This window comes from Gymnogyps californianus, chromosome Z (assembly GCF_018139145.2).
Source record: "Gymnogyps californianus isolate 813 chromosome Z, ASM1813914v2, whole genome shotgun sequence".
Lineage (NCBI taxonomy): Eukaryota > Metazoa > Chordata > Aves > Accipitriformes > Cathartidae > Gymnogyps > Gymnogyps californianus.
This window is the reverse complement of record NC_059500.1, coordinates 55,923,705-56,067,883: the sequence shown is the minus strand read 5'-3', so window position 1 is coordinate 56,067,883 and position 144,179 is coordinate 55,923,705. Positions and strand designations below refer to the sequence as shown.

At 41.3% G+C, this 144,179-nt stretch overlaps 2 protein-coding genes across 2 annotated transcripts; one reads left to right on the top strand and one right to left on the bottom strand.

Annotated features, from left to right (window-relative positions):
• Positions 1 to 43,528: 43,528 nt before the first annotated feature.
• On the top strand, positions 43,529 to 45,325 carry TMEM252 (transmembrane protein 252). Its single transcript, XM_050913741.1, is given in 3 exon segments — positions 43,529 to 43,576; positions 43,579 to 43,880; positions 44,968 to 45,325. Coding segments are annotated over 3 exon segments (708 nt in total).
• A 6,951-nt stretch (positions 45,326 to 52,276) lies between these two features.
• Positions 52,277 to 130,958, bottom strand: PGM5 (phosphoglucomutase 5). Its single transcript, XM_050913337.1, has 11 exons — positions 130,670 to 130,958; positions 122,259 to 122,421; positions 119,587 to 119,733; positions 116,933 to 117,058; positions 114,206 to 114,396; positions 113,142 to 113,296; positions 83,203 to 83,318; positions 73,379 to 73,514; positions 72,221 to 72,404; positions 65,650 to 65,784; positions 52,277 to 53,857 (listed from the first exon to the last, which is right to left on the bottom strand). The coding sequence occupies exons 1-11, from the start codon at positions 130,928 to 130,930 to the stop codon at positions 53,768 to 53,770; spliced, it is 1,704 nt and encodes a 567-aa protein (XP_050769294.1). The 5' UTR covers positions 130,931 to 130,958; the 3' UTR covers positions 52,277 to 53,767.
• Between the last annotated feature and the right edge of the window lie 13,221 nt (positions 130,959 to 144,179).

Sequence of the window (144,179 nt, the reverse complement as noted above, 5' to 3'; positions counted from 1 at the left end):
GGTCGGTCGGCACCTCAATCTTTCTCCCAGCTGGGAGAATCAGTAAGATTTTACCCTCTGAAACATTACTTCTTGAGTGTTTCCACGAATTTTGCTTTAATTGTTGTCTTTCCGAATGCAAAACTGTGCACTCATGGTCAAAATCAGGCAGAAGCTTGTGAGAAGAGAACACTGCACTCCTCATCTGCTGTGCAGGACACAAAGCACTCTGCTCTTTCTGATACAACACTGCTTGTTGCCAGTAGACACAGTTCATTCATTTATGAATTTTATAGACATAGGGACATTTTCCTATGCAAACCTTACTATGACAGGCTTTTTTCCCCCACCCTCCATGAGATTGCTTCCAGTGGGCCAGCAGTGATGCTCACTGCCACAGCAATCACAGCCACAGTCACTCATCTTTTTCCCAGACTGAATTTTCAAAATATGTCCCTGAAGGGGATGTCTTCGAATAGCTTAGTCAGAATTGAATTTAGCAACTCACTTTTGACCCTGGAACATGGAGGACTTGAGTCAGCAAGTCTGCAATGACCATGTTCCTACAGACTTCTTCACTTAAAGAAAAGTCATGGACAGTATGATGTTTGAGGGAGTTACTTAATCATGACATTAGAACATTTCCCCTCATTTATCAGCAAACAGCTTGGCAAAGACCACAGCTGAGGCAGCAATTGCCTTATTTGCTTTCTCTAAAGTTAAAGCAGAAATTTAGGCCTTCCTTTCCTGCTTTAGATATAATGGTATTTTAGAAAAGATGTTCCTTCCCTGGCAGAAGCACTATCAATAGATCATTTTTTTTTCCTCAGAGGTTTCTGTTACATCTAATTGAAAACTGAATTTTTACAGATAAAATAACTTTCTGGAGCAAGAGGAGGAGGGCCTTTGATGTTGCGGGCTATTCTCCTCTGTTGTTATTCCCTACAACCCAATAAGAAGAAGCTCACCATAGCCAAATCCAAACACTACAGCCAAGCACAAGCTGTTCTTTTGTTGCTGCTGTGCCCCTTGTATTTTGAGCTACACTACTGCCCGGCACTGCAGTGCATGTGCCCACACAACTGCTGCCAGCTCCTTACTCACTGGGAAATTAAAAACAAAGCTGTGACTCAGCAAAATGCCAATCAAACCAGAAAAGAATGTAATATGCAACACAAAGAGTAAACCTCAAGTAACTCAAAGCCCAAAGGACAATAAACATCGAGAAAGAAACCACCACTTTACTACAGAAGGATATTCTTCATTAAAATGGCATTATCCATCACCAGCTGTTACAGCAGTTAAAATAAAAACAGCTACAAACACATCAATATCTCAGATGCTACTGTTTCTTTCTTTCTTCCTACATGCACAATAAGCTTAAAATAGATAACTGTATTAGTGCTTGATTTTTACAATGTATTGTTCCTGCCAGCCCAAGATTTCTCTCTCTAAAAGCTTCTTAATGTGCAGGCTTCTGTTGAGCCTGGCTTTGGTCAGCCTGTCAGCTACCCTGTGAAATTCCCACCTTGGAGACTTCGGCTCTTTCCTGATTTCAGATGGCTTCCAGGCAGTGAGAGAGTTTTAAGCTTCCCCTTCTCTGGCCACCTTAGCAAAGCAGGAGAGACCAAGGAGAGAGGGGACTTGCAGAGAGCCTGTGGCTTATCCTACCTCTCACAGGTTGGTTAAGAAACCTCTGAGCCCATAGCAAGCCTTGGAGGAAGCAAAGTGGAAACACTCATGATTGCATTACTTAGGGAACTTTGTTTCTGGGGTCCCTGGAGAAGCCAAAAGAGTTTCCACGCACACTGGGAGGGTGTCTGGCCAGACCACCCTGGTGTTCCCAGCCATCCGCTTCTTCCCCAGCTTCCTGTTACTGAAAGCAGCACAAACCTCACCCCATGCAGCAAAACATGCAAACTTACTCCCATGCACTATCTAATTAGTCTCAGTGGAGAGCAAATCTCAAAATGTCAACTCCTGCAAACCACGCTGACCTATACCAACTGAGAATCTGCCTTCTAAAGGCTCTCAAGGGGACATTAATTGGATTGAGTGTGACATTCTCCGTCACAGCTGCCTGTTCAAGGAGAGCTGTAGTGTAAGGGGTGAATGGGGAAGTTAGTGCAAGGCTGAAAACACTAAGTGCTTCAATGTCTAAACATTACGTTTTAGGATATTTCTATTTCAGCAGCACGCAAGTCAGGAACTGGGAGCCCACTGTGAGACACAGTTGTTTGCCACCCAGGTACAGAGCAGTCTGTAACACTGGGCACACAACTCTTGCTTTTGCTCACTGTCTTTTGAGCTATTTTTTTTCCTTAGAGTTTTGAGCAATGAACTCTAAGATGAGAGAAACCCCTTACTCTACCCAGAAAGAGCAAAAGAAAGCAAAAGCATGAGGAAAGCATTTACAGGATTGTTCCCTTCTTTTTTGACATACATTTTCAGACTGAGTCTCATCTCAGACCTCCTCCATGCCACATCTTGGTGACACATAGCTTCCACCAGCCTCCATTTCACATTACCAGTGGCCATAGCCAGATGCCCAAAGCAACAGCAATCGTTGAAAGCCACGGCTGGGCTCCAGTCCCTACTACCCAGCTGAGTCTCTTTGGATAACAGCTCTTCAGAGTTTGCCAGTCTGTCGCGCTTTGCCACTGCCCATATGCAGAACCACCGTGTCCTTTTGGATTGTGCTCAGAAGCATTAAAAAAGGACTCTGCTGCTGTGGTCCTCTTATAAAGCATACTATTTGCCAAGAGCTGGTGCAGGCAATGATACATTTACTGTAACGTCTCGCACATTTCCAGCTGCCAACCAGTGCCAAGAGTTTCTCTATAGCTTCTCCAAAACACAGGCAGCAAGGCTGAGCTGTTCCTGCATCTCTCTCTGTTCATCATCCACCCTGAGCAATAGGATGGGGAGAGGGAAAAGAAATCTGTCCCTTCCCCCACCTCTGCACTAGGTCCTCGCCCGCCTCAAGCTCAGTAACAGCCAGGTGGCACTCAGCTGCTTCTTGGTGCGCCCACAGCACAACTGTTGTTTTACAATGGGAGATGGACCTAAATCAAAGAGCCCAAACCTAGAGCTGAATCCCCCAGAGACCATGCAGCACACTGGTCTGGAGGCTTTCTCCCATGGCACCAGCAAGGCTGAAGGTGCTCTGCTGCAAGTTGAAGCTACAAAGGTTGGCAAGGCCCATCCTGCTTCTGAAATCAGCTAGCTTCTCCTCCTTGACTGGAGAAATGAAGGAGACAATGCAATTTTTAAAGAGAGACAGAGAGACAAGGAACTTCAGTGCCCCAGGGAGCAGAGCTAAAGCAGATGGTGAGATGGGCTCGGGGGGAGATAACCACAAGGATTATAACAGCAAACCATGAGCCCTGACTACTATCAAATAACTACTGAAGCAGAAGGATCAGTCTTAAATCAGGCGACATACTGACTAAGGCTGAAGTTTATAAAAGCAACGCTTTGTCGATACTTCCATAAGGAACACAGGCACGGCAACCATCAGGAAAGAAAAGAGGTGGCTAGGTAGCTTTGACGGGCTACATTTAAAAGCATTTTTAGTGTCAGCTTCCAACAACCAGTTTAAAAAACCTCACCAGCTTGTGGGAAATTAGCCTGGATAATGGCCATTTATGCTAACACGTGCAAAAATCCCCTTGCAAAATACAGAATGCCTGCCCAAAACTGCCTGGACACCCGGGTAAGGGAGCAGCAGCAGCAGATGCTTTTCTCTTTAAGACCTGACGGCTCAGAGCATTAGCAGCTAAGATTTCCCCGGGCCCCATTTAAATAAGGAGTCAGGGTGATTTTTATGGGAATCGTGCCCTCTGTTGATGCAGGTGAAACACTTCACCGAGATGGTGTTGCTAGCTGAAGCGTGGCTGCTTTAGTAAGACATGTTCTTATTTAGGAAAGGGTTGGGTTTGTTTGGTTGGTTTGGTTTTTAATGATACTTTTCAAGTAAGCCCATAACAGATGTCTCCTGACATGGACTGCACAGGAATCCACTAACCTGAAAAAAGTTTTCCTGGTCACTACTTATGAATTTCCCCCTGGGATGAGCGTGAGAAGAGCAGGACCACGTGTCCACCTCCCTCTGGTGTCCATGCCACCTGAGATGAGACAAGCGGTGGCTCGAGCAAGCAGGAGTGGACAAGGCCATGCACTGCTGTGTGTGCGAGTTGCTCCATTTGCAGAGTTTCAGTGTCTAAATCGAAAAACAGAGCAGGAATGAAAAGAATAACAACAAATTAAATTAAATTTATACAATAAATTAAAACTTCACAAAGCATCTGGATTTCCTCATTGTTCCTTCAGACATTTATCTTTTTCAAATCACGCTTCTAACAAATATTTTCTCCTAAAAGAAATCAGAGGAGGCAACGAAACCGTACTTGCCTTACCAAATGAAATATGCCGTATTTGGCATACAGAATACGCCAATATGGCAATACAGAATACCTGTGACTTTTCCCTTAAGTTCTTTAAGCAAGTATCTCTAAGCAAGCATGTTATCTCCCTGGTGTTTTTCACTCCTCTAACCAGGAGTGCAAGACTCTGGCTTGCCTGATGTCAGATGTACCATTAAACCACTGGGGCAGCCCCTCCAAGTACTCTTTTTGGCTTTCTGCCCCATAGCCTTTTCTATTCAGACCCGGGTGTTGTGTTCATTAGGGAGATTTCTAGTGGCATTCACCCCAAGCCTTTCTAAAGTCTCACTGCTTAGTGCCAACCTCCTCTTTACTGATTTTTTTTTTTATCCCTTTATTCTACTTACCTTCACACCATTTTCTTTTTCCCATTTGTCACCCTTGCTATAGCTGTAAGCCACCCTTCCCAGCAATCAGCCATAGATGTGTTATTTAATATCCTCTCATAAGGATATTTTTTATTTTTATTTAAAAAAAAAATTATTACAAGTGCTGATTTCAAATCTTGCTGCAATTCTTGGATTTGAGTTTCAAGCAGATTGGCTGCAGGGTATGTGCACAGACATACACTTGCATGGATAAAATCTGGGGAGTTCTGTAAAGACTTGCTGTTTCCATCTCAGTAGTAAATAGGGTATTTGTTATCAGAGATCGAGACATAGAACTTGGGAAAAAGCTAATGTGGTTCAGACTTACAAACTTTAAAGCCAAGGGCTCTGGCATCTGCCCAATAACAATACTGGCTGATGCTCAACGGAAAGGGAAAAGTCTCATAAGGATCCAAGAAACTTTGGAAATGTTAATTAAATGTTGAAGTTAAGATTTTAAGTCAATGCACTGAGCCTGACCCCTTGTTTGCATTGCTGCCTGTGCCTAGGAAGTGACACAGCCATCTGTCACACAGCAACACTGGCTTTCCCAAGCCTCACCAGTTCTCCATAGGGAGATAATATTCATCACCTAATGCCCACATGAGGTGTCCCTGGAAGGAGTGTGAGGGACTGAAAGAGTTAACGTCTGTCAATGTCTCAAACATTGTAGCAACCAAGGTACAGTCTGCATAACAAAGAGGGACATGAGCAAGAACTTGGCTGGCATGGACACAGGGGGCGTGCGGGAGGGCGTGCAGTCCTGTGGTCTGGCAGAACCAGCCTGGTAACCCACCGCATATGGCCAGAGGTCACACAAAGCTTATTTGAGGAGGGGGCTTGTAGCTCCTTGGGAAGTCCCTAAGACCACCACCCCAATAAGCCGCACATGCTCAGTAGATAAAGAACCCTCTGGAACACTACTATATATGTTGAGAACTGTCTAGACTGAACCCATATAAGTCTTCAAGAGGCGTGACTGTGGACGGAGATTTAGACTATAAAAGACACAATTGCAAAGAGCCACCTTGCGCGCGCCCATCGCCAGAGGGTTGCCGTGCTTGTCGCCGATGCCACAGGATCCAAGGGTGGTGACTCTCTCTTTTCTTTCCCCCCTCTTTCTTTTTTTTCCCTCTCTTTTCTCTTCTTCTTGTGAACGTTTTGCTACAACCCACACTGCCCACCTTTACGCCTTCCACAGTTTGGCTTGTTCAAATAAAACATTCAAAGTGATCGTTTGGTGTCGTTTCACCTTAATTTAGCCCGGGGGGATCCCAGAACCTCTACGACCCTCTGGTCTGTCTGGTCTGGGTCGTAACAAGGAGACTAGCAGGGGAGGCTAACACCTTCACTTCTTACCCACCTTGTCCTGGGGTGGCTGGGGCTGCTGCTACATAGCCTGGGGACAAGTCCTGCTCAGACAAGAAACACCAGGCATGACTAACCTGCAGGGAGTTGCTAGGCTCAGATCATATTCCTGCAGATTTACCGTAGCCCAAAGGGAAAATGAAAACTGATTCCCAACCCTTAGAGACCACAATACATACATAGTTCTGCTAGATCACTGCGTTACAGGCAGAAGTGTACATTGTGATGACAGCTTCATTTGGCACATACAACGAAGTCCAAATGAAAAAAGGATCCTAACAGGTCACTGTTGCAACGAGACGCTGCAGTGCTGCTGAGAGTCCCATTGGGAAGGGACTCTTCTCTTTCAAACTACCTCCGATATCACAGGTGCTTTCAGAAGAGGCACAGGAGCACGGTAGCAAGGGGTTTGCTTATAGGGGACAATATTAGATGCACAATTTCTTGGTTTCTTGCTCAGCTTATGAATGATTTGTATTCTTGTATAAAAATGGATATAATAATACATTTACTGTCAATTGTTATTGCAGAACTCGCTTGTATTTGTTTAGGGTAGATAATTAAAATATGCTACATTGTGCACCATTAAACCTGTCAACGGTCATTGTAGTCACCTCACAAATACATATACTGCTTTATTTACAAGAGTTTGACATGAGAAGAATATTTACGGAGAGGGTGTGCTAAAGATAAAACAGGCTTCCCTTAAGGCTTTGCCTGAGAGGAGTTTGATCAAACATGCTTTCCCATATTCTGTAATACTTGGCTGATTTCTTTTTACCTCTGAAAAGTAAGATCATCTCTGGGAGTGTAAAGATCTCATAATTTATCGTAACTTATCTACTTACCTCATAGATTTATTAGTCTCATAGATTGGAAGTCTCTAATCCAACCCCCTGCTCAAAATAGAGTTGATATCAAAATTAGATGAGATCGTTCATGGCCTCACCCAGTTAGGTTTTGTATATCTCCAAGGACAGAGACCCCACGGCATCCCTCAACAGCCTGTTTCAATGTAATGACTTGTCATGATGAGGAACTCGTTCCTAGTATCTCCTCAGAATTTCCCTTGGTGCAAATTGTGTGCTTTTATCCTTATATCTTGGAAAAGACTCTGGTTCCACCTCCTCTGTAACACACACACATGCATGCACGCACGTGCATGCACGCACGCGCACGCACCCCCACCCACACCCACACCCCACCCCCCTCCCCCTCATGTACCTGGAAACAGCAACTAGATCCCCTTTTAGGCTTTTTACCTCCCAGGTGAACTTGGTTCTCTCAGTCTCACCACCCAGGAGAGGCAAATTAGGATGTGTTATCCCAACCCTGGCCACTTGCAGAGGGCTCACTCAGGTGAAGTGCTCGCTGAGGTGAGAGGAAACATGTTTTCATTCACCTAAAGTTGCATTTGCAACCCTGACTTCTTATTACTGCTGACTTTCAGGAAGTTTCATTTTAAACACCAACTATTTTTCTCTATAGCCACAATTCCTATTCTGGTCCCACATCAGGTGCAGCAGAACAGGCAGAACACAAAACACCGTGATTTGTGCTGCTTCCAGCTCAGCCAAACCCAGGCAACAGTGAGTTTCTCTGGGGATGGGGCCACCCCGTGAGGCTGCCAGGCCAAGGACATGTGGTTGCAGATGGAAAAACAGGACTCTTCCATGCTCTGGCGTTTTTCAGCACAGCTTGTGCTTTTTCTACACCAGTACTGACCTAGTCCTGCTTTTGCATGCCCCAGTGGGAAAACACACCAAGAAAAAAACCCAGGCACTTAATTTATAAGCCTTTTGGAGAAAATATTACCTTTCTTGTACTTTCCATGTAGCACCAAGCAAACTGTCAGATCTTAAACAGGAGATTCATAAAGGGGTAGTTGTATTACTAGACACATATGAAAAAACCACATATAAAAAAAACCTCATCTTGCACTCAGAGCCATCAATGGCTCAGCACCCCCCTCAAAAGAAATCCCTCTATTTTTTAACATTGGGTTATGAACATGGGCCTCTTCCCATGTTAAACTTAGAACAGATGAGGCTTCTTTGCATCAGCTGTGCACACTGCTGCCTGTGTTGTAAATGCTGCAGGGATCAGATTCCTCCTGCTTTTTCAGATGTCTCCACTGTGATTCCTTAAAAGAAGAAAAAGTAAAAAAAATACCTAGCAGTATTACTAGTGGTCATCATTTTCAAGAGGAGATAAAAAAGGTGACTAAACCACTTTTGGGACAGCTCTGGTCCAAAGTCTTTCTGTTTGCATTCTCTGTACCCTTCGCTGATCACACAAGTGGGCGAGCGCATTGAAAATCACCGGGTGCAGGGAGCCCTCGCCTCCTGCCCCCCTTTTGCATGGGCCCAGGCTGGCTTCGTGGGCCAATACACTCCTGGGAGGCATGAGGAACAGCCACATTCCTCTGTTGCAACTACATCGGGGGCTTCCCACCCTCACACCCCTGAATAATTAGTTATATTTTTCTTTGTGAAGGAAATAGTCTCTTGGAATGACGGTAATACACACCCATGCCCTCTTTGGCACATGAGAGGAAAAATTAAGTACCAGCAGTCTTCTCAAAACAGGCATTATTTCACCCTCGTCTACTTGTAGCTCTTTCTTTTACTTAAGCTTCATTAAAAGCACAGGTGAGTATCAATCATGCCTACTACACAACAGGGCAACACAGACAATATGGTAGGTAACCTTTCAAAAACGTTTGCTTTCCAATGTCACCATCTACTCATGTTTTGCGGTGCAAATGCCCAGTTAAGTAACACACAGACATGCCAGTGGGTCAGTATTTTTTCTTAAGGCATGCAGAGATCTTGAGAAAGATCAAAACAAGAACTAGGCCAAATTCAAAATGCTGGTCTCAGAAAACCACAGAGTTAGGTCACTTTGAGATTTGGCCTCAGTTTGCACTTGAGATTGGTCTCTAACCTAAGCTCTGCAGCAGCTGAAATTTCTGCTTCTCTTCTGGCTGGCCCTTATTACAGCAATTTGGTCAAACACCAGGACAAGTTGCCTGAAGAGGCTGGGAAATGTTCATCTGTGGAGAGGTCTGGAGCAACCCATGGAGGTGCCATGAGCAGGGATTTGATCACAGACCCTTGATGTTCTCCAGCCTGAAGTCTGCTGCGGCTCCAACACCTCCTTCTGGTTCCCCATATTGCCCCAGGGCATTTTTCTGACTTGATTCCCAAGCCATCTTCTGTAGTCTCCCCTGACATGCACTGAAATGAGCGTCGCTTGTGCTTTGGTGCAATGTCCCATCAGCACGTGCTCAGCCTCTTCGTGGCAAAGGCATGTCAGCAGCATTTGGAGGTGGCTGGGCTCAGTCTCTCTGTTGTCAGCTCTTCAGTCAACAGCTGCAAGACAAACTGCAGGGCTGGTGAGCAGGGATAAGACAACATGTAGATTTTTTTTTTTTTAAGTTTGGGAGGGGTTTTGGTTTTTTTAAGAAAAAATGCTGTCTTGCTGACTGGATTTGGCAGCTGCTGGATTCCAAGGAAGAAAAATACCATCTTCAAGCTGTAACAACCCAGGAGCTAAACTTGCTTCTTGCTCTCATCATGGTCAGAGCTCAGTCTGGGACTGAGGGCCGGGAGCTCCCCCATCTCCACGGCTCTCTGGCTGTGCTCCTCCTTCTTTCTCCTTTGTTCAGCCTCAGGCACTCTTGCATACACATTGCTGAAACCGTTAAAGTTGCCAAAACACCCCCTTCCTGCGCACCACCTCCACCTTTTCCTCTTTCAAGCCCTCCTTTAATAACCACCTCCTCCATGACCCTGCTGCAGTCCCCATCACCTGAGATACTGCTACACACTGTGTTTTACTCTGCAGAGCTCAAAGAGCTTTTCTTTTTAGCCTCACATGCCAGTAACTTCGGTTATTCCTATTGGTCTTCATTTCCACAGCCTCCACTCCCTTTACAAAGTCGCCATGACAAGAAGCTCAGATAGTGCTTGACCTGAAGTTGTGCCACCCAATCCTCTTACAGAACTAATGTCTTCTCAACAGTGATCTTCAGGGGAAAAAATATCACCTTACCATCTCCTACACCCTTGGGACAACTAAAACTCGTAGACCAGATGTTTCAGTGAGCTACCCACAATGATGCTGTGGTCAGAAAACAGTAATTATATTCCAGCTGTACGAAACATGGATGGTAATTAACTATGACAGCTCTTTGTGGATTAAAGTAATTGGGGCTTATTATGATGTTTGCTTGGTTTTCCTAACCATCAGTCAAGTCCTGGATAAGAGGAAAAATCAGCTTTCTTTAGAATATCCAGTTCCTTTTCTGTGCAGGCTTTATTGAGCAATCAGCATTAAAATGGCATTCCTTAACTCTGCTGAGATGTAAAAGCGCAAAAGAAGAATGGATACCCAAAAGATCAGATTTTGCAAAGGAGCTTTAGTAGCTCCAGAAACATGTGTCGTTACTTAATTTAGTGGCAGCAGAAATACCTGCAACTTCATTTTGTCCTAATGTGTATCAACTGCATATCAGTGATGCTTCTATGTATTGTGTGCTTCTGGCATTTATTCAGTTTGCAATTACTATTTGAGGAAACATATTTAGGTAGTCATAATATCAAGGAAGCATTTTAAAGTGACTTAAAAGGGCCAATTATTAAGATATATTTTAAAATTGAGTGTTAGATTCAATAGGCCTGTGTGCTGCTGGTAGCAGTCACTTCAGCAACAACCACCGCTAACATGCAAGCTCGCTACTTATAAAATGGCAGCACTGCTTATTTGGGGATCTTCCAGCAACAATGAGCTGCAGTTTCAGTGTGATTCCACACAAACTAGACTTATGGTTCCCTTTGACTTCTTGGGTTGTCTAACTTCAGAGCCAAAATTTGTCAGACACAGAATTAATTCCAGATTGTTTTATTATGTCAAATCAGTAATGGAGTACAAATTAGGCTCTTGTGCTGAATGTGGCAGCTCTGTTACATAACGGGCATGAAAGTGTATCTTAATACCGCAATCTGAGCAGAGGTATGTCAGTGAAGAGCTACCCCACCTCACAATATTATTCAAGCTAAATAAGAAATTCGTACGGTATCGGAGGGCACCCGTGATATCAGGGGGTGCTACTCAAAAATTCTTTGGCATAACCAGGGTGGTAAACTCTGGCCCTTGATTTCCGTGGGCCAATTCTCATAGGTAAGGGTCACAAAGACAGAGGCATTTTTCCATATTTCCACAAGAGCACAAAATGTTAAATTTTGGTTCCATCAACTCTGTGTGCGTACAGGTCACACGAAAGACTGAGGAATGCCTTCTTTTTAAGTTATAAACCATAGACCCATATGTCTATTGACATTCTTTTGAAACCTTAATAAAGGAGTATTACCACTGCATTTGCTGCCCCTCTGATTACAAATTACTCTTCTCACTCCGGAAGAGAACTCTCTGGCAAGAACTGTATGAAATGTGTACTAGGACTACACCACCCATGTACAAAGATGTTATACATAAACCACAGCTACTGGAGAAGATTAATTCTCGTCTCCACAGCACAGGCTTGTAAACCCACAAGTAAGAGCCCTTATTTAAGGAGAAAGATGTCACTTTTTGCTCTAACTGTGCCTTCTATTGTTTCTAACATATTCAGTAGTCAGGGTGATTACTGTCATTATGATAATAGGTTACTTCAAGGTAACCACAAAAGTGTAAATACAGCATATACTTATAAAGTACTGGGGAGGTATCCAAATTAGCTCAGAGCAGTGCAACATTTGAATGGTTTTATTTAGAACACTTAATTTAATGCCTGGCATTTTAAGTAGTCACGGCAGAATTATATGAGCAGGCTACTGCTGCCCTTCAGTGGGAGTTAATGATACAACACTGGAACAGTGTGCAGAAAAGGGTGCCAACACTGCGAAATAGGAAGAGTTCCTGAGAGAGATGTCTGTATCTATTTTAGGGTCTTGAAGAAGGTTTTTAAAAAAAAAAAAAATTAACAAAGTGTGTGATTAGGGTCTATCATGACAATTGCAAGCAAAGACAGTCCTGCCACCAAGAGGTTTTCCCTCTCCCAAGCTTTCCCTGCCAAAGGGCTGCTCACAGACCCTCATCTATCGAAAGCCATGAGCGTGCATGACTCTCTGTTGGTAAGGTAGCAAGGCCCAACCATTAAGCAAACCTGCTTGTTTAATCTTTAGTGGTCCCAAGAACATCCCTCAGCAATGCAAAAGAACTGTGGCTTTCTTTTCCTCTTATCCCCCGTAGTGCTGTAGATCAGGCACTACTTATTTCCAAAAGACCATGAAGGTCACTCCAACACTTAGAAACTGGTTTAGAAAAGTTAGTTTGTCCCGCTGTGTAGCAGAAGCCCCACAACATGGCATAGGGATAGTAACCAGCTCATTCAAAACCCATTGCACTACAACACTTTGCAATAAAGAGTTTACAAATCAAACCTTCAACAAAGCACACAAATCACTATGCAAGAAGGACAGGGAGAGGGTACTCCTGAGACAGGGAAAGACACTCCTGCAGTTAATCAATCTGACCCCAAATGATTGTTAAATGACTGCCACCCTCTTTCTAGGTTCAGCTTCAGCTGGAGCTAATCTTAGTGCAGAGCTTTGCGTCAGGGGCAAAACCGATTTTACAAGAGCTGTTGTTTTATCAAGACAATCAAGATGACTGCAGAGGTCAGGGGCAAGGAAATGAGAAATGTTTCCTAATGAGCATATGCTATATACAAGTATAGCAAAACACAGTAAACCGTAAGTGATTATACCTCACATTAGTAATTACTGCACCTGCTCGCTTATTCACTTGACTCCAGCAAGTCCATGGCCGGGGGTGGCCCTCATTGGTGGGAGAGACAGGATGGTGACAGCTGGTTTTCTTTGAACTCTTTTATAATGATCCTGTTATGCTACCCATACATTAATTCCTATTAGCTTCTCCAGGCACATGGCAGTGCATGATAGGCCTTATCAAATATGTATATTTGGCACTGAAACCATCCTAGTTTGAGGTCAATTTATCCTAGTTCCATATCAAAGTTTTCATACAAACAGTAGCTTCCCTTCAACAAGCCAGTAACATTCTTAGAAATCCTGTATGTCAGCAAAAGGCTTTCCACACCTATAAGTACCAGCAAAACAAACATTCAAATATTTATGCTGCACACAGACGCACGCGATGAAGTCTGTGTCTCAGCCTGTGCTAAAGTGTGAGCTTGTGTTAGCCTAAGGAGGTCTAGGGCAGGGAGTTAGCAGTGTTACATCTATTTTGGCAGCGCTTGTAACTGGAGTATCAATGCAGAGTGGGAACCAGCTGCTGTCCCCTCTTCCCATGCCTCTGTCCTGCTCAGCAGGCAAAGCCATAGGTAGGCCAAAGACAGCTTGTTTATGGGCAGCGATGCTTTGTGCCTTTCTGCTCCAACTAAAGGCACACTGCTTTGCCCTGCTTTTGCTCTTATAAAACAATGGCTATGTGTGCACCTGGAAAAAGCAAAAACCCTAAATCACTTTGCGCAGAGAATTCTCCCCCGGGAAAGAGTGGAAGACTGACAAATGTTAATCTTGCAGGTTAACATGTGCCACTTTGCCTTCATCACTGCAGTATCATGAACCTTGCATAGAACTGAGTCCTCCCCAGGCGAAAGTCTTTGAGAGGCAGGATACTCTCACCCAGCAAGTTTGGGAGCTGAAATTCCTGACTTCCAGAGTATGAGAGCATGTGTGCAATTCTGCTTTATATCCACAGGTGTCAGTGAAAGACTGGCACTTCTGAGTTTTCTGGAGCAAAAAATCACGGAGTTAGATTGAGCCACAGAAGCTTAACATAGCTAAACTCCAGTGCTGTAGGCCCATCACCTGGAAAGCATGCAATTGAAAAAAGGCTTCAAGAGACACCATTTCCTGGCAAGCTCAGAAAAGACCATTCCTGAAATGAGGAGGGCTGAACAAATCAGCAGAGCAGTTCCCTTCCACACCAATCTAAGCCTTTACTTTGTGCCATGAAACCCTGTCTAATTTCTCTTTATTCCTCAGGCCAGACACCTCAGTTTCCCCATCCCGTGGCTCCTTTCATGCATCAAATGCCCAGTGTGTTTTCCGTTCCCTCCACTGGACCCCGCAGGTCCAAGCTCACCTTCTCCATCAGCGCTGATAACTTCTGCCTCATTTGTGCTTTTCCACACCAACCCCATCAAGCTTCTAGTTAAGGAAAAAGATACAGAGTGCCTTCTGCAGCCCTTCTAATTAAAGCTTCCCAAACTGTTATCACTACTCTGAGAGCTACTGAAAGAGTGAGGGAGAGGAGAGTTCATGTATGAGATGAGAAGCACCTTAGATGTGGGTGTTCCGCACTCTCCACTCCCAGCCCCAGCTTGCAGCATACATTTGGCCCTTGGGAGCACCAAGACAAGACAGATCTTAAGGAGGACTCTTTGTGGCAAAAAGAGGGGGTGGATGCTTGCAGCTGTTCTCAGGGACATGCAGTCAGCTAAACTGCTGCACCCTCCATGGGGTCTGCCTGTGCGTGATGCTGTGGTATTTGCCTTTTTGTGATCTCCATCCAGGCAGGGCGCTCCTTTGGAAGCAGACACAGGATAAGGCATCCCTGCGCAGGAACCACCTGGGACCATTCGGGGATACAGCTGTATCCTGATATACGCCTCCTACGCAGGAGCTACAGATGTAAAGCAACTCCTCACTGCAAGGGAGAAAAAGGAAAATAGTCTTTCCCAAGTAGATCACTGCTCTGTATCGGCCTAGCTGTATGAGCAAATGTCTACTGATTTTGCTTTGTGCAAAAAAGAGCCTGTTTCATGCACCCCTTCCCAGGGCGCTGTGCACGCCCTCCTCATCACAGCTTCCCTGCAGAAAATCCTCTCTGACAGGGAACACATTGTGGTGCTAAATCACCCTCCCTTGTCAAAATGGCCACTGATCAAGCTGGGAGGCAGCTACACGGCTGCTCTGGCCATTTCATGCCACAGCTGCCAGTGTCCTTGGCTTCAGCTGAGAGCAGCGCTGAGCACCACTGCCAGCAGCCACAAAGGCTGGCACAATCCTAGCCAAGCCAGGGCACCAGAGACCTCCTTCCCCTGCTGCTGCTCCTTGGACAGGCGCTCCCGGCTGCAGGATGAGTCTGGGGCAGGGTTGCTTTGCCTGGGGACCCTCTGGCTGACACACCTGGAAGGTATGACCGGGTGCAGCTCTTTCAGATAGCCAGGAGCTGGGCTTGCTGTGCCTGCAGGTCTGTGGCTCTTCAGAGGCTTCATCATTGCAATTCTGGAAACAGTAAATAAAAGGCATGTGAGCTTCCCCACCCATCCTACAGAGGCTCTCACTTCCGTGAGATTTTATTTTCCTTGATTTAACTTTTATTAGTCAAGATTTTAAAAGAATGTCATTCATTAAAATTTGACAATTAAGATGGAACTGAGATGGAGGCTACTACTGAAACTCATGAAATAATGATTGTTGCAGTTGTTTTGCTGCTGGCACCTTAATGAGGAAAAAAATTACGCGCATGATCGTTTCTGAGGTGTGACATTTCTTGCTTACGGGAGAAGGGGATAAGGTGCAACGCTTCAACCGTGCAGGTTGCTTAGAGAAATGGGAAGAAGATGATCCTATGGAAGAACATGGGAAATGGTTCCCTGAGTGAAGGACATAGCGTATTAAGAAATATCCTGCTGTGCAATGAAAGTTAACATAAACTCTTGCTTTTGTTTTTTAAATACCGCTATAATATATGAATATATGAAAATAATTATATATGAATATATATAAATATTGTGCCCCTGTGAAAACACTTTTTTTCATGAAAAATTAATGTTTAAATGCTGGAGTATGGTAAAAGTTCCCAAACAAAAATGAGTGTTCATTAAATACTTTCATTTTATGTCAAGTGTAACCAGATGTAGAACATTATGCTAACTGCTGTATCTTTTGAAAACATCACTTTACTTCCAACTGCTCAAAAATTCTTTGGATGTCACTGGAAGAGCAACCGAACCAACATTACAGTCTGCACAGGTTTACACTAGTCTGCATTATTTGTTATCAGTGAAGCAGTTTCATGCTTTGCAATTTACAAATGATAGTTCTGATTACAGCAAATCTCTCCAATTGCCATTCTCCATCATAATCTGTAGAGCATCTACACAGTATTCTGATACCATAACTAAACTCTATTTAGTAATTAAGTGTTGTCTGCCAAATACTAGGCTACCAAATAAGACATGCATTGTCCTGTTCAGTAGATAAGAGGAAGGATGTCCTTGTACTTAGAAACTATGTAGGCTTCAGCAAGTAACAATATGTGATAAAATGGCAAGATGTTCCTCAATATCGGTATTGTACCCCCGGCTCTGCTGACTAAATTACAATATGAGCCAAAACCCGGAGAAGTCCTTCGTAACTAGGGGAAAGGTAAAAGCGAGAGGGGGAAACACAACCACCGACTCAATTCAAGACCGAAGAAACTCACCCGCCCGCCCCCCTGCAAGGAGCATGCGTGCTAATCTACATTGCAAACGGAGTTAATTTAAATATGACTGACCAGTAATGAGTGAAATGTTTATCACTAGCCAATAAGTATAAACTTAGGCGTGTTTTTACTAATTGTTGCTAATTAGATAACTGGATATAAACTCTGTAATTTTTGTATGCAGCATGCACGTTAGGTGGAGTGATCCCCCGTGCATTAGTGCTGTAATAAAGAATGCCTGCCTTCTAAAACTTCAAACTGAATCTTAGAGGGTTATTCTTTTGCAACTGAATTTACGGTAACAATTCAAGGCAAAAGTGTCTTTGGTTTTTGAAGCAATAATTATTCTATTGTGTTGTCTCACTGAGCTAATTTGGGGTTTGGTGATTATTTTTTTTTTAATTTGGAGGAAAAAATTGTCATTAAAACTAACTCCACTCCTGTTAGTCTTACAGACTACCCCTATCATGTGAAAAGGGGTATTTGATGCTCAGATTTGCATTAAGACAATGAAACAAGATCCCTGTAATGTCATATGCAGTGGAAGGGGGAAGAATCAGCAGCAAAGCCATTTTACTTCAATTCTATGTCCAGGACAAACTTTCCAAATCTGCGCTCCGCTTCAGAGGTCCATGAACAGGTATGTAGTGTGTGACCTAAATCAGCATGGTGTAGGCAGTGGCAGCTCCCGTCTGTCTCTCTGAAGTTGTTTCTGAGCCCTGCAGCTCTGCACCTTCACACAGTGCCCACCTGTGTGCAGGCATTGAGCTGAGCCGTGGAGCAAGTGTCTCTTCAGGGCAGCTACAGGGCAGTTGGTTTTTCAGTAATTAACAGCCATCAGCTGTTGCTGGCAAATTGTTACATGCACGGCAGCTCCTGGTCCCCCAGGCAGCTCTGTTCTAGCTCAGTAGCCCAGCCTGGGACGCAGGGACAGGCTGTAGGAATAGTAGGGTTGCTACAGTGCCATAGCAGGGAGGCTGGCGAAAGGGGTCGAGCCGAGTCCCAATCTGTGGGACTGCAGGAAGCTAGTGGCAAGGTTTTATGTTGGAGGTGTTATTACAGGAGATGTTACAGCTCCTCTTTTGATTTGGTTTGTTCAGGCATCATTAGTCAGGTAGGAGGAGACTCCGCAAGCAACTACACACGATGTAGCAGCACAAGGCAATCGTTTTATTGGCTAACACCTGTGAAAAGCAAGTAGGCTGTAATGAGCTATTAAGCTGAGCACTAGAGTGCTCACCACCCTGGTCAGGCACGATGGGCAGGCAGGTACCTGAATCCCTGAGCAATTAACAGTCCTGTCTCACCACCTGGCTGTCTGAGCCAAGGTTATGCAGCTGTGTCGTGCCAGAACTGGGACTCGCATCCTTTGGCAGACGGGCAGCAAAACCCTGGGGTGGGAGAAGCTTATACGAGAGAGACAGTGAGACACTATTGCTGAGCTTCTACTTCTGGGAGAAGTGAAAAAAATTACTAGTGTTTGTGTGGGGCAGGGATGTTGGAAAGTACAGTCCGTACTGCCTCTGCTGCAGATTGCCCTTGTAGCTGCTGGTGCTTGCTGATATCTGAGCAATTTGGACTGAACTAACTAATAAGTATTTAAGGACTTATAACTAGGAATTTTTTTTGTTCTAGCAAGCTTCCTGTACAGCAAGTCTTGAAGAGAAAGCAACCCTAAGTTCTGCAGGAGCTGGTAAATACTGTGCAGCCTCACTTGTTGAAAGGATGACAGTGTTGAATTTTTATGTTTTGCTTCAGGAGGTTTACTGAAGGACTTCTGGACTCTACACTTAATCAGACAAGGTTTCTTTTGAAGTAAGGACTGAGTTAGGATTTATGAACTGTGTGTACATAAGGGAAACAAATAGTAGAGAATCTGTCAGCTACTGCTTTCTTTCAAAACCCATGAGTATAAGCCAATCCCACAGCAGGCGAATGTCACCTCTGTGTAGACAGGAGACATGTAAGCAATATAAATTATTTTATGACAATATGGTGTGATTTATTTTGCATTCATGTTTTGGAAAATTGTGAATCCATGTATATCACTTGTATTCTACGTATTATAAGTATATGGGTTTGGATACAAAAGAAACTAAGTTCATGTAACTTTGTGCTGTGCTTTCTTCTGGTGCTTCTTTTTTCCAAATATTATGGTTATTTGAAGGCAATGGTTTTATTGATGTACATCTGTGGATGTCTGCTGGAAGAAATCGTACCTAATGAGTTTGCACTGAGTTGCTGCACACCAGTAATGATATGTATGCTCAGAGATGATAACACAGAGGTAAATTTGCTACAGTAGTACTGCCCAGAGGCTTTCTTTAGCAGCCTTCTGGAAATGCAATAATGATTATTACTGTGTCCTAGAAATACCCAAATTATCTGGCATATATGTATCAGATGGAGGCTTTTTGTTATTTTTGAAAGCGATGGAAGTACATTTCAGAGCTCTGAAAGCATAATACCTCATGGTACCAAAATAGCAAAGGGAACAATAAAAATTACTGTTGCCAGCTTTTTAATGGAGATGTTTGTTCACACTAGGAATTCACCAACATGCACATCTCTCATTTGCTGAAAGTGTCCTGTGGCTATTCCTGGTGAGAAGGCCTCGTCCCTCACACTATGCCATAAGTAAACCCAATCTTGCCTGAAATTCTTCAGAAAAACAAATTCTTCAGAAAAGGAGCTCTCTAGTGTCATCTCTTGGTGAAGTGTGGGAAGAGCCACTAAGCACTTCCAGGGTTCATTGCACTTTTGTTGAATATACAAGTAATAAAATGGTACATTTTCATCTGAGGTCACATGTTACCATGGGGTTATGTGGCAATTCGTATGCTGCATACCTCTATAGCAATACAGGTATAACAGTATGTTTCCCTTATTTCAACCAGAAATATCAAAATACAGCCCACACACCATAACTTGGGCTGGATTTCCCAGTTTGACAGCCAGCTGTGCCACGCGCACAGACGATGCAGCTGGCCCTGCCCAGGAGTGATGCTGTGCACCAGGATGGAGGTGCGCAGCACAGCCACTGCTCAGGACAGGACAGTGCAGCCCCTGGGACTCCATCCACCCCAGGAGGCTGTTTGGGCAGGGAGCCCCCTCCCACTAACTACACCAGGTCCACTGCACTGCTTCAGCCACTGTTTCATGGTGGGTGACCACTTTTTTCGGCCATGTTGTGCCCCCAGTGATTTCATGCTGCCTTGTGACTGTCTGCAGGACCAGCCACCCCACCAGTGTACCCCGAAGCAAGTTCGGTAGGGAAGCCCCCACGCTGCTCCAGGCAGCATCATACCCCATGCACTTTTCTAGCGCACCATCCTCCTACCAGAGGGGAAGAAAGGTTGGGGGACTTTTAGGCCAAACAACAGTGTCAGATATCCCAAGACCTGTTTCCTCCTTTTGCACGATAAACATAATTATGGTGTTAAGGATGCCAGGAAGGTTTTTGGGGTGAGAAACATCTGTGAGCTTTGTCATACATTGTATAACCACAGCCAGGGCTGTAAATACTATTGCTGGCTCTGCTTGCCTCATAACCATGCAGGTGACAAGAGTAAGGTGTGCCAGCTGCAGGCTCCTGTGCAGGTCTGGGGAACGCTTACAGATTTTGCAGAATGCTTATGGTTTTCTGTGAAAAGTGCAAGGCCTGTGTAGGAAAACATCACAAACATAAAGTCTGGAAGTGCAGGCTGCACCGTGAACAGATCTGTAACGTAAACCAGCACAAGTGTTTCGTGCCCATGATCAGAACTCCAGAGGCAGGACAGGGGTGTACTATCAATGACCTGGAACGTATGCAGGAAAGCAGGACACATACCCCAAACTACGTTTTTGCCATGGAGTTAGGACCGGGTGCCCGTTGGGATGCAGAAGAAGGGGCAAAGAGGGAAAGATCTGAACAGGAACGGGAGTTTAAAGAGGAAACACGTCTCGCAGACTTAATTCAGCTGTTTATGGACACAAAGTTTCAGAGCTACACTTTCGTAGCAGGTAATGCGAAAGGCTGTGGTGGCTACTTCATTGGTAGTCAGATTTTGAAGGAAAAAATGGATGTGCAATTTATCCCCCAAGGTGGTGAACTCATGTGCATAAAAGTCACCAGCCTAATTATACATTTCACTGAATCTTTAAATTTTTTACCCCAGCATTCCCCAAGCTTTAGGTATCAGGTTCTGACCATTTTTTCAACACTGCTCAAGATCAAAGTTATGTGGGGCCTCTTCAACCACCAGAACATTATGGGGTGGATGGCATGATGCTTGAAGAGAAAAAGCTGTTCTCAGCATGGCACACAGCTAGTCAGGAGATTTCTGTTTTGCAAAAAGAACTGAGTTACTACTGCTAGCACAATGTAAAAATTTTGAGGGAGGCCTGCAGATTGTACAGGAATGAGATTATGGTGATGAGCCATCGCACACTCTGAGAAAGAGGGCAATGAAAAGGTGGATGTTTATCACCGTAGAGATCCCTTTCCATATACCACGCTGCCCTCTGCTTGCACATCCACGTACCAGTTTATGTGCCTCAAACCTAACACTGCAGCATTCCTCCCTCCAGGTGGCATTTTGTCTGCATTACAAAGCAGCCCCCAATGACAAGATAAATTGCTATGATTTTACTAGCGTCTATCCCTTCATCAACAAAACAAAACCATACCCTCTTGTACACCCCAAAGCTGTTTTTGAGAATTTTGACACCTCAATGGCCTGTTTTGGACTGGTCAAAGCAAAGATCTACCCACCTCATTGGCTCTTTTTCCCCTGAGAGTCAATGGCAAGCAATCTTTTCCCTTATGCTACTCTTGTGCTGAAATCTGCCAGGCCCCCTGCACCCAGTAATGAAGAAAGAGCCCATGTAGGCACCTGGTGTTCCAGGGAACCGAACAAGGCTCTGCAGGAAGGCTACAAGCAAGTTTTTGCAAGGTTTTGCATGGAGGGGTAGCAGCCTCTTCTCAAATTGCATAAAACTGCACCTCCACCAGAAGCAGGAAGCATCAGGCTATCCAGCCTGGTGCACAGATGATAACAAAAAAGCTAAATATGTTGAAGATTACAGGCAGAAAAAAGATGTCCTTTCGTGGGCTGAACATATTAAAAAAAACCCTGCCAAATGCCAAATTGCAAAACTGTTTTTAAATTCTCTGTGGGGGAAATTTGGACAGAGATCCAACCTCCCCAACACAACCATCGTAAGAGAACCAGATGAGTTGCATGTTTACCTCTTTTATCTGGCTTATGATGTGTGCTCCTGTCATTTTTTTGATGAGGGATTGATCCTTTACATGGCTGCTGATCATATGAATGAGCTGCATGTACTCTTTCACACAGCATCCATTCTCAAAATCGGGCTGCAGCTGTTTCGCTGGTGTTTGCTCATCACCATGTGGCCCACAGACAGGGCCACAAAATTTGTATCATGAAGTTGAAAGGGTTCTTAGCATAACTGCAGCTAAAAGTGTCATTATATACACACCTAATAACAACAAAGTCCAGCAGCTGTCCCAGAAACAAATTTTCCTGGCTGCTGACACGACTGCTGGATGGTGTGGTCAGCACTTCCGTGCCCACAGTCCCTACACTGCAGTCAATGGGCAAAGGGAGCTCCTCCACCAACATCTGGCCTCTCCATCTGACACTTATCTTGAGCTATAGTTTGTGATTCATGAGCTCATTGGCTAGTTCTTCTGGTTCATGTGGTCCTTTTCAGGAATACCTTAGGGTTTTCCTCTTATTTGAAAGAAATAGTTCACTATTGGGTCCACATCCAACCAGTAGGTTTAAGTCACAAAACCCAACTCACAGCTTTCTCCAAAATCCCATTTTGGATTCAGTCTATAAGAAGTGGGTGGGATACAAGCTGATGAGATTCAGCTGCAGCATTGGTTAGCTTCAGTCCCAAGGCTCTGCGGGCACACAAGGCCACGAAATTAAATTTTCATCATTTCTGTTACAAGGATGTAAGTGGAGACTAGATCCTGTGTGGACATTGAGGTTGTAATATAGGGAAATTTTCAAGAGGGCTATTATAAAGGGCCTGAGCCAAAGCCTGCTTAGTTAACAAGAGTCTTTCCTTGCATTTCAGAGATTTAAAAACCAGCATCCTCATGCACATCCTAAGCAACCCTGATACTATGAATCATACACTTTTAATGTATCGCTAACATCTGTCTCATGTCATACTAAGGAACTTGGCCAACAGAGCACAAACAGGTTCTTTACTAGCTAAAATATGTAGGAAGTCCTCCACGGGGGAAAAAATTGAAAAAATATCTACCATGTAGCCCAAAATCTTGGACACAGACACGTTTTGTAGTAGTCATGTACTAAAATTTCTCAAACAACTACGTACAACTTAATGTATCCCAAACATCACCTGCCTAATTACTGTGAACTAAAGGGAGACCAAAATTCAGACCTTTTGTATCCTAGCTTTGTTCTTTTCGATTTTATTTAAATAGCACATGGAATTTCTCTCTTTGTCCTGTTTTCTAGGCTTCTTTATTTCTTGCTTTATAAATCATTCTTAAGGCCAACCTCCACCTGGTTTCACCTTCCTTCCTACCTACCTGCTTGCTCTGTGTGACTCAAGTATGCATTCTCCTTTGCAGCTAATGAACATGGATATATTTTTGGTGCAAAGTCTGCATTGTATTGCTACCAATAATCCAGTATCATGGATTCAATCTCAGGTAAAAAAACTCCTCTTGAGCAGTAGAATGTAACAGTGTCAGCTTTGCTTTTTGTGCATGGCATGTGCTTTTCTGCAATCCCGAACAGTAAGAGGGTGGAAGAGAACTCCAACTTAGATAACCTGTATTTTAGGACTATTGGTTATAAATACAGCTCTTTGACTGTGATGGTGTTACTCTCAGTTATGTACTACATGCAGCTAAGGTCTTTTATCCTGTATTTAGTCAGCTGTCTCTTCTGCTCAAGCGTATTTTTTTCACCTTATGTTTGTGCAGTGCCTCACACTATTCACAAGAGGCTGGGGTTATCAGGTGGGAAACTGCACCGGGTGAAAAGGTGCCAGCACTGTATGGAAATATGGGTTGAGAATGGAAGATTTCAGGTTAGTGGGGAAGATAAAGAGACTGAAAAGTTACTAGTAATTTTTATTTTTGTTAAGAATATTATCATCTTTTCAGGTTGCTATTTAAGAGGTGACAACTAGGAAAGTGAGCTGAAACCCTTAAAATGGACATACACTTCCAGAAACATTATGAAACAATTGAATTCTCAATTTATTTCACTCACTGCAGAAGATAAAACACTCCCATGATCACGTTTTTCCAAAGCCATGGCTCAAGGCACACTAAAACAGTCTCCTTTTTTTGCCTTGACTTGGAGCATTTAGTTTAATTTCCATCTCTTTAAGAACAAAATCTTAATCAACCAGAAATCTGTTGGGGGCGGTTGGTTCACAAGGCTATATCCTGCATACAGATGAGTAATTAGACTGCACTAGATATGGTGGTTTGCCTTTACCACTGCAAGATGACTTACTTTCATCAGACAAATATGCAAACAGAGCACAACAGAGTCTTAACATTAAAGTTGTCGCTAGCAGTTCAAGATGTTTTGAGTTACATCAAAGGAAATATCTCCCACAGTGAGATCACAAGTTGCACAGTCCAAAGCCTGGCTTTGTTATTGCACATTTTGGGGGGGGGTAGGAATCATTAAAGTTGCATTACAAGAAAGTAACACACAAAATTTCATTATTTCTCTTCTAGTCTGACCCTTCCGCAGGAAAAAGAGCTGAACAATAAAAAATGTTCTTTGAAAAGAGTATGTTTCATTCAGCGATAATGTGTGAAGGACAGGATATAGTAGAATTAAAATTGAGGTGTGAAAATGAAGACTCATTGGATAGGGGGACCCATGCTGAGTGTGTCTGTACTGGAACGGCCCCGTCCCTACCACTTGTGGTACATAACCAGCTTGGAGGAGTATGGAAATACAACCTCCCTCCTTTTGTCACTGCAGAGTTGAGACACAGGGAAGTAATAGGCTTGTCAGAGTCGCAAAAAGCTGGACAGTCCCCAGTTCTGGTCTGTGCTCAGAAACACAACTTTTGAGTGCATTTGGGCAGTTTTATCATGAGAATCAGGCAGGTCTGGTATGGCAACTGCCCCCAAGCCCTTTGAACCAGTGGAAACAAGGAGGTAGAAACACAGCTGTCTCCATAAGGGGTCATTGCTGTGTGAAGAGAGCAGATGAAACTCACGGAAAAGTGAGGGGAAAGAGACAAAGGAAGAAATATGTGAGCAGGAAGGAAAGGGGGGAGGTAAGAGACAAAATGCAGCGATAAGAGACCTGAATCAGCAAAGCAGGTAAGGAGAAAGGCACCTCCTTCTAAAGGTAGTAACCCTTGCACCTGTATCTCACAAAATAGGTAGTAAACAATCCCAACACACAGCAAGGAATACTTTTTTACAGAAGACGTTCACAGCCTTCAATAAAGCACACACCGGCTGGCTTGTGATCTACAGCCTCCTCCTTTCAGTAGGAGTTGGGGTATCCGGCCTGCCTGCAGAGCAGTTTGAACTGGAGGCGTAAGGGAGCATCTGGATGCACGTTGGTGTGGACTGCAGCTGTGAATTCCCACAGGTTAGTTCAGGACACCTGGTGCATTTATCTTGCCAGCTCTGCACTGTTATTACTCACTAGAAATACTGCCAAACCCGAGGCAACATGCTGATAGCACAGTCTGTCTTACTCATAGTTAATAATGGACTTATAGAAAAGAGTTATTAAGATAATCATAAAAATTTAAAAAAGAGGGTGCTCTTGGCAGCATGTGATACTGTATTCACGGTGAAATGACAGTCCTCTGAATTCCTTTCTCTTCCTTTCCCATTGATTTAGCCCACCTGCTCACTTCTGTGGCTTCTGGGATTTGCAGTCACACCTGGTTTTTTAATACTTTGATTCAAGGAGTTGCCTTACAAAGAGAAGCAACTAGAGAGACTCATCTTAGTGCAAACTTGTACAGAACTTCGAATCACGCTAAGTTCAAGGCTGCTTTTTAACAAAAGATAAGTAACATTCATGGACATCTCTACAACCACCAGAGGTTAGTCTGTTTTCCTTTTTGGTAAAAAACTAATGAGCAAGTAACCTTTGTGAGATGACTTTGAGGATCCAAATCCAGTCCCCATTAGGCAGATATTGAAAAGTTCCTCACTCACTGGTAATCGTCCCATATTCGTAGCACAACCCTGTCTGTAATTCTGCAAAGTGTAACAGAAACCAATGCACTTTCTCTGTGTTTGAAAAAATGATTCAAAGCTCGGCTTTTTCAGCGCATGGACTGTGATGATTTTGGAAGGACTATCTCTTAAACTAGCATTTCACAGGGACTAGACAATCATTTTGAGAGACATACTGTAACTTCATCTTTTTCCATTAGGCTACATAAGTGCAAAATAGTATCTCCTTCCCTCTAAGAATTACTAGGTCAGGTTCTCCCATTTTTTGGAGGCTGGACTTAACAATCATACCTGTGGGACTTAAGAACCATGCCACAGACTTCGAGAATAACTCAAGCTGGATGGGCCTCCTCAGATATCTTGTCCAATCCCCCTGCTCAGAGCAGCATCAGCTAGAGGACTGTGTCCAGCTGGGTTTCAAATATCTCCACAATAGAGGCTCCACAATATCTCTGGGCAGCTTGTGGCAGTGTTTGGTCACCCTCATGGTATTACAGTGTTTTCCTGTGTTCAGACGGAATTTCATGTTTCAGTCTGTGCCCATTGCCTCTTGTCCTGTCACTGGGCACCACTGAGAAGAGCTGGGCTCCGTCCTCTTCTTTCTCTCCCATCAGGTATTTATATATATTGATAAGATCCCCCTGGCCCCTCTCTTCTCCACGATGAACACTCCCAGCTCTCTCAGCCTCTTCTCAGAAGACAGATGCTAAGGTTCTTCATGGCCCTTTGCTGGATGCACTCCAGGCATCTCAGAGGCTGCTTGTGCTCTGCTCTGTTGCACCTTCAGCAGATATCGGGGTGGCTCAAGCCCCCCTAAGAGGACCAGGGCCTGCAAATGGGAGGCTTCTTGCGTCTGTCTGAAGAAGAATTCATCCACTTGTTCTTCTTGATCCAAAGGTCTATAGCAGACACCCACTACAACATCACCCAGGCTGGTCTGCCTGCTTGACCCATAAGCTCTTCATTGGCTACTGACCCACCCCAAGGCAGAGCTCCATGCATCCCTGCTCCTCATTCACACAAAAGGCAGCTCCCCCTCCTTGCCTTCCCAGCCTCTCTTTCCTCAAGAGCATCTATCCATCCGCAGCAGTCCTTTTTGTTCCCTACACTGCATGCATTAGTGTAGAGGCATTTCAGAGCCATCCAAGTGTGCTGATTCCCCAGAAAGGGCATGAGAGTGCTCCCTGTATGGCTGTTCCTGAAGCACTTCTTTCTTTACATGCCTGTGCTTGAGGTGATTCCAGTGTCCATTCTGTTTAAAGTCTACAACTTTGTACATTAAGATAGTGGATGTAGAATAAGTTAGATTTAGCAGATGTGTTCTGGTTTGTTTGGACTACTTCCAGCTTGTATTCTTACTGTCTGAATATGTATTTCTGTGGCGCTCATGATGATGTTTTCCACAGCCATCTATTCCTACTATATTTTACAAAAAGGCTTGAGCATGAAGTAAACAGCAGACTCATACACGCTACATCTTCTCTGGGTTCAATTAATTTCTCTGAAGAGATGCCTCAAAACCTACAAACCACTCAGAATGTGCCCCAGCATTAGGTTTGAGCAAGGACTGACTGTCCTCCCTGTGCTCCAGCCCCTCATTTCCACCTGCTCCATCAGTGTCAGCATGAGCTAGAGCTGGGAACTCATTCAGCTGAAAAATTACTCAAGGAAAAAGGTTATTCTGAGTGGGATCCATTCCCCAGCTTGCCCTGGGGAGGAGCTGCATGAGTGCTGGTGCTGGCACCAATGTGGGCAGCACAGATCAGTGGTGGTGGCAACTTATGCCCACATTGCCACTGGAAAGCTGTTTGTGAAACCAGACCATCACACTTGGCAGCAGAGCTGCTTCACTGGTTATTTTTCAGCTGGCTCAGCTCACTAATTAGTTGCTTTTTTGCATGAATATGTGTGCTGGCATGCTGGAGAGGGTGATGGGGGGCGGAAGCAGTAACGGGCAGCCAGAGACATGGGAAGCAGCAACTCCTCAAGATGCTTCTGCAACCACAGACATACATTGCCAGAAAAATCTTCCCAAATCTTGGCTGAAGTGCAGATTTTTTTCATAGCTTGCAATTCAATTCCCAAATGCCTAAGCGTTATCAACCCCCAAATAAGTATCCATATTTATCTCATACATTATAGAGATCTCTGTGTTAAAATATTGTTTTGCATCTTGTATTCCTCATGGGAGGGAATTTTTCCTCTACTTGGAATGCAAATGCTATCTGTTTCTTGTTCAAAGTTGAACAGTGTTTTATTGCTTTTGCTCAGAAGTCTTAAATAACTCAGAATAGAAAGCTTTCATTTTTTGGCAATTTTTTACAAGACCTAGTGCATTTGTACTCTGCCTAGTGTGCCAAAATTTGATTAGCATGTAATTCTCTAATTTCTTCACATCCTTCATGATTCCAGCAACAGGAGAAATAGAAAAATAATTTTTAAAAACTCCCAAATGTGCCACTTGGTTGAGACTTAAAAATCTAGAGTATTAGGTGGAGCTTTAGTGCAGAGACTGTACTGAGGGCTTTACCTCTTCACTCTGATTTTGTAATTCACACAATAAATTGAACAGTTTTATGTAATTGGCTGTGATGATGGCAAGCTTCTCTGGTGGGATTAGCTATTTAAAAAATGCTAAATAACTTACTTATGTTAATGCATTTTGTGTTTGAGTAAGTTTGATGTGTATTTCTGTATTTAAGTGTTATGGTTTGATCTCCTTCCACTGTGGATGGAGGGCTTGCAAACATGTGTCCATATCCTTGCTCTCAAATTTGGCCTTACATCAAAACAGGATTTTAGAGAACACTGGCTCACAGAACCTAAGCAATTACTGGATAACAGCAATCTTCTGCAGATATGCTTTAGATAGTTGTCCTGGTTTCGGCTGCGATAGAGTTAATTTTCTTCCTAGTAGCTGGTATAGTGCAGTGTTTTGGATTTAGTAGGAAACTAATGTTGATAACACACTGATGTTTTTAGTTGTTGCTAAGTAGTGTTTATACTAAGTCAAGGATTTTTCAGCTTCTCATGCCCAGCCAGCAGGAAGGCTGGAGGGGCACAAGAAGTTGGGAGGGGACACAGCCAGGACAGCTGACCCAAACTGGCCAAAGGGATATTCCATACCATATGACATCATGCCCAGTATATAAACTGGTGGGAGATGGCCGGGAGGGGCAGATTGCTGCTCAGGAACTAACTGGGCATCAGTTGGCATGTGGTGAGCAAAATTGCATTGTGCATCACTTGTTTTGTATATTCTAATTCTTTTAGTATTATTATTGTCATATTATTATCATTATTAGTATTATTATCATTATTATTTTTCCTTCCTTTCTGTCCTATTAAACTGTCTTTATCTCAACCCACGAGGTGGTTTTGGGTTTTTTTTCGATTCTGTCCCCCATCCCACTGAGTGGGGGGAGTGAGCGAGCAGCTGCGTGGTGCTTAGTAGCCGGCTGGGATTAAACCACGACATCACCTAATCTGGGCTTCTGCTCCAGGCAGGGTTAACTGCAAAGCTCAGCCAAGTTGCCAAATTTTGAAAATCTGAAAGGGTGGAGATTGCACAGTCTCTGTCCCAGAGCTGCACCAGTCCCATGCTTCCTTATTGCAACTTCTACGTATTTACTTTTTTTCCTTCTACTGTTTCACTTCCGAGAAAAGTTTGACTCTCTCTTCTCAGTAAGCTCCCTCCAGGTGGTGGAAGGCTGCTTTTGTTTTCCCACCTCATCCTGCCCTCACTGGGCTGAACAAGCACGCCTCCCCTAGCTTTTTCTCATACATCACGTGCTCCAGCTACAGCCATTTGAGTCACCCTTACCTAGACTCATTCAACTTTATTGATATCTCTTTTATAATGGGGACCTAAAATTGGACACTATTGCTGTTAAACTTGAAACTTTGCTGGTTTCAAATAACAATGCAGCACCAATAAAGAAAGAAGCTGCCTTTGCAAAAAGGATTGGGTAAGACGCATGAAAAGCTGGGAGAAGATGGTGACAAAGAACAGGGGGAAAAAAGAAAGTGAGTGAGAATGAGAGGCAGAGAGCAGCACTTCTCTCTGAGAAATAAAAGACCCTACCCAGAATGGAGGTATGAACTGTTTCTCCTGTGGGTGTATAATCAACAAGTACACAGACACCAAAAGGTGAAATTCTGCCCTTTTTCCTGCCACAGCTGCCCATTTCTAGCTGCTCCTTCACTTGGGTCCAGGAGCTGAGCAGCTGCAAGGTGAACCAGATCAGTGGAAAAAAGGAGAAAAAAAATAGTTCCCTTCTCTAATTCACCCTGTGGCCATTTGAACAAGAGTGCTGGATCAAATGGGAAGAGAGGGAAAAAGGGGCTGGGAAGGGCACAGGGCAGTGACTGTGAGCTGGGAGGCAGGCACATCATAATCTCTTGGGTAGTGGTTTATGCTGACTGAAGAGCTATAGCATTATTCCAGAGGCTAAATTACTTCTGCACAATGTTTAACAGGAGCTGAGGACTAAATACACGGACTTCAATTCTGCTTCTCCTTCAAGGTCAGATTATTGAAGGCTTTGAAAGATACACATCCCTGAAAAATCCAGGGACTGAGTCTGGACAGAAGAACAAGTTCTGGCTACATGCAGTAAGGAACATATAAAAACAGTGCTCAACAGCTGCATTTTTAGAGGAGAAACCTCTGAAGTTGTACTTTTGATAGCTTTTGGTGTGCTTCAGACAAATGAACAGATTCAATGATTGGGATGTGATAGTAAAGGCAACAGATATCAGGAGCGTGGGACATCCTACTTAAGAGACCTAGCATGGATCAGGTGGATAGAAACAGTGATCAGTGATGGACATGGGTGCTAGCTGAGATTGTCACCTGGGAAGAGGGAGCTGGAGAGGCAGCTCCTAAAGAGTTAGCTGGGAAAATGAAGCATTAACCGTCAAGCTAGCGCGAGGTGTCTTGCAGGTCTATGGCTACAGGCTCACATTTTTTCTTTCTCCGGAGAACAAAAGATCAACAACAGCAGTGAATTAAATTGCTGACACAGTGAATTGGAGACCAGGTTCACCTTAAACTTTGCAGGTAAAATACCTCTGAAAAGCCTTTTATGCCTTCCTGTTTTGGAGGCAACGTGCTGGGAAGAAAAGAGGAGGACAGACATTATTTCTCTCAAAGACAACACTGTTGTTTTAGTTAGGGTACATTACATGAGTTCACAAGACAGTAAACTGTGGTTCAGGTTCATCTGTTACTATCAATCAGTGAACTTCATAATCCTTACAGTGTTTATATCCTCCTCTTATGGAAGCCTGTTTATGCAAAATATCTTGGGAATACAGGACAGGGAAACTCGTTACTGCGGATGTGCATTCACTAGCATCTAGTCCCTTTGTATTAAACTATTTTAATAGCTGTTACATTTTTTCTCTCCTGATGGTGAAGTGAATCAAGAATTTCCCTCTTCTAAGCCTACTCATTTCCAGGCTAAGTTTCTTCCTGCCTATTTTGAATACTTTTTTAATTGTGCTTCCATCACTAATAATTTTAATAGTTTTTTCCCCCACTTGGTGTTCACTTGTTGATGTGTTTGTAGACAATAACCATATTGCCTCTCAGCTTTAATTTTGCCAAGTACAACATGTCCAGCACTTTCAGTTGCTTCCTGTACAATGGGCTGTTGATTCACCTGTTTACTGAAGAGCATTTCTGTGCATCTGCTACAGGCTCAAAGCATCATCAGTCAGGATAATGTAAGTTGTGCATGGCATCATTGCCTTTGAGTATGGATATTAACGCTTCTCCATCCCTGCAGAAGAGATCTTTCCTGATGCCTCCTGTAGTCATATCTGTCTGTATTTTGGTTGCGTCACCGAGTCATGATTTTCATCAGCAGTGCTGCAGATTTATTCCCTCCCCTCTTGTGAAGCCATATATGTTCTCTGTGGAGTGTTTCTCTTTCTCTGTGTAGTCCTGTTGGTTCCTAGGAACTTGAGTCAGTTCAGTACAACATACATTCCCTGCCTCTTCTGCTCCTTACTAAGAATATATTTGATATTGTTTGCATTCACTCTTCAGTTCCTCTTCAGTCATAAGTTCAAGGTGGAGTTGCTGTTTCACTCATCCAGACTGTGCTTTTGGTTGAACTGTTTTCCAAAGAAAAAATTCCTTTTCTTTCATTCCCCCTTTTTTTTCGATTTTCTGTTAACTTGCGACTTTTTTCCTGTGCCTTCCCTTCCTTGTGTTTGCAATCAAAAGCAGTGGCTTTCTTAGATTCTTTTTGAGTGTCATTGTATCATCCACCATCTTAATGATCTGTCCAAATCAAAAATCTATGTTACACCCTATGGTCTCACTAGCCCTGACTCTGCCTCCAGCATCACCACCAGCTCTGATTCTACTCAGGGTTTCTAGTACCAGCCCCATCAGCTGTATTGTTTAAAATCTCCCTAAACTTTGTACCCTGTCGCGGTCCAGCACCCCAGCCACCCCAGCAACTAAGCACCATGCAGCCGCTTCCCCCTCCCCCTCCCAGTGGGGTGGGGAGGAGGAAAAAAAAAAGTAAAACTCTGTCCCAGCTGAAACCAGGACATACCCCAAAGAATACAGGTGGCCTTTGCTACCTTTTTCCACTGTGGCTATAGATCCCAACACAGGGTAAGCAGTGGGGTGCTGGACCACAAGCACAGTTTCTGCCTCTTCTATGAAGCCATCAAGGCCAAACTGCAGCAACTGGAGTTGTTGATGCATTTGGACCTCCATGCTGTTGCAGACCAGATTGTATCTTAGGTATGTATAGATCAGTCTGTATCATCAACTTGACTAGATACAGTATTCACTCTGCTTCTCCGCACCTGATGGAAGGACTCAGCCAATGAGTTCAAAAGAGGCCCACTCCTTTCCTGCAGACCATTGGTGACCATCCTAACAGATACCTCTGCTGAGGTGGGAAGTGCCCGTTAGTATTCTCTTAGTGTAAGGCTGGTGATCTGCAAAGGAGGCAGAGTTTGCACGTGCACTCTGTGGAGCTGGAGGTGTTCCTGTATCATATATGGGAGGGGATCGTCAAATCATGACAAGCAATGCCAGTACCGTATTCTGTATCAGCCTACAAGGAGAATGGAGACCCTTCCCGGAGGCGTGAAGTTAGTCAGCTTTTGCAATTGGACTATCAACCTCTGCATGCACCTGCTGGTGATGCATTTCAGATCCTGCAGTCCTACCAGACATTTCTCCTTGAATCATCAGGGAGACAGCAGTCTCCTGCACTCCATTTTCCCATACGGCAGCCATCTAGATGTAGGCCTCCTTGCTTCATGCATTAATGAGCAGTGTTGTGTAGGTACTGCCGGCCAGTATCAGCAGTTCTGGTTTCTGAACTGAAAATTTAAGAGCACTAGGGCTCTGCTGATGCTCTGCTGATGTTCCTAGGTCCACTCACTAAAATGCAGACCTTCATCTCTAACCTCCGCCTGGTGGGACTCTCCATGTTACTTTGGCCTCTCTTTTTTTTTTGCTGAGTATGGCTGACAAATTCTCCCTCAGGCATGCCTGTTCATTTGCACAGAAGTGTGAAAACTTTACACAGTGCAAGCTTTATACATGCTACAGGCTGTAGCTTTTTTCCATGTGTTTCCCCAGCCACTGCATAATTGTGCTAACTGCTGCTTAGGCCACTGTACTTATCTCTTTTTTTTTTTTTTATTTTGTATTTTCTTGTGATTTTCACCTCCCTCATTTGCTTTGGCGAATCAGGTATGCTGTAAGTGCTGAAAACCTGCTTCTTTATAAACCTGACTGCATGAATAACGAACTGTTCTGAATAACTCATTTGGTTCAAATCAGAGATGGGTAAACCACTGCAAACAAAAGCACATACCAAAGCATGCGCTGCAGTTACAGAAACAAATACAGATATTTGTCATTTCTGACACCACATTCACTCTTGAAAATAATTGCTAAAAATTATTTGAAGGCTTTGCTACCTGGGACCATTTGTTGGTTTAGTGTAAAACTCAGTCACAGGATATTTCCTCTAAACTATAGCAGGGCTTTTGCATCTTTCCCACTTAAAATGCTGAAAAGTTACACCTATAACAATTAAACTCTACCTACCTGTTAGTATCCGATATTTGATTGCAGAGCTTAGCCAGCCTACTGGAATGACGTCAAATAAGAAGAGTTTCAGGAGGTTCAATCTAATTACATTATAATATTTAACCGTATTTGAAAGCAAATAGGAACTCTTGTTTTAATATTAAACCTTCCAGCACAGCCAAACAGCTAGCTGTAAGCTTTTTGTGCTTTGTTAGAACAAGAGCTGTCAGCAGTTCCTTTAAAGTTGACTTTTAATCTGTTTTTAACAAAACTGACGAAGTCTTACAGCCAAGCCTGAAGACCTGACTTTGCTCGTGCTGCCAATGGCAAATAGGCGTCAGTGCCAACAAGAATGTGCTTCAGTGCCTTCCTCACCGTAAAACTAAAGATAGATTAAACAAGTGCCCAGGGTAGTCCTCACCTTTCCTAGAGGAGGGCAGCACGGTTCATATGGGCAAAGTCATAAGTCATATGTTTGCATGCTTATCTGAGCCCTGTTTGGAAGTATCTGTAGAAGGTATACATCTTGCTTTGATTCCTTGCACAAAAAAATATTTTACCCTTAAATCTCAACTAAAAAAGAAAAGAAGCTTAATCTTAGGACAACTGTCTTCTGTATTGAATGAAGCATGCAGGGGGACTGAAAGGAAAAAAAGAAAAGATTTTTGAAAAACTGACATTAACTTTGAATGAAAAATATTGCTTTTACACTTTCTCCCTAAGTAAATTTTTTCCCAAGGTGTTTTACACTGTCATTAAACAATATAGTCAGCTAATTACATATGATAGCACTGCTTTCTAACTAACTGGTGATTGGATACTAATTTATGATTAGATGTCTACCAAAATCCTTATGTGTGTAATGGTGGATTACAAAACTTTCTGTAAGATGAACACTTCAGTTGGCACACCATCTACGCTTTCAATGAACAAAAGGGAACTTCTCTGCCGTACAGGGGATCCTTATTCAGCAGGGTCAAAGTTATCCATGTTTGCTAAGCAGTGCTGTAAAGTTGTTTCCTACTCAGAAGATATGCAGATACAACTGTCCTTGAGGCACCACTGCGTAGCAAACTCTTGGTAAAGAGCAAAATGGAAATGACGGCCCTACGTACGCTGTAATTCACACTGCACAGTCGGACAGTCTGAGACAAAAACAGCATGCTTGTATTTTCACTGGTAGAGCCTTCCTTTATAACTTCTTGCAGACAGAAGAAGAACAATGTCTACAGATATCTTTTTTGACACAGGGAGCTAGCATTCTGTTTTTGACAGAAAGAAATTAAAACGGAAGCCATCGCATCTGCTGAGAATCCCTCACGTTCATTTCAATTTTTAAAAAAAGATATACAAGTTCTGATAGATTTATTAACAGCCTGATAGGCCAAAGGTAATTCCACATTCATTAGGGAACTGTCCCATTTTGTGTGCGATTTTTTCTGAGTAGATAGTTCACAACATCACTCCAAACTACTGTATTGTTATCATGATTACTGTATTTCATGCTTTTAGGAAATAAACAAAACAATAAAATTTGGAAAGAATACCTGGAAAACATGAATGTATTAGTTACCAAAAAGCAAATTTAAAGATTTGTTAAAATATTATTTGTTAAAACTCAAAATTTTCTCAGTGATTTTAAAACTTAGAATCTAACTTCTCCTTATTTTAAGTATTAGTATTTATTGCCTGTTTGTTCTACCCACTTCTGGGGCAGACTATTCTAAACCATTTGGGGAAATTTCTCAACAAAAATCCTGTAGCTTACTATTTTCAATCAAATTATTTCATCCCTGCTCCTTTCAAGTATTTGTAGAATAAATTGAACTCACTTTCCTTTATGCAGTTCAGTCATTCATTCACAAATAGCAGCTAGATCTCATAACACCACAATGTCTTCAAAGACAAAGAGTAGCCCTGGCTGTGTTCACACATCTAGGTTTGCATAGGCATCATCAAATTCACAGGCTGGGAACCGGTCTGTGAAGTACGATTTTGCTGTTCATATTGCTTCTACTCTCATTAACTCTTAAACTTTCCTACGCTCTCAAAACCATTGTAATTAATTCGGGTATGATATGGAGAAGACACTACATCTGCAGAGCTTAAAATCATTTCCCATGCCCTCAAGTGCAAAATTTTAATGAATACTAGAATTGCTACAGAGAGGCCCATTGGTAAAACTACACTGAATTATTGACAACAATGTACAATACCCTTTGAGTCGTATATTACCAATAAATCATGTCAGCTAAAGGTGCTAGAAGGTGAGAGAAGAGAAAAACAAAACTGGTTTAAATTCTGAGTTTTCATTTCATTAAAAATAAAATATTTCAGACTAGAACAAAACAGATAATCTTGAAATTTCTGCTAAAATATCACTTTTTCGTAGCAGCAGCTACATAATATGTAGCTGTAATATGATATTATCTTGTGTCATGTACTATCATATGATATGCAGCTGGTACTGCTACATCCTACATATTTCTATTAAAATGTCTGGGGTTTTTTATTTCCTGATTTTAAAGTTTTCCATTTTATTAGTATTTTAAAAAATAAGTTTGTGTTTCACAACTTTCATAAAAATGTGTATGACATCACAAATTTCTTTTTGAGTAGCATAATTCTAGCAACTGGTTTGTGAGAAAACTGCCTTACAGGTTTCAACAGGATACAGGATAAGCAATGACCTTTTCAAGTGAAATGCAAATTGCAAAACAATCAGAGTCATCAAATCGTCCAGTGGAACATCCATTGAGTTCATCTTCAGTCAGACTTCCTAAGAAGTGCTTTTTGTGCGTCTGGACTGCTACCTTTTGACCTTGGTCTGCAGCCAGTTCTACTCGGCAACCTTTACACCATGTTAGCTATTCCCTTTTCCCACCTGATCCTCATTAGAAGCAACTTTCTTCCTGTTTTGTAAGAGAAATAGGAAATCTGCTCACCCAGTCTGATGCAGTCCAAGAAACTCACTGCCAATAAAGTCTAGCTGCAAAGTGTTAGGGAAATTGAAAAAGGCCAAGAACAACATTACAGAAAACCTTAAGTGACAGAAAATAAGAAAAATAATGGAACCCTGAAAATTAAATAGCATTATTTGGCTATTTCAGCTTCTCATCTTCTCTTCCTTTTTCTTTATATACCTACTATAGGTGAGATGCAGTAATTGGAAATCGAGTGCTATTTTCAGAGATAAGATACCCATAGCCTATTGTCATAGACTTAACCGACCTCTTGCAGAAAGCACCAAACTTCTGCAGTCTGCAAAAATGGGAAGATCTGCAAATGTGAAACAACTGGCAGATATATAGCTTCCCCATAAAAAGAGCTCCTTTATTTCTTCTTTTCCCACAGCACCACAAGGGACTAACCCCTCATTCCCCGGTCACCCCTCCATCCACAGCTTTCATGCAATGTTGAGCAGTCCTCTGTTCACTGCACCTTGCAGTCGCACTGCAAGCCTGCTGTCTCCTGGGGGTGAGGGTTCTGCCTTCACCATGCTGTGGAGCCAGTGGCTGCTGCTGACAGGTCTCACTTGCTTCTCTTGAATTTTTTAGAGTTGCTAGGGAACTGGCTGTGATGATTGACAGAAAATTAATTTTTTTTTCGAAGGCTGAAGTCTATCATGCAAACCAGTTCTTCCCCCCATGTGAGGTGTAGCCTAGTCACTGGCTTTTGATTCTTCTGACAGTTATAAAGATTATTTAATCTTTGTAACTTCTTCGTTAGAGGTTTTTCAGAATATCTCTTTTTATATCTTTTCCTCGTATAGAAAGGGAATGTATCTGAATTCTTAAATTTTTTCACATAGCCAGAATACAATTTCCTGTCCAGCTTTTCCTGTAGCAATTAACTTAGCCTGTGTCACCACAGATATGACGCTGTCATGTTCCAGCTATAAAATTAAAACACGCAGATCAATGACTACAGATCAATAAATAGAAAACAGGAAGTAAAAGCTGTTTTCATCAACATAATTATTTCAGTAAATATTGTGTGGTAGCAGAAGGACAAGTACTACAGAAGATATGAATTACAGTAATTACCTGAACTTTAGATAGGAGTCATGAATAACTCAGTATTTCTATTTATGTGTGTGGGTAGTCTGAAAGATCTGAAACATCAAAAAAACAGAAGAAAAATTATTTTGTAAAGTATGTTTAACAAATAGGGAGAAAGTGTAAATTATACAGGAAAAAAGTTACTATAAATTCATCTGGATCTGTTAGCCTATGGGGAAAACAAATTGCAGGAAGAGCATTCATGAATATTTGAAACAACAGGGCATGAAGCAAAGGTGCTCTGGGAGACAGTCCTGCACTATCAGGGAGATGAACTGGTGGAGTTCATACTAGACAAGACAGATGTAAACTACATGCCTATTTAAACAGTTTATTTTAATGTGTTTCTGTCACGTGCTTACACTTTTGTAGTTACTTTGCTGGAAGAGCAGCTGTTGCTGGTGAGTGGGCACCCAGCAGCACTGACTCTGCCACGGCTCTGAGGGGTCCCGCTGTGCCCCACCTGCCTCTTGTGCCCCCCGCCTCCACTCTCATCTTCCCTGCACAAACTCCCAGCCCCAACACATGGCTTTACCCCTCCTGGTCACTGCTTTCCACTGTCACAACTCTGCCACCTCCTTTAAAGACCTGAATTTTGTGAAACCAGCGGCTGAACTAACAGGTTTCTGTGATCCCCTGGTCCTTGACCACCCTGCACCTGCACACATGCTAAGTGGCAGCTCATGAGAGTGGGAATTTGCTGCACTTCATGCCTTTGCCAGTGGAGCAGCTCTCTTAAGGGAAGGGATCTGTTTGTTGTGCCAGATAGCTGCTTTTGCAGCTGAATTTTTGCTGTATTTTGCAGCTTGAACCTTACTAAGCAGTATAGGGAGGTGTGAGCTGCATGTTGTAATACCCATCAGCCCCAGGTTAAGCAGCTGGGGAGCAACCTGTGAGTGGTATTCAGAGCCCAGCATAGCTTTGGGGTAACCACATCTAGGAAACCTGCTCGCTAAGAGATGTATGGCCTCCTGCTGCCTCTTCTGGGAGCTCCCAGATGCCCCTCAGGGCTGCCCTGGGTCCCAGTCCGAGGTGCTCGACTCCTTTATGGACTGCACAGGGCACACAGGTGCTTAAGGTCAGTTTCCTAGGCTCACAGCCACAGGGTTATGGATGGAAATACCTAGTGCTTAGACGTGTAAATCCTTTATTGTATCTAGCCTGATACCTGTCAGACACTCATATTCTTCAGTGCTGCCTTATCTTGACAAGACAGATGGAAAAAGTGAGAGGATATCCCCTCTCAGAGAGCAGCAGTTATTATCTATGTATACCCATTTCCCTCCTGCGTCAATGTCTGTATGTATGCATATGTATAGATATGGATCTAGCATATATACCTCTGTATGTCCATCCTGGCTCATCCTCAAGGGCTGCAGGAACACATCTTCCAGAAAATGTGCAAGCTCACACCATGGAGGGTTGATGACTGGTAGGCATCCCTGTGAAAGCAGCCCGCAGCCTGCCTGCAGTGCAGGCACGTGAACTGAAAGCACATGGAAAATAAACTTGTCACATTTACAGCCAGTTTCAGAGCTGTATAGGCATCACATGAAGTCGTACCTTTACTGTGGGATGACAAGAGCAGAATTCATCTTCTCTATAGGGAGCCCCCATTATAAAAGGACTAAAACCCATTAAAAGTACCAATGCACAACGTTCACTCCCATTTGTCTAAGAAAGAAACACAGTACAGGAGAGCTCACTGTGAACAAGATCGACTGTAAACTTCCGCGCCACAAAGATAAAAATTTTATAGCTCATCACAAATTATGCACATGCAAGATTTAGAGGAACATACAGAGGAGTTTCTTCTTATCATAAGGATCAGAAAATTAACTTGGCATTCAGTTAAGGTGCATTCCTAGTTCAAACTTCAAGGTAATCTTTTTTTATTATTATTCCGTAAGAAATAGCACAGAGCACACTAGCACACAGTGCTGAACTCCTTAGACAAATAAACAAGTTCAGCTCCTCTGTGTATTTGCACTCTGCTAAAATGCTGAACAATGCAGTGGTCTTACCTGCAGCATTAACTCAACGCGATGTTTCACTGTGTTGTCCCCCCTCTAACCTCCTCTGTGAAGGGTGCAGTAAAAGCAGTCACACTGAGAAATAATTCCCCACTGCCTGCGCCCACACCGGACTCGTGCAGCAGTTCGGCTGCTGGGGAAGCACGCCATGCTGCCAGCGCTGCAGTGGTCTGAGCCTCTCTGCGAACTATTTCACAGTGAGGTGGAGGACAATCAGTTTGCCCTTTCCCAGGCAAAAATGGTGGTAGCCCAGGAACGTGTTAAACTTACCTGACTCCAGCCTGGGGAGAGTGCTGCAGCCTTTCTTCCATGTGGTGACAGAGGCCAGATCCAGCCTGGAAGTGTGTATTCAGTGTAAGCATCAAACTGTTATTTCAGCAACAGGAGAAGATGCAGGGCTCAAGACCCAGCGACAGGTTTTTTAGCTGTAGCTCTGCGTGATGGTAAGTTAGCACAGTGCTTTGCATAGCTGATGCAGATTTTTAAGAGCAGATGAAACCCCTGTCGAGTAGGCCAGCAGTTTTGAAGCAGGAGCAGAGGTCCTGACCAGCACGGTTACACAGTCCTGGATCTGCAACAACTGGATGAGAAAAACCACATTCCTGGAGAGGCAATAGGAGCTTGTTTTGACCTTTCAGGGACATGCAGGTGAGGGGCATGCGTCACTGAGAATCAGGTTGCTACTGCTATCCAAAATTTGCTAGCCACCTCCCCAGCTGAACTGCACGACTGGAGACCTGTAGCAGTGATACTGAACAAGCCACGAGCTCCTAAGGGGAAGCTTTGCTGAGCAATTTTCATTTCTATTCATTCATGAGCAGTAAAGACAATGTATTTCCCAAAACTATTAGCAGGTTTTCTGTGCGGAGGTAGCCAAAACCATAGAGATATGCACATAATTATTACTTGCTTCCCCAGCTACTTCATATGAAAATATGAGGAGAGATTTGCCATTGTACAGGTTGTGGTCAAGGGTTAAAGATATCTAAAAGTGGAAGGTGTACGACTGGTTTGTGCATCCAAGGCATCTGGAGATTTGGTGTATTTAAATGCCTGTGAATTGCGATTGTGTATAATGATCCTGAGATATCAGCCTGTGACGTCCTCATGCCAGAGAGCCACAAGAATATTGACAGCCTAATAAGTTACTGGTAAGATGATTTCCTTCTTGTCATAATTGAACAGGGTAAATACAGTACAGGAAACTACGTGTGAATGTGAATTTCAGATACCCAAATCAGAATAAACAAATAGGTGACTTTTGATAAAGGAAAAGGTGCCTTACAGGAAATATGACCTGAAGAAATTGTGAGAAGGCATTGCAGAGTGGGAAGCGCTCGACTTACATCATCTGGTTTATCATATCAGCCACAGATTAGCTTGCACTCACTCGTGCTCTCACCTGCACATGAAGTGGTGCCACGCTTCTTCGGTGCTGTGTAGGTGGCTGTAGCCAACGGCTGAGAGAACAGGACTATTCCAACTTTGGCAGGGTTTTGCTCTGAAATGGACTATTCCAAATCACTCCTTACCTGAATGCCTTCCTTAGGAAGGGTAGCAGCTGGTCTTGCTGTGTTTTCACTTTTGCTATGACATGAGTGACCCACCTTAGAAAAATTCTGCCCAACGATTATATTGTTTTACAAGATTTGTTCTTGATGTTGACGTTGTGATAGATCCTGAAAATAAAAGTCAGAATGGCTTCACAGATCCTTTGAGAACTAATGAAGCAGTAATGGTGGCGGGAGCTTGAAATAATTGTACTTCATCAGAACGTGCGGCAGATTTGTACCAGCTGCTGTTTCCTTATAAATACTCTGATTTGTTGTAAATGAACATCCGCCACATTTGGATATATATGGAACGGAAAAATTCAGTGCTGGTTGAGCAGACATGAAACGTCACATGAGACACCGTAAAGCTTCTGTGAGATACAACGTGAAACTGTGTGTTGTGGTGCAGCTCACACAGGTACAGCCCAGGACAAGATGAGACAGGAGACCCAGTACTTTCAGGACTCCTGGCCAGTCAGAAATCAAAACTCTCTCCTCTAAGTGGAAGATACAAGGCTCAAGCACCCTATTGAAAGTGCCTGTGAAGAGCTTTCCCCTCCAGAGCTGCAGGGAGCATCTAGAGTAGGAAGAGCTGGAGCCTTCCTCATCCCATCAAATGTGACTCCCTCTTTCAGGATTTGCATAAATGACCTACAACATCTAGACCCAAGCAGTATATTGGAAAGTTTTATTGCATTGACTACAGAAGCCCTACAGCTCCCCCAGACTGCGGTAGTGAAATAAAGAGTCCACAGTGGGTAAGAAGAAACCCTTTTATAGGCCATAACAGATAATTCTCATTATCATTTGTTGTTACCCATACGTAACCCACTGAATATCATTGAATATCACCCAACAATAAACTCATTATTGCAAGATTTGAGCCTAAGCCTGTTTTTTTTAAGGTCCCCTGTTCTAATTTGCTCACTGTGTGCAATGGAGATTTTACAACAAACCTAAGCAAGGTCTGGTTAATTACTCCATTATTGAAAATATTGAGAAACATAACTAGTAATGTTCCAAATAAGGTAACATTAATCGACAAGTCAAATTCTGATTATGGAGTTTGCTACGCCCTGTCAAAAACTAGTGGGTATACTCCCCAAGAGAAAATCCGTAGGCTAATTCTAAAGATTATTTTTTGCTTCGGAGGTAGCAATATTTAGGCCTAAAATCTGTTGGTAGCAAGCATTTCTGAATTTCAGATGTCCAAGTATATTTGGAGAACTGAGTATGGATGTTCCTGCATAGCTTTGAGCACTGACTGTTTTGAAAATCAGTCAATAAAAATTGCTGGAAGAGAGAAGAGAATAAAGGTAGAGGAATCAGAGTACAATTGAATCTGCAGACAAAGGAGATTTCTTGTGTGCCTATGTCCTTTTTTGATATTATGCAATTTTGATTTCTTTCATTTTATATACTGAATTCATTGATTATATCACATTGCAAGCTAGAAATTTATCCTTTTTCAAAGGACTATTAAAAATATCGAGGCAGTTGAATAATGTGTTAAAGACAGAAGGAGACCAAAATCCAATGAAAGACGAAAATGCATGATTAAGAAAGAAGTATATTTTCCCTTCGAACTTTTAACAGGGAGTTATGAAGAGTGTTTTCATTGTTTGGTTTTTGGGTTTTTTTAAGACAAGCAAATACAGGTCTCATTCATAAACTAACAAAGTGTGTAAAACATTGCAAATTGTAACATGCAATGAATGCAGCAGTTCAGTACGCACTTCGGAGACTACAGTGGCAAAGGAATGGTGCAGGAAGTTTCTGTTTCCTTCCTTAAAGTAGGTTTAAGATTACAAATTAATCTCAAAAGAGATTATGAATATCTCAAAGAGTTAATAAGTATCTTAAAACTGCCTGTTTCTCTTAATTGTCCAAAGGCCAGTTGATCCTGGCCTGTATAAAATACCAGTGCATGAAGATGAGAAGCACAGCTGAGACAGCCAGCAAACAAACAGCAGACAGGAACTAAAAGTGCTGTGTCTGCTGGGAAAGATGCCAAAAGGTGTTTTTACCTTCATTCGTCTTTTTGTGCTCTTACTCGGTTTCTCCACTATTTGTCTAGGAGTCCTTTGCATTTCCACAAGTTCCTCCACATGCAGATGTGGAAATAATGAGCTGGTGGTTTATTGCCTATTAGGTTTGGGGTTCTTTCTCCTTGTGACTGGCATTTTCTGGAGCACTTTCCATGAAGTCTTGAAATACAGGGGCCTCAGCAGCAGCTTCATTCGAAATCCCAGCTGTAGAGAGCTACGTGTCAGCACCATAGACAGGTATGTGTCGCAGACTGCTGCTGAAGAATTGGGAGGGAGGGATGCTGTTTTGTAAACATACTGTGAGAAGAAAGAAGCAATACAAGGTTTTTACAAAACAAAAAATGTGTAGCCATTTTATTATATTTCTGTAGAGAGAACTGTAGTCTGAAATTTGATTTGCTAGAGCAAGCAGCAATGTGCAAACAGCAATTTGTACAAAAATTACATAAGGTAAGGTATACTACAGGAAACGTGGCAGGTTGCACAGAGTGGTCCAAAGCCATGCATGGAGGGAGCAGGTGCAGCTATGCCGACTTCACGGAGCTCCTGCAGGAGCATCCTTAGTTCCATCTCAACAGACAATTCCAGATGTGCTGCTGTACTCATACTACTTGTTACCAATGAGGTATGCAGGGAACTTCAGCTCCTGATATGGTCCCTGCTAAAGTTTTCTTGTGTAGTTGTCCCCGCTATTTCTGAGCAAAGTCTAATGTTTTGGGAGAGAGAGTTTCTTAAACTGATTGGCACTAGGCCTGACAAAAGTGTTTAACAGGGTCACTGGATACAAATTACTTTTCCCAGACTGTTGTAGAAACAGCACCAGAAACACTGACAATGGGTGCTCTAAAAGCACTATAAAAACAACATTGAGCAAATTTTGGTTAGATAAGCAGAAACATGCAAAATGTATTTTAAAACTGTGGAAAATAATGATTATTGTAATAATAAATAACTCAATAATTTAACCTACTTCAGACAGTGATCTCTTTCTTCTTCCAAATCAAACTTTTCTCGGGCACTTGGTGAAATACTCACAAGCATGAGTGTTTGTATGCCATGGGTGGGACCTCTCATGGGGAAGGCTCATCTTTTTAGAATGCTGTGTTTTAATAAAACATTTTGCAGAAAGACAGAGGTAATGATCCCAGCTATGCCAGCTGGTTTATATTAATATATTCCGTTGATCTAAACCTACTTAGGTTTCCATTTACAGTTTAAGGCTCATCTAAACTTTGGAAACATAACAGACAAAGCATCTAACAAGCTCTCTGAGATAAATCACGTTTCACCATGGTGCGTTTCTTTCTGGTTTGCCTTTTTTTAGGCCTGACTTCTATCCCCCCTCCTATGAAGACAGCACAGATCCTGAAAAACAGACGTCCCCACTGCCAGTTGCCTCCACACTAAAACAGCAGGAAGTCATCAATATCCCTCCGCCTCCGTATAGTGAAAGCAGCACAGAGTTCATCAGTGAAACCAACGATCAGGAACAGCCACCACCGTATGAATTATCTGTGCAGCAGCCAGGACAGCAGCAAACAGCTGACCAAGAGTTAAACCCTGGAGCGGAGTCAAATTCTCATCCACCCACACAAGAAAACAGTTACCAACAGGATACAGACTGCCAGGGGACCTCAGAAAGAGCAACGTCTATCAGAACATCTGAGACAGGCAGGGGGTAAAATCCTGCATCTTTGAAGCGGGGAAAATTGGAAGAAGACGTGTGTCAGTGGTCCCTAATAGTACACCACTTAGGGCAAAAGTGCCCGGGAGAAGCATTGACCATTTGTGTGTTTGAGTGGAGTTGGAGGGGATATATATAAAGGTGCTCAGTATTTCAAAGCAGAATGAATCTCCATAGAGATAGAAATGGGCAGGCTGTATCTTACAAAAGTCAACATCACTGGCAATAGGAGTTTCTTATGCTGCAAGATAAATGAAGCATCATGCTGTTATCAATCTTAAATGTCTTGTGCCTCATAATGAATTTCAGCTGAAAGTCCTCATTTGTGTTTTTGTAACATTAGCTGATTTGAAAAACCTATTAACTCAGCCTTTGTTTGGAATTTGTAAATTATTTGTTGTAACTGATTATTTTTGTATCATATGCCTTTCAAGTTACTTGTTTTATTTTGGGGTACTAATAGCTGGTATTTTACTATTGAATTAATGAATAAATTTTGTATTTAAAACAAAGCCTTATATTTGCGTATATGATACAAGATGTCCATCATTTAGGATAAGCACACGATACAATACACTTAATACAGTTCCTAGAACAGACACCCTGGTTATGCCCACAGCTCCTCATAGGGAACAAGCAATTGCAGGAGGAAAAACCTTCTCTGACTCCTCTGAGCAACTCCTCTCTAAAAGCAGTTGTTTCCACTGCAGCTTACTTGAGACTGTGGGAACTAAAAAAGGGGTCCTGTATGCTGTTTCTGACACAAGTGGCCTCGTGATTAGGGAACAAGTACCAGAAGGAGGACAGGCTTGGACTCATCCTTCCTCTGTTACGTTTCCTTCCTTTCACAAAAATCACTGAGGCAAATTTGCATCCAGGCCACTGTCATATGATTCCAGATGACAAGAAAAATTTCATGGAGGTTCACTCAGATTTGGACCTGCAACACTGACTATAGGTGGAGTTTTGCTTTTTCATAGAATCATAGAATAGTTTGGGTTGGAAGGGACCTTTGAAGGTCATCTAGTCAAACCTCCCTGCAATAAGCCAGGACATCTTCAACTACGTCAGGTTGCTCAGACCCGCCTCCAACCTAACCCTGAATGTTTCCAGGGATGGGGCATCTACGACCTCTGTGGGTAACCTGTTCCTGTTTTTCTTGCAGAACCAGCGAGAGAGAAAAGTTATCACACTTTCCAGATGCCCACATACCCCAAGACAACAACTTTAGCATTATGGCTGCATATATATTAGAAATGCAAGCCATGATGGTGATGGTAACAATGGCTAAGGCCAGGGAAGTGACAATCGTGCCAGTCTTTTCTTCTGAAGAATTTCTTCCTTTATGGGAAAGACCTATAAACCTTCAGTTGAGGTAAGGAGAAAGGAAAGCAGGATAAAATGGGGTAGAGAAACTACAGAGAAAGGCAAATCAGTTCAAAACAAGTTGAGGACAAGAAATGTATTAAAACAATCACAGGCTAAAAGAAGTCTCTGAAAAAGATAGAAGCTGATAGAAGATGCCATCAGCATATAAAGATTTTTCAAAGTGACTGAGAAGTGGCACACCCAGAGGAGAACAGTAAAAGTCAGAGGAACACTTCACATTATTTCCAAAACAGCTGAAGTGAGGATCTCCTATGCCAAGTGACCTAGGAGGTCTTACCTCCTAGCACTACCATACCCGCACCCTGAAATCCTTTGCTTCTTTACTCCAGGGCCCTGGATCCTGAAGACTGGGCACACTGCACAAGTATTGGTGCAGGGATCAATTGCAGCAGATGAGGCTGATTAACCAGGAGATCTCCTGTGGCAAAAAGCTTGTCCTGTGCAAGTTCAACTTTTTTTTTTTTTTCCTGTGGAAATGTAACTTTTCCATCAGATGATAACTTTTAAAGCAAGACCACATTAGTGGGAAATGATTGAGACTACAGGTAGCTCTGAGAGCAAGTACTGCAGGAGTACTGCTGAAGGTTACTCTTGGACAAGCTTGCTATAAGAAATGACATTCAGATTCTTTCCACATAGTTTATGGACAATCAGGAAGAGCTAATCCTCTCTTCCTTTCCCCCAATCCAGGGCAGTCCTGCAGTGCCCCTTTTTAGCTCCAGCCTTCTGCAGATGTTGTGAGATCTCAGTGGATCCAGAAATGTGAAACCAAAGATAACTGCATCTTCAATCTGCAACATTGAAGAAAGTATTTGAGACATGAAGGTTATTGAGATAAGGAGAAAATTAAGGTTAATACCTAATATTTTGTTTGATACAATCTGTTTTTCAGTTTGTCTTTTCAGCTAATGAACTATTTGGCTATGAGCTTAATGGAAAATGGTGTGGGCAATTAGCTCAAAAATTTCAACAATCTTAAAGCAGCAAAAGCTTTTAAATGGTTTGCTTTTGATCAAACTTACTAGCATGAAGTCATCTTTGCCAAGAATAGCAGCTGGAGGTTTTAGATTAAAAGGAATTTTCTCTGGACTGGAGGATATGAACAGGTCAAACTAAGGCTTCAGAACAGAACAGGTTCTTTCAGTGCATTGACAACAACTTCCTGACACTGGTGGTTGAGGAGCCAGCAAGAAGGTGCGTGGCTGTCCTGATACTTACAATACCAGAAGAAATGTGTGGGCATGTGAAGGCCTTCGCTGCAGCGATCATGAGATGGTGGAGTTCAGGATCTTGAAAGGAGGGAGAAGGGCAAAAAGTAGGACCAAAGTTAGCAGAGCAGACTTTAATCTCTTCAAAGGTCTGCTTGGAAGAACCCCATGGGTTATGGCCCTGGAGAGAAGACGAGTCCAGGACAGCTGTTTGATATTGAAGGATCACCTCCTTCAAGCTCAGGAATGATTCATCCTGACATGCAGAAATCAAACAAAGGCAGCAGGAGGCCTGCATGGATGACCAGGGGGCTCCTGACTAAACTCAGATATGAACAGGAAGTGTATGACAAGTGGAAGCAGGGACAGGTGACCCAGGAGGAATATCGAGACACTGTCCAATCATGCAAGGATGAGATTAGGAAAGCCAACAGCCACCTGGAGTTGAATCTGGTGAGGAGTGTGAAGGGGAACAAGAAAAGTTTCTACAGGTACATTAGGTGAAAGAGGACATGGAAAAGGCTGAGGTGCTCAATGCTTTCTTTCCCTCCATTTTACTGGTAAAACCAGCCTTCAGGCATCCCAGGCCCTTGAGACCAGAGGAGAAGTCTGGAGAAAGGAAGACTTACCCTGAGTGGAGCAGGATCAGGTTAGGAAGCAGTTAAACAAACTGGACATACACAAGTCCATGGGATGACTTGGGATGCATGCACAGTGCTGAAGAAGTTGGGCCATGCCATTGCAAGGCCACCCTCCGTTATCTTTGATTGTGGTGACTAGGAGAGGTTCCTGAGGACTGGAAGAGAGCAAATGTCACTCCTGTCTTTAAGAGAAGAAGGAGGATCTGGGGAGTTACAGGCTGGTCAGCCTCATCTCAGTCCCTGGAGAGGTGATGGAGTAACTAATCCTGGAAACCCTTGCCAAACCCATGAAGGACAAGAAGGTGACTGGGAGTAGTCAGCATGGATCTATGAAGGGGAAATGATGCTTAACCAACTTGATGATGTTCTACAATGAGATGACTGGCTCGGTGGATGAGAGGAGAGCAGTGCATGTTGTTTGCCTCGACTTTAGTAAGGCTTTTGACACCATCTCCCATAACATCCTCATAGACAAGCTGACAAAATAGGGTTTAGATAAGTGGACAGTGAGGTGGGTTGAAAAGTGGCTGAACAGCCAAGCCCACAGGCTTGTGATCACTGCCACAAAGTCCAGCTGGAGGCCAGTCACCAGCAGTGTGCCCCAGGGGTCAATATTGGAGCCAATACTGCTTAACATCATCTTTAACGATCTGATGATGGGGCAGAGTGCACCCTCAGCAGTTTTGCAGATGATACAACACTGCAAGGAGCAGCTGACACACCAGAGGGTTTTGCTGCCATTCAGAGGGACCTGGATGGGCTGGAGAAATGGGCCGACAGGAATCTCATGAAGTTCAGCAAAGGGAAGTGCAAAGTCCTGCCCTTGGGGAGGAATAAACCCAGGCACCAACACATGCTGGGGCCAGTGGGCTGGAAAGCAGCTCCACAGAGAAGGACCTGGGGGTCACACGCTGGACAACAAGTTGTCCACTCGCCAGCAACTCACCTGCACAGCAAAGATGGCCAATGGCATCCTGGGCTGCATTAGGAAAAGCATTACCAGCAGGTGAAGAGAGGTGATCCTTCCCCTCTGCTCAGCACTACTGAGATGCATCTGGAGTGCTGGGTCCAGGTCTGGGCTCCCCAGTACAAAAGAGACATGGACATACTGGAGTACCTCCAGCAAAGGGCCACAGAGACCAAGGGACTGGAGCATTTGTCATATGACGAGAAGCTGAGAGAGCTGGGAGTGTTTAGCTTGGAGAAGAGAAGGCTTGGGAGGGATCTTATTAATTTCTATAAATACCTGATGCGAGAGAAGGAAGAAGATGGAGCCGGGCTCTTCTCAGTGATGCCCAGTGACAGGACAAGAGGCAATGGGCACAAACTGAAACACATGAAATTCCATCTGAACACTCAAGAAAGTTGTTTTTTTTTTTTTACTATGGGAGTGGTCAAACACTTGAACAGTTTGCCCAGAGAGGTTTTGGAGTCTCCACCCTTGGAGATAATCAAAACCCGACTTGGTATGGTCCCGGGCAATCTCCTCTACCTGACCCTGCTCTGAGCTGGTGGATGGACTAAGTGATTCTAGTCCCAATGGACTAGATGGTCCCTTCCAACCTCAAGGATTCTGTGATCCCGTGGTTCAGGCGAGTACTGCTGCCTTCCAAATTGTCTCTGAACACAATGTGTTTCTCCTCCTGCCACTAACTCTCTTACAGAAGGGCACTTCTCCCAAGGAAAATGTAATAACTATTTAGCTGTGCTGGCAGGTGAATTTGCTGGTATTTTATGACTGGGCTCAAACCACTTGATGCTGAAGAGCAGATGCTTGAAACCTGTGTGGTAAAAAGCCACAACCATGCTCCCCAATGAGACTAAGCCAAACATTTTGTTGCTTCTAGTCACATTGGCACTACACTCTTCTACCGTTTTCAGTAATTCGGTCTCAGCCATTGTGTTTTTGTAAACTGTTAAAGTAAGTTATGTCAGAATCACCAATTCATACTGCTCCAAATTTGCCCTTATTTCCCTCTAGTGTAGACTACTACTTATCTTAGATCATGAGAGCAGTTACTACAATACACTGTCATGAAACAGATGAAATAATAGACAGTTTTCTTTAATACTGAACATTATTAAATCATTCTTAAATTATGTTCCCTTCCCGCCTTTAATTCCTTTTTCTCTCTTTCCCTCTCTCAAATCCATTGTCGTGCTTTTAGTATTCTTTTATCACATCTCTTTCCAGCTGAATCCAGCAATTTGTCCTCTCCTAATCCTCTCCGCCACCTGCTGCCTCCTTCTCTGTTCCTGGGACCCACCAAGCCCTGTCTTGGTCAGCCCTCTGCTAATGTAACTTGAAATTGTTCTCTCTCTCACTGGTCTCTCTGAATTCCTCTTTCCCCTTTTTCTCCAGCATGCTGGGAGTATATTTTGTATGGCTAGGTACAGAAAAATCTGAGGTTTTGGGAAACAGAATTACTGTCCAAGTAAATGTTGGTGCAATCACAGCTGAAAAACATGGGAATTTTACAATTTCCAGACTTGATAAAACTGCTTATCCAACAATAGCCACAGAAGGGTCTGGGTCTCTGTCATAGCGCTTAGACACTGTGATAAGACAAACAGTATTAATAATAGCTTTTCCTCTGCTAGATGTATGGTCTGTTTTTAGAAGCCTTGCATCTTGGTATAAGTTCATGTATGTTGCTCTTTCCAAGTATTCACCTCTCATGTTAATAAGTAAAAGACCTCAGTAAATGCAGCACACTTTATGAGATTATGGCTACAGTCCTTCCCCAAACACCTCATATACACTGTACTTCAGCCTTACCAAGTTTTATTCATCTTCTTGCAGAGACAAGCAATTAACTGCTGGAAAATACCAGTTACATTTTATCAATATCACCAGTCATCATAAAAAAGGGATGGTGAGTGGGTTTGGGGTTAGGCTAGTTCTGGAAGTCTGCTGTTTGACAGCTATTCAAAACCACACACAAACAGCCCTTTTCTCCATTTCAGTACAGACGCACAACTATTGTTTCTGAAGCCCAGGACGAAGTCAGTACTGAGATTTTTAAATATATCCTTTGTTCACAAAGACTGCCTTCATGAAAGCAGACTGCCATCTATGCAGCTAGTGCTCTAGTGACCTTCTGATAAAAGCACAAGTATGCTTCTTCACAGTCCTGATTTTTTCCTCATGAATCTTCCCACCACATCTTGAAAGGCACCTGGCTTCAGTACATCTCACTTTTCAAAGTGCAAGTCCCAGTCCCAGAAGCTCGGCAAATGGGATACTTGGTACTATAACTAGCTGGTTCACCATGTGATCAAAAATTATTTCATTGTCAGAGAACGTGTAAGAAATTTTAGAAGTTCTTGGACTGCCTTTCAGAATGTTCTTTCATGCAGTCCAGTAATTTGAACGGAGTGTCATAATCCAGAGTATGTCTATGCTTGACCATGTGTGATCCACTAGTTAGAAGCTTACTACCCTGCACCTAGAGGATTTTGATCTGTAAGAAAAATGACAGATTAGATAAACAAGGTTTCTGTAAAGATGAATATTCTCACATTCAAAAGTAGATGTCCAAACTGTGGGAGAATGCCATGGTTGTCTCCAAAAAAAATCTTTATAAAAAGAACTAAAGCACTAAAATCTCTTTTAGTTTATGGGAATACTTAATGGTAAGGTGGAATACTATGTGAGAACATTAGTACCTCATTTGTTTAGAGTCAATTAAGTAGATAATGTAATTGTATTAAAGGCAGTTTTATTAGAATGCTTGAAAGTGCAGTGTGTCTTGTCCACAATTACGTATTAAGACAGAAATACAGCATTACTCTTTATTGTGTACTAAGTGCCATAGCAATTTTTTGACAGAAGTGTTGAAAGAAATCAAAACAATTTCCTTTGCTGCAACATTATATAAATTGCACTAAAATTTGACAACCACAATGAATTGAAACACACTGCAAAGAGGCAAGTTGCACAAAGCCACCTTGACAAATGATACAAGTGACCACACTGTTCCCAAGGAAGCAAAGCTTTCAAACAAGCCACATGCATAAAGTGTTTGTGTTCTTCTTCAGAGCACAGTACTGTAGCTAGAACTGCAGTATCATTTCACAAGCAGAAAAATGCTGATGTCCATATCCCCAATATCCTTCTCAGATCTATGTCGGGACATGTCTTCTCCCTTTGCACTCCCTAAATTTTTATTCCATGATCCACTGTTACAAAAAATCTAACAGAAACTGCATCCAGCTGGTGAATCAGACAAGTATTTCTATTTAATTCATTAGTGTTTGTTTTAATTTCCTCTTCACTACACGCTTCACTTACCACTTCATGGTAAGTGGAGCATGAGTATTCCAAAGACTTAAAAAACTTCCAAAATAACTCCTTCATGAAAAATTGCTGAACTTGCAGTGATTACCTTTCAAACACAGTAAGCACCAATATCGTCTCCTGACATGAGGAATATTGCAAAAGACAGCCAGATTCCACACCCGACATATTGCTGGAAGGACGCAATCAGCTTCTATAGCACAAATGCCTCCCTTTGGAGGGGAAAAAAAAAAAAAGAGTCAAAAAATCAGGAAAATCTAAAGGCACAAGTCACATTGATATGCTTTAAAAGCAGGGGTAAAAAAAATATGGGATAACCCCTTCTTTGGGAGCATGTGCAATTGTGTATACAACACTGCTGCCAGCGTGCATCTGTGAGCAATGGGAGAGACAGGAGAGGAGGAGTGGTCAGGTGAGGAAACACACCCTTTGCAAGCCCTTATGCCTCAGACATGCTCTGTACACCTCTTCGTAAACCAACAAGAAGGTCACAAGGATCCCAAACAATATTCACCAGGCATGTCTTTGCTTTGCAACGCCTCCCCCTCTCTCCCTAACTGAAATTTCCCCAACCTTTATCACAGCATTCAAAAACAAGCAGTTTTCCTTTTCTGTCACATTGCTGACAACATTTGAAGGTTAAGGCCTCTTTCTTTGGTTATATTGTTATCTGAAATTAAGATATTGCAGGTAAAACAAAGAAGTCAATATACTATTGTATTTGGAGATCAATGCAAATGAATATGCTCAATATTATATTGAATTTTTACTCCCACCCTAACTCTATCCCCAAGAAAACTTTTTAAATCATACAAGGCACAAATGGCTAACATGTTTTAGCAAGGTCCTGTCTCTTCCTTGCTGTTCCTCTTTTGGCCCTGGTTTAACAATCTTCTGTGACTTCAGGTGATGACAGTGGGTCCCTTTCGCCCTGTCCTCTCATGAATCTGAGATATTTTCAGTGCGATTGCTATAAGGGGACTCAGCACAGCCTAAAGAGGAAGAAATACATTGAATTACATAAAGCAGAAATATCAACAGACATATTTATAAATCCCCCTTTTAACTGTAGTATTATATAATAATAGTAAATCATTTAATAATAAACACTGACACAGTTACAGTGTCTACACTGTCATACTTGATATAATGAAGTATCATGCTGAGCATATGTTTCGTGAAGTGTTACACTGAGTATATCTAAGCTATGCAGAAAAGAGAAACCAGTAAATACACTATACTGATAACATCTCTATGTAACAGGCATTGTGGAGCTCTTGTGAAATCTGCTGTACAAAACAACCTAGAAATCACAAAAGTAGAATTATTTCTATTCTGATGAGTGGAAGCCATGTAGATGAGATTTTCTTCCTATACACACTTAAGCTGTGAAGTTTAGGGTCAGAAGCTACTGTAACAATTACCTTAACAGAAATCACAACAGTGTGTTTTGAGTAATACCACCTGTAATTGTATTAAATAGGATAAATTCCAACAAAAGCAGCATGACCTCTCAAGGTTTTGGCTACAGACCTTATTAAATGGCCATATGCACGAAACTGCCCAGATGTGTGAGTGCAGACAACAACTATGATAGTGCCATATGAAAACCAAGTAAAATACACCTTTTCAAAGGGCAACGGAATCTTCTCTCAGTTAATTAAATGATACGCAAAGATAAACTGGCAGAGCTGAGTTTTGTGTGAAAACCTTCTTTTCAGAGAATCATACATTTGATTACCAAACTTAAGGTAATTTTCTGACCCTCAAAGATTTCCCCCTGCTGCCTCTTTCAAATAAACTACATTCTGGCTTTAAACTTGTCAGTTTTAAAAATCAAATCCAACAAAACAGTAATTCTAGAGAGCTTAAATTTACAGATATCTTTTTTATAAGCTTAATATAATCAATATTTTGAATCTGTTTCAGCCACCTAACAGTTTCTGACAGTATGAGGTGTTTGCTTTATTTATACAAATGGTCAGATGGTTAAATCAAAAGAGTGAGAAGACAAACTAACTGTGCAAGCAGAGGCATGGAATAACACCATAACATCATGAATGCCATTGGTGTCAAGTGAGTTTATGATCAAACTTTGTTATGCACAAGTGTGAGCAGTCTGACATATTATTGTTCAAAAAGCTCCCTATTTGTAGATACTATCTACTGAATAATCACTGAAGCAGAATACAAGTCCACTAAAGTCAAACATGCTTAGAGAAGATTAATATAGGGAGCACAAATTCACATCTGTCGGCAAATGCTGCAAAAGTAAATATTAAAATGTGACAATTTATAAGGTCTGGACCATGTCATTCCTCCCCTCCAGCAACATGGATTAAGGAGAACTGAGTGCCCTCTATTACTCCCCTAAGAAACTTCCTTATTTCATCTAGAAACACAGGAAAATTTAAAAAGCAATCCTACTGCCCAGCTTTACTTGACCCTGCTTTCTTAAGCAACAAATGCACTCTGAAGAAAAAAACAAAACCAAATAAAACTCTACACAATGCATTGAACAAAACACAAAATCAAATGAGTTTGTGACACACATTTACATAAACAATTTAGCTGCTGCTCTTTTGCCAAGTCGTTCCAATTACTACTAAATATTCTGCTTGTTACAATCACGCTTCTCAACAGAGAAAGTCCTATTTTAGTTCTGTCCTCTCACACTTCAATTCAACTAATCTTTCTTCATCCTGCAGTTGTAAAAAAACCAGAAGTGCATGCATTCTCTTCAGAATGGCAAGAGCTAGGCAGAATAAGAAGGAACTAGAGCTGTATATGCCTTTTAAATACTCCTTTATCTCTGCAATGAATAGTTTACATTTCAGCTGCAAAAGATAAATCCCAGCCAGCAATCATTTATAGTTAATATGACTCTAGAAAGACTTCTATATCTTAAAGAGATCTTGATTTAAAAATATTTTTCAAATGGTTCTTTCTACTTAAGAAATTGTAAAACTTTACTATTGACACGTCAACTCAAAATGGTAATTGCAATCACTCTGTACGTTAATAACGTATTTATCTCTTGGAAACCGTTTGGGAGATATGGCACGTTATCCTTTAGATAAAATTTAAGAACTGAAAATGAACAGAACTGACTTAAATCAGAATTTTGCTTTAGTAATAACAGATAAAAGTTACACTTCTAAAAATATAACTGGTAGGAATGATTATCCATACCAGGAAATATATCAAACAAGCAGTTATCTAACATAAGGCAAATAAAGATCAAAATCCCTTTGCTTGGGAATAATCTGTACCAGAGCTGTCAGAGGTGTATCATTCCTGCTTGGCTCATGCAGCATTTTTTCTGTCTGCGATCTTGCAAGAAAATTCCATACAACTCCCTTTCTTCTAGTCAAGTTCTCAGATAACATTTGCCCCATGATGCATCCAGTTTATCAAAGGCTCAGGCAAGGCTGAAATGTACCTGCTTGCACATTAAAAGCTCAGCATGTGTCTGGAGTTTGGCTTTAGAAAATATTTTTCTCAGAATAGGTGGACAAATGCCACCTATATATCAAGAAACACCATGTGAAAACCTACTATGTGTAGCACTTATGCTAAAACTTGCCAACTTTCATCAAAATTCATGCAGTTCTGATGCAAAATCATCCATCCAGACTTTGCCTGGAAAGCTCATGAATCTTTTCTCTTCAGTCTCTCCCCTAGCCTGCACTGAATTTCAGTCTTGTTAGGAAAACCAAATGTAGGTGAGTTTTACACAGTCTAGGCATGGACATTTTCCATAGGTCTCAAATTCACTTTTCCCAGTCCAATTTAAGTCTCAAAAACAAGTTGCTCCATCAGTCTCATCAGTGAAAAGAACTCTGCAGAATTTATCTGGGAAAAATAAAACAAAAAAAAGCTCAGAGAATGGTAATACCCTCAAATAGGATCCAAACACTTTAGTGAACACCAGGTAACTACAACTCTCTTTTACAGTTCTCAAACTTTTGCTCTGTCTTCTCTTACTATACTGATCTGCATTTTGCATTCAGCATCATGTCCACCAGTGTTATTTTGGGCGCTCTCAGCTTTACATATACCCAAGTGAATGTACAGGGTGGAACACTAGGAACACAGGGTCAATTATGTGTATGTATGTCAGTATTTGTAAAACATTAAACACTAAACCATTTGCTCCCTGTATTCTGGGATCACAGGGAGAGGTAATGGAAGGCCATCCAAATTAGCCAGTCTTAAAAGAATGTCCTACTGAGGACAAAGATCCAGCATCAATCGGCTAAACCTTGTGTGACTGTTACACAGGGATTTAGGCACCTGAATTACTAATAATCAAAACGACACTTCGGACAGTAATTATTTCAGAACAAATGTTCAGACCTCGTGACAGATTTCTAAACAGAGCTGGCATAGTACTACATGTTCCAGAAGAATTCACTTCTCTGGAACAATTGTTAATGCCTCAAAATTAAAGAGAGAGAAACAAGTGGGTTAGTACAGCATGAAGTCATCAAAGAAGGGCTATAGTTTAACTTTTGGAGGTCTGTAAAGATAGAAGATGTACCAAGTGTCTTCCATCTCTGCATCTTCCCTCTCTAAAAACTGCTGTCAAACCCCAAATTCTACCTCTTCAGCTGCTTGTCAGTCAGATTTAGTATCAATTAAAGTAGGTTTCCACTTTGTAAAGGTAGCCTTGACAAAAACATGCTTGCAGAATGCTTTGAAGTCACCAAAAGTTGTAATTGCTAGGTGGTGTTATTATTATTGTATAAATTATGTTAAGCCTTGATGTTTCAGGCATGGGCTAGAAATCCTTTTCTCTCCTAACACTGATATTAATTCTCAGTCCTTCTCTTTTTGTAATTTAAACATTACACGGAAGGTTGCTCAGAGAGGTCAGGGTAACTGAGACAGCTCTAAGTCCTGGAACAAGAACACAGAAGAATTGAGAAATAACTCCTTCCTTTTTTACCTCTTCCTACTCCCACGTCATTTTCCCTCACTTGATGTGACTGCTTAAAGCTGCTGCTAGCCCTTTGTAACATGGGCAACGGAATCACTATCACATGAACTAAGGGAAAGAAAAAGGAAGGCAGAAAAGAGGGGCAAATCCCCCAAAACATGTTTTGATGGTCTTACCTATTAGAAGGAGCTTTTCCTTTGGCTGTAATGCACTTTAAAAGTCAAACCAATACACTTACAAAGCAACACTAAAGTGATGGAAGAGACACAAAGAATGGACTGAAACAACTACAAAGTGAGCTCAGCACTAAGATGACAGAGTCTGGCACCACAGCTGTACCTCCTGCAGGGCTTCTGCCATAGGGCTCAACACATAGCTCAGCTCAGCTCAGCATGCCTGCTTGGGTCTTGCATTCCAAAAAACAGAAGTCTTTGGAAAGGTTTATGCTACAGCCACCCATCCTAGAAGATCTAAGCAATGTGGATAGCCTGGTTCATCGTGGAACAAACTGGACTGGCTCTGTATCATCACAGCACTGGTGGTGTTCACTTTATTACCATGAAGGAGCACACTTGCTGTGGGAAAAAGAGAACTGACCTCTTTACTCTTGTGCATGGTCTGCCTGCTAACTCACATAAAATTACAATAAAGGTCAGGAGGCCAGCTGTTCTGCCCCCAGCAATAGAGGAGGGCAGGCATGAGCGGTGAAAAAGACGGGAGGAAAATGTAGACTGAGTGGTGCACAGAAACATCTACATTTGCAACAGATTAGTTCTTTTCTAGTATATCCAAAGAGCTTTGAGTGAAGATTAGGTTTAATGAACTCCTTTCCTTGATGCATGAAATACTTTATAATTACTGCCACATGAAGTATTTTTCCTATGTTCCAGCTGATTTAAAATTTGTTCACTGTATGGCTTTGGGCAGAATCAGAAGCTAAATTACCTGAATAGCACAAACATGCTGTGTTAGCTAAGAGTGTGATCAAACAGATGGAAATCCCACGTCCCCTCAAAGAAAATCTTATGCATTTTAATAGTAAAGGCAAAACTTTATATGATTTCTCTGGACTGTACTGTATGTTTTAATAGCCAACCAGAGCCATGCTAAAAGACCCAATGCTTTGAAAGTAAACGAAGAGGCAATAATTCTCTAGCAAACTGCACTTGTGCTTAGGGTTGTAAGAGTGTCTTGACAGCACCATATAGAAACCTTTAATTTTATCCCTATTAAGTGATATTAGACACAAGGACTTCTGGGTTATTGACTTCGGTTCCCTGCTGATGGACAAACTCACACCATAAACAATTGCTTTATATAATTACTATATATACAACCATATATCATCATAATCCTTTCATATACCAACCAAGGTCCACCTGAAAATCAGTTTGTTTTTTCTTCTGCTACTTGCCATTCAAAAATTGTTTCAGAAAATCAGTCTTTCATGATCAAGACACTTTTTAGCCCAATGATTTTTCTTTTAATTGGCATGCCTTTTTGGACAAAAACACAAAGAAACAACTCCTGGCCCAAAATCTTTGCTTGGCTACAGCTAATCTAATGATGTTGTAGCTAAACTAGCACATAGTTCACTAGTCTTTGGCAAAAGTAATTGCAGCATTTGTCATTCCCTGCATCCCGTTTAAAGAGTACCTGATATAGACTGCACAGGTCTATGACAACACCTATTTATTGCTGTTGCTATTCATATAATGAATAATAACATACTGTAAACAGAGCTAGTTAGTCCCTATTCAGAACAATCCCGATTACTCACTACACAATTCCCAGGGCACTTATCCTGCAACAGCAGCACAACTATGTTGTTGAAGGACACATTGGATTTACAAATAAAACAATTCAAAACAGCTCTGTGTAACAAGTCATTTCTTTCTTGGTCTTCGTCTATGAAACTTCCTGTTTGAATCTTATCCAAGTTTGATAATATATCCAGGTGGCTAGACAAAGGACAAGAAGATATTAACCATGTGTCAGGATCTGCAAACAACGAATAATGAGTTGATCTATAAAATGAGGCTATAAATGAGCCTAAAGGTCAATAAACTCTTATTTTAGTACTTCATGCCCATTGAACATATCTCTAGATTTTCCATCTGTGTTAAATTTAGCACAGCTAATAACTCTATTAACTTTAGAAAAAGATACATGCCAACGCATAAAGGTCCAAGACTTCAGACAGAAGTCTGTCATTTGTTATAATGAAATGAACTTCCTGAAATTGCTAGTTGGATGCCTATTATTTGACTGGTTAAAACCAAAGAAATCGTCTTTTTAAGGAAAACTTCCACGTCAGCTGGAAAGCAATTTTCTCAGGAATGCACAGTGACGAGGGGCATCACCAGTGACAAAAAGCACCAACAGAGTGGTCTTCCATTCTAAGGGGAACATTCCAGTTTTAGAAAAGCATTGGGCATTGTTTTCAAGACTTTGTTTTAGAACTAGATTGCATCACCATTATAAATTATGTAATTTTAAAATGCTTACATTGAATTGTTTTTAATATACTTTGCACAGAGTATGATGGTCATTTTTCTTTATTGCTCCTAATTTTCACTCCTGTTGATACTGGCTTATACAAAGAACTGAACTACTCACAGAAAAAAAGTAGCCACTCCTTATCTCCCAGGTGACCATGAAGCTGCTTCCGCCAATTTCCTTCAACAGATCATTCAACAGCCAGAAGCCACCGCTATTCACATTTATCTATGATCTCGGACTTCTAATTATTGGCATATTTTACTACTTTCCCTTGGACTCTTATGTTGTTGATCAGGCAGTTGTCTGTGCTTAATTTATTCTAGGTATAAAGTATTACCAATTAATTGTATGATGAAAGACACTACTAAAATAAGATTTGGGTGACCCTTACATTCATTAATAGCTACTGTTTGGCCTACATATAAATTGGAACAAAAGGTCCTTACGAGCCTGTCTGGTTACAAGAATGCTCTTATGGAAGCTCTAATGTTTCTGAAGGAAAATAGACACTTAAAGGCAGTAAGGCCTGAATATCAGCTCTTCCTGTAAGACTCATGCAGTTACACAGTACTGAAGCACAAGAAAGTACGAGGAGAGCTTCACTTGAGCACCACTCACTTGAATGGCTCCCTGGGGACAAAATCAAAAGGCACAGCTTTGAGCAGCCCCAATAGTGCTTCAAAGTATGTCAGGCTTTCTGTTGGGTATCAAACCAAAGTAGGGCCTATAGCTAGCATGCTCACAGTAGTTGAACCTGGATGATATTGAGCATTGTTACAGATCTTTGTCCAAATTTTATTCTGGACAAGGCTTCATCATAGAACAGTCCAGGTGGGAAGGGACTTCAAAAGATTGTCTGGTCCAGCCTTTTGTGGAAAAGGAGTTATGGTCATCCACAGAAGTACAGCACCTCTAATGTGAATGATTAATTCTGTCTACCTCAAGCAAACAGTTGTTTTTAAAAGAAATGTACCTGTATATATTGTCTTTACAATATGTCTCAGTTAACACTTAACTCAGAAAGTGCCATAATGTCATACTGGTGTTTCAGGACAATATGCATGTCTCAGCATGCATATTGGAAGGTGTGGTTTAGATTTCTGCTTATCTGTGGAAGATTCACCATCAGCAGTTATACTGTCAAAGAGAACAGAAGCAAACTAGAAAAACTTGAAAACTGCTGAAAAGTTGGTTGATGAATTTTGCAAAAGGCTTTGTCCGAAAGGAAAGGGAAAAAAAAAGGATGCTGATATGAGGCAAACTCAAGCTAGTTACCACAATGATTCCACAAAATGGCACTGTAACTTCCAATATAAATGAGTTGTCTATCAAGACAGAGAGATTTATTTCTTGTGAAAAAGAGCCAAAAAGATGTCTCAAGGTATTTTTGCCTTTCATTTCAGGTATTGACTGGAATTGTCACCAGGCAAAAACATGGAGCAATGCAAAGCATTCATCTTCCACTTGTCTATGTAAACAACGAAAAGAAGGTACTGGAAGGACATGGTCCAATAAGGAGAAGCAACCAAGTATGTACTTAAGCAGCCAATCATCAAATAATTTTATGTCTTGGTTTATGATATAAAAAGTATGGAAGGGAGTTTTTCATGATCAGCTGTTCCAGGCAGAGTGCAATGATACAGAAGCGACAGGTAGTCATCTACCCAATTACAAAGATCAACGACACTTAAAGAAAAATAAGCATTTATCCCAAATGTAACAATATCCTTAAATACTATATATAAGGTATATACTTTACATACTTCTTTACGTTGGAGCTCTTTGAATAAACTGGTCACTTACGAATATGTTGACTATGCCTCTATTACTGAAAGCAAGTAGGAAACAAAGTACTTAAAACTTCAAATCTGTCACAGCTCTTCTAGAGGTACACGTGTCAGCATGAATCTCAAAGCAAACTAAACAATAAAGGCATTACAATATCAGGAAAAGTATGCCACCCCTCCCCAGCAATGCTGTTTTCTGAAGAAAGTGTTTGCTATTCACTCTCTTCCACATATTCCACTGAAGATTATCAAATGTTCTGAGAAATTTTGAGTTATTTTTGTACTAACATGAGGATCTCCTGAAACCAAATTTATGTACTCCCTTGAAATCCACCATCTGCCTGTGGGATACAATCTATGGCCTTGCAGGTCCCAATGCCCTCATGTTGTTGGCAATGTATCCAGCCAGGGCAAGGAAAGAGGAGCAGTGGGAACTGTGCAATACTATACAATGAGAAATCAGAGAAAGAATTTATTGCGTTAATCAAGATGAAACTGCTATTTGTCCCAGACTTTGTGCACATGGCAAGAGATGAGGAGAGTGTTTACAGTACTATGTATTTCCCGAGGCAGTCTGGATGTTAAAAGGTCTGTCTGCACTGCATGAATGCAGGAAAGTCCCTGCAACAAGTTTCAAGGCAATGACGTTTATACCCCTGGGATTATCTGTTCACTAGTGAATATCCTGGATAAACAGCCAAAAGTGTAACAATCTGACAGGCTCTGGTACATGTACAGAAAAAAACCTTCCAGCCTTTTTTCTGTCCCTAGGAATAACAGACCCTTTTGGTGTCTAGAATAGAAGACCAGACTCTGAAAGCCCCGAGGGCAGTGATAAGCCCTACTGGCCCTGCCCAGTCTCCCCTGGGGACTCCCCCCTGCACCCTGCCCATGGGCTCACATGGCCCATTTCAGCCTGCCCCAGGGGTGTTAGCCCCTGCCTGAGCTATGCCGTATGAGTGCGTGTCTCCGGACTCACCTCTGGCTCTGCTGCCTGGGTGGACCTTAGACCTGAGCTATAGGTAGCTTCTCTCCCTGAAGGACCCCTTGGATGTACATTGTAGCTCGTCTCCAGTTCTGACTTTGGCGCTGTCTCCTGGATGGACCCACACTGTTGCCTTGTCTCCAGCCCTGTCTCTGGTCCCATCTTCTGCTGCTCCAGATGGACCCTGAACCTGACCCATCACTTGCCTTATCTGGGATGGTCGATGGAGCTTGTTACCAGAGCCTTGCTCTGCCCGCTCCACTTGCCTACTGTGGGACTGTCCCCTGGACAATGAGGGCACTGCCTGTGCTGTAGCTGCTCTGGGTGCCTGGCTCCTATCACCTTGTGCAGCTGCCCCATTCTTGCTGCTCCCTGGACACAGTCTGTGTTGCTGGTGAGGTCACTAGACCCTTGCAGTGGACTTTATGCACCTCTCTCAAGCAAATCCATGCAGAACGGAGATGAAATGTAACAGTAGGGCAGCACATGCCTCATTTTCTGAGGATAATCTCTGCACCCTCAATCTAGTCTCTTCACAAGTGGAAAATTCACTAAGAACATTTGCTATTGTCCACTCATTTGAAAAAACAAGTGTTAAATACTGGGCATTGATTGTAGGTTACTTTTGGAGACACACAAGCCTGAACTCTGCTAGCATGTCACTTCTCTCATATTGCATACCTTGCAACAAGTGAAGTAGAACAATCCGTTGACGCAAAAAGGATTCCATTTTAAAAGGCACATTCACATTTGTAATTAAATAGTCAAAAGTTTAGCTAGATGAATGCTGCAAGTATATGCTCTATCGTTTTCTAGTATTTTTTGTTGGGATTCGTTACACAGGAAAGATGTTCAGATCACACTTTTTGTGTCACATATCACAAGGCTACTGTAAGTCCACTGCAAACCTCTAAAATGAACTCTTAGTCTGTCTCTTACCATGACTTATTTTCATTTCATCTATGCCTTGCCTACATAGCACCAAGAATCATATTTAAAATGGTCAGCTTAATTGCAACTGATAAAAAATTTGTGCTGTGACAAAATTTGACATAGCTGTGGTGCATTGACCGTGGCTGGATGCCAGGTGCCCACCAAGCCGCTCTATCACTCCCCCTCCATTCTTCACTGACCTTGGTGTCTGCATAGTTGTTTCTCCCGCATATTCTCACTCCTCCCTCCCTGCTGCTGTTGCACAGTGTTTCTTACCCTTCTTAAATATGTCATCACAGAGGGGCTACCCACATTGCTGATCGGCTCAGCTTTGACCAGTGGTAGGTCCATCTAGGAGCCAGCTGGAACTGGCTCCATTCAACATGGGGGCAGCTTCTGGTGTCTTCTCACAGAAGCCACCCTGCAAACCCCTGCTACCAAAACCTTGCCATGCAAACCCAATACAGTGCAAGTGCGAATGGGATTGTAGCAGTGTTCTTCCTTGGTCAAAATATATTTATGAACCTGCTAGCTGGCTAAATCTGGATGCACAGAAAAACAACAAAATTGCTAAAAAATGGTCCTTTACTCTGATGAAGGCTTAACATTTTAAGTATTCTACCCAAGGAGTTACTGAGGATGCAAACTGTTACTTTAAGAAAAAGCAAATAAAATTAATAGATCACATCTGCAGGAATGAAGTCTGCAACATTTCTGGAAAAACTGAAGCACTTTTCATGACTGATAGACAATTGTTTAATAGCATAAGAAGAAGCTCGCTAAGTTTATGGTGGGAATCTCATGAAAAAACAATGTCAGACATTTACCTAGGGCTCAAATGCATTTGACAGCTTTTATGTTTTGGGAAATTTGCATTTGTATTCCAGTCATGAATACATAACTACATGGGACTTCAAACTACAGGGTTTTGATTTATGACAAGCCAAATGCTTATCCTCTCTTCCATGAAACATCCTTAGTCCTCTCTTGTTGTATATCACACATGCTTAACTGGGAAAAATCTGAGAGTTTGAAATGTGATTTATATTATGAATTGTTTTAGGCGTCTGCTGGACTATACTGCAACTTGCTCTCAATGCTCACTCTTCTTAGGAAAGAGTCTGGTTATGATATGAGATAATTCTCAGACAGCTGCAAGTCTTTCCCTTACAAGGAATCCCTACATTGTTTACACTCTGGCATCCGTATTTCCTAACTGTACTCTCATCGTGAGGAATCCCTGGGATGCCGTAACTAAGTGATCCCCAGATAACCGGCTTGAAAAATAATTATCTTTTTTTTAATACTGTTCTATAACTCAGATTACAACACTTGCAATAAAATGAGTGAAAAATTAAAACTAGCATGGCTTCTCTTAACAGACTAAAAGTCATTGCCCAGCATTTATCACCAGGTATCTCAGCCCTTGACATTCCTGTTGTGTTAGATATTACACAAACATATATTAAAACTGCTAGTCCTGCCTCAAAACATGTACAGTCACGTGATTAGGAAAATCATCCACAGGGGTCAAAGTGCTGAGTGTTCCTTCTGATAAAAGATGAGAACCTGTAGCCATTGCTATTACAGAGGAAGTGCATTACTTACCGACTTATTACAATGTTATTTCATTACCTGTGGTTCCTTATTGTGTTGGCTAGGATCCTTTTCATAACTTTCTGCATAGATCCGGAGAGTAGCTCTCACATGGCTAGAAGCACTCATTCTGAATATGAGCCTGGAAGCATCTGAAAAAATAATCCGCAGCCCCTATGGGAGAAGAAGGAGCAGCATATATGTAAGGTGGCATGCAAATCACCAAATGTACCTTTGCAAATCACAGTTCACTGCTTTAAAATAAAAAGTGAAAGGAGGAGTCATTTGGATGCAATTCTTCTTTCCCTGTAACTTTGGACAACTCACTTATTACTCTTTTTCCCCCGTCCAAAGACTAGAAATGATCTTGTGTATTCCCTCCCACTTCTCATAACAAGGACTCTCTTACTGCTGTTTTTATTTTCTTCAGCTGATTTGTCCTTGTTCTGTGTGGCAGACCACAAAATCAATGGCCTGAGAAATAGTCATAAGATCAGCAAGGATCAGTGGCCTAAGAAATAGCTACAGGATCCCAAGATCAAAAAACAGTTGTCAATAATGAATACAAAAGACAGGATCAGTTGCTACACCTCATAGACCATGCATCAATATCTGATTACAAGAATTTCAACAAGAGTCTGTAGTACAACTTGGGAAACTTAATTTAAGGAAGGTGTTAATTAATTTCAAGTAGACTAATTAATGCACATTAACTGTGTGTAGAATAAAAAGGATTTATTATTAATTAACTGTGAATTTGCTCTTTGCTCCCATCTTCACCTCTTTTTTTCTTTCCTCCTCCCCCCTTTCGTACTGTATATATGAACACATTCTTCTACAGACCACAGACCATATACTTAGATCCATAGCAGACAGACTTTCTGTACGGGAAGGCCATTAAGGCTAAAGGACTAAATTGCAGAGTTAGATAGTTGTAGTGTTTCAATACTCTACCAACTCTGCACGAACATGCAATGTAGTTCCCTTTCTGTAAATGGTACCCTTAGGCTAAGTGCCACCTCTGCTATGCCACTGAACTTTATTTCCCCTTTTAGTCCTGCTGTTGGCAAATGGCTAGTGCATAAACTGAGATCCTTGCTACTTTTGTTTAAGGGGCAGTAAACCATTAAAAAAATGAGAGAAGACAATTAAGAGAGAAGCATTTTATTCTTCCAGTTTTATCAGCAGCTTGAGAAGACACTGATGTTAGCAACACAGTGCTCCAATATTCTAAAGTATAAGTAGAAACCTTTGTTTCCTTAGGTATATGCCAAAACATCTTCAGCACTCTGTAAAGCACTGTTTGGTTGATAATCACAGAATCATAGAATGGTTTGGGTTGGAAGGGTCTTTTAAAGGTCTAGTCCAAGCCCCCTGCAATAAGCAGGGACATCTTCAACTAGATCAGGTTGCTCAGAGCCTCATCCAACCTGACCTTGAACGTTTCCAGGGATGGGGCATCTACCACCTCTCTGGGCAACCTGCTCCAGTGTTTCACCACCCCCATTGTAAAAAATCTCTTCCTTATATCTAGTCTGAACCTACCCTCTTTTAGTTTAAAACCATTACCCCTTGTCCTATCGCAACAGGCCCTGCTAAAAAGTTTGTCCCCATCTTTCTCACAAGCCCGCTTTAAGTGCTGAAAGGCTGCAATAAGGTCTCCCCAGAGCCTTCTCTTCTCCAGGCTGAACAACCTCAACTCTCTCAGCCTTTCCTCATAGGAGAGGTGCTCCATCCCTCTGGTCATTTTTGTGGCCCTCCTCTGGACCCGCTCCAACAGGTCCATGTCTTTCCTGTGTAATGCCCATTAACACTAGAAAATATACAACAGGAAAATAACCCACATGGATAAAGGGTTGGATTAGACGGCCTAAGAGATATCTTCCATCTCTAACTTTGGTGATACCATGAAACTTTTTTTAGCTGCTACCATGGTATTATATATTAATTTTAACATGTATTGGCAACATAAATTTATCTAGTAGTCTCAATATGTACAGCATAAGTGACAAACAGAAATAGTTTACATTTGGAAGATTGAGCTTTAGAGCCTGTTTTTCTAATATTTTCTATTATGCCAACTTTGTAATGAGATGGTTCAATCAATGCCAATGGGAGTTTTGCCATTGATTTCAATGGAATCAAGATTTCATCTTGGATGCCTTGAATTATACAAGCAGTTTGTTACGATCTGATCCTGTGAGCAAGGGGTTGTCTCTTGCTAATTGCTCATTACACTTAACTTTATGACAGTGAAAAGAAAGAAGATAAACTGTAGAGTTTTTCAGTTCTGGGTATAGTTGGTTTCAAATAGTTGTCAAACTCAGGACCAGCAGCTCAAAGTACAGAACATTAATGTCAATCAGCTTTAAGAGAGAAGGAAAGGAGTCTAACGTATCTGCACAAAATGAAAGTGTGAACATCAGAGCATGTGAGTGTCTTCCGCTCCAAAGACTAAACGGGCATTTTGCATGCTCCTGCCAGGCCTAGCAACTCCCACAATGACATGACTAGCAAGGCCACTTGAATACCCTTCCACATATTCCATGTTTATCTGGCAATAATAACAATAACACATTGTTACTTGGTTTAGCACATCTGAAGTCTCAGCACTCATTAAATTATGGTCTTCGGAATAAAAAGGATTTATAAACACTCCCCATAACTCTTCCCATAACTTTATGACACAAAAATGCTCCACGAAACTACAGCATCTGTAGCCAGTTTGATGTTACAGTTAATGGCACTTAGGATGTTTATGCAACGTATATAGACACACAACTAGCATTCAGTCAGTTCACTGTACTATTTCTGAGCTTATTATTTCATTCATTTTGCATTTCTCAGGGACACACAACTGACAGTACTGATTTTTACACATGCATGATGACAGTTAATACTTGTCTGTAAGACTAGGATTCCTGCCATACAGCTGAAAATACTCTGTAAAAGGGAATTACAGAGAGACAGTGAGTGTACTTCTTAAAAACAATAATCCTAAGTGCCAGGGAGAAATCATATGCGAGGGAAACAATGGCCTTTAGAGCTGGACTTGTCAAAGTCAACTTTTAAAGTCACGATATTTGCACCTGGAGATTTAGTTTAACTCATTTTTCAGAGAGACCAGCAGCAAAAAATCTGACTTTTGACTCCCCCTTGGAAACAGTGATTTAAGCACTTAGCAAAGCTTTTCACTGAGGAAGGCCACAGAAATTAATGAGAGCTATTAAATTTTTATATACCTCACTGTTTTCTGGAAATTATACCTAAAAGCCGTGAGTTACAAACATTTGTTAAAGCCAAAAAAACCAGCCAAAAACACTGTTACCAAAGAAATACGAAAAAGTATTGCCTGGAGAATAACCTGTGACTCTGCATCTTCTGTAAAGGCAAAACCAAACAGGTTTTCCCTGCTTGTTACAGAATACCCAGTCCAACATATAGAAGTTTTCCTTTTTGACATTTTTGAGCTTTTGTGGTCAGCAAAGTCAAAGCAAGCTGGTGAAATTGCAAGCAGCCTACTTACTGTTTGTCATGATGGTATTTTTTCACCTGACATAAGCTCTGTTAATTTAAAGCCACTTATTTGCTATTTATCATATAGAAGGTGTCAGCTCCATGAAACATAAAATTTTATATGCAGAACTTATAAACCAACACAAGAGGAAAAGAAAGAAGAGTGACACACTGAAAAGCCCACAGGACAGAATAACTTCCAGTTTTAATAAAATAGGACACACTATTTGTCACTAACAAGAATAATGTTTTCTTATGGGAACAGAAAATTTTTTTTCTGGGAGGAAGCAGATGAAAAGGTTCAATACAGCTCCCACACTGAACATCTGCAGATATTTATTTTAGGCAAATTTGGCCTGCTAATGGCTATTAATGAGCTGTGTGGGAACTTTGAAACAAAATTATGTTCCGTGTTTAACTCACTGGCTTTGAAGCTGATGTGATGGAGATGGAGCTTCACAGGGATTTCTCTCTTTTACATTACAATCCAGTTAAACAGCCTACTGATGTATTAGTATCTATGAAGTACTCAGAAAACTAAACCTACTACATATTTTACTACGTAGTTTGGTTTCCAGTGGTTTGGGGTTTTTTTTTCAGTTACCAATTTCATAACTAAATAAATAATAATAAATTAACATAATAAGTTAGCATGAACAAGACTAAGCAGCAAACTTAAAGCAAAACATCTTAGGATTTCGAAAAACGTTACTGAAATATAACAGCAGGGAGTAACACCAGTAGAAAATCTAACCTAGCAGCAATATATTAGACACAGAGACATACATAAATTAGGAGCGTGTAAAATGGCTATACATTTACTTCAAAATACTGCAATTATCACAAATTTTATTTGCTTCTCTATGGACCCTTGAGTGTCCCCTAGGCATAGGAGGCCACACTTGCTACTCTGACAGGAAATACCTTATTGCTGATACACGATTGAAATATCATTCTGAACAGAGAAGAATTTTTGCCTTATCTCTGGAGAGTTATCTGAAATAAATAACTTTTTTCCAATTTTTTCAATGCCTGTTTCCTGACTCTTGCTCAAACTGAAATGCAAAATAACCAAGACTACAGGCAGAGCCCTTTGCATCCCAAATCTAACGAAGGACCAAGAAAACATTAACGAACTTTTAATAACAAAGCTCCACAGTTTTATTCTGTGAATCTCAGAATGTAAGAACGCTTCATTAAAGAGCTCGAAGTTAACCATTATAACGGGCAACTTGTACTTCTCATCCTTCTAATTGAAATTTCACACAAAAATGCAACTGGTCCTGTTTCTGGCTTGCAAGATCCTCAGGAGCAGCACTGTTATGTGCTCCTGTGTGCAAAGGCTAGCACAACAGGACAGAACGTTTCATTCAAGAACAGCAGAACGTTTCATTTAATTTTATGCCTTATTATTTCACTGTGATAAACAACATTCATAGGTTTCAATAGTCAGAATGAATTAGAAGCTACGGTCTGGGCATATTGTTTGCTGCATATTTTGTTGTTGCTGTGTTTGTTTTCTGAACCTGCTGTTTATTAACACTGATTAATTACCATGTAGCCAGTTTCTCATTCATGAGACATAGTGCAGTTACACTGAATATAAATCTCTCTCCCCTACCTACTGGGGAACAAAACTTTGAACAGGTTCCTGAAAACATAGCTGAAAAATCTGCACGAACCTCATGACAGTCAGAAAGAGGCATCTGCATTTACATCAAGAGCAAGCTACCTGAGGAAAATGGCAGCAGTGAACTGTTGTTTCATTTGCGTGGATCAATGTCCTCTTTTATTTTATTGTGCTTGGAGAATCCCACTGAGGCTGCAGACACATGGAGCTAGGAATGTGTCCTTGCCAAAAGACAAATGGGTTGAACTGTATTCTCAATAAATACGTGCTTCTCCCTATGAAAAAACATGCTTTCTGGTTTTATGGGCTCACTTTCAGAGTCCATTTGAAAACAGGCCAAGTCATGTTTCTCTGTTTGTGTTACATGGTGATATGATTAGCAATTATATTCCAATTTAGGACAAGGGCTTTTGATGAAAATTAAGGGAAAGAGAAGTGCACTGAAAATTCACAAGCTGTTTTTTAAAAGTACAAGGGCCACAAGTCTGCCGTGCCTGTAATTTTCCAGTGCACTTGATATAACAATATCCTCGTATCTTGTTTCAGCAGTAATATGCACAAAGAGAGTAGCTCAGTGGCAGGTGGGCTGCTTATGTTTTCTGGATGCAATGATGAATGGAAACTATAAAGACTCTGAGGAGAATGGCATGACAATAGTTTTAATGGCTTGTAATATCATTTGCTAGGGTCTGGTCAGGTCAAGTAATTTACAAACCAGAGAAAACAGGACAATAAAAATAAACAGCATAACATCAGAACACTTTTTAATATGAGTCATAGCTCATATTCAAGATGTTTGAATATACATTTACACCTGGCAGAAGTACATGGTTACTTTTGAGCACATCATGAATTGCAAAACACTGAAGGCTCAGTTTGAACTGCAGTTCTTGATAGCTAAGGAATCTGATCATGGACAGAGCCCAGAAGAAACACAGAACCGGTCACTTGGGCTAGAGAAGTCAAACGTGCCTACATTTGGTACAATCCGCTAAAGTCTTCTGCATGCTATTGGCTACAACAGATCTTGTGCCTTAATTATGCAAATCCTGTGGGTCACCAAGAGCCAGAAAATTTTAACTTTTTTTGTAATGTATAGCAAGTAGAGATTTCAGATGGAAAACAGAAAAAGGAAAGACTGTCTTTCTACATGACACTTTGCATTGTTCAGGAAAGGGAACCCTCCCTATACATGCATTGCTGTCAACAGGGACTCCAACCCCTCCTATATTCTCTACAACACTACTGCCTCCAGTTATGCGCAGCAAGTGCAAGCTAAACCAGAGGTGGATTATCTTATCCAGACCGAGCTAATCTTAAGTAGGAAATGTGGTATCTATCAGAGTAAAGAAAACACCATCCTATAAATAAATGGAGAGGCTTGCCAGCTGAACGTTAGAAACAACACTGTTAGAGACAATATGACAGTTGCAAAACTTTGGTGCTCCATCACCACAGTCATACCTGTCTTTTGGTCACAGTGCCATCCACAGGATCTATGTACTCAAAGCTGTCTGTTCTTTCCACACTGTAGATATTGTTACCCACAGCAAACTGCTGATGGCTGAACGATTTGTCAGTGATCAAAGCTTCCAGGTCTCTCATTATGAAATATGCTGTTCTGGGTTCCAGTGCTTCATAATCAAACCTTGCACATATATAAAAGAAGCAGAACCAAGAAGTAAGTCCCCTACAGCTGAGAAAACAGTTCTGGTTTCACAGAACTCAATATACTCAGAATTAGCAATTTACTGCTTACTTCAAAAATCAGAGGTGGACCACTGAAGTACTGACTGCAAATTAAACCAGCACGCACATGGAAGTCCTGTGCAATCTGACCATTATGCGCGTGCACCACAGTTCTACACTGGCCATCTGACTCTGAGTCAACAGAAATCATTTAGAAAACGCACAGTTTCTGAAGTAGCATAGAAAATGTCATCAATACACAGCTAGCTTTCTGAGATTAAGGACACAATCAGTGCAGTGCTCAACAGCCAAGTGAAATACAGAAAACATTGCTACAAGTTTTGAGGAACAGATGTGTGCAAAGGACCTTACGGATATGTGAACTCCTCTGGCTTAAGTCTATTCTGAGAGAAAAAGTGAGGCAGAAGCTAAGATGTAAATGACAGTTAGAATTCACCCTTTTGAGACCTTAATAAAAAACAGTAAATGTTCGGATCTTCGGAGGAGTTCTCCTGAATTAAGAGTAGGCATAGTTCCAGTTCTCACTAAAACACTGTCACATGGAAGCACATACAGAAATAAATGCAGGAGTAAATCTTGCAGGGGTTTTGATTTTTTTCCAACGCCATGTAACGAGCTATGCCTACAGATTCCACAAGTAAATAATTCAAATCTTTCTGCTATTCAATATCAGAAAATTCAATTACTCATATACTAGAAGTGACATATACATGCTGCTCCTTCAGTAAGTAAATAAATTCCGCTGCCACTTACTCATCAGAAAAAACCTGCCAATCTGTGGCAGATTTTCATTCTGTGGACACAGCAAATGTACACCTAAATGTAGCTGAGCACAGCTAAACAAGCCATGGTTGTAGCAGAATTGTCCTACCAACTGCATAAGTTCCTGTGCCTTTTCCTCCTTTTTCTCACCTGCAGTAGTAGTGTCGGCCAAATTTTGTCCAGTGATCCCTGACAATCTCCTCCACACTCTGCTTTCGAGCTGCTAGGATTGAAAGCCAAACTAGCACAGCCCATAGTCCATCTTTCTCTCGAAGGTGATCAGACCCTGAAGAGACATACGTAAAGCACATTATTTGGTATCACTGCAAATCAGAAAACAAGGTAAAGAGGCTGGGCAAATGTCTCATTTAACTTTGTATGTCACATAACGGTAATCAACAGTACTAACCTCAGCAACTCTGATATCTTCCAGACAGACAACCAGAACTAATGTTTAAAATGCAATTTATTTACATACGACGAAGTCCATACTCCTAAGGTTAAATAAAAAGATGCAGAAGTATTTGAATAGAAATGGTAGCAGTAGGAAAACATTTTTAGTCATGATTCCTGCTCACTGACATACAGGGTGTTTTCACACCTCTGGTACTGTTTCCCAGAACTGGGCTAGACATGGCAAACCCCTGGCCATGAACCAGAGTGTTCTGAGTTATGTGAATTAAGTTCAACAGAATCTCCTTATCTCTGCAGATGTTCATCTGTCAAGCTGCAAAGAAAGAATTTTCCCATTCCATGAAAAATGAAGATTTCCAGAATGTTCATGACCTCCCATCAGGACAAAAAACAAGAGCCTGAAAAAATGTTTCTGGAAGAAAAACCCCAAACGAGAGAATAGCACTTTTTCCCCTTTCTGTATTTCTCCATGTCTCTCACTGGTAAAGATGTTTGGATGCTCAGATCTAAATCCCTTCCTAGGTTTATACTTATGAGGAGAGAAATTGATCCAACAACGGAGACTAAGAACAATTTTGGAATACTCCACGGGATTTAGCACATACTCTTAGATATGCGAGGCACAAGTTCAAGTCTATTATCTGAATTCAAAAGAGCACAGACTTGATCTTGCACTTCCCATGTCCAAAGCCAAAATGCCGACTTGGAGTAATAGGCTGCCCTGCAATAGACATGTAACGTACCTTAACCAGAAATATTTCTATGAAGCTAAGCTCTGCCTGTTAAAACTGGAATGTATCAATCAGCAAAAAGTTTCAATAAAATTAGTATTTTCTAACAAAAGACTGTTTCATGGGAAGGTTCTTGGTCATCTCAGCAAGTGCCCTCTCCTTTGGGATAATTTAGAACAAGCTTTTGTGGCAATATGTATCTAACCCAGATTACCAAAAAACGACAAGGAAACATGCATGAGAATTAACACAAAGTAAGATCCAAGATATCTGACACTCAGTAGATACTGATGACAACTACATAAGTTAATAGACATAAGAAACTTGAAGAGACATCAAATATGTGGCCATTGTTCTGGCATAATAATACTAGATTTGGTTGAAGTTTGTTAGCTGCAACCTTATTATTTTCTGTCTAGTCACACATTATTGAAACGTTGAGTACAAAGCAAGTGCAGTAATTCACAAGTTTTGTTTCCTCCATGAATTACCTACCAATCAGGAAGGCAACCAGTCGGACTATCTGTGCCCTTAGAAGATACTTAGCAAAATCCTCCGGAGAGGAATCTAAAAAGTCAGGCTAAAAAGCTGTTTTATGAAATATCCTCCTTCCTCAAACACAAAAATCCTGTGGCAGCAAAGTGCTTTGCAGTGCTGTGGTTTTACATAACAGCCTGCAAGGTCTACACAGTCATCTGTCAAAAACGGCTGTGTTTTGCTACTGGCAGAGGACATGGTTCCGTAATATAAATTGACGCACTGAAGCTGTTAATCCTGTGAAAAACTGTCAGCAGAAAATTAAAGACATATAAGGAAAACAGCAAGATGTGCAGAGAGCCACTGTGATTCCTAGGATTCAGTCTTGATGTCCATCTTCCAGTCACTGCTGCTGCCTTCGACTTGTAGTCCCTCTTCGTGGGACAGAGCAACAGTCATGGTAGCAGCTGCTACTCATACACACTTGCTAAGAGCCCATCATCCTGGGCCTACCACAGCTCTGCCTCCCACTTAGTCTTCTTGTGTTACGTTCAGCCCTGGGGGTGTAGGCAACACCCTGAATCTAACATTAAGCAAGTTAACTACCACAGAGTTAACTAAATGCAAATTACTATTTCAGCACAATGTCAGAGCTGTATAGGAAAGATTATTGAAGACTTGCGAAGAGGAAAAAGACTTAGATGAAGATTATGTTTGTGTGTATGAGTTAGGTAATGCAGAAAACAAGGACATTGAATACTGTAGATGGATTTAGGAGCTGAGACAGACGGTAACGTTCCTTTGCATTTGCAAAATAGCTGTCATGATAGTAAGAATATCTCCTTTCTGCCACTTTTTATCTGCCTTGATCTGTAACCTGTGAGCTCTCTGCAACAAGGGCAGTCTCCTATTACAACGGCCAGAGCTATGGGCTGGTCCTCAAGGACCTGCTGTAGGAAGAGTGACAGCTCACGCTGTTCCCTGCTCCAGAGTCCCGGGTGCTGTGGAAGCATGGAGTGCCAACTAAACAGAAGAAAAAGGGTAGAGTTATTTATGAGCTCTCATAGCTTTGCAAACAGCTTCAGATAAGAAAGGAAAACAAATGTCCCTCCACAGGAAGTCAGCCCTTCAGGCAATCAGGTCCTCACCTTTTCTACTCCCTCGTTGTGATAACACGCTAGATCAGCTGAAGGATGCCTTCCACAGAAACACCTGCAATACAGCCTATTGATAGTAAAGTCAGCTAACTCATCGGCAAAGCAGATGGCATGGTCACGATCATTGTTACTGTAGCCAAGAGTCTGTTCCTAGACAGTGGTGCAGGTTTCTGCCACTGCCACCAAAAGAGAGACCTAGAATAGAGCTGTCACTTGCGACCAGCATCCATTGTTCCTCTGGTAGCAGCAGCAAAAGCCATCGGGTCACCAGAGGGGTTGGGGGCTCCCTGGGGACTGGGAGCATTGGGGGCTCCCCCAAGGTGGCAGGGCAGGGCCTGGCAGCCAGGACCCATCCCACCGCCGCAGCCAGGAGCAGGGCAGCCAGGGGCACCGGGGCAGCCCCAGCCCCGCGCATCAGGCACCTCCCTGGGGACGAGGATGGGCTGAGGCCAGGCCAGGATGCGGGACCCATGGGTAGGCCTGGCTCGAGGGGCTCATGGCCAGGCAGGGCCGGGCTGTGGGGAGCTGAAGACCGGCCCTGCTGCAGCGTCACTGGGGAGGCACTGACAGCCCCAGGGGCTGACGTGGGGTCCTGGGCCATGGGCAGGGTCGGGGAGCCCCGGGGGGCTGGGCAGGGCCCTGGTAACAGCAAGCTCACCGCACCATGGTTGTTCCTTCTTAACCTGCTTGCCTCTCCTTTCAGCCATTCATGCTTAGCACTGAAAAATTCAATTTCACCTAAAACGTCATGTCTTTTGCTGATATTATCAGCAACTTAAATGGCTTAAGTGTCTCAACAGACACCAGGAAGAAGTGGAGACATGGTATTGAGCTAAACACATCAGCAATTTGTTCCCATGTAAACAATCATTTACTCTCCTATTGTGTAACACTCTGCAGACTGCAGGCCAACAAATCGTACAGTGAAAGGCACAGCATTCATTCAGCAAAATGGTCTATACATCATGACATCTGTGCAACAGTCTAAACTGAACACCAAAGAAGAGAGGAGTTTTGACTTAACAAACACTTCGAGTATGTTTCATTGAACCAAAATGGTCCAGTGAAACATGGACAGAAGAATTTTTGGAAAGCTCTCTGTTGTGCTCCAAGCCTTGTTCTGGCATGGCTTAAGCTCATAAATCTGTATGAAGAGGGATGAGTGTATACACATATTATTCTTCCGATCTTTTTAGCAGCTTTGGCATGTGCTGCGTCCTTGTGTGTCCTTCAGGAGGACATACAGATTGTTGCTTCTCTGGAAAGAGAAAGCATTGGAAGAAAGTAATCCAGAGGCAAGTGTGGATGGAAAAGCTGGAAACAACCCAACTGTTCCAGAATCAAAAGTCACCGATTAAAAACACTAGCCTGATGTGAGTACAGGGACAATAATCCTGCGTGCACAAGAAGTATCTCAGTTCGTTATTCTTAATAGGAGGAAATTGACAACTGGGATTTCTCAGAACTTGTTTATTCCATCTCTTTTATTTCACCAGCATATCCATCAGCTGGGTTACTATATGCACATATGTTCTATTTATTGCCCTTCTTTCTTTTAGCAAATTAAAATCTATTACTGCAACTCTACTAGTCAACTCTGTTTTTCACCTACTGTACCGTTGTCTGTAGGTGTCTTTGCTCTCTCTCTGTTATTCTTACTGCCCAGCTGACATGGTAGAAACTCTAGGGAGGGAGCTCGTTCTGCTGCCTCAGTTCAGCTAACACCATTCTTCTTTGCTGTATAGATCCAGTATCTGCTGCTGTGGATCGGCAGAGGCAGAGCTGCCCTGTGCAAAGCGATCAAGTAAAAGGTACCTTGCAACTCTGTATTCTTGAGATTGCAATACTAATAGTCCTCCTGGCTTGCTGAGGGCTCTTAGCAACCTCAGGATAATTATCAGTGATACTTTTAATTGAAACATGCAAGGCATTAATGAATTCTGGACTCTGTTTAAGGAGCTGAAGCAGAAAGAGAAAATGGAACACAGGAGTCAATAAACATTTTTCTGATTGTCCTGGTTTCAGCTGGGATAGAGTTAATTTTCTTCTTAGTAGCTGGTACAGTCTGTTTTGGATTTAGTGCGAGAATAATGCTGATAACACGCTGATGTTTTAGTTGTTGCTAAGTAGCGCTTATCCTAAGTTAAGGACTTTTCAGTCTCCCATGCTCTGCCAGCAAGCAGGTGTGCAAGAAGCTGGGAGGGAGCATAGCCAGGGCAGCTGATCCGAACTAGCCAAAGGGATATTCCATACCATAGAACGTCACACTCAGTATATAAACTGGGGGGAGTTGGCCAGGAGGGGTGGATCACTGGGGCATCGGTCAGTGGGTGGTGTGCAACTGCGTTGTGCATCACTTGTATTTTCTTGGGGTTTATTTCTCTCTTTTTTTTTGTTATATTCCTTTTCATTACAATTATTATTATATTTTTTATTATTATTAGTTAGTATTATACTTTATTTTACTTTAGTTATTAAACTGCTCTTATCTCAACCCACAAGTTTCACGTTTTTCCCCCGATCCTCATCCCCACCCCACTGGGAGGGGGGAGGGGGGAGCGGCTGCATGGTGCTTAGTTCCTGGCTGGGGTTAAACCGTGACACTGATTATCCCATTATATTTAATTTGCCATTAGTAAGGGAAATTATAACAACTGCAACTACTTCAACAACTTATTTTTAAGTTAATTTGTCACATATTTCTCCATATAACAGTAGCAAAAGTTATTTTTTACTACTGCAACAGTCAATTGCTATGGCCAGACTCAGAGTAAACAATTTGGGAAAAACTCTTAGAGCGTGTTCCCATTCATAAAGAAGTACTCAGCTTAAACAGGCTTAAACTGAAGTAAAGTCTTGAGAGGCAGTAGCCTGAGAAACAAAGTAAGATCATGCAAAATTGTTCATATTATGATTTTTCTGACTTAGGAAAGCTGTTGGGCATGCAGGTTGTCTTTTACATGTCTAACCTATTCTGTATCTGAGGGTCATATGCATGAAGAAAATGTAATCGCTTTTCCCTAAGTTACTCATCTCTGTCTAGCGTATTGTGTTCTGTAAATGTGATTTTAAAACAAAAATCTGACTGAAGCAAGTATACAAACTCATGGTAAATCATTTTGTTTGCACGCACTTTGAGTCTTATAAATTTATCATCCAGCAATCTGAAACTTGATGATATTTTAGGCAAATGGAGATTTAGGGGCATTCTGATCTGTTCCTTTATTCAAGTTAATGAGATTATTTTGAATTTGTGCTGCTGTAACAGATACCACCAAACAGCTCTTTTAAGGCTTTCATTCATTTCAGCAGCAGCACATTTTTATATTCTCCACTAGTTCTTCTTCTACATAATCTTGCAGGAGAAGGCAGCTGATGTTAATAGCATCTGGAAATTTGGAGATGAAGCACGCAAATTTATGAAAGATGTAGCCATTACCGAAGCGGCTTAAACTGCAGAAAGATACATCAGCCACACAGCTCTCCTAGTCCTAATTAATAGTTTGCTGATGAAATTTAGAAACTAATTGCTGCTGCTGACGCCCTTCTCTGAACTGTGTCCTGGGCATTAGTCATAGAACCAGAAAGCTACTAACCTCATCTGACAAGCTCCCCACACTGCTACAAAAATGGAAGAAGTTTTTAAAGTATTGGTTGAGCTCCAAGATCAGCTGCCAGAAAACAAGTCTGGGAAACACAGCCCTATGGGATGTTTTCAAAATCTTTTGTCCTTTTATAGCAGAAAATTTGCTTTTATTTACTTGCCAGAGCAAAATCCCTTATGTTATAAAACCAGGGCTCTGTATTATTTGGAAATTCCAGCTGGGCTGGATTACCTGGGTACACAAGCAATCAGTCTCCAGTGCTGTTCGGTTAGTTTGATGATAGAATGTGGATCTGTAAAGCCCCTTTCTCTTGCACAGAACAGCAAGTTTCCCACTCTGATCAGCTATATGGTACATTGCTTTAAATATTCCATGCTGAAAGCTAAAGAAGTGCCAAGTTGCAGTTCCCTAAATAGATATGATTAAGGGGAAACTGTAAAATCGATTCAAAGGCCCAATACTGGCAGAAACTTGTGAGGGTCACGCAGCGTAGGACATTACTAAAAGATTCGCAATAAGGTAAATATTTATTGCTAAAACCAGCTCGCATTGCTGAAGTATTGGTCATCTACAGACCAGAGTGCGTTTTACAAATAAACCTCCTGGCATATGAGATATTTTCAGACAGCTGCATTGAATTGAAAGATGATAAGAAAACTGAGGCAGGGAGATAAACAAACTTCAGGCATCATAGTCATTGCATAATTGCCCTGTAGGCACTGTCACAATTCATTTACACAGCAACTACACATGCACTGAGGAATTTAAACCCAGTGCTCAAATTGTCTGGATGCCCATGGGATTGAATCTTGAGGGTTCAGATTAGCCTTTAGATGGCATTGGCTTAAATGAGAGGTCAGGAGGCTTTCCACACTGAAGTGCTGCAGGTACAACAAAGTTCATCTGACCAGAACGTGCCAGGATGCACAAATTAAATATTGCCGTAGAGCAGCTCTCCATGCTGGCCAGCAATATGTTGTTCAAGCACCCTTAGAATTCACAAGAGACACAATTTATCAAGAATCTGAAGAATTAACGATAGGATAGGAGAACCAGATTAAGACAGGAACACAGAGAGTGCTAGGAATGCAGAGAGTGGTCTGATGTCAGGAGACAGGAGCAGCAAAACCTGAAGAGAGGCTACAGTAGAAAATGCAATTGTTTCAGGGCCCTACAGAAGGATACAAACAAAGGAAAAAAGTCAAGTGTAAGAACAGAGAGAAGTTAGAGGAATTATCTTGCCTACCTAGAAGAACAGATAAACTTCGGAGGCCCTTCCTTGACCTCTATGAGACACCTGTCCCTCTTTCCCAATTTCAACAACCATCTGATACTCAGGGTAATAAAGTTAGGCCAACACAGATCACAATGCCCTCAGCGTTTCAGTAGATCAAGCCCTGAAACCACTTCTCTTGATTCCTATATAACTGATCTGCAGGGCTAAAGTCCACCAATGCTTGGGACAGCCTGCCTGGCAAGACCTGAACATGCCTTTTCAATATGCCAGGGAAATTTCATCTTTGGCTTTTTTTATAACTGCACCATAAAATTTTAATGACAAGTCTCCTCAAAAGAGACAAGGCTTCTACTAAGCAACCAAAGATTCTTCCCTTGTCCCTGAGACAGAAAGCATCTGCAAGATGCTTTTTGATGCACTCAACATCACCAGATGAAGATGGTCTAGGAGGCTTACTTCCCAAGCAGAAACAGGCCTGAGGCAGTGGTTTGTCATGGTATATGGCACATAGAGGCCACTGCTGCTTGCTTTGCATACCTCTACAGATAAAATGGCATGCAGCAGGAGATGCTGCACTCTATGGGCTAAGGTACCCAGATGTACTTCAGCCTATGGAAACTCACCAATCAAACTCCTACAAGCTCTTTCCAGTCAAAATTCACACTTCCCTTTCTTCAGCATGATGATGAAGGCAGGAGTTTTTTCCAAATAATTTGGGTGCTAATGAGGTCATACTGATGTCTCAAGACCCACACAAGTTTCATGGAAATATTTGGTTTTGGATGAGCAGGAGGAACTTGAATATTTAAAGGGAAGGGGTACAGAACTGGCCTGGTGAAAAAGCATCAAAAAGCAGTGAGAGTTGAAAACTCCCCAGTCCAGACCTCTCATGGGCAAATGCAGACGCAGTCTAACAATACACAATGGCAGTACATTCTGAAAGGTACAAGATCTTCCTGCCCCTCTCTCCAAGTCAGAACTCACTCAATGACCTTGCAGAACACCCTTTGAAAATATCTATTCAGAAGATACATTCAAGGCAACACAAATCTGTGCCAGTCACAGCAATTAAGCCAAGGCATCCAGGTTACTCATCATGGGACATTGGTTCCCATTCACAACAGAAAGAAAATAAACATTCATTATTAATTTAAATTCTCTTACTTTTTACAGATAGACACCCAAAGAAATCTAACACATTTTTGATTCTTCCATCATAGTCCATTCAGATACTTACAGACAGTTAATGACAGGCTAATACATGAAGTGGCATGTCCACAGCTTAAAGTTATCTTCATTTTTTAAAAAAAGCAGTATTCTGCTCTAATTGACCTTAACCAACAAACTTAATGCTAACTTAATCAAAGCAAAATTAAATTTGTAACCAAATTTTACTGCATGATAAATTATTTTCTATGAAAAGCTGTAGCCAATGAATTATACACCAAAATAAAGAACTCCATGGAACTCACATCAAAATATAGAATAAATCATTGGCCAGGCAAATGGTTAAGTTATTCTGATATGTGCTCATTCAAAAACACTTGTAACATAACTCTACTAATAAATAAAAAGAAGACAGAATTTCTGTGCCAGAATCCAGGAAAGAAAAAAAGAAACACTGTGAAATTTATTCAGTTTTTCTCATAAACCAAAACCATGTTTGTGCAGATTTACAGACTACATATTTTAATTGTTTGCTCGAATGCTACCTGTCAGTACTGAATTCATGAGGGCTCAAATTTGTCTTTCATTCTGCATTCTATTGTTTGACTGGTTCTTGGGACAGACAAGGGAGAAATACTTAGGGAAAATACAGATGCCAACATGTAACTGAATTTCTTCTAACGATTATTTTATCTGAGTTTTGGTAATTGTGATGTTCCAAAAAGGGACTCCTACAACAGATTTCATTAGACTTATCATTAGACATACAAATCCTCATACTTTGTACACTGAATCACATTAGGAAAAAACATGTGTTTTTTCCATACAGGCAAAATCCCTCCAAACGCTGCTGCAGTCTGTGAAAAGACTATTACAGTGGAACCAGTGAGACCTTTCTGCATTATGTTCAAGTCAGAAGAGAGTGCCAGGCAACTCCAAAAGCTGTCTGGGCAGTGATACGTTTGCCTATGGCTTCTGAACGTCCCTCTTCCACATTTTTCATACCTCAAGGTACTGGACACCAGAGTTGCAAGAAGACCCTCAAGATGTGAACAACTGACAGTTCTCTGTTCCAGCAACAAGAGAGAGTTAATTTGCTTATTTTTTGGCTTTGACTTGATGCACCCAGGAAAATTAAAAGTTGTCATCAAAAGTCTGTGGAAATTTTTGATTATGTATTGCTTACCAGTGCCAAAGCTTTCCTCTCCACATAGTGAGCAACGTCCAGAGTCCATGAGATTGGAGAAATATCTCCATCCTGTTGGTGTCTCATACACAGGAACCTTCATTACTTTTGCCACTCTGGAAAAGACACAATAAAACATCACATGATTAAGACATTGCTTTTTTTACATATGGCCTGAGATCAGCTGAGGAATATTCTAGGTCTTGCTACATCTCCTGACAGCTGGGCTATAACTAAAAAAAAAAAACAGAACAGATCAACAGCACCATTCAAAACTGATCCTTGTCTCAGAACCTGACTTCAACCAGAACCCAGGTATGTTTATACACTAAGAGTAGTATTTTGGAAAATGCAGGACCTCGGCTCAATAGGCTTTACCAGTATCTTTCTCTTGTTACTGAGCAAGAAGCAGTTATATCTAGAGACACACAGTTTTGTTTTTCTAATATTTTAATGTAAGTTAAAGCATCATGTTGAAGTACCTTCCTTTACAAAACACAGGTGGCCAACACCAATATGCTTGAAAGACACTTACATTTCTGTCCATGTGTTCAAAGCCAAGACAATACAGAAATGTTTCCATGATGCAGCATCTCCTCTAAAAAAGCTTTCCCAGGCTCACCTTGATTCTGAACTTACTTTCCCTGTCTCCTCTGACACACCTATACGAAATACTCCCACTAGCTGGCTGACCTGCCAGTATTTTCAAGAACCAAAATAAACCACCATACAAGCTGGATGTGCTTTCCCTTCCCCAGGTTGTTAACTGGTAATTATTCCTGTTATAAACTACAATGAAAAAATCCTTTCTTGGACTAAAAAACAAGAAAGAAGAAAAAAACAAATCCTCCAAGGAACCCACTACGAAGCTGGGATTTATGCAGAATGAATATTAACATTCTTCTTGTTTCTAATTATATTTGCTTGTTTTCATTGTGTGCCTAGGATGTTTGGAGCCAACTGGTTTTTAATATGAAAAATAAGACTTGAGATATAGTCAAGCAATCTGACTGACGAAAAAGGACCTTATGATCTCCCCAGGATTGCTGCAGCAATCACACCTAACAAACATTTCCTGAATTCCACCCCCACAGAAGAATACTTGACATGAGATGATTTACGTAATTTTAACTGCAGTCAAGCCCAGGCAAAACAGATCAATCAAAGCAGGATTCAACACGCTTAACACAATCCACCTAGAAGTCACATGTCAAGGCAAAAGCAGTCACCTCTCTGACCAACAGAGACACACCTGTTTTCAGACGGTCCATCACTCTGTCTTAAAAGTAGGCGTGTAAGGTAGATGGCATGAACTGTCCAAATATGCAAATACTGACCCTTTCAAAACCTGGTACATAAATGTACCTAAATGACAGTTCAGCCTTTAAGTATTCTCTCTGAAATCTTTAAATTGTTAATCAGCACTGCTATTAAGTCTCCAAATCCACTTTTTTTTTTTATGTCATAAACATCCACTGCTATCTACGTCTCCTACTCAGCCTAGACGTTCATTTTTGTACTTACATAGTAAATCTAAAAAGAGTGTTTTTTAAATGAGATGGAGTAAGAACTGCTGATACTTATTTGAAAAGAGCTAAAGAGGTACCTGGAGAAAAAAATATTATCAAAATGTTTAATCCTAAACTCAGTTTTCATGTCTCTAGTTTAGAGGTAGAGGCAAGTGTATACCTCCTTCTGTTTATACCACACTAGCTATATTATTAGCCCTTAGAAATGCTGCTCCATAAGGGAGGTTATACAGCGCAGAGTGGAACAGGTTTCTGGCTGGATCTGCAAAAAATCAAGAACATAAAAGAATTTAATCTCAGTGTGACAGTAACTGCAGGCTGGGAACAGGACCGTACTGCCAAAAACTAGAAAACAATCAACCAGAAAACAATGGCTAACATGCTGGAAGAGCAAAACCAATTCTCTTGAGGTAGCCTAACAATACAGCAGGAATATTTCTGCTTGCAGAAATGTTCCCATATCCTGCTACTGTTTTTGGAGAAGAAAATCTTTTCCCTTTCACTTTTCTGTACTCCTCTAGTCTGGGGACAAACAGCCTTGGATGGACCTATCTTGATCAGCACCAAAGGCTTCCAGGGCCTGTAATGATTTTTGAAGATTTCTATGCACTAGGCTAGCACTGAAAATACAGATGTTGATTCTGTTGGCATTTGGTTTACTTTAAACTAAGCCTTTCAAACAAACAAACAAACAAACAAAATATACATATAAATGTATACATATGAAGTTTATAGTGAAGTATGACAGATTGTTCCTTGCAATATTTTTTTGTTCTTGACTCTTAAGACGTTAACAGAGTAAATAAGTAGAAGCACACTGAAAATTAAGCATACTGTTCTTTTATTGCCATTTTACTGAACTAAAGAATCATCACTGGAAGTCTCGATAAATGCAGAATGTGCCTTTATGCAACCTATAGACATTTAAGGCAAATGATCATCCCAGGAAACATGAGAGGGTTCAGAGGAACCACAGGAAGATGCAAATAATTCTCCAAGCTTCAGACTCAGAGAAATAATGTGCTGCATCAGATCAAACAAATAACAATGCAAACTACAGGAAAATACCCTCAGAGAAAGGAAACTAATATTCTGTAACTTGGAAATTACTAGATGGTCAAAGCCAGGGAAAACAGAGACTAAATGGGGGAAGGGGGAGGGATTTTTAATGCTCCTACATCTACATGCTTCTAAACAAGAAATATGACTGGTATGACTTCAGTGCAGAGAAAGTAAAAAAAAAAGTATCTTCATTTACCAAAACTTTTTTTTCACTTTACATTCACCAATCTGCTTTCTTAGAGAAAAAATGACAAAATCAGAGCTTTCAGTCACTGCTATACCAAGCGGCCAGATTTTTTTTTAAAAAGTGCCAGCTGAGACAAAAGGGTAGCATCCCTTGTGGACCAAAATTTGGAAATTAGTTTCTATGTACCACTGAAGATTTCCAGCACTACCTAATGCAGCATATGACTTCATGACAAGCTTGAAAGATACTAAGGAAATATTTTATTCTGCTAGGCAAATAAATGCTTAGAATGAAGGTTTCTGGAACTTGTAATTCTGCAAGAACAATTGCTATAACAAATCACAGATCCATTAATTACAATCTATGATGTTTTTAGCAATGTACCTTTACAGGACAGTTCAAACAAGTCTATATCTATACAGCTTTTTAAGTTTCTCTTCTTTCTGTACTTTTACACTGGAGTCCATAAATTTGGGGAGTTAGAAATGGCAAGTCAAGTGGTTACCATAAAGATTTTGTTGTCTATATGAGATCTCTTGGTCAGACAGGATACTACTACTCTCAGAAAGTGAGTTTGGGAACTGGTGCTGCAAAGAGTTTGTATCTTGCAGAGGTCTCACTCATCAGAGTAAATTTTATATGTCCTTATATATATGTATAATGCATCATCATCAAGATACTGATGCAGTAGTGCTCCTGTAAGGGCAATACCTCAGTCTCGGAGTTCTCTGGGTGAAGGTGCTATCTGTCAAAAGGCTCAACTTCATGGATGGAATATACTTCCAGAGCAATTCAAAATAAAAACTGGAAAAAAATACGCCATATGAATAGGTTCATTTTCCTAATCTATTTCAAGTAAAGGCATTCTATTTATGTCTAACCACACAGTTGATATACCTGTGTTTATACGTTCCATGAGTATGAACTATGTAGAAGGAATACAACAAACCGTGAACATTCTGGTTCTTGTCACTTCAGACATTTAATGGGACTGACTTCAAACAGTATTCTTGCTTGCCTTCTTTCAGTGTAAGTAAGTGCTCACTACATCAATGAGATTACACAGTAACATTTCTTCTGTCTGTGCGTAGCACTAATTAGCTCTTGCTAGACTAGCAAATGGGGTATTCACACTTGGACCTAAACTGAATGGCAATCACCTTAGTTATTCTGCCCATATCAGAGCTGAGGGTATTTATGCTCCCAATATGCTGAAATACTAATTAAGGAGGGAAAAAAATCAGAGAAGAGTGGACTGTACTTTTTGCAATTACACACATTATTTAAAATGATATTTTGTTAATTTAAAAAAAGCAGGAGCAGCTGTTTTTAAATGGGGAGATAATAAAGTGAGTTAAAATAAGAATATAAATTACTGTAAGATTATATAGTTAATTGTACCCTCCTACTGTACAACTTCACTCTCATTTTTATTTTGAAGAGCTAGTCCCACACTGCCTATACTGACTGCCCACTTTTTATTAAAACATTAGGAGAACACGTACAATGCAACCATGAGAAGAGTCTGAGTTATTTCATCACTAGAAAACAGAATTATTGGAGAGTTTAGTACCAACACAGAACTGTTAAGCCAATTCTTGAACTCTACAACAAGTCTCACCAAAGCATGAGCTGGCCAGTTCATAATTAAGGTAATAATGAACATAATAATAATCTTCATAATGAGGATCAGGATTTTTGAAAATTTTCTGTCTGAAAAAAAAATTAACAGCTAATTCTAAAATTGCTCCTGAAAGCCTTAACAGACTACTGTGGAAAACTTACCTGTTCTGCACCAGGCAACTGGACTACTTATTGTACAGCTGCACATCTGACTATCCCAGATCTTCTTCCTTGTACTTCATAGCCATATGCATGTCACTTAACTAGGAAAACAGAGGGTACAGGACTCTTGATAGCCCAAACGATTTCCCTTGGAATTACAGTAAAAATATTACCCTGTTTAAACTGTGTAATAAAGTAACTTTCCATTGAAAAAAAAATGTTCTTTTATTTAAAAGGCTTAAAGGAATATCCTTTTGATATCTTTCTTTCAGTTTTCAGTGGGGACAACAGATTATTTTTCACAGATGGGCTAATAAATCAAAGTGGTCCTTGAGAGTATCTTCCAGTCACTGTGGTTTTGCACTAGCAAAACGCCACTGACTTCAGCAGAATTACCCTGACTTACGTTAATGAAAGTCAGAGGGAAGTTTGCTCCAACCTATTCTCTACAATGCCACAAAAAGTCCTGATGAATACACGTCATTCAGATACAACAAATGGTCTGCGGCAAGCTGACTTTCTTGTGCCCAGTGAAACTTTTATAACTTCTGAGAATAGATCAGTCAATCAAACAAAATTATCCTGCCAAAGTCGTGACGCCTGTTCACCACAAAGATAAAGGTCACAACACTGGGGAAAGGGCTTTCTTTTACAGGTCTCATGAACTGTTGTAAATGACTGACTAGAGTTTTGCATTGTAGGTGAAATGCTGGCTAGGGTAAACTGCAGCACCGCATTCATTCTGCAGTCTTAACTTGGAAGAAAAAAGAGATATTAATGAAAGAATCACTAAAGAAGCGGCTATTGCATGTCCTTGTCTCTTCTGTCTTCCATCACCTGTAGGTATCAGCTGCACATGTGAAAGATGTTCATAGGGGTAAGCAGGCTTCAAAACACAGACTAGTGTTCCATGGACACATTTTTTTTCAATCCTAGTCCTCTCTGTGGAGCCAGCACTGAGGTAGACAAGCTGCTGTAATTTAGAGAGCAGCGAGCCTGATTCTGCAGAAGGGTAGGCACTCTCAGGCCCTAACAAACGGGAATTGAAGGAATTTGTGGGATGGACATGTGGGCCACTGAAGGATAGTGTGTGGTAGCAGCATTTTGCAAGAGATCAAACCTCTGTAATAGTTTCTTTCAGAGTCACTGGCTATAGAAGAAAAAGCTTTCACACTGAGTCTTCTAAATCTCTACTTAGCCACTGAACTAGACTGTGTTACCTAATCTCCAGCTGATAAAAGCTTCATTTGATCTAAGGCCTGACGCATATTTTATTTTAAAGACTATGGTTTGACTGAAACTAAGAAAACCAGTTTTTCTTCCCAATTCTGTAGTCTTTCTTCACACAAAGAATGAAAAATATCTCAAGTAAGGATCTGCATCTGGTTTATCAAGAAAATCATTTCTCTAGCTGAAAATAAGAGTCTTCATACAGTCTAACCTTGGCATACAAATGTGTTTTATTTGATATTTTACTGCCTGAGATGCTTCAAAATTTTTGTAACACTCTGGACACCTCTGAGATCGAAACAACTGACTTATGCTTGCCTACATCAATTTTTCCATCCCTTTATTAGAGATCCTGATTTTGCTGTTCTCTAACCATATAGTACAGTCTTTGCCTTGATGGACTGACTTACTTGCAACCAGACCTAAAATTTCATGGGTTCATTCTTCTGGAGTACTAAGATGACATCCAGGATTGAACTCATGTCATGATGCCACAATTTCTTTTCCATCCGATCATTTGCATTAATTATCTCATTCCCTCTCCATTATTCAAATTTCTTCTGCAAAGCAATTTTTTTTTAAACTTTATTGAAAATTTATACAAAATATTCATTGCCTTTTTAGTCACCAAGTCCCTATCCCATTCTCACTGCTTGATGTTTCCACTTGTTCTTTCTGTGGTCTCTTCTTGTTGATGCTGAAGAGCTCTTTGCTACTTCATTTCTCAACTTTGGAAGCCTAATTCAGCTCACCTTTGGTCAGTTCCCTCTTCATTCTTATTATTTCTCAAGATGCAGGAGCCATGAACTAAACGGTTTTAACTTTTTTCTTCAGTCTCACCTGTAAGTCTTTCCTTCTTTGTAACTATGCAACTCCAACAGCCTGTGAGAAATTCACAGTAGTAGCAACGACAGCACCAGCACTGGCACCAACTATAATGTGAAATGGATGTTCTGCTTCTGGATGTTTTCACTCTGTCTGCACCACCTTCCCTTAAAAGGCTTCAACTGCATATTGTGCAAGGAGCAGAACTAAAACAACAGTCACCCCCCTTATATGGTCAAGTATTACAGTGTTACTCCTTCACAGTCTTTAATTTATTAAGCAAAAAAAGCAGTGGAATGCTAAGCTTTCGCACACAACACAGATAACCAGGACATATCACTAAGATAAGACATAAACTGCCATGGCTGGCAGAGAGGCTGTCAGGAGCACAAGGCAGAAAAAAAAAATAGTTAGTAGACAACAAGTTCCTTTTCTTTCTGCTTCCTAGTATGCTACGTCTCACAGAGAAAAATCATAGTAACAGAAATCAATAAACAAAAAGCATCTGAAGACACTTTAACTACAAAGGATCTAAAAACATTTGGCTTTTTTGGTTTTGCTTCCTCCCCACCCTTGCAAAGTTTTAACTCTAAAATGATTCTGCAAGTGGACTAAAGGTACACTGAATCAAGGCCTGGTGTTCAGGGACAGGTTCTGTCTTGAAAACTGGTAACTTCAGGCAGATTTTTTTGGCTGACAATAGTTCTGAGGAGTGTTATGGATTGCTAATAACTGCAGAAATCATCTTGTTAAATTCTATTCAGGACAATTTGAATTCCCTTTCTATCAATGGAGCCTCCTGGCACTCATGCAAATGTAACTGCAGTGCCAACTAACTGTTCCAATATTCTCTCCTGCCTCTCAGTCTCTCATTGGCCTTTCCCCGTGTTTGAAATCTTCCAGCAGCAAAAACTAAAAGTTATCCCAGCAGAAAGGCAAAATCCTACACACACAACCTACCTTGCTTATGCCTTGTAACACACAGCAACTGTACATACTAGAAACTTATTTGAGCTACATGGAACACATTCATGTTCAGCACAATCACCACTATACTATTGTGTGCAAGGTCAGCCCCTTGGCTTTAAATTCCTAAACCAAACAAATTTAAAATGTAGTTTCTCCCTTTGGGCCCTTCAAGTCCATTGGACTTTTTCTGTCTCCTGTAGGAGCAGACTTGAAAAGGCTTGCACCATCACAAGGATAGTTAAAACACTCATCAAGGAACTCAGGCTCCCAAACACACACACAGTGGGGCCCTGCAGTTACTTATACTCGTTGTTGCCACCTATAGGCCATGGTGTGAACACACAGCTCAATGTTTCATACCAGCAAGTTTTCCTGCACACACTCTCTGTAATATCTCAGCCAAATGTTACAAGCACCTTGTGCAACATACCAAAAAGACAGCACTTTTTAAAGTACTTGAGACACTTTACAAAATAATGGTAAACTAATATGTGTCCCATTCCCAACAGGCAACTTTCTGATTCAATCCCAGGGGGTAAAAGTAAATTCACGTGCCTAACTTCATAGCCAGCTACAGAGCCAGGGGAGCACTGCAGAACTGAAATACATTTGTAAGTAGGCCAACAGCTGCAGCACAGCACTGCTTCAGATCTCTGGGAAAGGGCTGCAGAATGCCTCTGCCTCTTCCCTGCTCTTCAGGGAGTAAGTGGTCAAAGTAAAAATAGCCAGCATGACTCCTTGCTGAGTCTGCCTTTGCCTTCAAAACTAATGTGATAATCCTGTCCACTATGGGCAGGAGGTGCAAGGATACTTTTTATGGACACTGTACTTCAGCCTAGTCTCCCTAATTTGCTGTGGAGTGAACTGCCACTGATGCAGAATTCACTGGCGAACGGGGACAGTAAATGCACCTTTAACAAATACACGAAGCAGATGGCATGCAAAGCTGTAATTTTTCACCTTGTATTTGCAGGTGCTGCGAGTAGATTATTGTCATAGTGGTCTAGATGCGAAATTACTGCCAACTTTAAAACTATCAATAGCATGCAAGTTACATATGTATTATCACAGTGAGACTGTTACCGTCCCCAATTTGTGGGCACTATGAGGCATTAAAGAATCTTTTTCTGGGAAGTTAGATCACTTTTAAGAAGTTGCACTGTAGGAGTCCTCATACACAGGCTTAGGTTTTAAGGCCTTGAGTACAGCTTTGGCTTATAAATTCCTCTCCGAAGTCTGGATGATAACACAGAGCCCTAGCAATGAGATACCATGAGAGAAAAAAGTTCTCTGAAGAGTTAACTGCTTAATTCAATTTAATTGAAGTTTGTGCATATGGAAACTAAGAACTTTCCTTCTTTTCAAAGAAATACAGCATTAAAGAAATCCCACCATGAAAAACTGGACTTCATCAGAAGCCTCTCCTTCAGACAGAAAACTGGCCAATGAGCCTACGACATCTGTTTCTGCTCAGCCAGACTATCATGCTATGGACATGGATATCATGGTATGGACAGTGCTGTCAGCATGAAAGCACTGTGTCTCGGATTACGAAACACACAGTTCTTTGCAGTCTCCAGAAAAAAAAAACCAAAAGCCCCTCTGTCAGCTTTTAAAAAAATCTCAGCACTTTGACAGATTTTAGCATGGAGCAGATGTTCAGAAAAGAATCAGAAACAGACACAACTGCTAGACTCTAGACTTCCGCACAATAATAATAAAATCAAATTGAATAAATACTGACTTAGTGGTGTTTGCTATGAGTAGAGCTACTAAGAAGCACTTTCATGAAATTGCTTTTAACATTGGAATTCAACTGTAATAAATACATTAGTAGGTCAAGAGAAAGAAAATTCCTCCTGCCTTTTTTAAAAATAAAAATTAAATTAATCACAATGAGAAACCTATAATTGCAGAAGAAGTATTCATGCTCTTATTACAGGCAGTGGAACCAGATCTTAGGTGAATTCACATCTAACTGCTAGAAATGATTCTGAGTTACTTTTTACTAGGAGCATAACATTCTGTTTCCAAACTATTAATAATTTTACCCTTTTGAACTCCTCACATGGCCAACACTTCTCTTTTCTTTCTCTCCCATTGAATGATAAAAGTCAGAATGAATCCACTGTGTTTAAAACTAACCCAGACTGTCAACCTGAATGCCTGTATCTGGACTGAGTTTGCTAAGAGCAAGAGTTTATTCTAAGAACAGTATTCATACTAGTGTCTTTTTCTGCTGTGTGTGAGGGAAAACACAGACATGACGAGATGAGAAGAAACAAGAAAGGAGACCAGGAACAAGTCTGCAGCATTTCTCAGGTACAGCTTCACAAAATTCATAGCCCAAATTTTTGTGGGAGGAGAGGACTAGAGTGATTTAAGTCCTGCTGACATTCACCAACCTTAGGCAGCTCTGAAGGTGCCAGTGACAGTAAAACGTATGCCATATTGTGCAACTGAGCATGGTTCAGGGATCTCTACCCTCATGGCGAAGAAGCTCTCTATTAAGCAGGAAGCAGCCTGGTCCCATCAGTGTGGGACTGTGCCCCTGTTGGTTGGTCTTCACAGGCCAGGTTTGGTGCTTTGCTAGCACAAACACACAGGCAGTGGGACTCCAGATAGCATCTCTGTACTGCTCTGTATTGTACCATGTAGACATGTGGGCTTATCCAGGCTTCCATGAAAAACACTGCACTGTGTGAATTAGGCATGATTCAGACTTTGCTGAATTACTGAACTGTATTTTCCTTAGCTGGAGCAGTGATCAGAACGTTCACAAGCTTTATACGATTTCAAACTACAGTACTGTCTGTCGACATGTGTCGTTGTTTAACCCCAGTCAGAAGCCAAGCACCACACAGACGCTCCCTCCCTCCCCGTCCCCCTCCCCCTGCTCCCGGTGGGATGGGGAGGAGAATCGGGAAAGAAGGCAGAACTCGTGGGTTGAGATAAGAACAGTTTAATAACTAAAGTAAAATATAAAATTAACAATAATAATAATGAAATATAATAATACTAATACTACTACTAATAATAGTAATGAAAAGGAATATAACAAAAAAAAAGGGGGGGAAAGAGAAAAAAACCCAGTGATGCACAATGCAATTGCTCACCACCCGCTGACCAATGCCAGAGCCATGATCCGTGCCTCCCGGCCAACTCCCCCCAGTTTATATACTGGGCATGATGTTCTATGGTATGGAATACCCCTTTGGCTAGTTCAGGTCAGCTGCCCCGGCTATGCTCCCTCCCAGCTTCTTGCACACCTGCTTGCTGGCAGAGCATGGGAAACTGAAAAGTCCTTGGCTTAAGATAAGCGCTACTTAGCAACAACTAAAACATCAGAGTGTTATCAACATTATTCTCACACTAAATCCAAAACACAGCACTGTACCAGCTGCTAAGAAGAGAGCTAACTCTGTCCCAGCCGAAACCAGGACAACACGCAACCCAGTCTTCTGAGCTGTGTTCTTCCTACCCCTTCCACCTCCATGTCTTCTCATGCCTTTTCAGCCCTGCTCCAGCATGCCACCCATGCTGAGATTTATGAAGCAACCTAGGAGGTTCGTGCTAGGGGATGCTGACTCAGTCACAGCACAACTTCAATTTCTCCTTTACAGGACAAGTGTTTTATACAAGGGCTCAGTGCCAAAAAGTAATAAGGATAGTACATAATAAAATGGGGCAAAAGATAAAACATGGAAGCAATGAAAAAACTAGTACTTTCGTGCAAAATTTCTTTTTTCTATATTCTACATTCATTTTTAAAAATAAAATTCTACAAAAGGCTTTCATATTTCCATTCAAATTTCTAGGGGTTCTCATGAGTCCAAAAGTTAAGCGTGCTCCTGAACTGGTGCCAAGAGGCAAAAGTCAACTATTTTACTTTATTGAGTAAGCACCCATTATAAAGTAAGACTAGTTATGTGTACTGTAAGACCTGTTTCCAAGAAATCTGCTAACAAGTCGAGTACCTTGCAGACAGAAATACTGCTCCTTATGAAGAGAAAAAAAAATTTATGCCAAGGTGGATAGTTCTGTGTAAATAAAGATAAGTTGGAAGGTTTATTGTTTTAAAGGGAGGGAAGAAGTAATTTCAAAGCGCAAAAATGGATGTGTTCATCCTCTTGCTTCTGATTTCTCCTCATTGTGTACATCTATATAGAAAAACAGGATGCTGCAGACACACCCTATAAAGAAGCCCAACAATTCTTTAGTGTAACTAAAGCTAGCTGAGATGTTTGTCTGTGCTGAGGCTATAAATTGCATGTGTTCCTCCTGCCTAGCCCCTGCAGACCCCTCCTTTGTCTTTAACCAGAAGTACTAATAGGAAAATTCTGGCCTTTATGTGACTTTATTTAACCTCGTACTCAAGGCTCATCAAATAGATTAGATTGTCCAGGTATCAGTCATCACTAACAAACAAACTGTAGCTAAGACAGACTCCAAAGCTTGCAGGAGGAAGGCCAGTTTGTTGGATCCACATGGGGGAAGAAAACCTTCTAGAATAAACAGTTACTAAATGTTAACAAGTTATTTTTCTTCTCTGAGTCTCTGCCCATATGAATTCAACTCACTTATGGTGACTTTCCAGCAGTCTCCCAAGTCACAGGGTGATGTTTAAAAGATCCTAAAGATAACTGGTTAAATAAGGAGCATGTAAAACAGCTCTCCTTAAATTGGGGCATGAGCAACAGGCACAGGAGGAACTCAATAGACTCCTTGCCCATTTTATCTCAGGTATGGGAATACTCTTAGGCATGCTAAAGCGTTGCCAAGACTCTCATCCATTCATTAGTAACAAACTTTTAATGCGCTGAACGATTCATTTGAAGAATTTCCAGAAAGATACTGCCAGGCTTTCCACAACTCTTTCCAGTGAAACAAAGAATTGATTTATCTGGTACAAATAACAAAGTGCTCTGAAAACATATGACATGTGGAGCTTGATTCATCCTGCATTTGATGGTGGCTGTAAGCATAGAAAAGGAAGGGTCTGATGGGTTAGTTTAAGCTGCAGTTAAATATTATTACGGTAAACTCAGCGGGACATTCTACCAATACTTTATTCCAGTGAGTTACAAGAACCTAAATTCACTCTCTAATTATGCTGGCTGAGTGATACTTACCACAAAGACCATTTTTGCAAAGTCAGATTTAAACTGGATGCGGAGCATGCAGCTCACAGGCTGGTAACAATGTCAGTAAGATCCTAGAATTGGCAAAAGCAAGCATGAATCAGGCCTCTTAAGCATTTCTAAATGATGGTAGAAAGAGCAAAACAAACCATGTTTGTACAGAGTTTTGACAAAAAGAAGTTAAGAGACCTTTAGGTGTACCTGATGGGGAGCTGATTCATTTGAACAAGAGGAAATAATCTTACCGATCTATCAGCTCACAGTAGGCCTCCTGAGAACATACAGACTCACATGATTTTAGACCACAATTTCTTGTGTTTCTGAAGAACTATCTAAGCAAGGTTCAGGTAACTAGGAGCGGTGCAGAATTAGCTCTTGATTCTGGAAGACTCAAGAAACAAGAGCTGGTATGGACCAGTGCATGAGGGCTGACAATCAATGCTGTCTGGCCCACAAAGGAGCTATCCTTAAGATTGCATCATGCCTAGTCTTCCCTAAGAAATCAGTCTTCACATGGGAAGAAAGATACTGAGAAAAATATGACACTGGATGATTGCAGAGGTAAAGCAGTCCAGCAGACTACCCCAGCAGTGAGTGATCAGCCAGTCAGGAGCAGCTGCTAAAGAACTTAATTCTCCAGTTTACAAATAGATCTATGACTAAGCTAATTTCCTAACACAACCCAGCAGTAAGTGTATGGAGACATTTGCTATATCTATATTATTCCTCTCTGGAATCACAGAAAGATTCTGCAGGCCAGTCAAACCACCTGTAATGCCTGCACACTGACATTAAGTAAGGAGGCTCTCCAGCATGCTACAGGAGACTCAGCATGCTGTGAGTCTACCCATCAGAGGAACAATAGGAGTTACTGTGGAAAAAGAGACAGGGAGTGGCACCTTTAGCATGCCACCTGGGAGTCTATCCATAGATAGAGTTCTGTCAGTCTTGGGCAGGGGGGAAGCAAATTTTGCCACAGTATTGTGATGTTTGGTGGTAGAAAATAGGCAAAGTGTGGGGTTGCTCTCTCACTCTTCCTAGATGGAAAGTACACAGTAAAAGTTAAAAGGAAATGTGAAAAACTTGAACAAAATGGAAACAAGGAGCAAACAACAGTCAGGGCATTGAAAATCCCTTAAACAATATGAATTACAGTGATTATGGATGTCTCTCAACCTAGACTACCTACAATGATTAGTAATGTTTACGACATTTCAAAAAAAATGACCTACTGGAGTACCAGGAAGATATTGCTGAACTTTGGTAGGTAGAGATGGAAATAAATACCTTCTAGAGTACACACAGACAGAGCACAGGTTCCCATGGTGCTGCAGTCCTACACATACCACACCTAAGATCCATATTACCAAACAAAATAAACAAAAAAGAGCAATCCTTTAAGGAAATTTACAGGCCGTGGCTTAGTCCACACTGTAACATTTTGGCAACCTCATGATGTTAGGTTAGTAATAAATGCTGCTTGGACAATAAAACCCTAATGAGTTTCATCAACAACAAAGCTCATACTTCTTCTCAGAAACTCAAATGATATAACTCATACTCAAATATGATATAACTGATATAAGTGATGAAAACATGAAAATTCTCACTGGTCTCCCAGCCAAATCAGCTAGGGTACAAAACTATTTATGCATTACAGTCACAAGCTATATATATGGGAAATTACTCTTCTTCTCTTTAATATAAATAATACAGACACACCCCATGTGTAATATGCAAGTTCATGAAAATGCCATCACTGCGTTTGAACTGTACATATCCAGGAATCCAAACTTACAAGTTTGAAAACTTCTAACAAAATGTGTAACAGTAACTAATGTTGTTTTCAACTGTTTCTCTTGGTTACAAATGTATTGGAAAGCTTTGCACGAGATGCAGTCTGTGTAACTCTTTATTATAGGGTTGTTTTCTTCAGTGTGTGGGATGCTAACAGGTGTACTCATCATGATGTTCCACACCAAATGCTGTTCTCATGTTGCTTTAGTCATCAGTTCGAGATTCAAATCCAAAATGCATAACTTCGCACCCTCTTTTGTAAATGTTTCAAGAGTCAACTCCCAAAGGAAGTATAACCTTCAGGACAGAGTGCCTGTGACTCCCTGCCTTGTGAAAACTTCATTGTCCCCTTCACACAAGCTCTAATAGAATGACTAGAAACAGCTGTTGACATATACAGTATCTAGATATGGCTGTGCTAAAAGTAAGGATAAAGCAAGAGACAAAAGCTGCTTTGCTAAAGACAACTAGCAAACACAAGCGTTTCTATGAGTATACAACAAGGGAGAGATGTGCTTTGGCAGCAACATACCCCAACAGAATTTTGTCTTTCACATAATAAAACCAGCTGGCACAGTGCTTAGAGTCCCTGTGAAGTGAAATTAGAATCATAGAATCTTAAAGTATCTCAAGTTGGAAGGGACCCATATGGATCATCGAGTCCAACTCCCTGCTCCTTGCAGGACTACCTAAAACTAAACCGTATGACTAAGAGCGTCATCCAGACCCTCCTTGAGCTCTGACAGGCTTGGTGCCATGACCACTTCCCTGGAGAGCCTGTTCCAGTGACAAATTGCACACATATGTACTGTAGATGCACACGGAATCTGAGGTTTGATTGCAGAGTTCATAGTACTAATGAAGAAAAGTCCAACCATCTGGAAAGCATGTGGCCATGCTCTCCAGATGTATTGCAGTAATCCCCAAGGTTATTCATGCCCTTCCCGGCTGAGACACAAGAATCACTCTTCATTACTATTTCACCATTCGTATGCCTATAGAGTAAGTTAACTCCTCCTTGTCAACAAATCAAAGGATGAAGGAAATGGATGGTGATCAGGTATGATGACTCCTAGCATTTTCAGTGAACTTTTACACAACAAATGTAATTCCTTTAAAGATTCCAAGCTTATTTTAGCCTCTGAATTCTGCCATGGGTCAGCAGCAGAGAGTTTATGCCTTGTTCTAGGAAAGATACTGTCCACGTTTTTTATGACTGCAGCTGACTGTATTAGACAGTCTGCATCTGTCCCATTCTCAAGAGCATGGCCTGTGACTAGTTAAGCTCTGCAAGCAACGGCAGGTTTTTTGATATATACATCCAAAAAAACAGCTGTCACTGCTACGTTGTAGTATGCTGTATTAACAGCCTGCCTTGTTACTGGCTTCCTGAATAAGGCAGGTGGGAGGACAATCTTCTTAATGCATGGAAAGAACAGAAACAACAAAAAGACTCAGGTTGTTTAAAGCAAGCCTGTCCCTGGAAAAGGAAATTCACCTACCAATATAAGACACACCTAAGCACAAAATGACACAAATTAATTTCAGTAGTGGACTTTGTCCCATTAGGGATTGGCAAAAACTTCATATTTAGTGCAACAATGAAATGTCAGAAGGGTCTGTAACAGATGCATACTATTGGGAAAATAAACCAAAGCTCGAACAACAAACAACCAACACTCAAAGCTTCCACACCTCCCCACCCTCAAATATGGACATTTTCTGTTCTAGCCTCGAGTCTTGTATGGTAACTGCTGCATACAAAGCCTGTGAGTTTTCCAGTAATAAAAATGGTCTATGAAGGCAAGGGGAAACGTTTTGTAAGTTCTCTTACTCTATAGAAACTGTCAGGGAGATTTTATTATACCAGAAAACAGAAGAGATATAATAAATGGAGAAAAGGGAGAGGTATTCTCCTTACGTCCTTCTGCAGATACATGCTGAGGTAAGCCTCAGTAATGTCATCACTAACGACTGGCAAGACCTGTGGTCTTTTACAGGAAATGCAATAATCCTATGAACTAAGCATAGGGAAAAGACCCTCCATTAACTCAGGAGTACATGTGGCCCATAATCATTAGCCTTTTTAGGCTTATTACAACGAAGTCAGCTGGTTCAAAAGGCACTGTGCCTACGCTCATTGACAACGATGCAAAACAGATGTGAATATAACCACAACATGTGGTACAAAACTCTGTATTGACAGTGATTTAAATTGAGGTTTCAGTACTCTGAATTGTCTGAATAATAGAGAAACAATAGTTTTAGGTACATATCAGAAGTTACTGGTTGCTTCCACAGCCTCTTCTTCACCTCCTAAGTACTGTAATACTACATCCATCCTCTCACGCAGAGTCAGCAGGATAGCTCAGAAAATGATCAGGAGAAAAACAGTGCAGTTTCTCCAGTCGGATAATTCCTTGTTTTAGAAGAAAACAAAAAAGTAAATAATTTAAAGCAACATCAAGGTTTTCTACACGTCACCTTGCTGTTAATCATGGTAACTACAAGACTGCAAGAGTGCAGGCAGGCTCAACTGTCTTGGTAGCATGAGGACTTTCCAGCAAAGGTCTTTTCATAGGGCCACAACATTATAAAATAGTTCAGATTGGAAGTGACCATGGGAGGTCTCTAGTCCAACCTCCTGACCAAAGCAGGGTCAGCTATGAGATAAGACAAGGTTGCTCATGGCTTTATCCAGTTGGACATTGAACAACTTCCTTGTTTCAAATTATTATTGTTACCTCTTGTCCTCCTACCATGCATAGCTGTGAAGTGCCTGGCTCCATCTTCTTGATAGCCTCTCTGTAGGTACAGGCAGCTGCTGTTAGGTCCCACCAAAGCCATCCTTCTCCAGGCTGAACAAACCCAGTTCCCCAGCCCCTCCTCACAGGGCCTGTGCTCCAGCCCCCATCTGTCTTGGTGAGCCTACACTGAACTCACTTCAGTTTACCGATGTCTTTTCTGTAGTGGGCATCCCCAGACCAGACACAGTATCTGGAAGTGGTTTCACAAGTGCTGAGCAGAGAATAATCACCTCCCTCAGTCTCTGGGCCACGCTCTTATTCATACAGCCCAGAGTGCTGCTGGCATTCTCCAATTCCAGGGCACACAACTGGCCCTTGCCCAGCTCACTGCCCATCGGGGTCCCATGCTGTCTCTGCAGAGCTGCTTCTCGGCCCCTCTGCCCCCAGCCTGCATCACAGTAGGGCTCTGCCTTTTTAGGGGCAGGATTCATCATTTGTCCTTGCTAAATTTCATCAGGTCCTTGTCCATCCATTCCTCTCAGCTGTCCAGGTTCCCCTGACTGGCAGCTCTGCCCTCTAGCATACCAACAGGTACCCCCCCAATTTGGTGTCACCTGCAAACTTGTTTAGAGTGCTCTCCATCTCCTCCTCCAGACCACTGATAAAGATGTTAAACAGGACAGGTCACAGAACAGACCCCTGCAGTACCCCACTTTTTACCAGCTCATTAACCACTGGCCCTTGAGCCTGACCACCAAACCAGATTTTTACCTATCTAGTTGTCCACCCATCCAAATCATAAAAGTCCTGAGTTGGATACAGGAATAATGTGGGACACTGTCATAAGCCTTGCTAAAATGGAAGTAAATGACATCTGCTGCCCTAACCTCATCAACAGATTCAATAGTTTTATCACCCAGGCAATTAGGTTGGTTAGACATGACTTATTCTAATAGCTCCCTAATGACGGCATTTAGATTCAGATTTCCTTCCTTACACTAGTTCTGCTTTTTCTCTCTTGCAAACTGTTCTGTGGATTTTAGAGAGTGAGAATTAGTAAGCGCTCTGTGTAGTTGTGATACTTGGCTGGGAAGGGAAAGGAAGAAAGCAGTTTCACAACTTCATGATAGTGTTCATAGAAATAGAGAAAACTAAAAAAGAAGAAGAAACCATAATATGCCATAGAAATAGACTGTTACTACAGAATCACAGAATGGTTGAGGTTGGAAAGATCTTAGGCCTCTTTCATTTCCCCACAAAAGGAAACAGAAGACAACGTTTCTTCTCCTCCAAAATCAATCTGACAATTCAAGTGACTACAACTTAAAAGTAAGATCTGTTCTAACAGGATTCTCAAATTTCTTCAAATAATGTTAAGTACCCTGGCTCTGTCACAGTCTTACATAGACCTTCTTCAAAACACCCAGAATGTAAAGAACAACTTCCTGTCTTCTTAATTTGTAAACAATCTAAGTAACTTAGCAGAAGATTATACTTTAATACACATAAGAAGTAGAATTTTAAACACACTGGTTTGAAATTCTGTGCCAGAAAAGTTTTCTCTGAAAACAGCAGGAAGCCTTCTCCATGAGGGTCACCCATTTACAAAAAATCCTTTGATGGGAGAGGTTACTGTTGGGCTGATACCAGTTGTGCTGTCCAGCACAGGCAAAACATGTTCAGACACGCTAATCCACGTGGGAGCCTTTCTAGGTTGAAGCATAAAATAAGACTGCATAAGTCCTTGAAAGAAAACGAGGCCTTATTTTAAACTTTCTTTTACTAGTCACAAAGTCTTCTGTAACTGACTTGCTGTAAACTTCCTCAGATTGTTTTAATTAAAATGTTTTTGGACTTTTTTATCAGGACATTTGTAGGAATTCCTGTTGTTTATTCATAGCTGTACACTTTTTGAGATATAAGACAGATGCAGCACTAAGAAAACTGTGGATTTTCTGTTACCCAACATCTGTCTATTGCACAGTGCAAGGCCTGCTCAGAATGTTTTGCAAAAAGCTTATTTTTCTCAGGTAGTTTTTCACGTCGCCTATTAAGCCCAGACAAAAGTCTGTTTGTTTGTGAGAACTGCAAATAAACTTATTTCTTAACAAAAGCCAATCAAGTTTACAGAATATATTTATGTCCCACCAAGCACCAAATCTTGCTCTTTCTAACTTTGGTGGACAAACTGACCTTATTTACAGCCAAAGCTTAAGCTGGAAACAGAGCACTGCATAGTTTTCAACTCACTTTTTCCTTTTAAATGAAGAGAGCTTTTAATACACCTTTCTGTACTCAGTCCTGAAAGCTGCACATTGCACAACCAATGAACCTGCTTATTTGAGGCTAAGCAGCTATAGCTCTCCACTCCAGGCACAGGCCAGAATGCAACTAACCATGAATAGAGAGTAAGAGTTGTATGTTGTGTAAGGCTGCTCTGCTGCCTGCCATTCTTAATAGGGATCCAGTTGCCTTCAGGCTCAGAACTGGCCAGTGAATCCCTCTCAGACCCAAAAACTAAAAGTTGTGTGCCAAGTAAAAGGAGGTAAGCCACAGGACTGCTTAGCCTCTCCTGCCATTCATCCATAAAGGACAACAGAGAGTTTTCTACTGATATTTTACAGGACATCGACACGTTTTCTGTACTTTTCTTCACGAGCAATGAAATGCAGCCACTGAAGAACACAAGATGCAGTATCAATTAATTCTCTCCTGGAAAGTTCAAAAGTATGCGATACATTGAGAGAGGTTCCTTCTCATCTTCGGCTGAGAAAGTATCTGAGAATCTGACTGCTGCTGTCCTGAAAAGTGTTAAGAATAAACACTTACCCCACATACATCCAAAATGTGGCCTGCCATGACCACAGTGGGCAGCATGTTTTCATCAGTGCCACCTAGGATAATGAAACACTGGATAGCCAAGAATACTGTGGGCTTGCAACAGTCAAATACACCATACTATACTAAAGCATACCAAATCCAGCATCAAAGAAAATACAAAGAAGACAAAGACAGCTCCTTAAAGATATTCTTGAAAATATTTGCAATGATAAATTGCTTCCACTGCTTAAAAAACATTCAGGGATGAAAGGATAACAGCTAGATTACAAGCACATTGTAGAAATAAAACTAAGAGGCACAGCTCATGAAAGGACATCAATGCCTTGTAATGACCGTTGTTTTTTTCTCCACAAATCTCTTCAAACATCTCATATCTGTGTAAATAAAACATTTATCTGCAAAACGTATTTGAAAGCTGATACAGAAAAACTACCATTCTTTACTAGATATACATACATAAGCATACAGAGGACATACCTGGCTGTTTTTAATATTGCAATATTATTTACAAAGTTACCAATCCTGAACAAATTTCCCATCACAGTGCTCAACAACTTCGTATTATGCTTCAAATATGTTAAATTATATTCATGAAGGGTTTATGCAGTTGTCCTTCTGCAGCATTGCAGAATGGAAATTGTCCTTCTGCTCCAGCTGATTTAAAAACTGCTTGTATGTGACATGGACTCAGTTTGACAGAGGTGTCTTAAAAAATTCACAGCAAGCCTATTCCAGATAAGAGAAAGTGAGACTGACTTATCCTACTGAAGGAAGATAAAAAGAGTGAGTGGCATAACTTGAACAAATCACAGTCACCGAGTGAATGCAGTATCAACCATGCAGAAAGATGTATTTATAACTTGGAGGAGTCTTTATGTTGGAAGAATCTCTTACAGCTCAACAGTAAATAACGTCCATGTAGAGAAAGAAATGCACACCGCCTATCCTGCTTCTGGCACAAACTTCTTCATTAAAACAGATGATTAACAATACAGAAGAAAAGCAGACGGCTGCAAAGAAACAATAAGCTACAGATTCACAAGAAAAGACAGACAAAAAAATCCATGCGGGATTTGTGAATGGACAATTCAAGGAAATAATCACAAAGGCACAAGTGGAATGTGGTGTGCTGTTCTCCATGGCCAGAGGTGTATGTTGCTTTAACTACTGCTGCTTCTTAAACAGGGATAAAAGGCCCCATCCATTAATTAATCCAAAAACTTTCCTCAGCATTTACAGAGGAAAGACTAAGCTTTACAGGAAGAAGCAGCAGAAGCACTTACACTGGACAATACACCCCTCAACAAAAACATGTAGCAAGGGTCCAGTGTTTCAAGAGGAAAGAAGGTCTTCTTGGGTCTGCATTCCGTGGTTGAGAACTGGGTTTAGACCATTGAAACCCAACAGCCCTGTCCTTGCTGGTACCAGGCCCTGGGAACTACTTGCAGAGGAACAGTCAGCACTTCTTTCTTCACCTTCCCATCAACCTGTATCAATTTTTGTGCATAGCTTGACTTCGACATAACACAGTACGCACTAGCCCATTATTCAAGCCCTTGTGGTTTCCTTCTATTGTTACTGTATTTTAAATGGCAAAGAGAAATGTTCATTATTTGTTACTGGAGATAATTTGCTTCTCTAGTGCTTCCGGGTAGGAGTAAGAGACAAAAGCGAACTGACCTAAGCTGAGAATGAAGAGAGGACCTCTTCTTTGGCAATTCCTACCAAACAGCCAACTCTTTCTTTGTTTCCTAATTCTCACAATGAGGTAAAAACTCCTGGAGCCGTGTTGCTCCTCTCTAAGCAGTAAGAGAGAGCAACCCACCAGATAATAATGAGTAAGCAGAAATCCAGCCTTTGCCGTAACTGGGCAAACTTTGCCAGGTAGCTGGAAAAAATAATTGTAAGAAGACAGTTAGCTGAATTAATACTTTTCATCCTGTCCTTGTGTCATTCATTGCTGCTTATAATGTTTGAGGCTCCTGTCCTAAAGAAACAAGCATACAGAGCCATTTAAGCAAAGCCTCCTGCCGTGGACCCCACTCTAAACCAGCACTGTGAATTTAAGAGCTTCTTGCTGCCAGGGTGAGGCTCCTTCCTGCACCCAAGATAGCTTGTTTAGAGCTCATCACATCTCAGCCCTTCTCCACATGAAGACATTTCTTTAAACAAGTCAGAACAGTCACTGTCACTGCTGGCCCCCTTAAAACCTGCCTCCAGCTGACCAGATAGTAAATGGACAATCAGCAGACAGAACACTGATGTGTCAAAGCTGCGTTAAAAGATGGGCTACCAGATGTAAAGTGGCAGGGTGCTGTGTGGTAAGGTGCTTAGCTTTGCTCAGGGTAAGTATAATCAGAGCACCTACATGCTGTTGAAATGACCTGGCTGTGGAAACAAGGTATCAGATAATGCTAGCCACAGTAGCATTCTCTCAACAACCCTCTTTTCCCATACCAAGATGACTGTTATTTTCCACACCCACCCAGCTTCGTAATTCCCACAGAAACAATTTTTACTCACCCTTGTGATTCTCATTTTGTATACCATTAGCTAACATCTCAGTATTTCATTTCCTTTCCTGTTATGCAGACATCAGATAAATCAGAATACAAGGATATGAAAAAAGAATAGTTTGTTGAACAGGGTACACAGCTTCGCGTTCCCCGCAAGAAAAAGAACACCAACCTAAGGGTACATATCGCCAGAGAACTGAAGTCTGGAGACGTACTGCCACAATCCTGTTGATGTTGGAGCATATTAAAGCAGATGTTTCCTGTCAAGTGTTACCCTCTCCCTACAGTACACACTAGTATATTCCAGCAGTCACTTCAAGCAAACACATGTAAATGTTACACATCTTGAGTGAATTTTCTTGTAATCCACGGCTCCATTTGTTAATGCTGTATTCCTAAGCAACATTTAGAGTCCTCTGGATTATTGCTTCTTTCTGTTTAAGTTTAACAATGCACTGTGAAAAACTATTAAACAACACATCATCATGCACACAAGTGAAAAAACATCAGATTTTCTAAATCCTTTCTTTCACGTACTATGTATGATTTTTTTTTAATAGCTAAGGAAAAGCTCTAGTACAATGATTTAGGCTAAACTGTTCCCACACAATATGGACACACCATAAGAAGAGGTGGTTTTCATTTGCTCTCTACCACAGACTTCAGGAGATAGGCCCATGACCTCAGAAGACAGTAGCCAAGTGGACAGGAATTGATCCAATTCCTTCACGTGAGAGCTACTCTTATTACCAAGGTCCAGAAGTGGGCCAAAAGAGACAGTTGGGTACACTACAATAATTTTGTAGATACAAATCAAATTACACCTTTCAGACAATAGCGGGGCTCTGATGACTGAAGAAGTGTTATCCCAGAGACATTGTGATGACACCATCAAATACAATGAAGTACTTCTAGCAGAATTCATCTTTCTCTCATGAAAAAAAATTAAGGGATGTTCACATACAAGATCCTTTTGACCATTATTATCTCTGTTTCCCTACTCTGGTAACATCCGTTGCAAAAAGATTTCCAAGCGTTTTAATTTTTTATGGAGTAGTGACTGTATCATTAAATCCTAGTTAGATGTGCTTGAAGTTAGCATTTCCTAACTTCTTCAGGAAGACTAACAAAGAGAATATAAGTTTCTTTTCTTTTCCTAGGCACTATTTCTGCTATCCTACTGCACCTACTATTACAAATGTTGCCGTGTCCTTTTCAATTATCTTTATTTTAAAGCAGTTTCTCTATTTCTAGTGTTAGAACAACAAAATACAGAAAATAAGGATTATCAGCACTCAACAGTACAGTAGAAATCTTTTTTTAAGTACTCTGTTTATTAAGTGTGCTTTCCCTCCCTTGTTAATCAATCGTTGTTCTTATTCTTGTCCATACTACTACATGATGTAGGTAACAGTTGGCCTGAAAGTCCTTTTCCTTTATTTAGTTTTTCTAATTCACTAACAAAAAAGACTTTTCAAAGTATTTTTAAACAACCATTCCCACGGAACTGAATGGTACTGCACATACCTTAAGGGCCAAATTATAACCAACTCAAGCTGTCATACTTCAAGATCAAACCTAGCCAGGTAAGTGGAACATGTCTAAGAAACCCATGGATGTAGACTGGTATGAATAAGAACAAAACTTACCACTTAATCCTCCTATATAAGAAGGTCTGCTAGGCATCTACTACCTCAAATGGAATAAATGCTAATTTGAATGAATGACAGTCAAGATATGAGAGAAATATTTAAGTATTTAAGGGATTTGTTTTAGATGTTGTACTGGGTGTACATGGCAGGGTTTGCCAGCGCGGGGCTGCAGGGGTGGCCTCTGTGAGAAGAAGCCGGGGCTGCCCCATGCCAGACACAGCCAGTTCCAGTCAGCTCCAACAGACCCACCACAGTGCACAGTTGAGCCCAGCAGCCAAGCTGGTGGCCCCTCTGGGAGAACATACTTAAAAAGGGCAAAAAGCTGCCCAGCAGTGAGGATTGAGGAAGAAACTGCCCTGCGAACACCAAGGTCAGAGAAGAGGGAGGGGGAGGAAGAGGTGCTCCAGGTGCTGGAGCAGAGATTACCCTGCAGCCCATGGAGAGAACCACGGTGGAGCAGATGGCTATTTCCTGACAGGAAACGCAGCTGGTGGAGAGCCCACACTGGACCAGACTTTTTCTGAAGGACTGCAGCCCATGAGGAGAGCCCACGCTGGAGCACGGGAACAGTGTGAGGAAGAAGGAGCAGCAGAAGGGAGCTGTTACGGACTGACCCCAACCCCATTCCCCATCCCCCTGCACTGCTTAGGGCAGAGGAGGTAGAAGAACGATGAACTGAAGTTGAGCCTTGGGGAAAAGGACTGAGGGGAAGGTGTTCGTTTAATTTGTGGGTTTTCTGTTTCTGACTATCCAAATCTATTTTAATTGGCAATAAATTAAATTAATTTTTCTCAAGTCAAGTCTTTTGCTCATGACAGTAACTGGCAAGTGATCTCCCTGTCTTTTTCTCAACCCATAAGCTCTTTCATCCTATTTCCTCCCCCTGTCCTGTTGAAGAGGTGGAGTGAGAGAGTGGCTGGGTGGGCATCTGGCAGCCAGTCAGCCAAGGTCAACCCACCATAAATATCTGGATGCATATTTTTATGTCCATTTTAGAAGCTTCTAACAAAATCTTCAGCAACTACAAATAGTTAATAGTTGCAAAGAAGGCAAAAGCCAAGCAGTTTTGGAAAGTTATGCAAACAGGATAGATGACAGCTAACATCAGACAACCATCTGTAACATTTCACTCAAAACTTTTTACTTATTTCATTAAAATCACTATTTGGAAGCTCATTAGCATTTATTTCATTAATTCCATTTTGACCAATATCCACAAGCTTTCACTGTCAGATGTTTCACTCACCCTAACAATTCATACTTTCTACTATAACTAGCACTATGTAACACAAGAGTCTTCTAAAGACAAGAGTGAAGTGAGGGATGAGTGGAAGTCTTAAGTAAGGAAGACCTACCCTCAGTAGAGGAGGAACACATTGGGGAACACTTAAACAAACTAGACATACACAAGCCCATGAGGTCTCAGGTGCTGAGAGTCATTTCAAGGCCACTCTCTGTTATCTTCAAAAGGTTGTGGTAATTGAGGGAGCCTTCTGAGGACTGAAAGCAAGCAGATATCACTCCTATCTTCAAGGGTGGCAAGAACGAACATCTAGCGAACTACAGTCAGTCAGTCTCACCTTAATCCCTGGGAAAGTGATGGAGCAACTTATCTGAAAATCATTTCCAAAGTCAGCGTGGATTTATGAAGAGGAAATCATGACTGACCAACCTGATAGCCTTCTACAATGAGGTGACTGGCTCAAAGAACAAGGAGAGTGCAGTGGATATTGTCTATCTTGACTTTAGCAAGGCTTTCAACTCTCTCTCCCATTACATCCTCACAGACAAAATAATGAAATATAGAATAGATAAGTCAACAGCGAGGTGGACTGAAAAGTGGCTGAATTCCAAGGCTCAAATGGTTGTGATCAGCAGCACAAAATCCAGCTGGAGGCCAGTCACCAGGGGTGCCCCCCATAGGTCAATGCTGTGGCCAATACTGTTTAACATCTTCACTAATGACCTGGACGATAGAGCAGAGTGTACCCTTAGCAAGTTTACAAATGATACAACACTGGAAGGAGTAATATACCAGAAGATTGTGCTGCCATTCAGACGGACCTTAACAGGCTGGAGAAACTGGCAAACAGGAACCTCATGAAAGTCAATACAGGGCAATGCTGCCAAGCCCTGCACATGGGGAGGAATAATCCCCGGCACCACTACACACTGGAGGCTAAACAGCTGGATAGCAGCTCTTCAGAAAAGGACCTGAGGTCCTGGTGGACCATGACTTGACCATAAGCCAGCAATAAGCCCTTATGGCCCTTAAGGCCACCAATATCCTGGGTAGCATTAGAAGAGCGTTGCCAGCAGGTGGAGGGAATTGAGTCTTCCTCACTACTCAGCACTGGCAAGACAAAATCCGGGGTCCCGAGTCCAGTTCTGGACCTACTGGAGAAGTTCTGGAAAAGGGCCACAAAGTTGACTTCGGGGTTGGAGCATCTGTCATAGTAGGAGAGGCTGAAAGTGATGGGATTGCTAAGCCTCAAAGAGAGAAGGTTCAGGGGGGAAATCTTGTCAATGTGCAAAAATACCCAATGGGGGTTGGGGGATTAATGAAGACAGAGCCAGACTCTTCTAACGGTGCCCAGTAACAGGACAAGACACAATGGGCACAAACTGAAATTCAGGAAATTTTGTTTCTACTTATGAAAAAACCTTTCTACTCTGAGAGCGGTGTAATACTTGCACAGGTTTCTCAGAAAGACTGTGGAGTCTCCATCCCTGGAGATACTCAAAACCCTAGTGGACATGGCTCTTAGCAACCCACTCTAGTTGACCCTGCTTTGAACCAGGGTGTTGGACTAGATGATGTCCAGGCATCCTTTCTAGCCTCCACTGTTCTGTGATTATTTCCTTCTTTTCTGCCAGAATTAATAGTTGCCGTACAGTTTTTAAATTAATTTTTAAGGTTTTCTTTCCAGTGCGTGAGTTGAAGCATAAGCTTTACAAGTAGATATACAAAAGTGTTCTGTGACAGTCGTCCCTGGAGCATATAAGACCAGTCCATTAGAAAGGAATAAAAGGGATCAAGAAACAAAAAAAGCAATAGATTTCAAGCATACACTAGTAAGCAGTAACCTGAAACCTACTGCAGGACTTAAGCAAGCAGTGTTATCCATTCTTTTCTGAATGTTCTACTCAGAGCACAAAACATTTTCCGTACTGATTTCATTATATTGGAGGTGAGACATGCAGCAGCAAACACAGAGAGGATGCTGTTCCTCGCACTAAACAACATGCTGTCTGGTATCAGACATCACATTTTGGAAGAGAAAGGATTTCCCTTCCTATTGAAGAAGTACAGAATGAGATTTTAGAATTTTAATACTAAACATTATAGTGGTGTGCTAATTCTACTTAGAATTGCTCAATCTTTCTTTTTTCTTTTTGCCTCATTGTATTGGGAATATTCTTGTCCTTCCAAAAGGCTTTTTTTTTTTTCTTTTCTTGGAAATTGGCTAGTTAGTCCATGGGAATGGAATCATGAATGCCTTATGCATATTCTTTTACACCCACTGTCCCACTGTAAGATTTCACTGACACTAGTGGAACTGTCCCTTACGTTTATAGATACATGAAGTTGGAATGGAGTTCAACACAAAACCTATGCTGAGAATCAACCTCTCTGTTAGCCACTCCTTCAAGCAATATATTGGATTTCAGATAGTGATATTCTACGATTTTACTGAAAAATACCTCTTATAGACAACCATCTTTCCTGGAAGTTCAGCATTTCCATATGGTGGACTTCACTGGGAATCCTGGAAGACACGATGGCTCAATAATTCATGCAGTGAACCTCTGAGGAAGGTGTTTATGATCCTCCTTACTGTGTTCCAATCCATGTAGCCAGCTTTATACAAGAAAAGTGACTTGCTTAAGATGAACTACTGACTGTGATTTCAGGTCTAAGCTGGGCTCTTCAATGAGTGAGTTCAGCACTAGCACTCATAAGTTAAGCAGGTTATACAATTTTGGCCACTAAAGCATGAGAATCTCTGGGCAACATTATGGCATTTTTACAGAAAATTAAAAATCAGGTATTTGGGATTGTCATGTGTGTAAATGAGTCACAAAACAAAAGTGACCAACTTTGAAAACATGTAACTTCTAAATCTTCAGGAAAACTAAGACAACCACAAAATGAAAGAAAAAAAATGTGTCCTGGATACAGACTGCAAACTTCATAATAATAAATATTTGTAAGAATGGCTGGGAAAATATTTACATCCGTCTATCATTATCAATTGCTCAGTTTTATTTAATAATCAGACTTAGCTCTACAGAACTAAATAAGGCAGTAATCACCATGAGACGATCTGTGCTCCAGAAGGTCAAGTAAACATTGTCAAGAACATAATTCAAATAGTAACAGTGTTATTGAAGGGGACTTCAGTACATTCATACTTTCTGACATATTTACCGAACTTTAAGAAAAGAAGACAGACAAACATATTTAAATGTCACTGTTTCTTCAAGTCTTACAGGAATGCAGATATCCTGGGTTTTATATCCAAAATGAACCTCTACTTATTTTATATAGTATTTCAATATAATGTTAGCTTTCACTTAAACAATGAGATTTTTGGATCTCTAAACAGAATAAACTAAATACAGCAAACCCTGACCTAACAGTATTTCCTTAAACTAGACCATCTACCTACAAGTAAGGAGTATTTCCCTGAAGACTCTGTCAAGCATTAGAGGAAGCTGTTAGCTCTTAATTTAGTAACTTTCAGAAATTTCCTGAATAGGGAAGCACCCTAATATCCTTGCTTTTCAAAGAGCAATCAACCTTTTCATACAAGCTACATTTCACTTTAAAATTACTGTTTCCTGATTAGACACGTTTAACAGGGGCAGCAGATCATTCTTGTGTTAGTAAAGCTATGCAACCAGATCAACACTGAGACACAATTGACTCAGTGAATGCTCTTTCCACATAGAATATATAAGGCAATAATATTTAGCTTAATCCTCTTATGCCGATATTTACAGAAAATTTAGGCCTGGATGAGACTTGTTCAAAATTCAGCTGCTAACACAGGACGCACATCCAGCAAATCTTTTAAGAGCAGATTGGACTTGTCAGAAATAGCTTTAGGTATACTTTTAATCTGCCTTGAAACTGGGAATAGATTTCATGACTGCCCACAGTCCCTGATGGGACATTTTGTATGATAATAGATGATATATTTCAACAGCTTAAAATAAAAGGCGGTTTTTGTTTGGGTTTTTTTTAATGCTTGTTTAGTACTGAATTAGTACCTTATCTGTTTTAAACTTCCATGACTTTCATAAGAAGGGCTGCTAGATTAGGCTGTAAACCATTATTTACTAAGAACAAGAGTAAAGTTATTCGGAAAAGGAATTACCAGGCAAGTGTTTGTACTCTCAGAAAAGATTTAACCTATTTATTTCTTTTCCAGGTTGAATTAAACTATTTTCATCCAAGTAAAGGTTGGTAAAATTATTCTAGGTAAGATCAAAATATCATTGAAACTAGCTAAAACAATAAAGCACATAAAGATTGTGAAAATGAGAAGCTCTTATCAAAAGAATTCACAATTTTGGAATTGTTATGTAGTACAAAACAGAGAGGTAACTAATATAACGACCAAGGTGATACAAATAAATGTTTCATCTTACTTGTCCAGGGCTGTGCTGGTAGGCATGCTCCTGCCAAATCCTCGGACACCCATCTGACAAAAGTATGGAATGCAACACAGATTGGCAGCAATTATAGCCAATGAATCTGACGCGTTAACAAAGAAACCATTTTGGCCAAGGATCATGTAGCGGTCCTGGAGAAGAAAAGAAATTCAAAAAAGCATCTTTAATTCCATGTTTTGGGCAGTGGTGATTTCTTTTATTAGATCCACTGCAGGTAGGGAAAAAAAGAACAGGCTTTGGGTTACTTGCATCCCTCTTCGGGCAGAATACTTTATTGGCATCATCCTGGCAGGTTTATAATCTTGCTATCACACCATCACTCCCTCCAGCCTTGCAAATCAAAGCTCCAGATCAGTCCCTGGCTTCAGCCTCCCACATGACACTTCAGTAGGTCTGTTCCTGCCAGGGAATGCTTGGGTAGGAGAATCTTTTTGCCAATGACACGCACTATACGGGGAGTAGGAGGGTGTTTTGTGTTTACTGACAACAGAAAACAGCTTCTGTTCTTCAGAACCTTTTCATCTTTCTCCCACGCTGTCAGGACAGAAAGTTGTTTCTGTAATACTTTGCTATTTATAATGCTGATAATATGACATTAAAAAAAAAAAAAACCAAAACAAACAGAGATTATGACTCTGTGCTTTATTTAGCTAAATATCCCTCAATTTACGATGTTAACCAAAAAGGACTTAACTTAGCTACTACTTACTGTAACAAGTCCATATTATCTATATAAGCTGTCTCTTCCTAACCAGGGAATAAATGTGTTACACCAGTACAGGATAAAATCAGCCTAATATTTAAAAAATTCTCATTCTGCATTCAAATCCTCCTTGATTTGCGGTCACCTACAGAGACAAATTACAACATATGTGTCTGATTTATGGGTTGCAAATGCTATCATCTGTACCTGAAAGTAATACCACTTTCAGCTTCAAGGGCTTACTGAAAAGCAAATAAATTATACTTACATGTCCCATATCTGACCCCAGACAAAACAGCAACTATGGTGAAACCTCCAGACAGATCAAAATACTTACTCCGTCAGCATCAAAAGCAGCTCCAAATCCATACTCGCCACCTCTCATAGCCTCCAGCAAGGCAGTTGCATATGTTAAATTGGGATCAGGAGGCTGTCCACCAAAATCCTCCAGAGGAATACAGTTTATAGCAGAATTTGCAGGAGCTCCCAATTCATCACACAGGATTCTTCTCACATAAGGTCCCATAACTGCAAAAACAGAAATCTGCCATGCACTCACAAAAGCGTATGCTTGACATTCAAATTTTTCACAGCGCCATGGAGACTTGATACAAAACATACTTTCAGCAATTTTATACATCTGTCCTAGCAACAAAAACCAAACTATTATTTCACAGAGGAGTATCTGATTGTCCCCCCAGTAAATAATCAATTGGCAATTCAGTGTTAAAAACACAGTTCCCCACTAGTGGAAGTGAAAAGTAATCACTGAATGATGAAAGATGCAAGTTTTCTTTACCCATTATTAAGTAAAGAAATTATCATACACGTAGAGGGTTTTTTCTCACTAGAATAAAAATAAGATGCTATTCTACGTGTCCTAGAACGCAAACAACAGTTTAACACATAATAGCAAGGGAAGTAAACAGTAGGGGAATACAAATGGGAAATAAACTTACCTTAACATTTCAGTTCATGTCAAAATTACAACAGGTTTGTCCACTGCAGAACTTTACCACATTTTAGTTACTACCATGTAGATAATAAATAAAAACTTTCTCAAAACTAACTCCAAAATAACTTCTTTATTTTGTTAAAGATATGGTCAACTAAGCCCCCAGCTCATGCTATTATATATCATAATTATTATATGCATTCGGCGGCTGAACGGACACTAACAACTGACTGAGCTCTCTGCATCCCTGAGGAAGGTCTGAACAGGTCACTCAGAGGTAAAAAATTAATGAGTGATTGCTTGCTCTCTCATGTTCTCTCTTTCTCCTACCTCACTTCCAAATCTTGCTAACTGGAGCAACTGTAACCCGAGGTAAAACTACGTGAAAAACTTGTGTTCAAGGAAATTTAGATGCTAATTCTGTAAAATGTACAGTAAACAATGATTCAGGTTCTTATCAAGAGTAGACTCCTGACAAATTACTCTTTTCTATGCCAATGTTAAACTATCAATGTCTATAGGCATAAAAGCATATTCCAGAGGTGCAGAGCTAAAACAAACTTTGGAAGACAGTTTGTTCACGTACACATGTGGTCCTCTCTAATGCTCACTATATTGTGGCTGGTGACTCACTTTTGGCTAATGCATCTCATCCAGAAAGTCTTTTGATCTCATGCCACCAAGAGAAGGACAAACCCCAACTATCTTTGGTAGATTGTTCCAGTGGTTATTCACTGTTACCCATAAACATGTGAGCTACATTTCAATTTTAATTTTTCTGGCCTCAACTTCTCACTATTGATTCTTTTTGGTATTTTTGGGAATAGCAGACTGAGAAATAATTTTTCTGCAGAAAAAGAAACCCCTCTCTCTGTTGTATAAACAAATATTCTTGTATCCACTTACTGTATGTGTGCTGTGTATTATAGTATGGCTGTTTCTCCACCAAGACACAAAATCATAAAGCCAATTCTCTATCACCTTGTAAATACAGTAAACAAACTCAGTCCTTTAAAATTTTTGTGATGCATCAGTTTTTCTAACCCTGAGCTAGACTATGCATCGTTTTGACCGCATGTAAAATTTTTCAACACTCAGTTATAGATCTGGACATCAGAGCTCTACAAACTATTTGAGTAACATTCTCTCCAGCATTGCACATGACAGGAGGCAGTGCCTTCCTCATTGCTCCCTCTGCATTGTCCAAGGACACCATCTGCCCTTTTGCCACAGCCTGTGAACTGGGTGTTCACACTGACTGTATGCCCACTATGACCTTTTGAACAGTGACTATCACACTGTACTAGATAAAACGCTTTACAAAAGCTTTGTGAGTCTATCCAGCTCCCTTTACCGCTGTTTTTGCAATCCCATTAAAGAATGAAACCTGGTTTGTTTGATGGAATTTGTTTTCCATAAGATAATGTTGAACACCATTACTTACATTCCTATCCTTCAAGTCATTATCTGTAGAAGTCTTTATTTATTTTTTCATGATGTAGCCTAAGATAGATCTCATACTGATCTATGTTTCCCCAAGTGATGCAGCTTATAATTTTTTCATATTGGCACAAAATTGGTCCCCTTGCTGTCTTCTGTAACACTTTCTTTCACCTTGCCCCCAGTACACTGGAATTTTTTAACAGTTAACATTAGTGGTTTCAGCCAACTCTTTAAGGACTCTTGGGTGCAATTTATTCAGACTTAACTAATCTTATACCATTTAGAATTTACGTTTAGTAGAGGCTGCCTTGTAACCTCCTTGGTTACTGCACACTGCAACATACTTCATCACCCTCTCATGGCAAGATTACCTCATCCTGCTTGCTTCCAAATGCAGAAAGAGAACATTTATTGGACACATATGCCTTCACTTCTTTATCAAGAAAGATAAACCTCTTTGCCTAATAAGGGACCTAATCCGTTGTCAAGATTGCCTTTGATACTAGTATAATGTTTAAATCCTTTCTTATTACCCTTAACCTTACTAAAAAGTCTGACTTTTATACACTGTACCTTTATTGGGAAAGTATTGCAGTGTACCATCTTTATTGGGAAGCTATTGCAGTGTACCTACAATTTTGTCCTGGTAGTAACTTAAGTTCATACCTCCATTCATGGCATCAATTCTTATTTTAATCTGGTTGGGTCCGGTCAGCAAATTTCTGATCGCATTGAAGTCAAAGATACTTCGAAGGAGATTGAGGTAGATATCCACAGAATCCACAATTTCCACTAGAAAAATTAGGTAGAAAAAAAATCACTACAGTTCACACATGGGAAAATATCTCTTTCAGCACACTTCCACCAGTCATAGACCTCAACTAAAATCAGAACGTGCAACCTCTACATAATCTGGATTTGCTCTGAAGCCCGTAGAGGCAGTCAAAGACTTCCACTGATTTCAGTGTGGCTACCATCAAGCTTTAAGCCTTGCAGAGATCAAGTTTTGCTTGCTAAAGGACTGCAGAGATAATGGAAGTTGACAATTCCCATTTCACTGAAAATATTCATGAGAGTGCATTATATCAAAGTAAACTCTTCATTTATCATTCACTAAATCACTGAACAACTTTTCAAGCTAAACAGGTTTATTCTCAGAGGATGGAAGATGTCCATGCCAAGTTGAAGCCACACATTCTACTCTTCTACCTGACCGCAGTATCTGTCTGCATCATTCCATTGGGAGAGACATACAGCCTATTCTTCTCGGTTTTGGCACCTGGAATATCTGTCTCCAGTTTGTTGTCAATCTACCACTATACTTCCACATTTTATATCTCATTGATTTAGGAAAGTTAGGCTCAGCTACAACATTTGTTTTTTGCTAAGGTCTTGCTAACTGGAATTCTAAATTCATAAAAGCAGAGCGCTACAATTTTTCTAGTTCTTTTGGATGTAAAACAATAAACTAAGATGAATTAATGAAAGTAAGTCTGTCATAATGAAAGCAGTTACCATACAACTGTCAAAAGCCATGCTTCTCAGTCATCTTGGAACGTATTACTTTTCCTGATTAAATTAAAAAGCATATGTTACACAAACATCTTTTTATCTGGTTAAATGAGTATCTTGAAATATTTTAGTTACAAGTCAAATTATTACTTAGAATATCAGCCAGTTTTCCTCAGAAACACTGACCTCACCCTAATGCTCTTCTTTAGGATAACATGAAAATGACACAGACATTTTTTGAGCCTGAGAAAAATGCTTAGAATAGATTGCAACAATACACTTGAATGGAGAAACAAAAAAAAAAGGTTCTCAAGGCTGAAAAACCACCTGTAAAACCAATTTGAAAATGAGTTAATTCTATGGTATATGTTGAAAGTCTCAAGGATTCACTAAAACTACATCATTGCATATCTTCTATGTCCTGCTCCTAACGATGTTTAAGTAGGCTCCAAGATTTACACATATGAACAAATGCCTCAACTTCAGTGGAGCTGCTCACATATGTTAAGATAAAGTGCATGTAGGATTAAAGTCTAAAAATTATTTTAGCTCCTGCCAAACCCAACTGGTTTACTCTCAGTTGCTTCAACACCTCTGTAGCCTTGATTCACAGGAGTTAGTTCATACAACTGAAAAAGCAGAAGTTTTAAATACATCAGACAGTATCTTAAAATACTTTTAAAATTACTTTCATTCTTTCTGCACTTTCATTCTGCATTCAGACCTGTGTAAAATATACCTATTCATGCATTTGTAAGCCAATTACATTGCTTCAGTAGGGATCCCTGGCAGCTCTACTGTCCCAGGATGACGTATTCTGGGAAGAGATGATTGGGAAATGATTTTTCCTTAGAAAAACATTCAGACAAACTGCAATTATCTTTAATCTATTTTTGTACTACTTGTAGGGGGGGAAGAGCTGTCTCATTTTCATTTAGAAAAATACAATTTGGAGAGATTAAAAAGTTGAAAAAACAAAATTTAAAACTGTGGCAATCATATGATTCCAGAGTGGTGCTGGAGCTCTATTTTCTTTGCTTTTTGTTTGCCTAAAAAGATGAACATGTTCTTTGCAATCAAAAAAAAAAAATCATAATTTAAGATTTTTTTAATCAAAAACTTTATTTATCAAAATGTATTTTGTCTCAAAATATAATGTTTTGGTGGAAAATAAACTGGCCTTAATTCTATGACATCAGGAATAAAGAAGAGTTCTTGAGGCCACACAAGAGTTTTACAATATTTGAAACATTGTCTGGACCCCTTCCTTTGCTTTTGACTCCTTCAGGACAAAATGGCTGTGTTAGCTCATTTTAAATCAAGTGTAGGCATAAAAGTATTCATGTGCTTAAAATTAAACATGTGCTTAAGCACTCCCTTTACACTTGGAGTCACTGGATTTATACTGCCTTACACGTCCCACAACTTTTCAGAAAGTGTGAGGAACGAATGAATAAACTGAGACTCTCATGAACTCTTTTGTCAATTAGACTTCCATGAGCAAACCATTCCTAGTCCAAAAACAGTTGTGTTTGTTTGGTGTTTAACTACTAGCAAGCCTAAGCACATATATTTAGCAAGGGTATTTGGCTAAATGATGATGCCTGATGCACTTAAAGCCTGTAACTCAGCTTCCTTATGTGCAAAACAAATGCAACACTTACCTATACTGCCTAATATTTTGAGAACTTGCAGTAAGGCATTTTGAAGAATTAAGTTCTGTTTAAATAATTACCCATTATCATTCTGCAGCAATTCTAATATTTAGAATCAATGGACATAGCATGCATAAAAGCACACATTGATACCTCGGAAAGGTTTGAATTTGTTCTCCAGATCAAATTCTTGTCTCCCTAGGCGTGATAGATCAACTCTGAGATCGGGACAAATGGCATATTCCTCCAAGGTTTTGCTGATTTGATAGATTTTATCTGAAACTATATCTGGAGCAGGTCCTATAAGAAAAAAGAATGTGGTGGGTCATTTTTTTTAAACGAAGGTTCCCTACTTAAAAAACACTTTTCTGAATATATTGGAGTTACTAAGGAATAAACCCAAATAAAGAACTATACCAAATAAGGTCTTTTCTTTCAGTGTAACACAGGTTTAAAACTTTTTTTGAAAAAAATATAACATGGAAGTACAGCGCATTACTCGCAACATTTTGATTCACAGAGTATTTAAATCAACCATTATCCCGGGCAGGGGGGATGAGGGAACCAAAAAACCCACAGCCATCTTTCTTCAGGTTTATTGCTCAAAGACTGCCATTTTTTACTCTACACGGAATCTCAACACATGTATTCAAGGAAAGCCTGTCCTTCAGTAGCAGTTTCTGGTATTTCATATGGCTTTCTGCAAATGCACACATGTGAAGGTGAGATAGCTTTGTGTTTCACATTATTTCATTAGACATAATTACCATTTTAAAAAGTCTCACCAGTTTGACAGTGGTGTTCTCTTGCAGTTTTTCTCCAATGGCTTAATGAAATGCATCTTTGTTGGAATTCAAAATACCTTAATTGCTTAACAAGCAATTATGACCTGATACAGTTATGTCATCCAGAAACAGAAATTACATCTTACTTGTGCATTACTTTTATTGCCAAATCCTGAAGATTAGCTCTATTTTTAAAGATTTACTGTCAATCAAATGAAAGTTGCAGGCTTGATGCAAAAATTACCAGAGGAGCTATGCCATATGTAGTGCAAGAGTTGAGTCTGAGTTACAACAAAAGTCCTTTCTGGTTTATCCGACTCTTCATTGCTTATATTAAAGACACACTTCCACTCTGAAAAATTACTTCCTTTATTCTCTTTTACGTACTCTCTCTCCTAATCCAAAGCCTCTGTCTTTTCAGTGCTAACTTCCCACCTCTAGCAATGCTTCTATATTCAGTGCAGCTTTGCCATGTAAATTAGCGTGTTCCATCTTAGATGCAATGTACCAGGTGGTCCAAGGCAATACAATAAGTAACAGCCAGTTAACTCTTCATTTGGCTTAGAAAATGACTTCCTACTCATCTAATCCAAACTCATCCAAGGGGTAAGGACAGGTTTCATTAGCTCCAGATCTTCCTTGATAGATGGATGTATTGTCTACTGACATTTCCAGCTAAGGAGATCCCACAGTGCCGCTCTGCATTCTCTCCTACAGCTATAGAAACAAACCGCTTCTGCCTGACCTGAATCTGCAAAATAGACTAAGCGAGAATGCAGAACAACAATAGCCCTCCCTAGGAGCTTGTCATGGTGCCTAACCATTCTCTTAGTTCAAAAGCCTTGCCTAATACTAAACCCACATTTTCTCAGCTGCAACGTAAACCAACTACTTTTCATTATGTCCCTGCTGATTATCATAAATAATTGAACCTTGTGACCTGTGCTTGAGGAGTGTTTCATATTTAAAGCTCAACAGCCTGTTTGAATTTTCTTTAAAAAGGCAAAGCACACTAAAAACAATGCCCCACCAACTGTTATCAACTTATCAAACAGATTTTAGGTGTTTGTGGTGTTTTAAAGTTTATAGAGTGCTAATGCACCTAATGGTTTGGCTCCGGTATGTTTGTGCTGTGACCTTGGCTTTCTCACTGTCTGACCTTACACAGTCCCTTTAATCTCTCTGGGATTCAAGCCTATTCTGTTTATAAAATCATATTGGTTTAACCATGCATGTTTTCCAATTAAACAAGGGACAATGGAGAATCATCCCCTTCTCAAGTTCTCCCACCTTCAAAATGGGGAAGGAAACATTATTGTAAAACCACTTTCAGGTTTTTCAGATGGAAAGCACTCTACATGTGTGAGGTATACAAGGTGTCAGCAATTGTCACCATGATGTTTTATGGGTGTACACAGATCTATAACACAAAACATACATAATGTATAACATACCTACATGTGTTAGCTTGCCAATTTAGGAAAAAAAGACATTAGCTATAGACACAAATTCCATTATTCAGCAGCGGAATTGCAATAGTTAAAATGGTACAATCCTCTCCCTGGAAAAGAGCAGTTATTTCCTGGGTAAACACGAGAAGTGCTTTCTTCCATACAAGACAATGAGTTATACTGCTTACAGCACTTCTGAAATTACACGCTTTAAAGTAAATGCCAAGACAAGCAACACAGAAATATGAGCAAAACAGAGCTCCCTCATAGGCATCTTTATAAAAGGATCAGAACTGTTACAATGATCTGGCAGACTACATAAAATGCTATAAAAATGGGATGGCAAACCTCTGGTTAATAGAAATCTTACAGCTACCACAAGGACTTCAGTGAACATCTAATGCTTATTGTACAGTCCCGTGTAACCAAATACACTCCTATTACTGGAAAAAAAAGATATGAGTGTTCGTCATAGTTTTAACAGAATAAATTAAAACCACATAGTTGAAGTCAGCTAGTTATCCTTGTCAGTATCTTTTCATCATACCGAGATGCAATGTTGTAATGTGTTATTAAAAAAAAAACCTACCTCCATTGGCAACCTCAAACTTGACTCCAAACTCTCCTCCAGGTCCCCCAGGACTGTGGCTAGCTGTTAGAATAATTCCACCAGCTGCTTTGATCTTCCGGATGATACATGAAACGGCAGGTGTGGATAAGATACCATTCTGTCCAATAACCAATCTACCGATCTAGGTGGAAAAGGAAGTCAAAAGTACTCTGAATGGTACTAAACTTTTGAAAATTAATAAACACACACATATAGGTACACAAGTATAGGATAGAAACTGTAAAGTCCTAGTACAGAACCTATTCTTTTGCAGAGAAATATACGTACATGAGTTGGTTGCATGCTAGTCTGGAGTGCTGACAAAAAATATCATATCTTGGCACATTTAACCCCAGTGGCCTGTGTACTGACAGCAAAGCAAGAGCACAGCCATGGTAGTGATTTGCAAAGCTCCCAAGCATAGCACTGGGCTATGATCCTGCTATCAAACCTTTCCAGGTACCCCCACGAACCAGCAAATCCCCTCAAATATCAATACAGTTAGGGCTGACAGTGTGGATACAGTTTGCAGAGCTGGGGCTTTAACTAGCATAAAAGAGAACAGCAAACAAATTGCCTTTCATGGAGCGGCCTTTCAGTGCAACTACAAATATCACTACACAGTAGGACCTGCAGTCTCTGCAAGTCACATCTCTAGTACCAAGACACCCTTGGATGTCCTGCCCTATAGAAAGTATCGCTCCTCCTCCAGCCGTTCAGCCTCCAGTGGCTCCTTGGCCATTCCAGATGAAGAGGGTGTGTTTCCCAGGGCACAGCTGAGCAGGGGAAGTTCCCACCATTCTTAAAGTAAAAAAAAGCTTTCAGGTGGCGTTATTAAACACTGACTCAATGTGTTTGGTATTATGTGCAGTTCCACTGCAAGGTTCCAATTTCAAATCTTGCCTTCATCCCCTACACAGACACTACAGTTTCAGCTCAACATAAATAATCTAGGAGCCAACCAGAAATATATTTACAAAGAAATAGGAAAGAGTTCCAGTTCCTGAGAAACAGGCAGATACAAAAAAGGAGAGGGGAAGGGGAGGTTAGTGTCACAGAGGAGAACTAAGGAAGCTGCATATGGAGCTTAAAAGGATATTGCCAAAGTTTGGGTTTTTTAATATCCTCACTTAAACAAACAAACAAACAAACCCCCACCACTGTTGTAGTGGGGGGGGGGGGGGAGGGAGAGGCAGAGGCAGAGGCAGAACACTGAATACTTCCCACTCCCCATCTAAAAGCAGACTGGGAGTTCAACCTCAGATTTCCTTCTCTAGTTTGAGGGAGATTTGATAGCTCTACTGTCTGTGTGGCAAAGCAACAGCACAGGAGGTGTCACTACCTGCTTCCTTTCTATAAAGAGCTGTTCCTTCATATACAGATGACCACCTTCTGGCTCCAGTGCTTGTGTGAGGCCCTTAATGGTTACTTATAAATGGGGTTCCAAATAATTTCAGAAAAGCAAAGGATTAATAGATAATTTATTTAGCCTGTTTTTGTGAACCAATTTAATTTAAAAAAACAGATTTATATGTTGAAACGATCAGCTTCTAAGGTAAGCAAAAGTTACTTTTTTGCTAACCCTCACAAAGCATGAACTATGGTTAGCCATTTCTCTTTCACCAAGAATTATAAGACCTGCTTTCAAATTTAAAAAAATGTGCAGAACAACGCATTCTATTAACTGAGCTTTCTACCTCAAGATCTAATGATAGGGTGATTGTTTGTCTACCTGGTTCTCTTTTCACAGTTTTTACAGATAATTTTGAAGCCTACGGATTGTTGCTAGAAAACAGGAAAGCTATCAAAATTATAAGTACAGTTCATGGAAAATCTTCAAGGTTCATTTGATTTGTTCTTGCTACTATGGGGAAAATGTTTTGTTTCACTGTCTTTTTTTCTCCCAGGTTGGAACAATTCTGAAGGAAATGAAAAAAGTTAAAAGAAACAAAAAATTTTGGTTTCTCACTTTTCTACTATAATGAAAATATTTTCCAGGGAAGACAAGTATCCTTTCCAAGAGGAAAAATGCAAATCGGCAGAATCCACATTTTCTGTTTCAACAGATTATTGTAAAGCAGTGCTTCCACTGACATGGTCAGTTGGTAGGGGTGGAGTGTATACACAGTTAACACATATACCACACAGCTGAACTTTGTTTCTGCTCACTTCAGTGGTATTGAACAATTTTATATTTCCTATTTAAGCCTAACAATACAGTTTCATTAACCTAGAACTGAATGATTAAGAGCAATACCATCTTCCTTATTATAGAACCTGATGGTGAATATAACATAAATACCTTTCATGTATTTGTGGAACAAAACATACCAGTGAATAGTTTTCCTTGACGAACAGATTAAATGTTATGCTTGTGCACTGTGACAACATTTACTTGCGAGACTCCATATCACTTTCTGACTTTATCTTTCCTGCCTTCCCACTCTTGCATCTCCTTGAAGGTAAAACTAAGCAGTAATTTACAGCATGTGTATTTGTAAATCTCTCAATTTATCATAATTTACCAACTTTAGGAGCAACAATAAAGGTATATTTCCTCCACTCCTAGCTCCAAGCCAAGTGAAACAGCTGATTAAATGTTATTTCACTGATTACAGAACAAAACTGGTATCCCTCTTACTGATCAGACTTCTTCACATTTATGTCATGTTCTTCCCATCTTTTAAAACTCTTTTAAATCTCCAAATGATACATTTACATTTTATTTATTCAACTGTTTTGAATACTAAACTACTTCAAAAATACTCTCTATACAACCCTACTTGTTACCACAGAAATGCTATTCCTACATCGTGGAACAAGGAAGACTCTTTTTTTTTTTTTTTTTTTTTTTTTAAAGCAGAAGTGTTTCCAGTTGTTGTGGGCTGACAACTAACAGACACACTTTTACCTCAGAAAATGCGTAGGGTAAAACTCCATCCATCAGGAGAAGCACTGAAATCACTAGGAGCTCTAGCACATGCTTTGATACACTTTTAGAATCAAGCTCAAGAAAGAAAACTTTCCATTAGCCACGTAATTTAATGTTTTATTTAAAATAGTGCCATGTAAATAATCTGAAAGAGAAATAGAGATTTTTTCCAAATTGTTCTAAATTTGAGTGTGTCCTTTTATGGCTTCTTTTCAGTCCATGAAGCAGCTTTTGGACAACATGCTATGTCTTGCAAGAGTGTTGTATTTATGCTGTCATTTAATCACTATTGCCAATTGTACTGAAGCATTAGGAAAAACACAGAACACTGGGAAATAGAATTTAACAAACTCTCTTCCAGTCTATACAACAGTCTACCCATGTACCTTTATTATGGAAAGAAAAGCATGATGAAAATAAATACTGAAAACGTTTGTTCTCAATATTGTCTCTCCCTTTTTTAAAGTATAAAGCATGTAGAAAGCTAGAGCAATGACTCAGTCTTCCAAATACAGCTGCCAGAAATGGGTGCCAGCTCTTAAAACAGTATTGTGTATGGGTAAGCAAAAGAAAGATGACAGGAATTACATTTTGCAAAATGCCTGAAAACAGCAACACTGAATCTATCTTGAGGTACTCAAGTATAAATGCATTTATACTTGCATACAGGCTTATCATAAGCCCATGTTCTCTGTACTTCTAAATCTAAACTAGTGAGGTTTAGATTTTTGCCTTCATGCACACCAAAAATTGTTTTTTTAAAGTAAGTAGAATACTTAGATTATTCAGAATGCACAAATTACCTGGCACTATCTCTTCACCATATTTTCATTTTTTTTCTGTTCAACAGATGTTGCACAAACCAGTTTTCCCATTTTTCTGGATGCCCAATATTAATACGAACAGGAGTAATTTGCTTTGCCTTCAACATTTGTCACAAGGCTTTTATTTCTATACTACTTAGAAATATTATTTATTATACTAATTTCTATACTATAGAAATACTGCAATATTTAGTATTATTAAATTAAGGATGTTGAAAGTGAAATTACATGAATGATACACAGATATTTTACTTCCAGTGACTACTGCAAAGAGCTTCACCTTAGGTGAAGGTCTTCAGTGCTTTTACAAAAGTCCCTGAGGACAGTGCAGACCTTAGAAGTGCACACATGCTACCCATCTTCCTCTGCTCTCTTCATTTCGGTGGCAACAATGCACCACCTCATCCTCTCTTGGCCCAGAAGCTGTTCATTTTGTCTCTGAACCAAATACTAAACTCACATTTAATTAATTTTAAGTAATGAACACGCAGATTTACAGACTTCTCGCAACCTGGGCTAAAACAGTAGCCAAATAATGTCAATGTACTGACTCACAATTAAAGTTCCAGTAATATCCTTCTGAAAATCTTGGACACTTTCATAGCATGGAAAGATTATCTTTGGAATTCAAAAACTTGCATGGCTATGAGATCACAGGCATGTAATGTCTCTTCTAATACTGTGCCCCTACGCCACGTTCTATTTTGTCAATCTGCTTTTAGTAGCAACAGCAGAAACAAAGACCATGATCCTCAGAAAACTGTTAGAGCTGAAAGAACAGTCACCCTAACAAGTACTTTACAAGACCATTTTTATGCAATATTACCACTTGCAGCTGTGCATTTTCAGACGATTCAGTTGATTATCATGGAGTCACTTAATGCTTTTTTTTATTATTTTTCCCAGTAATCTCTCACATGCCTCAGTCAATTAAACTCGAAAGAACATAAAGCAAGCAGATTATATCCTGGACAGCAAGGGGCTGTGCCCTCATATCTTTTACTATAGTATCTTAAAGGTGACTGAGCGCCACACTCAACGTAGAAGCAAATACATCAATCATACAGGTCCAGGGAGGGAGGGCAAGATTTGCATGGAAGACCATAGAAAATAAAAACTACATGCTATTATAAACAGGACAACTGGAAAACTCTCTGCCATCTCAAACTTCTACAGCGTTACTAGCAATACTCTGTGATCTCTCTAGGAGGTTGCTATGACTTTCCATATTCAGAGTATGATCATCAACTTCTGATCTGCCACTGAGACTCACACGTAGCAGCTTCTCATTTAAACCTATCCTAAACTTTGCATCAAAAATGAGACACCACATCCAGTTGATGGGTCTAATGGAATACTTGCATTTAATTTGTAGTGGAACTGTATTATAAACGATGGGAGCCTTTTACCTCAGTTCTTCCAGACATGAAGGTACAAGGACGCTACTACTGACAGGACACTGGTGAAAAGGGAAACAGAGCCTCAGATATTCTCCTACCACCCCACTTCACAAAACTGCTTGTTGCAACCCAGAATAGTACAGGGCCTCTGTCTGCCTTTCCTCACACTCCCCCACCCTCCCATGACATGCAGGCCCTTACCCAAATGTGTTTGCTACAGCCCCAGCTGTGTGACCCTCGAAGGGTGGCCCTGGTTAGCCACCTTCAGCTCTGAACAGAAGGATTTGGTGGAGCAGGTGCTGATTACAGCTGCAGAGCATGGACCAGCCTGTAGCTGTTGCCACCAGCGGCAGGCTATGCAGGCTATAGCTGTGGAGTGTGTACCTGCAACCCCAAGCTGGAGGGCATGAGCCAGAGGGACTGAAGATGACAAGAAGGCAGGGCAAGCACTGGCAGCTGACTGGGCAGGGGGCCTCATCTCATTCCTTGTACCGGGGCCTATGCCAACTGTGCTAGGCTGTTAACACAGGGGGAATGCGGGGTGAGTCACCGAATTAGAACAAGGGGAACCTAGCAACTCTAAAGGGCAATACATTTACAGTTGATAATAGAAAATCCCTTTTATTTTTGTACTCGGCAAGCACAATTAACCATAACACTCAGTATGCGTCTTCCAGGAAGGAGATTCAAGTTCAGTTTATCAGCACTACGTGGCTATCCCTCTGCTGGCACTCTGGGGTGGCTAAAGGTTTTGAATGCAACTTCAAGGCTTCCACACATTTCATCTGATCCTGCCTACATCAGCTTACTTCTTTCCTTGTGATACTGGCTACATGCCTTCTAATGACATTAACCTCATCCAAAGGGAGAGATCTTCACCCTCAGGAGTATTCCCTTCCTCTCCTCCTACTTAGAAGGCGCAGCACTAAACAACGCCTTCAGGGAGGTTCAGATATTTTCCCAACAGATGTATTTTAACAGCCAAAGGATAAAACATACAAACAGTATTCACTAAGTAAATGTAAGGCTTATGCATTTACAGCGTGCTCGAGAGAAATGGGGGTCAGGGAGAGCAGGGTGAGGATGGTAGAGAGGGGATGGAGCATTAGCACATGGAAATGGGAAACCTTTGCAGTATCAGTAGCACCCCACCAGCTGGCCTGCTGAATTTGCGAGGACTGTGTCATTAGCAAGAGTATCATGCTTGAATTCAGATATTTGTGGGAACTGTGAGCAGAAAAGCTTGGGTTTGGGCTTCAGAAAACACTAGGGAGAAACCGTCTTTCGAAGAAACTTGCAGTAACTTAAGAAAGGGGAAGCACTACTACAGCAAGGTGCCAGAAACATGTCAAACTGGAAATCTCCTGAGGTCAAAAAGACCTGATCTTCAGGGGAAACAGGGCAAAATGGGGAATGTGACAGAAGCAGCAGGAAGGAGGCAAGCGGACAGCAAAAGTTAGTCAGGAAGGAGTCCTGAATACAGCATAACCTGGCTGACAAGCCCCTGGTCTTCTAAACCCTAAACTTCTCGTTTTCCTCAGCACCTCAGTCCTTGTGGTCACCTTGTGGCTGTAACCCACTCTGAAGCTCCTACCAGTGTGCAAGGGCAGGCGAGAACCTCAGCCTCGGCAGGGCAGCTCTTGCTGCAGGGCTCTTGCTTTAGCTGTCGCTGCGCCTTATCCCACCTGGTCAACAGGTACAATTCCAGCGGTGAGGCTTTTTCCACCGAGCTGCGTGGGGAAAGGGGCGAGGGAGTGCCCTACCTTCCTCGCAACGCCCCACTCACCAGCCCGCTCCCACTGCTCTGCGCTCGCTCCCTGCACGCTCGCTCCCCGCCGCTGCGGATGAAACACCGCCGCGCTACCCTCACCAGTGTCCCCACCTTTGCCAGTGTCCCTCCCGACTGCCCTCCTCACACCCTCGGCTCCACCAGGCCCCTGCATGAACGGCAAGTTTGCAAAAGCTAGCCAGTACATAACACAGCCAGTCTCTCTGAAATCGCAGGTATCACTCAGCAACTGCTTGATAGTATCAGCATAGTGAGAACGTGCTTTTGAAATAAATTTAAAATACTCATTATGTATACCAGGCTGGCTAATCCATATAGCTTGTATGTGACAATAAATCAGCAGGGAAAATTGAGACACATATGGAGACTCGTTTCAAAGTTGAAAGATGTCCCGGTTGTGAAACAAGACTGCATTTAAGGAATGGAGCTTTTGAAAAAAATTAAGAAAAAGTAAATTCACTACAAAAAAACCCCTATAAAATTATATCGCTTCTTTTGCCAGATCTGGAGAATCAATTTAGCCATCATAATGAGAGACAGCAGCTTCAACTCTGCTTTGAAGCAGAAACTTCAAGCCTACATTAGCTAGTATTTCCAGTTTTCTGTGCATATACACCAACACATGAATGTGCATGTATCTATCAGAAGACATCAGTTTTCTTCCTGAGTTCTTTCCTATTTTCAAAACCGCACAAGAAAAGCTGCAACCCATCTTCACAGAGGTATTTGCCGCTGTTGTCTTCCTGCATTTCATAATTTGTTCGCAAGTGAATAGAAAAGAATGACTATTTTCTTAAGATGCAGCCAAAATGCTGAATTCCTCTTGCTTCAATAATACCATTATTCTTGAATATTTTTAAAAGAACCTGAGCAGTAGATACACATCTGATACTTTCGTTTCCCACATATACTTATTTTTAATTCTGCTACACTTTCTCCTGCAGAGTCAACCGTGTTTTTCAGCTCCCATTCCCGCCTCAGTCTACAGTAAGGTGTGAAACAGTACGGCATGGCCAGCAGTCTCCTGAGGTTATCATCACGATCACCTCCGTTATACACAGATAAAACCAGCCACGCCAAAGCCTAGCGGTAGAGCCTAAAGGACGAAGGAGCCGGCCCCGGGCTGGCTCGGGCATCAGACGCGCAGACCACTGAAACACAGCCGGACGCGAAGTTCGTCTTATTTTTATTAGTACATTCAGCGCTACCCGCGTTACGACATGAAAACGTTCTCCCCCGTTGCTACGGGACTGCTCCGCGCTTCCTCAGCGCAGGGAGGCGCCGGTGCGGGCAGGGCCCGGACCCCGCTGCCAGGAGGCGAAGGGGGACGCCCGCCTGAGGCGGGCCGGGGGCGGCTGAGGGGGCCCGGCTAGCGGCGGTTAGCCGGCAGGCCGCCCCGAGGGGACGGCGTGCGGGCGGCGGGGAGGGTGAGGGGGCCCGCTTACCCCGTTGGCCGCGGCCATCTGGACGACGATCTCGATGGCCGTCTTGCTGAAGTACCTGCCGTCGCTGCCCACCACCATGGTGCAGCCCTGGCGGTCGCGGAGGTCGACGGAGGAGAGGAGGCTCTGCACGAAGTTGGGCAGGTAGTTGCGCTGGCTCTCGAAGACCCCCGTGGGCCGCCGCAGCCCCCCGCCGCCCGTCGGCCGCTGGTCCTCGTAGGGCACCGTCTGCACCGTCAGCACCGGGATGGGGGTCCTCTCCATGGCGGCGGCCCGCTGCCGCCCGCCCGGCTGTGGCTCCGCTGGGGAGCGGCAGCCCCTCTCGCAGGGTGCCTCGCCGGCGGCGGGGAGCGGAGAGGCGTTTCCCTGCCGCGGGCCGGCGCGGGGTCGGGCTCCCTCACGGCCGGCCCCCGCGGGGCCGGAGGCGGGCGGGCTCAGCCCTCGGCGGCCCGCCGGCGGGAGCCCGGCGCCGCGGGGGAGCCGGGGCGGGCGCGGGGGGCGCGCCGCCCCTTCCCCCGCCCGGCGGGGCCCCCGCCGGCGCCTCGCCGCCCGCAAGGACGACTGGGGCTTGCCAGTCCGCTGCCGTCAGCGTGCGGCGGCCCCGGCCAAAAATAACCCTGGAAAGCGGAGCCGAGGATCGCGGTCCGCTGCCAGGCATGTAACCGGAGGCAGGGGGGAGAGGGCGAGCCAGCACGACACACTTGCTCGGGGGGATCACGCTCTGTCAGCGCTGGAGCCGTCCCCACCGACCCCCGCCGGCTGCCGCCCTCCCGGCCAGCAGAAAGGCAGCCGCCGCGCCCCGGCGGCCGCGTATCTCTGGGCGGCATGGAAAGCGGCCGGCGGTCTCTCCCCTTCGGTGGCACCTCCCGGCTGGAGGTAGGGGCAGCACCCGCACCCAGCAGAGAATCGGTCCCCAGGCCGGAGTAAGGCTGGGAGGTGGTACTGTCCCGTTCTGCAGGCGAGAAAACAGAACAACAGGCAATTCAGGAATGAACAGGTTCTTTCACTACTAAACCTTAAGCGAGGGGAATCGATTTTTTTAATTTTTTTTTTTTTACTACATTGCTCCGAAGCAAGTTTTTTGTGTAGTAAGCAAGCTTACAGAGGGGTTTTGGTTTTGTTTTTTTCACAGCAGGAGCTGGGTACTACAGGAAAGGTCTGGTCTGCTTGTAGGATAACTGATTATGCTGGTTTCTGTGCAGGCTTACTCCCTGTAAGGCTGAGCAACCCTCTGAAGGTGTCTTTCCCTTTGAAAAACTGTAAGGTATTTCATACAGATGTGGTGAGGCTGAGTTCATTGACATATGTGTTCATTCTGCTTAAATTAAATGCAGAGGTGGTGGCACTGGCAATTGCAAAGATGCCTGACATGTCCCAGTATAAAGGCTGTGTTTACAGATGCCTGTGACTGTCAAACATCAGCTGAAGTTTTCCATCCAAATACTTGTTTCACACTGGACCCACACAACAATATTTTGCCAGGACAACTCTGTTGGCTGGAGAGTTGGAAAAGATAGTCATGTAACCTAGATGTCATTCTTGTGCTTAAGAAATCCCTGGTGTAGACCTGCACCTGAGCAGACAAAAATAATTTTGTAAGGCATTCTTCAAGTCTCTATGAAGGAGTCTGCTCATAAACTGCTCAGAAGCACAATGCCGTGTACCGGCTCAGCAAGACAATGCGTTAGCTGCCTGACAGGAGGTGGCCAGGCAAACACGGGGTAAGATGCTTTTGTCTGTTACATAGAGAGTTACATAGAGTTACTCTCATTAAGAGTCAGTGAGAGTCGTCTGATCAATGGTAACCAGAGGAACTCAGTTGTGGTTTTGAGCCCCAGCTCTGCGGACTCTTTAGTGGTTTGTAGCAGATAGAGTATGACAGTTTAAGATAACGATTGTCTGCTGCTCATCCATCCCTTTGGCAGTGACCACTGCCTTCACAGTAGAACACTATACATGCTACAGTGGGCAAGGCCCAACAGTTTAGTTTAAATAAACTAATCCACTGAAGCAGATACAGGAATTATAGCTCTGTTGAAGGAACACCTGTACACTGGGCCATATACTCTGGCAGAGGGCCAGAGCAGATACAGGGAAGCCGTAAAATCTCTTCTTTCTCTTTTGTTAGACTTCATAGTCTGTAGCCACATTTGTGGCTTCCTGTACTGATTCAGAATGCATTTTAAATAGCAAAAGGAAAAATTCTACAGTATGGAAATGCCAGTTCTCACATCCCTAATGTAAACAAGACACAGCTATAGATGAGGTTGTTACACCTGAAATAATTTTGGGCACTGCCAGTAATGAAGCCACAACGTATAGTCTGCATTAGTGAAAGCTGAAGTGGCATCAGATAACTGGTATCTATCTACCACAGCAAGTATCCAACAAGGAAACATCAACAAAGGTTGAAAGCATTAGAAAGAACGGGTAAGTTCCAAATGCCAAATAAAGGAAAACACATGACCAAAGTAAGAAGCAAAGTAATAGTCTTTGAAATAGAGAATTGACTGCATTTTTCATATGGATAGGGGAAATGTGTTCAGCATTTGGAAGAAAATATATCAGTTTGAATAAGTTTTAAAAACTCTCCAAACGCTGACATTCCCAGAATGTACATTTAAGAGGGACAATCAGTGACAATTTTCCAGAATTACTTGTCTTCACCCATATCATTTACATAAATGTTGCTGAAGAATAAAGAAAAAGTATGTTTTGCAGTCTCTTCAAGCATCACATTGACAATGGCTCTACCAGGAGTGTAATGGGTTGTAAAGAGCACTGTAAGTTTTTTAGTTCAAACTCACACTCTGCTTGAGATAAGTCCAAGGAAAAGTTTATGTGACCCCTCTTTTACTGTGATTCCTGTAATACTTTGCAAGACTCAGGGTCCCAAAGTCATGCTATTTCATGAGAAGCTCAGGTTTTGTTTAAAAAAAAAAAAATTTACCAGCCTTCACTGTAGCAGTGCAAAGCATGAAAAACTTAATGTAGAGAGCCTGAACATTCTAGTACAAAAGCTGAAGAAAAGTTACAATTTTTTTTTTTTTTTTTTTTAATAAATGCTTCAATTTTCCAGTACCTGGATTAGCATTATGTTGATACACTTATACATGGGGAAGCACTTCAAATTCTCTTTTATAGCAATGCAAGTCTGTGGTGCGTTGACCCTGCCTGGATGCCAGGTGCCCACCAAGCCACTCTATCGCTCCCTCCTCAGCCGGACAGGGGAGAGAAAATAGAACGAAAGGCTCGTGAGTCAAGGAGATCACTCAGCAATTACCATCATGGGCAAAACAGACTCGACTTGGTGAAAAATTACTTTATTACCAATCAAATCAGGGTAGGACAATGAGAAATAAAACCAAATCTTAAAAACACCCTCCCCCCACCCCTCCCTTCTTCCCAGGCTTAACTTTTTACTCCCGATTTTCTCTACCTCCTCCCCCCAGCAGCACAGGGGGATGGGGAATGGGGGTTGCAGTCAGTTCATCACACATTGTTTCTGCTGCTCCTTCCTCCTCAGGGGGAGGACTCCTCACACTCTTCCCCTGCTCCAGCGTGGGGTCCCTCCCAGGGGGGTCAGCCCTCCACGAGCTTCTCCAACGCAAGTCCTTTCCACGGGCTGCAGTTCTTCGTGAACTGCTCCAGCATGGGTCCCTTCCACGGGGTGCAGTCCTTCAGGAACAGACTGCTCCAGCGTGGGTCCCCCGCCGGGTCACAAGCCCTGCCAGCAAACCTGCTCCAGCGTGGGCTTCTCTCTCCCCACGGATCCACAGGTCCTGCCAGGAGCCTGCTCCAGCGTGGGCTTCCCATGGGGTCACAGCCTCCTTCGGGCGCATCCACTGGCTCCAGCGTGGGGTCCCCCACGGGCTGCAGGGGAATCTCTGCTCCACTGTTAACCTCCATGGGCTGCAGGGGCACAGCCTGCCTCACCATGGTCTTCACCATGGGCTGCAGGGGAATCTCTGCTCCGGTGCCTGGAGCACCTCCGCCCCCTTCTTCTGCACTGACCTTGGTGTCTGCAGAGTTGTTGCTCTCACGTATTCTCACTCCTCTCTCCGGCTGCAGGTTGTTGTGCAGATTTTTTTCCCCTTCTTCAATATGTTATCACAGAGGCGCTACCACCGTCGCTGATGGGCTGGGCCTTGGCCAGCAGTGGGTCTGTCTTGGAGCCAGCTGGCATTGGCTCTGTCAGACATAGGGGAAGCTTCTAGCAGCTTCTCACAGAAGCCACCCCTATAGTTCCCCCGTTACTAAAACCTTGCCACGCAAACCCAATACCAAGTCCCACAAGCAGTTCTGCTCTCAGCAGATTTCATTGAAAAGGGGAGGTCTCTGTAAATCACCAATATTGCAGTGCGTTAAGTGATTACTGCTATGTATTTCTAACAAAGGAATAATTATCAATATGGGATGATATTTAAGAGCGTGGAATGCCTTCTTGGAAAACAACAGCTAAATATATTCTTAGTATCACCATAATGTGTTGTGAGTTAGTTTTTAAAAGGTTGTTAAAATAAAAAATAACTTAATGGAGTGATAGGATATGCGTTAAATTTGTTCCAAGTAAAATAATCAGCTTTCTGACTGCCAATTTTGCAAGCTTGTTTTGATGTATGCTATCTAGTTCAGGAACATTTTCAACCCTTACTTTGGTTCTTAAAGCTTTTTAATGCCTGAGCCTTAAGAAGTTTACCACAACTCATTTGTCTTGTGCAATTGACTGAGGCAATGTTAATTACTTTAAAAGCCATAATTTTTGCGTTTCCTCAGCTTTTTTTGCTAGCATTGTACTGGTGCCTTTCTTTGTCCCTTTAGGTCCAATTTTTTCGTGCACTGAGCTGGGCATTGGGTTGTCGTCTGTGTTGACTCAAAGGAAAGAAATCTGTCCCACAGCAACAGAAGTCCTCTGTAGCCACACAATTACTGCCGATTCAGTTGACCTGGTGACCAGAAGTGTCCCCTCTGCAAGATGGCAGAAAATACTAGTGGATCTTCTTAAAGGTAGATTATGGAAGCCCAGCCCAGATCTGATTTGATGGTAATATACAAGAAATTGCTGTGGACCTGAAGCTTGCTTTCTGTTAAGGAAAGATCTTTCGTACCAGCTTGCAAGTGTTGCAGCAGAACTGTACAAGCACCATTAACTAAGCAAGTTTTGCTCCTTCAGTTGCACTACTAAGTTCACAATTCAGTGCTAGTATAATACCCGAGTTTTAGATGGAAACATATTTTTACAGTTGTTTCATACAGTATGTGTTTGTGATAGAAATGTGGATACTCAAAATTAATTCAGTCATTCCCCATGGTGCCATATTTTGCAGTTCAAATTCTCATTCTGCCACTGAAGTGGATTTTCCAGTTACTCTTATAGTGCAGTTATCATTTGAAGAACGGCATACAGTAGTGTTATTATAAGATAAAGATTGTTAACCTGAGCTATTGAAAAAAGCATTTTGCAAGAAAGTTCTAAAAATAAAATATTGGCTTCTTGAAACCACTGAAAGAAAATGGGTAATTTCAATTAATATATTGTTTTGCTAATAAAAGGAAAAATAGTTTTAAAACCCAGTGCTTCCAATTGAGGCATTTCCTACTTGTGACTACTTTGTTTTCTTTGACTTGCAATGACTTTGTTTCAAAATGTAAATTACTTAGGAGTTAAAAAAATTAAAAGAGAAAATAAAATTGAAAATTTTTTAAATATTTTGACTCACTTGATCTGTCTTGTCTTTCAGTTCACAAATGAAAGCTTTTCTATGTAAGCCTTGCTATAATGTTTAGAAAAGGCAGAGAAAGTGTATTTATACTCTCATAGCAAAATTAGTTCCCTTGTAGCAGAGCTTTATTGAGAAGTAGTATTTATGATCTGGTGGATACCACAACTCAATGAGGTTGTTTTCTGGAAATTATACTTAATTACCAGAAAAGGCTATATTTCATTACAGCTATAAGTCTCTAATTACGGTGAAACAGGGCAATTGTTCTAAGGAACATTTTCACACAAACTGACATGCAAATTGATTTACAAAGCCCAAAACAGGAAAAATTCCCTGAAAACATAATTCTCATAATTGACAACTGGTTTACTGCTATGTCAGCAACTCGTGATGTTGTATAAGTCAGGTTTGACTTACAAAATTGCCTGTTACTATCCATCAAATCAGGAGAAACAAGGAAGGAAGGAAGGGACTGAGGAGGGGAGGAAGGAAGATCACAAATCATTAATGTAACAGAGAAAGCAACTTTTGTAAAAAGAGAATCCCCCCAAATGCCCAAAGACTCAGTTGCAGAAAGTTTATTCAAATAGTTCTGTGCATAGCAGAGAAAAACAAGATAAATATCCCTTCCAACAATATCCCTACTGAAATTAGTGCTTTGGATATCTTGGAATCACTAGCGATTTTTCATTTTCCAGTGTTACTGACAGATCAGTCCCATCATTCTTGTTTTCAACAAGTAATTCCATACAAATACTCAGGCGAGCGCATTGAATGCTAGGCCACGAGGCATTATGCAAGGGTATGAACAACAGATCCATCATGTAATGGTTCTTGCCAATGTGGGGGAGACACGGATTCCGAATGTGGACCCAAGCAACTGTCTTTGTCCCCGCTCTAGTCCTGCCACAATTAGTTCAGCAGCTCCATTGCTGGTCTAGCCTCTGCTGGCAGGACTGGAACAAGCAGCGGAAGCAGCTGACGCTTTAATTCTCCTATTGCCTTAACAGCAGTTTGGAATGTGACTCACCAGCACGGGACAGGAAACAAAATGTAATTCTTGGGAGGCAAAGTAAGCCCTCTCTTTGGTCCTGCAAAGGGGTATGCAATGCTTCTCCTCTGCGTATGTCGCCTCACTAGTGAGAGCACCATGCTACTTATTTACACAGCTTTCTTAGATCCGTCACCTGTTATGCACTCCTTGTAGATTAAGGGAAATAATAACAGATGTGTTAAAGTCTTACTCCCCATGCTAGGTTTGCTAAATGGCTGTGTAGACCAAAACAGGCACTGCTGTGCAATGGCTTTTGCTGGATGTCTGAAATCCAGGATACAGTGGATGTGCTTCTGCACAAATTACAGCTTCTCATTAGGCAGTCTGCCTGGATTGGCACAGGGAGGAACAAGGGGTGGAATAAATACCGCATTGATAAAAAGGCTGTAAGTAATATATGATTCACATTTTTCCCAGTATTGTTCAGTAACCCTTGTTTAACAGCTGCTAGATTCAATCATTCAAATAAGCTGTAAAATTTGTACAATTCTTTGGGCACACGCTAGCTACCAATATTAGGAGTTACAACATCTGCAGAGGGCATCTTCTGAAAAGAAAGTCTGTATTTTTCACTTGAGTTCATGTTGGGATTTATATACAGATGTGAGATTATTTTTTTCAGTGTGGGAATTGAAAATAAGTTAATACCAGAAAGTTCAGGATAGAATGATGAACCGTCAGCACAAGCAATGTTTGATGCTGTCATTTAATTAAGTAGAGATTGGGAAGTAACATGATTCAAGGGTAGAAAGAGCTATGATGGGGATGAGGAAGGGAAAGGCTAGGGACAAGAAAGAGCTACGCAGTCTAGTGGTCTCCTGTCTCATGGGAGGAGAAGGCAGTTGGAGAGGACACTGCGGTATGATTCCCTCCTGCTACCCCATAAATATGCTTCAATGTCGTTAATGCCCAGAATGAATGTAACAGAGATGCAATCCCCAAAAACCAAAGATGTCTGACATGGATCCATGTGAGTTCTTCACAAAATCTGGAAATATACTTAAGCCATCTAAAATACTAACCTTCTCAAATATTAACATTTTGTAATTAACTAATTAAATGCCTGCTCAGGAAGTGACAGTTTCTCTGAGTCCAACACAAGCTCTGTGTGGAAGTGCTGAATACAGAAGGATGCTTCACACCCTTAGTTTTGCCCACTGTCAAGAGATTCATATTCTTTTTCTAATTGCAAATAAGTAAGTTAATTAATCTTACTATATGTAAAATTAAGTGTGCAGTCACCACAGTCTTGCTAGACTGTGTGATGGAGATAGATATATTCTGTTTAAGAAGCTGTTTGTACTGCCAAGTAAGCAGCATGTCGTCAAGGCCTGATTTAGCGGGAGCTTACTCCATATACACTGTGGAAGCCTTACACGTCCATTTATGGCTATTTACCAATTATGTCACTAGTTAAGAGTGGAAACTTTATCCATATGATTGGCATTCTGGCAGATTATATGCAAAGAATAAAACACAACTTACAAACTGGTCCTATTGCCACAGACCTGCAGATTTCATGTCTGATTTTTACAGGTGCGAGAAACAGGTACTACTACTGCATCCAGTGAGAGTGACACAAGACTAGGCCCTCCAGGCTGTAATGCTCAGATGACATCATGTTCTATAACCATGACAAAATATGCCTTACAGATACTGCCAGCTGAATGGCCTCTTCCACATGATCACCCACTCATGCACTGCAGAATCCTGGCAGACAAATTACTTCAGGGTCTGAAGTCCAGTCCTTACAAGCTAACACGTTCTCTATGTATGTTCATCCTTTTCAGCAGTGGAATTACTGAGTAAAATGAAAATCTCAGCTGAGGCACAATGGTTTGATCTGGGGAGCTGGGCAGTGATAATACAGAAGTGAAACACAGATTCTCAAATACATCCTGCCTATCTATCTACCAGCCCCAGGGATGCTAGGTAGTAAAGATAAGAGAGGAAAATGCTGGGTTTCTTGCTGTACTAACAGATTGGTACATGAAGCAGAGACTGAATTTATATTACAGATCTACTGTCCATCCACTTAAAAAGCCCCAGATTTTTAACAGTAAGTCAAACCATACACAAAGTTTAAAAACACAGAGCAGGAAATGTTCCCCTGACACCCCTTCTGATAATAAACACAACTGAAGGAAGATACACACTCGACATAATGACTGACTGGTACAGGGATTCCTTGTCTTATATACAGCAGCTTCTACAACAATATATCAAGGTAGGAAAAGCAAACCATCATCACTCCTGCTCCGAGTCACAGTGTCTCTGACAAGGACTCAAGACTAAAACTATTCAGGAATAAAACAAAAATGGAAGAATAAAGCAGCATGAAAAAGCAGCTCCTTGGAATGTGGGAGGGGGGAAGGATTTTAATAGTTTTTAATTTTAAAATTATATAAATTATTATATAAAATTATATAAAATTTAAAATTAAAAATTTTAAAATTTTTCTGAGTTTTGGGGGAATTCACAATATATTTAAGTCCCTCAGTTCACCAATCAAGTTCACTGGCCTTTTAGAAAGCACTTTCAGACCTAGGGATTACAAAGCCCTAGTTTAAGAAAGGGTCCCAGACAGAATTCTAGCAATTCCTTGATAAGTGTCAATATCATGGTTTTGATCACTTTGCATAGTTGCTTAAAGGTTTCCTTTGTTTGTTTTTGCACCCACTGAGTTAACTTCACTCTTCACTGACTGCTGTTTCCAGCCCTGCCATTTGAGGGAATACTCTTGGACAAAGCACTTGGGATTTTTCTCTTTTTAAGAGTTCCCCTCTCTCTCATGTCAAGAGTCAAGTAATTTTTCAGCATACATACTCTAAATTCTAGCTGAGAAATTGATTTTGCCGGGAAACTTATTTTGTCTTCTGACTATAGCTGATGAAGAAAAATTTCTTACAGCAATATACTGCGTCTGCTAAACAACCTCTCCGTATTCAAGTGACTGTGATATTGTTTCTTTGGCCAACAATGAGGTTAGATAGACATAAAAGCAGTACTTTAAACTGATAAAAAATAATCCAGAAAGAACCATTCACTTTAAGATCCAGGAATAAATCAGAGAAAATGAGTCAAAGGTGTAATTTCAAGATGCCTCAAGACATCTGCATCTGAGTCCTGATCTGCGGCTGAGAACCCCAACCAACTGCAGGTGCCACCAGCAATGTGGAAAGTGGTCGAGCAGCGCCTCCTTCTGTGGGCATCTCTGGTCGATCTTAAAGTCTGCTCTTTGAGGGTCTGTCCACAGGAAAAGTCTGATTTATTTTTCCCTTCTGTAACCTACCATATCCTCTGGCTCACCTCTGAGAAATTCACTCTCAGTTCTCACGACCTGCAAGCCAGGAAGTGTGCTTAATTAGGGATGTCCATTTGGATATATGTCTTTGTGCACTTGTAGTCAGCCAAACTAGCCTTTCGGTTTGGTGTGTCTTCTGCTCCTGGTCTTGCCTGACCTTGCATCCAGCTTCAGATAAATCCAGGGTAACTTCAGATTTTCTTACTTAGATTCTGTGAAAGTGTAACTGGAACAAAAATTTGTTGCACTCTGGAAAATGAGTGTAGCTGTACTTGGCAGTTGCAATAGAAAGTTAGCTAAAATAAAATAAAGTATCAATTGCAGGTGTTAAGTAGGGCATTTCCTTAAGATTCCCAGAGACACTGAGTTAGTGTATCTATTTATACCTGCAGTTCACATCTGGGTTGAGGTCTTTGGAGCCTACTGCTGCAGAAACGAATCTGTTGTGGAACTGGCTTGAACAAGTCTGTCATTATTTAGACCACAATGCTTTTAGAAAAGTAACATGCTGCTTTATTTCTTTACTCTAGAATTACAAGTTCTTTTTCCGAGGAGGTTCCCCTTGCACAGAAGTGGAGGGCTGTTTCTACCCACTGCTTTTACCAAGGGTGGTGGCTTGACTTGCTTTTGTTGGCCTTTACCTGTTAGATTTTACTTTGAATGAGATTATGGCAATGATGCCACTTCCCTTTCAGCTTCTCCCATGGCCACATGATTAACCAGCAAACACCCTACCAAAGTGGCAGTTTCCTGGGGTTTCTGGATCTTTATTTTCAGCTTTTCTCCAGCTATCCCTGCCTTAACACAAAATAATTCTTCTGCAGTGATCTTGGTCCAAAGTTTACAAGCTTGTCTTTCAGCCTTCCTAAGATCACATTCAAGTGGAAAGGGCTGGAAGCATACTTGAAAACATATGGCAATTTAACTTTCTCCTTTATAATACCCATTGCTGTAACACAGATAGTTAAAAAGAGGTTCACATAAACTTGGAAGTGGGTCTTTGTGGACCCCAGATCACTTTTTCTTAATGTTATCTTTTAATCAAGGGTGTATTATGGCATAGCCTCATTTCTCATCCATCCTATCCTTTCCCAGCAGTGCTGTATGCATCCTTTCCTGCACGCCAAACCTTGGGCAGAATGCAGCATCCCAGGTTTAACATTCGTCGTTTTCCTGGTTTTCTACTGCATTATTGGACAGTCCTGTCCGGAGCATGTGCCATATAATAGCCATCAGTGTAACTGCCTTTAAATTATGCAAAGCAGGGGTGCCTTATTTGACAGTTCTTCAAACTGTATAAATTGATGCAGCTTTATTGATATCTACAGAGCTAAACGGAGCAATAGAAGCTGTAACTCAGCACACCATGCATGCTATAATACAGGTGTGAATGATACCTCAAGATTTCATGCATCACTGTCCATCCTGTAGCACCAAGAATACCTGTGGAAAAAAAAGGAACTATACAGATAACACTCTCTCTACTGTGTTTGAAGAAAATTATTAAAGTTATCCCTCTTCCTATGGTGGTGGGGGTGGAAAGCTAAAGCTGATCTTCTCAGGCACCTTTGACGTCATCATTCAATCTTGCAATGATGTCAGCAAAAAGTCCTTCATCAAAAAAATGAAGTCAGAATTCTCTTAGATGAAAGACAAAAGCATTTGGCGGGAAAAAATCTCAGTATGATTTTAGACTGAACCATCAGTAAAAGGATATAAGCTTTTTATTCTTCATAAATCCTCTCCTTTACTACCTGGAAAAGAGCATAAAACCAAAACCAGATATAGAATTTCCTAGGAGAAAACTAAAACTGCATTGCTGCAGTGCTAACAAACAGTTGCTAGAATAAATGTTACCACTAGATGACAGCAAATACTCGTTTTCTGTGACATTTTCTTTCCTGTGAGCAGCTCAATTATTAGAAGGCAAAAATAGGCAAAGAAATCCTGTGTTAAGGGAGGAGCTGGGATAAATCCCCATTTGGAAACAAATTCTATTCCCCCTGGAGACAACAGCAGAGTTCTTCATCGAGTAAAATTCACTTACTGGGCTGTAAATTCTTTGTTTCAGCCCAAGTAGCATGCTGCTTTATAGTCCTAACTTTGAAGAGTTCTCCTCTGAGATATTAGGCCTTCTGATGGTCTTGTTTGCAAACCAGAACTCCAGAAACTGTGTCAGTTTTGATTTTTACTCACCTTCCTTCAATTCTTCTAAGGCAGATGCTGATCCCACAGGAATGTTTTCAGGAACAAGCAGCAGAAGTTTTACAAAGAAGCAAATAAAAATATTACAATTAAGAAGTTTTGTTTATTCAGGCTATTATTTATAAGCAACCTGATCAGGCTGAAGATGTCCCTGCTCACTGTAGGGAGATTGGACTAGATGACCTTTAAAGGTCCCTTCCAACCCAAACTATTCTATGATTCTATAATTCTATGATTATGACTGGAAAAATACAGTTCTGATGTCATATCAACCCAGCCTTTGTTCAGATAACCCCCAATACATTGATGGCAGCTGTATCAGTGTAAGGAAGGCATCAGAGTTTCTCAAAAAACAAGTAACCTTAAATAGATAATACCAAAGTTCAGATTCTAGAGAAAATGGGACTTTACTTCAGCTAACTAGCCTTTCTTTGTATTAGGGAAGGAACTGCCACAAAAGGTATCTGTAGAAGAGAGGCTTTTTGAAGAAAAAAAGTGTAGAAGAAGGGCTTATTGTAAGTTAGGCACAGTTTTGGCAACAGGAAGAGTCAGCCACAAAGATGCAACGTTCTCTACCTGCCTTCTGCAAAAAAAGGAGATGTTCCTAGCAGAGGGAAGTCAGCCCATAAGGCAATTTACAAACTAGGAAAGTAAAGTTAATTCTTAGGAAAGCAGAGCAAATTAACCCAAGCAGATTTGCCTTGCACTTGGATTTCTGAAGAATAGTTTTCTAATACAACTGAAAGTAAAAATGGGTATTTTTAAAGTTTTTAAACTCAGATTTCCTCCCTCCCCGAAGTCTGCTGTCATATGTGAGGCTGTCCATTCCTCAGCCCTGTAAAATGATCAGTTTGACAGCAGCTAAAATAAGGAATTCATTAATATAAATACTCAGATAATTTTAAAAGGTACTGCATGACATATGTGACTTTCCTGGAAAATATCGTAGAGTTAAATATGGAAATGTGTAAGTGAAATGAAGTCTGAAACCTCAAGGACTTCAATCCATAAAACTCAGAAATGCTTCAGAATTAGCAATGAATGTGGGCAGTCATTGCTTATAAAATAGGGTGACACAGTCGGTGTTTCCAGGGATGGAGCAAGGGCGGACGAAAATGCTGGAGGCAGAAATGACAACTGCCTCTGAGTGCTAGCACAACATTTATAAAGATATGCTGATACTGGCCCTAGCTTACTCCCTGAAAAGCAAGAGAGGCAACTGTGCTG

Coding starts and splice junctions, on each gene's coding strand:
- PGM5 (XM_050913337.1), bottom strand. CDS start 130,930: ATGGAGAGGACCCCCATCCCGGTGCTGACGGTGCAGACGGTGCCCTAC. Junction 113,297..114,205: donor CTGCTTTTGATGCTGACGGA/GTAAGTATTTTG, acceptor TTTCTTCTCCAG/GACCGCTACATGATCCTTGG. Junction 72,405..73,378: donor GGCCGACACTACTACTGCAG/GTGAGAAAAAGG, acceptor TATATGTGCAAG/GTTTGATTATGAAGCACTGG.